Source organism: Oncorhynchus clarkii, chromosome 16, assembly GCF_045791955.1.
Source record: "Oncorhynchus clarkii lewisi isolate Uvic-CL-2024 chromosome 16, UVic_Ocla_1.0, whole genome shotgun sequence".
Classification (NCBI taxonomy): Eukaryota; Metazoa; Chordata; class Actinopteri; order Salmoniformes; family Salmonidae; genus Oncorhynchus; species Oncorhynchus clarkii.
This window is the reverse complement of record NC_092162.1, coordinates 25,476,473-25,620,651: the sequence shown is the minus strand read 5'-3', so window position 1 is coordinate 25,620,651 and position 144,179 is coordinate 25,476,473. Positions and strand designations below refer to the sequence as shown.

At 42.7% G+C, this 144,179-nt stretch overlaps 1 protein-coding gene across 1 annotated transcript; it reads right to left on the bottom strand.

Annotated features, from left to right (window-relative positions):
- Positions 1 to 33,642: 33,642 nt before the first annotated feature.
- LOC139368253 (nerve growth factor receptor b) lies at positions 33,643 to 114,376 on the bottom strand. Its single transcript, XM_071106967.1, has 6 exons — positions 113,975 to 114,376; positions 106,137 to 106,278; positions 93,574 to 93,936; positions 47,107 to 47,347; positions 41,943 to 42,109; positions 33,643 to 39,339 (listed from the first exon to the last, which is right to left on the bottom strand). Exons 1-6 carry the CDS (start codon positions 114,008 to 114,010, stop codon positions 38,996 to 38,998), a joined length of 1,293 nt encoding a protein of 430 aa, XP_070963068.1. The 5' UTR covers positions 114,011 to 114,376; the 3' UTR covers positions 33,643 to 38,995.
- Between the last annotated feature and the right edge of the window lie 29,803 nt (positions 114,377 to 144,179).

The following is a 144,179-nucleotide window of genomic DNA, read 5'->3' as shown; positions in this document are numbered from 1 at the left end:
ACACGAAAAATAAACACCCACAACTCAAAAGTGAAACCAGGCTACCTAAGTATGATTCTCAATTGGGGACAACGATTGACAGCTGCCTCTGATTGAGAACCATACTAGGCCGATCACAGAAATCCCAAATTATAGAAAAACGAACATAGACAACCCACCCAACTCACGCGCTGACCATATTAAAACAAAGACATAACAAAGAAACTAAGGTCAGAACGTGACAGAGATTAGGAGCACACTCTTAAAGGGAGTGCTCCTAATCTCAGTTTGTTACCTGTATAAAAGACACCTGTCCACAGAAGCAATCAATCAATCAGATTCCAAACTCTCCACCATGGCCAAGACCAAAGAGCTCTCCAAGGATGTCAGGGACAAGATTGTAGACCTACACAAGGCTGGAATGGGCTACAAAACCATCGCCAAGCAGCTTGGTGAGAAAGTGACAACAGTTGGTGCGATTATTCGCAAATGGAAGAAACACAAAAGAACTGTCAATCTCCCTCGGCCTGGGGCCCCATGCAAGATCTCACCTCGTGGAGTTGCAATGATCATGAGAACGGTGAAGAATCAGCCCAGAACTACACGGGAGGATCTTGTCAATGATCTCAAGGCAGCTGGGACCATAGAAAACAAGAAAACAATTGGTAACACACTACGTCGTGAAGGACTGAAATCCTGCAGCGCCCGCAAGGTCCCCCTGCTCAAGAAAGCACATATACATGTCCGTCTGAAGTTTGCCAATGAACATCTGAATGATTCAGAGGACAACTGGGTGAAAGTGTTGTGGTCAGATGAGACCAAAATGGAGCTCTTTGGCATCAACTCAACTCGCCGTGTTTGGAGGAGGAGGAATGCTGCCTATGACCCCAATAACACCATCCCCACCGTCAAACATGGAGGTGGAAACATTATGCTTTGGGCGTTTTTTTCTGCTAAGGGGGCAGAACAACTTCACCGCATCAAAGGGACGATGGACGGGGCTATGTACCGTCAAATCTTGGGTGAGAACCTCCTTCCCTCAGCCAGGGCATTGAAAATGGGTTGTGGATGGGTATTCCAGCATGACAATGACCCAAAACACACGGCCAAGGCAACAAAGGACTGGCTCAAGAAGAAGCACATTAAGGTCCTGGAGTGGCCTAGCCAGTCTCCAGACCTTAATCCCATAGAAAATCTGTGGAGGGAGCTGAAGGTTCGAGTTGCCAAACGTCAGCCTCGAAACCTTAATAACTTGGAGAAGATCTGCAAAGAGGAGTGGGACAAAATCCCTCCTGAGATGTGTGCACACCTGTTGGCCAACTACAAGAAACATCTGACCTCTGTGATTGCCAACAAGGGTTTTGCCACCAAGTACTAAGTCATGTTTTGCAGAGGGGTGAAATACTTATTTCCTTCATTAAAATGCAAATTAATTAATAACATTTTTGCCATGGGGTTTTCTGGATTTGTTTTGCTGTTATTCTGTCTCTCACTGTTCAAATAAACCTACCATTAAAATTATAGACTGATCATTTCTTTGTCAGTGGGCAAACGTACAAAATCAGGAGGGGATCAAATACCCCCCCCCCCCTCACTGTATCTAGCAAATCCAAGCAACTACACACCAAATAAATATACATAGAGCAAACAATTATTTTCTAAACTAGAGTTTTAACCAAATGACAAGTACATACCTAGACCGATTGCTCTGTTACACATTGTAAGAACCACTAGATACAGGCTTGCCAGAAAGCTGTAATGCTAGATAGATAACCAGCCATGAAAAGAGGCTAGCTAACTAGAGAGCATCAGCTTTGTAGCAGTTATGCTATGTGGAAGCACTCATTTTAATTCTTCCCTTCACCTTCCTCACCAATGCCTCAAGTTCTGTGAATATCATTTAAGCTAGCTAGTACATTCTTACAAATTGTATCCATATTAGCACAGTGGAAAGCTTGCTCCCAGACCGGAACTTTGTGAAACGTGAAAGCGCATTCGAGACTGACAACACCTCACCTGATTGGTTGGAAGAAAAAGTAATGTCCACCAGAGCTCTGCTGCTTGCATGTAGAATTCGCCCGCTGAATCCAAGAAAAATAAGCATTTAAACTGTGTCTGACCAAGAATCCCTTGGGAACAGTGGAGGCTGGTGGTATGAAACATTGAGGAGGATGGGAGACCCACGGTAATAGGCACAGAGCACACAGAGACACAGTGGATTAACATGTACCTCGCACATTGACTCGGTACCGGTACCCCCTGTATATAGCCTCGTTATTGTTATGTACATTTCTTGTGTTACTTTTTGATTGATAAAAATAAAACAAAAACTTTAGTTTATTTAGTAAATACGTTATTAAATATTTATTGAACTACATTGTTGGTTAAGGGCTTGTATGTAAGCATTTCACGGTAAGGTCTACACCTGTTATTCGGCGCATGTGACAAATAATTTGATTTGACGACAAAGCGTGTTTCAAAAATCGTCAAAGGGAAATTATTTTAACCTAAAGCATTTCATAAATACATTTACACAGTACAGAATTATTGGGAATTGGAATGAGAGGGATACTTACACAGTGTTGGGAAGGGATCACAGCAGTGATTGAATGAGGGTATGAGGCATGACTTGAGGTGTTCAGAGTCTTGACTTCAGTGCGGGACAGGGGTTGAGGTGTTCAGAGGCTTGACTTCAGTGCAGGAAAGGGGCTGAGGTGTTCAGAGGTTTGACTTCAGTGCAGGACAGGGGTTGAGGTGTTCATAAGCTTCAGTGCAGGACAGGCTCATCATAGGTGGATGGTGTTGGAGAAGAGCTCAACTCTTCCACTGATTTGACTGGAAAGAAAAAAAACAATAACACAATACATTACACAGTTAAACAAAAGAGCTAAGAATGTGTTAGTCCAAGCAAGGAGTAAAGTCATTGATCCCTAATAATGTGATTGTGTTTGTGCAGGTGATTGACTCTACATACTGTAGTGAGAGAAAATTGATAGGGGTACTCAGTGCTTGGAGGGGAAACATTCAATGTGCCAGTAGATGAGCGGGCACATGATACGTGGCTTCAGTTCATGTCAGGAGAGAGTTGACAATTGGAGTGGAGTGGTCATCACCTCTTAACTTGGGAACAGGAGGGAACTTAGCAGTAAATACAAATAGCAGATATATTCCATTACAGCAGCGCCATGATAGGTTTGGACAACAAGTTTCTCCATAAAGTTTAACTGAAACACCTCAGAATTCACAAAGTCAAACATTTGACACATCAAAGTAGCCCAAGAAACGTGCCTGAATGAAGCCCTGATCATCCACATACCGGACGATAACTGACAACTGTATGTCTCAGAGTGGAGGGGCAATTAATTCCCTGTGATGCCCAGAGTTTTTCTTTATCTGATAACCTAACCAGGAAGACGTTGGACCCTATAGGGTATGACAATGATTAAAGGGAGGTACTCAGACACAGACAACAACTGATAGACAATAAAACTCACAAGGCTGAGCTTGCTTTATGTATGTTTGCATCACTCACAATCTACACTATATAGTGCATTCGGAAAGTATTCAGTCCACTTGACTTGTTCAACATTTGGTTACATTACAGCCTTATTCTGAAATGGATTAAATATGATTTTTTTTTCCATAAATCTACCCAAAATATCCCATAATGATGCCGCAAAAACAGTTTTTTTTTTAAATGTTTGCAAATTTAATAAAAATTAAAACAGAAATAGCTTATTTAAATAAGTATTCAGACCCTTTGCTGTGAGACTCGAATTGAGCTCAGATGCATTCTGTTTCCATTTATCATCCTTGAGATGTTTCTACAACTTGATTGGAGTCCACCTGTGGTAAATGGACATGATTTGGAAAGGCACACACCTGTCTATATAAGGTCCTACAGTTGACAGTGCATGTCAGAGCAAGCCATTAGGTAGAAAGAATTGTCCAAAGAGCTCTGAGACAGGATTGTGTCGGGGCACAGATCTGAGGAAGGGTACCAAAACACTTCTGCAGCATTGAAGGTCCCCAAGAGCACAGTGGCTTCCATCATCCCTAAATTGAAACCACTAAAACATTGATTGAGATGGGGTGAGGGGGAGCCAAGAGAGATCAAACTCCTAACTAAATAGCCAATATTGTAAACTGCTAACTGCATACTTAGAGATGCAGTCTATTTGAAATACAGATTTGATTACTTTTACTCCTGCAGTTTTTGTGCTGTTACATTAAAAGAGAATGACTTCTAACCATCTATCACTTTCTCTCTCCATCCTTCTTTTTCTTTACTTTTACTTTGTGGTGGGGGAAGTTGTTCTCTACAAGCTGAAAGATATAGGAGATACAGGAGTCCAATCTGTTCCCAGTAGCTTGACTCTCCTCTAAGTACAGCACTCTGGGAACTTCCTGCAGGTAACCATGACCTCTATCAATCCCGCCCATAACTGAATCATTAGTGGTACTGAGAGGTCCTCTAATTGCTTTAATGCTCAATGGAGGCATTGTTATTTGTCACGTAACGGGGATGACATGGCCATCTGCTGTCTATTTAGAAAGATGGCTCTATACAGAGGATGGTTACACTGACTTTACCAACCTGGTGTCTCCAGAGATGCAAGCTCTCTCATTGTCATTCAATGCCTAGGTTTACCACCACTGTACTCACATTCTACCACACCCTTGTCTGTACATTATGCCCTAAATCTATTCTACAACGCCCAGAAATCTGCCCCTTTTATTCTCTGTTCCCAAAGCACTAGACAACCAGTTCCTGTAGCCTTTAGCCGTACCCTTATCCTACTCCTCCTCTGTTCCTCTGGTGATGTAGAGGTTAACCCAGGCCCTGTAGCCCCCCAGCATCCCCAGGCGCTCTCATTTGTTAACTTCTGTAACTGTAAAAGCCTTGGTTTCATGCATGTTAATCTCAGAAGCATCCTTCCTAAATTTGTTTTATTCACTGCTTTAGCACACTCCGCCAACCCTGATGTCTTAGCCGTGTATGAATCCTGGCATAGGAAGGCCACCAAACATCAGCTGATGTCTCAAAGTGCTGTACAGAAACCCAGCCTAAAACCCCAAGCAATGCAGGTGTTGAAGCACGTTGGCTAGAAAAAACTCCCTAGAAAGGCCAAAACCTAGGAAGAAACGTAAAGAGGAACCAGGCTATGAGGGGTGGCCAGGCCTCTTCTGGCTGTGCCGGGTGGAGATTATAACAGAACATGGCCAAGATGTTCAAATGCTCATAAATGACCAGCATGGTCAAATAATAGATCTGGGACAGGCAGCACGTCCGGTGAACAGGTCAGGATTCCATAGCCGCAGGCAGAACAGTTGAAACTGGAGCAGCAGCACGGCCAGGTGTTCTGAGGAATGCAAGGAGTCATCATGCCAGGTAGTCCAGAGACATGGTCCTAGGGCTCAGGTCCTCCGAGAGAGAGAAAGAAAGAGAGAAAGAGAGAATTAGAGAGAGCATACTTAAATTCACACAGGACACCGGATAAGACAGGAGAAGTACTCCAGATATAACAAACTGACCCTAGCCCACTGACACATAAACTACTGCAGCATAAATACTGGAGGCTGAGACAGGAGGGAGACACTGTGGCCCCATCCGATGATACCCTTGGACAGGGCCAAACAGGAAGGATATAACCCCATCCACTTTGCCAAAGCACAGACCCCACACCACTAGAGGGATATCTTCAACCACCAACGTACCATCCTGAGACAAGGCCGAGCATAGCCCACAAAGATCTCCGCCACGGCACAACCCAGAGGAGGGGCGCCAACCCAGACAGGAAGATCACATCAGTGACTCAACCCGTTCAAGTGACACAACCCACTCATGCCGTCCCCCTCCTAGGAAAGAGCACCAGTAAGCCAGTGACACCAGTAAGCCAGCCCCTGTAATAGGGTTAGAGGCAGAGAATCGCAGTGGAAAAAGGGGAACAGGCCAGGCAGAGACAGCAAGGTCGGTTCGTTGCTCCAGAGCCTTTCCGTTCACCTTCACACTCCTGGGCCAGACTACACTCAATCATATGACCCACTGAAGAGATGAGTCTTCAGTAAAGACTTAAAGGTTGAGACCGAGTTTGCGTCTCTCACATGGGTAGCCAGACCATTCCATAAAAATGGAGCTCTATTAGAGAAAGCCCTGCCTCCAGCTGTTTGCTTAGAAATTCTAGGGACAATTAGGAGGCCTGCGCCTTGTGACTGTAGCGTACGTGTAGGTATGTACGGCAGGACCAAATCAGAGAGATAGGTAGGAGCAAGCCACTTGTAATGCTTTGTAGGTTAGCAGTAAAACCTTGAAATCAGCCCTTGCCTTGACAGGAAGCCAGTGTAGGGAGGCTAGCACTGGAGTAATATGATCAAATTATTTGGTTCTAGTCAGGATTCTAGCAGCCGTATTTAGCCCTAACTGAAGTTTATTTACTGCTTTGTCCAGGTCGCCCGGAAAGTCGAGCATTGCAGTAGTCTAAACAAGAAGTAACAAAAGCATGGATACATTTTCTGCATCATTTTTGGACAGAAAGTTTCTGATTTTTGCAATGTTACGTAGATGGAAAAAAGCTGTCCTTGAAACAGTCTTGATATGTTCGTCAAAAGAGAGAGATCAGGTTCCAGAGTAACGCAGAGGTCCTTCACAGTTTTATTTGAAACGACTGTACAACCATTAAGATTAATTGTCAGATTCAACAGAAGATCTCTTTGTTTCTTGGGACCTAGAACAAGCATCTCTGTTTTGTCCGAGTTTAAAAGTACAATGTTTGCAGCCATCCACTTCCTTATGTCTGAAACACAGGCTTCTAGCGAGGGCAATTTTGGGGCTTCACCATGTTTCATTGAATTGTACAGCTGCGTGTCATCCGCATAGCAGTGAAAGTTAACATTATGTTTTCGAAAACCATTCATCCCCAAGAGGTAAAATATATAGTGAAACTAATAGTGGTCCTAAAACGGAACCTTGAGGAACACCGAAATTTACAGTTGATTTGTCAGAGGACAAACCATTCACAGAGACAAACTGATATCTTTCCGACAGATAAGATCTAAACCAGGCCAGAACTTGTCCATGTAGACCAATTTGGGTTTCCAATCTCTCCAAAATAATGTGGTGATCGATGGTATCAAAAGCAGCACTAAGGTCTAGGAGCATGAGGACAGATGCAGAGCCTCGGTCCGATGCCATTAAAAGGTCATTTACCACCTTCACAAGTGCAGTCTCAGTACTATGATGGGGTCTAAAACCAGACTGAAGCATTTCGTATTCATTGTTTGTCTTCAGGAAGGCAGTTAGTTGCTGTGCAACAGCTTTTTCAAAAAATTTTGAGAGGAATGGAAGATTCAATATAGGCCGATAGTTTTTAAAATGTTTTCTGGGTCAAGGTTTGGCTTTTTCAAGAGAGGCTTTATTCCTGCCACTTTTAGTGAGTTTGGTACACATCCGGTCGATAGAGAGCCGTTTATTATGTTCAACATAGGAGGGCCAAGCACAGGAAGCAGCTCTTTCAGTAGTTTAGTTGGAATAGGGTCCAGTATGCAGCTTGAAGGTTTAGAGGCCATGATTATTTTCATCATTATGTCAAGAGATATAGTACTAAAACACTTGAGTGTCTCTCTTGAGTGTCTGATCCTAGGTCCTGGCAGAGTTGTGCAGACTCAGGACAACTGAGCTTTGGAGGAATACGCAGATTTAAAGAGGAGTCTGTAATTTGCTTTCTAATGATTTTTTCCTCAAAGAAGTTCATGAATTTATTACTGCTGAAGTGAAAGCCATCCTCACTTGGTGAATGCTGCTTTTTAGTTAGCTTCGCGCCGGTATCAAAAATACATTTTGGATTGCTCTTATTGTCCTCAATTAAGTTGGAAAAATAGGATGATCGAGCAGCAGTGAGGGCTCATCGATACTGCACGGTACTGTCTTTCCAAGCTCGTCGGAAGACTTCCAGTTTGGTGTGGCGCCATTTCCGTTCCAATTTTCTGGAAGCTTGCTTCAGACATCGGGTATTTTCTGTATACTAGGGAGCTAGTTTCTTATGACAAATGTTTTTCGTTTATAGGGGAGCAACTGCATCTCGGGTATTGCTCAAGATGAAATTGAGTTCCTCAGTTAGGTGGTTAACTGATTTTTGTCCTCTGACGTCCTTGTGTAGGCAGAGGGAGTCTGGAAGGGAATCAAGGAATCTTTGTGTTGTCTGAGAATTTATAGCACGACTTTTGATGATCCTTGTTTGGGGTCTGAGCAGGTTATTTGTTGCGATTGCAAACGTAATAAAATGGTGGTCCGATTGTCCAGGATTATGAGGAAAAACATTAAGATCCACAACATTTATTCCATGGGACAAAACTAGGTCCAGAGTATGACTGTGACAGTGAGTAGGTCCAGAGACATGCTGGACAAAACCCACTGAGTCGATGATGCCTCCGAAAGCCTTTTGGAGTGGGTCTGTGGACTTTTCCATGTGAATATTAAAATCACCAAAAATGTGAATATTATCTGCTATGACTACACGTTCCGATAGGAATTCAGGGAACTCAGTGAGAAACGCTGTATATGGCCCAGGAGGCCTGTAAACAAGTAGCTATAAAAAGTGATTGAGTAGGCTGCATAGATTTCATGACTAGAAGCTCAAAAGACGAAAACGTCTTTTTTTTTGTAAATTGAAATTTGCTATCGTAAATATTAGCAACACCTCCGCCTTTGCGGGATGCACGGGGGATATGGTCACTAGTGTAACCAGGAGGTGAGGCCTCATTTAACACAGTAAATTCATCAAGCTTAAGCCACGTTTCAGTCAGGCCAATCACATCAAGATTATGATCAGTGATTAGTTCATTGACTATAACTGCCTTTGAAGTGAGTGATCTATTAAGTAGCCCTATTTTGAGATCTGAGATCTCTTTCAATAATGGCAGGAATGGAGGAGGTCTTTATCCTAGTGAGATTGCTAAGGCGAACACCGCCATGTTTAGTTTTGCCCAACCCAGGTCGAGGCACAGACACGGTCTCAATGGGTATAGCTGAGCTGACTACACTGACTGTGCTGGTGGCAGACTCCACTAAGCTGGCAGGCTGGCTAACAACCTGCTGCCTGGCCTGCACCCTATTTCAGTGTGGAGCTAGAGGAGTTAGAGCCCTGTCTATGTTGGTAGATAAGATGAGAGCACCCCTCCAGCTAGGATGGGGTCCATCACTCCTCAGCAGGCCAGGCTTGGTCCTGTTTGTGGGTGAGTCCCAGAAAGAGGGCCAATTATCTACAAATTCTATCTTTTGGGAGGGGCAGAAAACAGTTTTCAACCAGCGATTGAGTTGTGAGACTCTGCTGTAGAGCTCATCACTCCCCCTAACTGGGAGGGGGCCAGAGACAATTACTCGATGCCGACACATCTTTCTAGCTGATTTACACGCTGAAGGTATGTTGCGCTTCGTTGGTGCCGTTGGTGCCGACGTGGATAACAATATCTCTATACTCTCTACACTCGCCAGTTTTAGCTTTAGCCAGCACCATCTTCAGATTAGCCTTAACGTCGGTAGCCCTGCCCCCTGGTAAACAGTGTATGATCACTGGATTATTATTTTTTAGTCTAATAGTCTAATGGAGTCGCCAATGACTAGGGTTTTCAATTTGTCAGAGCTAATGGTGGGACGCTTCGGCATCTCAGACCCCGTAACAGGAGGAGTAGAGACAAGAGAAGGCTCGGCCTCAGACTCCGACTCGCTTGTTAAGCTTGGCACATCTAGCCACTGGGATTTTTGCGCATTCTAACAAGGCAAAACTGCTCCAGCTCCTTCAAGTTGGATGGGTTCCGCTGGTGTACAGCAATCTTTAAGTCATACTACAGATTCTCAATTGGATTGAGGTCTGGGCTTTGACTAGGCCATTCCAAGAGATGTAAATGTTTCCCCTTAAACCACTCGAGTGTTGCTTCAGCGGTATCCTTAGGGTCATTGTCCTGCTGGAAGGTGAACCTCTGTCCCAGTCTCAAATCTCTGGAAGACTGAAACAGGTTTCCCTCAAAAATCTCCCTGCATTTAACGCCATCCATCACTCCTTCAACTCTAACCAGTTTCCCAGTCCCTGCCGATGTCGGCCAGCGAGACATAATCTCAATTTAATCAATGTTAAATTCAGTCTGTAACAACAAAATGTGGAAAAAGTAAAGGGGTGTGAATACTCTCTGAAAGCATTGTAAGTATGATTATGAAATATGAAGCACTACAGAGTCATCTAACCACAGACGACAGTCAACTAACTGGTGTGTGAGTGTTTATTGATGCCGGCAGACTACAGTACAATGATATGTAAATTCAAATCCTGATTAACAAGCCAATCAAACCTACTTTTTGAGTTCTGACATGACATGGCAGGTTCTAATGATTCAATGTCAACTTGCTGACAAATATCAATAGAGCATAAATAGGAGGGGGGAGAAAAATAACCTGAATTGACTGTCTAACTGTAATGACAATATAGACACAAATACATTATCAATGTTTTAAGGGGTATTCCAGCATTGAAACAGTCTTACAACATGCTGTGTTGTTATAATTAGAAATATAGATTTGCACTCATTGAACAATTTCCTGGATGGGTGGTTTTACAGTGCCTTCGGAAAGTATTCAGACCCCTTGACTTTTTCACATTTTGTTGTTACGTTTTTTAAAATACTCAGCATTCTACACACAATAACCCAAAATGACAATGTGAAAAACAGATTATTTGAATTCTTGCCAAATGCATAAAAAATAAAAAACAGAAATACCTTATTTACATTAGTATTTTTTGCTGGGAGGCTCGAAATTGAGCTCAGGTGCATCCTATTTCCATTGATCACCCTTGAAATGTTCCTACAACTTGATTGGAGTCCACCTGTGGGAAATTCAATTGATTGGACATGATTTGGGGCGGCAGGTAGCCTAGTGCTTAGAGCGTTGGGCCAGTAACCGAAAGTTAGCTGGATCGAATCCCTGAGCTGACAAGGTAAAAATCTGTCAGCTCAGAACAAGGCAGCTAACCCACTGTTCCACAGTAGGCCGTCATTGTAAATAAGAATTTGTTCTTAAATTACTTGCCTAGTTAAATAAAGGTAAAACATGTGGAAAGGCTCACACCTGTCTATATAAGGTTCCACAGTTGACAATGCATGTCAGAACAAAAACCAAGCCTTGAGGTTGAAGGAAATATCCGTACAGCCCTGTGACAAGATTGTGTCGAGGCACAGATCTGGGGAAGGGTACCAAAAAATTGTCTGCAGCATTGAAGGTCCCCAAGAACAGTGACCAAGAACCCGATGGTCACTCTGACAGAGCTCTACAGTTTCTCTGTGGAGATGGGAGAACCTTCCAGAAGGACAACCATCTCCACCAATCAGGCCATTATGGTAGAGTGGACAGAAGAAGCCACTCCTCAGTAAAAGGCACATGATAGCCCGCTTGGAGTTTGCCCAAAGGCACCTAAAGACTCAAGATTCTTGAGAAACAAGATTCTTTGGTTTGATGAAACCAATATTGAACACTTTGGCCTAAATGCCAAGCGTCACATCTGGAGGACACCTGGCACCATCCCTACGGTGAAGTATGGTGGTGGCAGTATCATGCTGTGGGGATGTTTTTCTGCGGCAGGGACTGGGAGACTACTCCGGATCGAGGGAAGATGAACATAGCAAAGTATATAGAACCTTGGTGAAAACCTGCACCAGAGAGCTCAGAACCTCAGACTGGGGCGAAGGTTCACCTTCCAACAGGACAACGACCCTAAGCACAAGAAAACACAGGAGTGTCTTCAGGACAAGTCTCTGAATGTCCTTGAGCCAGAGCCCAGAATTAACATCAAATAAAAAAACGAATACAGTGAAATGCTTACTTACAATGCAGTTTTAAGAAGAGAAAAATAAGTGTTAAAGTATTTACTTAAATAAATTGAAGTAAAATAAATATATATATATAAATAAATAAATAAGAAAAATAACAAATAATTTAGGAGCAACATAAAAATTGTGGTGCCCTGCGGTCAAAGGCTGAGCAGTTGCCATACCAGGAGGTGATGCAACCAGTCAGGATGCTCTTGATGGTGCAGCTGTAGAACGTCTTGAGGATCTGAGGACCCATGACAAATCTTTTCAGTCTCCTGAGGGGGAAAAGGCATTATCGTACTCTCTTCACAAGTCTTGGTGTGTTTGGACCATGATAGTTTGTTGGTGATGTGGACACCAAGGAACTTGAAGCTTTCAACCTGCTCCAATAAAGCCCCGTCGATGAGAATGATGGCGTGCTCGGCCCTCCTTTCCCTTTAGTCCACAATCATCTCCTTTATCTTGATCATGTTGAGGGAGAGGTTGTTATCCTGGCACCACACTGCCAGGTCTCTGAACTCCTCCCTATAGGCTTTCTCATCCTTGTCGGTGATCAGGCCTACCACTGTTGTGTCGTCAACAAACTTAATGATGGTGTTGGAGTCGTGCTTGACCATGCAGTCATGGGTGAACAGTGAGTACCGGATGGGACTGAGAACGCACCCCTGAGGGGACCCTGTGTTGAGGATCAACGTGGCAGGTGTTTTGTTACCTACCCTTACCACCTGTGGAGCGGCCCGTCAGGAAGTCCAAGATCCAGTTGCAGCGGGAGGTGTTTAGTCCCAAGGTCCTTAGCTTAGTGATGAGTTTTGAGGACACTATGTTGTTGAACGCTGAGCTGTAGTCAATGAATCACATTCTCACATAGGTGATCCTTTTGTCCAGGTGTGAAAGGGCAGTGTGGAGTGCAATAGAGATTGCATCATCTGTGATCTGTTGGGGCGGGATGCAAATTGGAGTGGGTCTAGGGTTTCTGGGAAAATGGTGTTGATGTGATACATGACCAGCCTTTCAAAGCACTTCATGGATATGAGTGCTATGGGTCGGTAGTCATTTATGCGGGTTACATTGGTGTTCTTAGGCACAGGGACTATGGTGGTCTGCTTGAAACATGTTGGTATTACAGACTCGGTCAGGGACAGGTTGAAAATGTCAGTGAAGACACTTGCCAGTTGGTGCTCAGAGTACAAGTCCTGGTAAATAGTCTGGCCCTGCGGCCTTGTGAATGTTGACCTGTTTAAAGGTCTTACTCACATCGGCTGCGGAGAGATTGATCACACAGTCGTCCGGAACAGCTGATGCTCTCATGCATGCTTCAGTTTTGCATGCCTCGAAGCGAGCATAGAAGTTATTTAGCTCGTCTCATAGGCTTGTGTCACTGGGCAGCTCGTGGCTTTGTTTTCCTTGGTAGTCTGTAACAGTTAGCAATCAACGCCACATCCGATGAGCTTCGGAGCTGGTTTAGTATGATTCTATATTAGTCCTGTATTGATGCTTTGCCTGTTTGATGGTTCGTAGGAGGGCATTGCAGGATTTCTTATAAGCATCCAGGTTAGAGTTGAGCTCCTTGAATGCCGTAGCTCTTCCCTTTAGCTCAGTGCGGATGTTGCCTGTAATCCATAGCTTCTGGTTGGGGTATGTACGTACGGTTACTGTAGGGACGACATCATCGATGCACCTATTGATAATGCCAGTGACTGATGTGGTGTAGTCCTCAATGCCATCGGAAGGATCCCAGAACATTTTCCAGTCTGTGCTAGCAAAACAGTCCTGTAGTTTTGCATCTGCGTCATCTGACCACTTCCTTATTGAGCGAGTCACTGGTACTCCTTGCTTTAGTTTTTGCTTGTAAGCAGGAATCAGGAGCATAGAGTTATAGTCAGATTTGCCAAATGGAGGACGAAGGGAGAGCTTTGTATGCATCTTTGTGTGTGGAGTAAAGGTGGTCTAGAGTTGTTTCCTCTGGTTGCACGTTTAACATGCTGGTAGAAATTAGGTAAAACAGATTTAAGTTTCCCTGCATTAAAGTCGCCGGCCACTAGGAGCGCCTTCTCTGGATGAGCATTTTCTTGTTTGCTTATGGCCTTATACAGCTCATTGAGTGCGGTCTTAGTGCCAGCATTGGTTTGTGGTGGTAAATAGACAGCTACGAAAAATATAGATGAAAACTCTCTTGGTAAATAGTGTGGTCTACAGCTTATCATGAGATACTCTACCTCAGATGAGCAAAACCTTAACACTTCCTTAATATTAGATTTAGTGCACCAGCTGTTATTTACAAATAGACACAGACCGCCACCCCTTGTCTTACCGGAGGCAGGTATTCTATCTTGCCGATGGACTGAAAACCCAGCCAGCTGTATGTTATCCATGTCGTCGTGCAGCCATGACTCTGTGAAGCTTGAGATATTACAGTTTTTATTGTCCCATTGGTAGAATAGTCTTGATTGGAGCTCATCCATTTTGTTATCCAATGATTACACATTGGCTAATAGGACTGATGGTAGAGAGGGATTCCTCACTCGCCGTCGGATCCTATACGGGGCACCCCAACCTACCTCTCCGATGTCTTCGTCTCTTCTTCATGCGAATGACAGGGATTTGGGCCTTGACTGTTCTGTCTTATTATTATTTGACCATGCTGGTCATTTATGAACATTTGAACATCTTGGCCATGTTCTGTTATAATCTCCACCCGGCACAGCCAGAAGAGGACTGGCCATCCCACATATGCTCTCTCTAATTCTCTCTTTCTTTCTCTCTCTCGGAGGACCTGAGCCCTAGGACCATGCCCCAGGAATACCTGACATGATGACTCCTTGCTGTCCCCAGTCCACCTGACTGTGCTGCTGCTCCAGTTTCAACTGTTCTGCCTTATTATTATTCGACCATGCTGGTCATTTATGAACATTTGAACATCTTGACCATGTTCTGTTATAATCTCCACCAGGCACAGCCAGAAGAGGACTGGCCACCCCACATAGCCTGGTTCCTCTCTAGGTTTCTTCCTAGGTTTTGGCCTTTCTAGGGAGTTTTTCCTAGCCACCGTGCTTCTACACCTGCATTGCTTGCTGTTTGGGGTTTTAGGCTGGGTTTCTGTACAGCACTTTGAGATATCAGCTGATGTACGAAGGGCTATATAAATCAATTTGATTTGATTTGACGGGTGTCTGAAGTAAATCCTCCGTGTCAGACTTGTTAAAGAAGAAATCTTCGTCCAGTATGAGGTGAGTAATCGCTGTCCTCATATCCAGAAGCTCTTTTCAGTCATAAGTGACGGTGGCAGAAACATTATGTACAAATTAAGTTACAAATAAAATAAAAGAAACAAACAAAATAACAACATTTGGTTAGGAGCCCATAAAACGTCAGCCATGTCCTCTGGCCATCTCCTCTGGCGCCATTATGTCTAGAGATTTGAAAATAGCTGTGCAGCAACGCTCCCCATCCAACCTGACAGGAGCTTGAGAGGACCTGCAGAGAAGAATGAGAGAAAATCCCCAAATACAGGTGTGCCAAGAAGACTCGATGCTGTAATGGCTGCCAAAGGTTCTTCAACAAAGTATAAGTAAAGGGTCTGGATACTTTTGTAAATGTGATATTTCCCTTTTTATTTATTTTTTAAATTAACTAGCAAAAATTTCAGTATGGGGTATTGTGTTTAGATTGATGAGGATTTTTTTTGTGTGTGTAATCAATTTTAGAATAAACCTGTGACGTAACAAAATGTGAAGGAAGTCAAGGGGTCTGAATACTTTCCAAAGGCAATGTATGTAGTACTCTTGTATAATAACTACACTTGAAGAGTAAACTGATATAATAGGCTACTGTAAACAATAGGTTGTCTGTCATTGGGTGGAAGGTTTTGGCCTATTATTTATTACATTCCCAACCCAACACCATTTGATTAAAATCAGTATAGTATGTTTTGGTGTATTTTGTTACAATACTTTAATCATGGACATGTGACTGTTACAGCTTCAACATATCACCATCAAAGGGAAATTGCACAACACAATGCTCCTTGTTAGAAGATAGATAGACTTTAACGAAGACATATGCATGCCTAATGTGAAATGTGGCCAGTTAAATTATCCAAATAATGTTTTATTGGTGTTTCTTCCAAACAACAAATGGTTGTAAGAAAACAAATGCAAATTAACCACAAAACGGGCAACCGGACATCCTCCTAGTTATTGCTTTCCAAGACTGGAAAACTTTTGCGACTTTTCTACATTTTCGCTTCAGTGCACTATAAGATGAATGATCATGATTGAAAATTAAATCAATGTGGACGATAAAAGCATGCAGTGCTTCCCTGAAGCAGATCAACATCATTAACTTTTAATCACCTGCTTTCAGACCACAAATGGTTTATTACTGTTCAGTCAATGATGATGTGGCTTATATAATTAACATTACTAGAGTTGATTTGATATCAAAGGAAATAGAAAGTCAAATGGTTATCAAGTGCCCAGTAAAACATTGAGCGTTTGAGTGATGGGACCCACCACATTTGGGGTCGAAACCACTAAAAAGCCCTTAGATAAGTAGCCTAAGTCATTCACTACCTTTTTCTTAGCCTCCCTTTGCTATTTCATTTATCCTTTTCTCTATCGCTCTCTCACTCTCTATCCCTCTCTCTCACTCTTTCTCTCTCTCTCGCTCTTGCTCTCTCTCGCTCTCTTTCCGTAGCTTTTACTTTAATCAGACCATATGGCACAGGAGGACAGAGGAATGGAGGGAAGAGAGGGGGAGAGAAAGAAAGGAAGGGAATCAGAGAGACAGAAAGAGAAGGGTTTTTTACTACGGATGTAAGTGAGAGAGAGAGAAGCAGACAGCCAGAGATACCTTCTCCAAAAGGGAGGAAGAGAGGAGGGAGGGACAGATAGACAGACATGGAGGGAGGGAGGGAGTGGAGGAGAGAGGTGACAAATGGCCTTATTGTCGGGCCTAATAGAATTTCCCCTGATCCCAGAGGGAAGTAGAATGGACTCTCCCCTCCTCCTCCTCCCTCCATCTGTTAGGGTTGGAGATATAATTTCATCACTCTGCAGATAATTGTGTGCATCACTCCCAGAGCCTCTGTCTGTCTGCCTCTCTGCCACAGAACAACAGCAGCAAAGCATGATGGGGGCGGCAGCAGGTGGCGGTATGGATGTAGAGCAGGAGTAGAGCTGTTCCTGACAACCACATAATTTCATTGACCTTAAGTGACAGCTTTCAAAAACCTTCCCAGCCCGAGGTCAAACATTATGGTAATTGTGTGTAAGAAGGAGTTCATGAAAATGGTTTGAATTAACAGTACTATTATCCTGCTAATTCAAATCTCACATTGAAGGTTACCATGAACAGGATAATTGATAAGCAAATACATCAATGTTAATTCATCAATATCCATTTAGTAGTTGTATATAATATATCACTAGAGATCCAATCAATCAAATGTATTTATTAAACCCTTTCAACATCAACAGTTGTCACAAACTGAAACCAGAGAAACAGAAACACAATAGTCTTGGTATCATAAACCTTCATTTCAACATGCAACCAGATTCCCACCAGCGGAGAGTGTAAAAGGTGAACAAACACTTTTCTCTGTGTGTGCGCGTGCCTGTGTGTGTGTGTGCGAGAGGAGGACAGAAAGACCAGAGGAGCACATTTTAAATGATGGGGTTTTCCAACATCTACTTTGATTTGACCAATACATAATCTAAGCTATGCTATCATAATGAGTATGATATCATCATTATTATATTAAAGCAATAGAAATGGTCATTTCTATAAAATACCTTCTCCTTTCCCCTTTCTTCCATTCCCCCCCTCACACTAATCACTCCTTTTCTTCTTCCCAAAGCTGCTGTTGCCGTTTGATCTGTTGTTACAGTCAACCATGACAAAGCAGAATACGTGTGGAATTATCTGGCAAGGTACACACAGGGTGCGTCCCAACTGGGGCTCCGGTCAAAAGTAACACATTATATAGGGAATAGGATGCCTTTTGGGATACAGACACAATGTCATACATCATCATAAGAGTCAGGTCTGTTCTGTTTCATAGAGGGATGTCATCTCGTTGCAGTAAATCTGGATCGACTTTTGACCTCTGACTCATTTGGAATCTATATTCTGTTGGATGGGGCACTCACTGTTGTAACATTTACAGTATGTGGTACAGTCAATATTTATAGTACCAGTCAAATGTTTGGACACACCTAAAGGGTTTTTCTTTATTTTTTTTTACAATTTTTGACGTTGTAGAATAATAATAATAATAATAATAAGTAATAATAGACATCAAAAATATTAGATAACACATATGGAATCATGTAGTAACCAAAAATAGTGTTAAACAAATCCAAATATATTTTATATTTGAGATTCTTCAGAGTTTGCCTTGATGACAGCTTTGCACACTCTTGGTATTCTCTAAACCAGCTTCATGGAAGGCATTTAAATTATCAGGTGTGCCTTGTCAAAAGTTCATTTGTGGAATTCGTTACTTCTTAATGCATTTGAGCCAATCAGTTGTGTTGTGACAAGGCAGGGATGGTATACAGAAGATAGCCCTATTTGGTAAAAAACCAAGTCTATATAATGGCAAGAAAAGCTTGTGATAGAAAAAGTATGTATTTACCTGATCTATTTAATATTAATGGTTAACAATTAATATTGAACTAATAGTAAGACATTTCTGTCCTACCAGTGTCTGTGTTTTTTATCATCTCCACTCTAGTTCCTTGCAGCTAATCTGAGTTTAAAAAATGCATTACATACACAAGAATGTGTTTTACTAGCTTAGAAGTAGAACAATCCCTCATTGTCTCAAAATCATCCTTGGAACTGGGAAACTCATTTTTAGTGTCAGCTATATGTAGTACTCTGCATTTGTGTAAAGGTTAGGTTATTCGGTCCAACACTCAAGGGTGTGGGGTCGACCATCCTCATTATTGCAATAATTAATCGATATTAAATAAAGATGATTGTTTGAATAAATGACAAAGTCTCTCTCAGTATAAATTTCCACGACAAGCTCAAATAACCAAAGAGAAATGACAGTCCATCATTACTTGAAGACATGAAAGTCAATCAATCTGGAAAATGTCAAGAACTTTGAAGGTTTCTTCAAGTGCAGTTGCAAAAACCATCAAGCGCTTTGATGAAACTGGCTCTCATGAAGACCGTGTCGTGGAAATGCTAATTCATTAATGAGGAGAGACAAGGGCAGCAATCAAGTTGTTTCTTTATTCAAAACATATTAGTAAGGGAGCAGGTCACACCACACACACACACACACACACACACACACACACACACACACACACACACACACACACACACACACACACACACACACACACACACACACACACACACACACACACAGGTGAAAAGAGTGAGAACTCAGCGATTCTGTGTCACGTTCTGACCTTTATTCCTTTGCTTTGTCTTTATTTAGTATGGTCAAGGCGGGAGTTGGGGTGGGCAGTCTATGTTAGTTTTTCTATATTTTCAGTCTTTGTGTGTCTGCACCAGATAGAACTGTTTCGGTTGTCAATTTGTTGTTTTGTATTTTTGAAGTGTTCAGTTTCTTATTAAAAAGATGAACACTAACCACTCTGCGCTTTGGTCCTCTCATTTTTCCACCGACGACAACCCTTACATTCTGAGTTGGGGCTTGCCTTATACAGCCCAACCTTGTTACATTTCCTTAATCCACCACAACTGTCTCAATGTGTCAAACTAACTGATATCTACTGGATGAGGGGGCAAAATATTCTGAGTCCTCTGTGTTCTCCTGCGAGTACTAAGAACTTCGTTCGGAACAGAGATACCTCATTCTGAACGTGCAAGTTTCAGAGGACAGAGGGTGTGGGTAAGAACACGAGATGTGCACAGCCGTTGTAGATTAGGTACAGAGTTAGGTGGAAACAGCAACTTACACAACCAGAGTAACAGAATTGTACATACCTATCATTTAAAGGCATGCCGCTAGCGGGACACCTCGACAACATCCGGTGAAATTGCAGGGCGCGAAATTCAAAATACAGGAAGATAAATACTTAACATTCATAAAATAACAAGTGTTATACAACAAAATAAAGCTTATTTCTTGTTAATCCAGCCCCCGTGTCAGATTTCAAAAAGGCTTTACGGCGAAAGCATACCATGCGTTTATCTGAGGACAGCGCCCCACATAGAAAAGCATAATACAAATTTTCCATCCAAGAACAGGAGTCACGAAAGTCAGAAATAGCAATAAAATAATCACTTACCTTTGAAGATCTTCTTTTGGTAATACAAAAGGTCCAATCTAGCCTAATACGAAACATTTTGTAAACGGCTTGTGTCATGAATTCCGTCTCCTTCAACTTTCGACGAAACATTCGATGTCATTACTCACACTAAACGTATGTTTTTCCACTCATGGTTGGTTTCATTGCAATCCTCTGTTTGTTAGTAACATCCACCAGACTTCATGGTTATTCTCGCTGGACGTATTGACGGAAAGGAACTGATTTGAACACAACAATCAATAACCTCATTGCGTACCAATGATATGACCAGTGCTTCGTTGATTGACTGTATTTCGGCCCAATGACCACTGATCGTCATGGTAGATAGCCAATGAGCTGAGGTAAACGGCAATGTGTAACGGTTATTTTCGGAAAGACTAGCCCTCGCTTGAAACTCGAAAGAGACACTAATTTGCCATTGAAAATTTTACCTGAAGCAGCCACGCTGGTTACGCATAGCAGTATTGTTTCGAGAGCATTTCCCCCAGTTTTATCTGAAGAATTATGTTGACTAAATCTGGAAAATCAAAGGCAAACTCTAGGTATACAGATCTACATGATATTATCGATGAAATTGATAGGGAAAGTGAGACGGAGTTACTACAAGATGAGTCAGATAGTGACAACAGTTTTGACTCGCAAACCGAGGAGATGTTTTTGTACGAAGAAGATGCGGTGTTGGACTAAGTACTTCTCATGCCGTTTTTGAAACGAGAGGAAGAGGGTCGTTGGCACTCTGTGCTGGAGGAGGATGTCGAGCCACTTCCTCCAACATTCAGACAGAAAAGGCCACCAGGACCTCATCTGGACATGACCTCGAAGTACAGCCCCATTCAACTTTGTCAGCTGTTTTTCACCTTGTCAGTTGTTGATTCCCTGGTGTTGAACACTAATAAGTATGGTGCTAAGAAGCAGGCAGGCAAGAAAGAGGCATGGAAGCCCATTTCCATGTCAGATCATTTTTGTTACCTGTCAATGGTCATTTACATGGGTCATGTGAAGCTAAAGACTACTGGAAAACTGCTCCCCTCTATCAACTGCCTTTCCCCTCCACTGTCATGTCATGCAAAAGTTTCTGACAATCTCATGGGCGCTTCATATCAGTGACCCAGAAGTTGATGAGGACAACGAAAACAAGCGAGGCACAGCAAGGTTTGATAGGCTCTGCAAAATCAAACCTCTCTACCAGTGTGGTTAAGGCCTGCAAGACCTATTTTCAGCCCGCCTAGGACTTTTCCATCAATGAGAGGATGGGAGCCTCAAAGTCCAGAATTGGCCTAAAACAATACATGCGTAACAAACCAACTAAATGGGGTTACAAACGGTTTGTTTTGGTTGATTCTGCGTGTTCATACACGTGAAATTTTTTTGTTTATGAGGGGACGAGCAGTTGAGCGACCGGTGAGGGACTTAGCTATGATTCCGTCATGGAGTTATTAGATTTTCAACGAATGGGGAAGGGCAACAAACTTTTTGTGGACAACTTCTACACAAGCCCTACCCTGTTCACAGACCTGAGGAAGCAGGATGTGTGGGCTTGTGGCACCATTCGGACCAACAGTGGGCTTTCCGAAAACCAAGGTGAATGACATGCCTAAGCGGGCTGATCGGAGTACCATGAGATGGATTCACCAAGATGGCCTGCTCTTTGTGGATGGATACAAGAGAGGTGGTCATGTGCACCACTATCCACAAGTCCTTCAGTGTCGATCACGTCATCAGGCGTGTGAAGGACGCTACTGGGGCATGGACCACCAAAAATGTCCCCATTCCTGCAGCTATAAAGGATTACAACAAGGGCATGGGAGGTGTGGACCTGTCAGACGCGCTGATAGGTCACTACAATGTTCTCCACAAGACAATGAAATGGTACAAGACATTATTTTATCATTTCATCGACATTGCTGTGGTGAATGCCTTCATCCTCCAGAAGGAAATGGCTAAGAGCTGTGGACAGCCCCCCATCTCACAGCTAGCCTTCAGGGAGCTGCTCATCCAGGAGCTTGCTACCTACATCAAGTCTGCTGCACCTCTGTCCCATCTACCTCTGTACCTTCTGCTGCTTCAACCAGTGGTGCTCACATGCCAAAGTTCATCTCTGCAGACATGAATGTGCCTCAGGGCAAAAAGGGCACAGTATGGAGGCGTCGTTGTGCTCTTTGCCACATGAAATGCCCCGTCACCTGCACCACTTGTTCGGTGATCCTCTGTTTTACACCAGAAAGAGACTGCTATGGGCTATGGCATCAGCAGTCTTCACAATTGTGTACATTATACATTGAATGTGTGTAAATTGTTACCCTTGTAATTTCCATTTTTTTCAAATTTTCAATATTACATTTTTATTTTAAAAAAATGGGGGGGCTGGGGTGTTATTTCGCATATAGTTATTTGCATCAAAATGTATCACTGTACCAATTTGGCCACTTGGGTACATTTGGGCAACTTGTGTGGGACACCTGGGTGACTACATGCTCAATGTCATGTAGCTTGCTCATTCATGAAGATATCTGTCTGAAACTTTGCTCAAATACTGTTGCCCTGTTATGTTCTGCATCAAAATTATCCCCAGCATCCTATCTGAATGTGTGGCTGTTCGTGTTCAGTTGAAAGATGATGCAACAACAATAAAAACAGAAAATGTATATTTATTTCCTTGTATTGTCTTCTACCAGATCTATTGTGTTATATTCTCCTACATTCAATTCACATTTCCACAAACTTCAGAGTGTTTCCTTTCAAATTATATCAAGAATATGCATATCCTTGCTTCTGGGCCTGAGCTACAGGCAGTTAGATTAGGGTATGTATTCAGGCGGAAATTGAGTCCCAAACAGCTTTCCACCAGCACCGTACCATTCTCCAGTCCAACCAGCTGTGGGATGTTGACCCCTGTCACAGTGCTGTCCATCACAACACCAGCAATCTTAGACAAAGTGTTCACTCTGGTCTTTCTGAAGTGCTGCCTGATGAGGCTGAAGCACTAGTCAGGGGCAAACTTGGTGTGGACTGTGACCAGGAAGTCCGAGGTCCAGACTGTGGTGGAGCTTGTGCATGGTCTGCCAGGCACAATACCAGAGCACAAACTTGTTCTTGTTTGGCCACTGCAGTTTTCAGAATTCAGGTACACACGTGTTTCCCCAACTCCGTAGTTGGTGAATAAATGATGCATGTCATTGATGACTGTGCTGCTGCCTTTGCCGGATGACATGCCTTCATCAATCAAGTGATGACATGCCTTCATCAATCAAGTAATTTACTTGTTGTGGTATTCCTTCACAGCAGACACCAAACAAGACCCACTTGCGAGGAGTTAAAAAGTAGATGGGACCTGGCTGCATAGGGTCAGAATGATAGTGCACCTGCAAACAACAAAATGTTAATTAATTACACAGCTCAGTGAAATGCTCTCTCTCTCACACTCTCTGTTTCTCTCTGTCCTTAATCAGTATAAAGGAGGGAATGTTGCTTACTTGTTGAGAAAAAATCAAAGCTGTAATGCATCCCGATGTCTTTGCTTGCTGGTTCAGTAGGGGCCCCCAGAGACAACTGCATGTCTTGACAGGTGGTCTTGCAGTCAGCAAATATCTTCCGGTAGACAGACCGCACACTCTGAACAAGCAGGAGATGCAGCTCTTAATTCTTCAGCTTGGCTGACTTAACAAATTCTGGCAGATCTGAAGACCTGATAGTTGCTCCTCTGGCACTGCCAGCACAGGTCTGTCCTGGGCTGCTAACTGCTAACCTACAAAGCATTACATGGGCTTGCTCCTACCTATCTCTCTGATTTGGTCCTGCCGTACATACCTACACATACGCTACGGTCACAAGACGCAGGCCTCCTAATTGTCCCTAGAATTTCTAAGCAAACAGCTGGAGGCAGGGCTTTCTCCTATAGAGCTCCATTTTTATGGAACGGTCTGCCTACCCATGTCAGAGACGCAAACTCGGTCTCAACCTTTAAGTCTTTACTGAAGACTCATCTCTTCAGTGGGTCATATGATTGAGTGTAGTCTGGCCCAGGAGTGGGAAGGTGAACGGAAAGGCTCTGGAGCAACGAACCGCCCTTGCTGTCTCTGCCTGGCCGGTTCCCCTCTTTCCACTGGGATTCTCTGCCTCTAACCCTATTACAGGGGCTGAGTAACTGGCTTACTGGGGCTCTCTCATACCGTCACCTGAGTGGGTTGAGTCACTGATGTGGTCGTTCTTTCTGGGTTGGCACCCCCCGTGGCGGAGATCTTTGTGGGCTATACTCAGCCTTGTCTCAGGATGGTAAGTTGGTGGTTGAAGATATCCCTCTAGTGGTGTGGGGGCTGTGCTTTGGCAAAGTGGGTGGGGTTATATCCTTCCTGTTTGGCCCTGTCCGGGGGTGTCCTCGGATGGGGCCACAGTGTCTCCTGACCCCTCCTGTCTCAGCCTCCAGTATTTATGCAGCAGTAGTTTATGTGTCGGGGGGCTAGGGTCAGTTTGTTATATCTGGAGTACTTCTCCTGTCCTATTTGGTGTCCTGTGTGAATTTAAGTGTGCTCTCTCTAATTCTCTCTTTCTCTCTTTCTTTCTCTCTCTCGGAGGACCTGAGCCCTAGGACCATGCCTCAGGACTACCTGACATGATGACTCCTTCCTGTCCCTAGTCCACCTGGCCGTGCTGCTGCTCCAGTTTCAACTGTTCTGCCTTATTATTATTGGACGATGCTGGTCATTTATGAACATTTGAACATCTTAGCCATGTTCTGTTATAATCTCCATCCGGCACAGCCAGAAGAGGACTGGCCACCCCACATAGCCTGGTTCCTCTCTAGGTTTCTTCCTAGGTTTTGGCCTTTCTAGGGAGTTTTTCCTAGCCACCGTGCTTCTACACCTGCATTGCTTGCTGTTTGGGGTTTTAGGCTGGGTTTCTGTACAGCACTTTGAGATATCAGCTGATGTACGAAGGGCTATATAAATAAATTTGATTTGATTAGAGTACTAGCAATACAAAATGATTGTCATAGCTATCTAAAGTTAACCAAACAGGTTCAACGTTAGCTAGTTAGCTAGTTAGCATTAGGCTATAACTAGCAATGCGAAATGGCATTCTGAGTTTTCACCACACACAGATCATAAACGTATTCAATCAATCCCTATACCAGTCTGCTGTTCCCACATGCTTCAAGAGGGCCACCATTGTTCCTGTTCCCAAGAAAGCTAAGGTAACTGAGCTAAATGACTACCGCCCCGTAGCACTCACATCCGTCATCATGAAGTGCTTTGAGAGACTAGTCAAGGACCATATCACCTCCACCCTACCTGACACCCTAGACCCACTCCAATTTGCTTACCGCCCAAATAGGTCCACAGACGATGCAATCTCAACCACACTGCACACTGCCCTAACCCATCTGGACAAGTGGAATACCTATGTGAGAATGCTGTTCATCGACTACAGCTCGGCATTCAACACCATAGTACCCTCCAAGCTCGTCATCAAGCTCGAGACCCTGGGTCTCGACCCCGCCCTGTGCAACTGGGTACTGGACTTCCTGACGGGCCGCCCCCAGGTGGTGAGGGTAGGCAACAACATCTCCTCCCCGCTGATCCTCAACACTGGGGCCCCACAAGGTTGCGTTCTGAGCCCTCTCCTGTACTCCCTGTTCACCCACGACTGCGTGGCCACGCACGCCTCCAACTCAATCATCAAGTTTGCGGACGACACAACAGTGGTAGGCTTGATTACCAACAACGATGAGACGGCCTACAGGGAGGAGGTGAGGGCCCTCGGAGTGTGGTGTCAGGAAAACAACCTCACACTCAACGTCAACAAAACTAAGGAGATGATTGTGGACTTCAGGAAACAGCAGAGGGAACACCCCCCTATCCACATCGATGGAACAGTAGTGGAGAGGGTAGCAAGTTTTAAGTTCCTCGGCATACACATCACAGACAAACTGAATTGGTCCACTCACACAGACAGCATCGTGAAGAAGGCGCAGCAGCGCCTCTTCAACCTCAGGAGGCTGAAGAAATTCGGCTTGTCACCAAAAGCACTCACAAACTTCTACAGATGCACAATCGAGAGCATCCTGGCGGGCTGTATCACCGCCTGGTATGGCAACTGCACCGCCCTCAACCGTAAGGCTCTCCAGAGGGTAGTGAGGTCTGCACAACGCATCACCGGGGGCAAACTACCTGCCCTCCAGGACACCTACACCACCCGATGTCACAGGAAGGCCATAAAGATCATCAAGGACATCAACCACCCGAGCCACTGCCTGTTCACCCCGCTATCATCCAGAAGGCGAGGTCAGTACAGGTGCATCAAAGCTGGGACCGAGAGACTGAAAAACAGCTTCTACCTCAAGGCCATCAGACTGTTAAACAGCCACCACTAACACTGAGTGGCTGCTGCCAACACACTGACACTGACTCAACTCCAGCCACTTTAATAATGGGAATTGATGGGAAATGATGTAAATATATCACTAGCCACTTTAAACAATGCTACCTTATATAAATGTTACTTACCCTACATTATTCATCTCATACGCATACGTATATACTGTACTCTATATCATCGACGGTATCCTTATGTAATACATGTATCACTAGCCACTTTATACTATACTATGCCACTTTGTTTACATACTCATCTCATTTGTACATACTGTACCCGATACCATCTACTGTATCTTGCCTATGCTGCTCTGTACCATCACTCATTCATATATCCTTATGTACATATTCTTTATCCCCTTACACTGTGTACAAGACAGTAGTTTTGGAATTGTTAGTTAGATTACTTGTTATTACTGCATTGTCGGAACTAGAAGCACAAGCATTTCGCTACACTCGCATTAACATCTGCTAACCATGTGTATGTGACAAATAAAATTTGATTTGATTTGATTTGATTTAATGTTAGCTATCAAGTCAGCCATTTAACGTCAGCTAACTAGCGAACAGTAAGCTTTAACTTGGGGTCTTTTGTTTAGACATGTAGCTAGCTAAACAATTAACCATAATCCCAATCCATAGAGTACTAGCAATACAAACCAATTGTCATAGCTAGCTAAAGTTAACCAAATAGGTTCGATGTTAGCTAGTTAACATTAAGCAATGACTAGCCATGTGAAATGGCATTCTGAGATAACATTACTACACATATATCATAAAGGTAATGTTAGCTAGAGAGCCAGTCATCTAACATCAGCTAGCTAGCTAACAGTAAGCTTTAACTTGCAATGAAATCAACTTTCTGAAAAAAATCGAAACATATAATATCTGAAACTGTAGCTAGATTCTTACCCGTACACATGGATGAACGCTTCACGGCAGACTGCAACCCCAAGACGTCCTGTGTCGTTTCCGTTTTGTTTGTACAGCGTGCTTGGCCCGTTGCATCAAGTCACTCTGGTTCACACTACTGACCGTGTGCAATACCACAAGAATCATCGTAAACTTCAGCCCCCACCCAAACTCTGACAATTTTTCTCAACAGAGCTGGTTAGGCTGTTTTCATGTTATCCAGAGCGTTGGTGACTTTAACTGTGACCCTGGCAACATCAAATATCAAATATGTCTATGTCCTGGAAAATGTTCTTGTTACTTACAACCTCATGCTAATCACATTAGCGGACCGATCCCGTAGAGGTTAAGTAGTGATTTCTTTGCAGCAATTCGACCATGAAGGCCTGGTTCTCGTCTGAACAGTTGATGTTGAGATGTGTCTGTTAATTGATCTCTGTGAAGCATTTATTTGGGCTGAAATTTCTGAGGCTGGTAACTCTAATGAACTTATCCTTTGCAGCAGAGGTACCGACTGCACTTGAAGAAACTTTCAAAGTTCTTTAAAGTTTCTAAATTTTCTTGTCAATCAAAACAGAATACCACATAATGAAAATGCAAATACAGGTTTTTATAAATTTTTGCTAGTTTAATAAAAAATAAAAATAAATGAAATATCTCATTTACATAAACCCTTTTACTCAGTACTTTGTTGAAGTACCTTTGGAAGTGATTACAGCCTTGATTCTTCTTGGGTATGACGCTACAAGCTTGGCACACCTGTATTTGGGGAGTTTGTCCCATTCTTCTCTACAGATCCTCTCAAGCTCTGTCAAATTGGATGGGAGTATCGCAGGACAGCTATTTTCAGGTCTCTCCAGAGATGTTAGATCGGGTTCAAGTCCATAGCCTGGGCCACTCAAGGACTTTCAGAGACTTGTCCCAAAACCACTCTGTGTCGTCTTGGCTGTTTGCTTAGGGCCGTTGTCCTGTTGGAAGGGGAACCTTCACCCCAGTCTGAGGTCCTGTGTGCTCTGGGGCAGGTTTTCATCAAGGATCTCTGTGTATTTTGTTCCGTTCAACTTTCCCTCAAGCCTAACTAGTCTCCCAGTCCCTGCCGCAGAAAAACATCCCCACAGCATGATACTGCCACCACCATGCTTCAACGTAGGGATGGTGCAAGGTTTCCTCCAGATGTGACGCTTGGCATTCAGGCAAATGAGTTCAATCCCTATTCTTGGAATCTTGTTTCTCATGGTCTGAGAGTCTTAGGTGCCCTTTGGCAAGCTCCAAGCGGGCTGTCATGTGCCTTTTACTGAAGAGTGGCTTCCATCTGGCCACTCTACCATATAGGCCTGAGTGGTGGAGTGCTGCAGAGATGGTTGTCATTCTGGATGGTTCTCCAATCTCCACAAAGGAACTCTGGAGCTCTGTCAGAGTGACCATTGGGTTCTTGGTCACCTTAATGACCAAGGCCCTTCTACCTCGATTGCTCAGTCTGGCCGGGCGGCCAGCTCTAGGAATAGTCTTGGTAGTTCCAATCTTACTCCATTGAAGAATGATGTAGGCCACTATTTTCTTGGGGACCTTCAATGGTGCAGAAAGTTTTTCGTACCCTTCCCCAGATATGTGCCTTGACACAAACCTGTCTCGGAGCTCTACGGATAATTCCTTTGACCTCATGGTATGGTTTTTGTTCTGACATACACTCTCAACTGTGAGACCTTTTATAGAAAGGTGTGTGACTTTCCATATCATGTCTAATCAATTGAATTTACCAAAGATGGACTCCAATCAGGTTGTAGAAACATCTTAAGGATTATCAACTACTTCATGACTGTTGGAAAAGCATTCCAGGTGAAGCTGGTTGAGAGAATGCCAAAAGTATGCAAAGCTTTCGTCAAGGCAAAGGGTGGCTACTTTGAAGAATCTCAAATATAAATATATTTGGATTTGTTTATTACTTTTTTGGTTACTACATGTGTTATTTCATAGTTTTACAGTTTTTTTTGATTGCTTAAGCACGATTTTCAAAACAGGGCCCGTGTTTTCAAAACACTACATAACAATTAGCACAACCACACACCCAATTAGCAAAACACTACAGATCCTTTGCAAAATTAAACACTCTTGTAAAAACTATACACTTCTTTTTAAAAACCACACTTTGTTACCATATGAAACACACACGTTTCACATTACTATACTCTGTTGACACGAGTTACACTCTGCTGTGATAAACCTAAAACACTTTTAGCACTTCTACTTCCTTATGATTAGAGTAGGCTACTATCAACAAAGTACAAATATAATGTAAATTCACCAAACACTACACAAGACCAATGCTGCAGACCGCAGAAACTCATTTATTTCTCAACACGCCCAAAATGTTGACATGGAGATTCATAATACTGTAACCAAACGTCACTTCACATATTGTAAGTTCAAAAAAATAAAATAAAAAATAACTAGACATTGTCTCTTCGCCTAGCTGGATCTGGCCAGAGAATTTCATCAACATCGCAGGCAATGTTGTCATTAGCAAGACACCTTGGGAAGAAACGTCTTGAATGACGAATCCATCCTTGCATTGCTGCTCCCTCCATCTGGTCACAGCCCTCCTCCATGGCTTGGATGAGGGGTACCTCAGCCTGGAACGGAGGTCATATACCTTCCACCGCCATGCCGAGAAAAAAATCTTCTATAGGGTTGAGGAATGGAGAGTATGGTGGAAGATATAGGACTGTGAAATGTGAATGTTGGTGAAACCAGTTCTGAACCAGTGCAGAGCGGTGGAAAGACACATTGTCCCAGACAACAATGTATTTCATATGATCGATTTGATTTGCTTCTGTTATGTTGTGCAATTGGTCCAAGAATGTAAGTATGAGTGCTGTGTTGTAAGGGGCCATATGGGCATGGCGGTGGAGGAGCCCATTCTGTGTAATGGCTGCACGTTGCCCTGGGACATTGACTATAGCCCTGTGGCCAATGATGTTTCTTCCCCTCATTCGTGTACTCGTCAGGTTGAACCCAGCCTCATCTAAGTAAATGAACTCATGCTGGATCTCCTCTCCATCCATTCATAAAACTCTCTGAAAAACAGTGTCAGGCAAAATTGTGTAGTTCAGTGTAGATCTAGTGTACATATTACAGTACAGTAAAAGATTGTGAGACAGTATGCAAGATCACACTGCTAAAGTGAATACAAACCGCTGCATAATCATGCTGCAGTCGTTTCACCCTTTCAGAATTGCGCTTGAAAGGCACTCGATAAATTTGCTTCATTTGAACATGTTTTTTTTTAGGATGCGTGCCAGTGTTGATGTTGAGACCTGATGGATATCGTTGAAAATGGTGTGGTTATTGACAATGTTAGCTTGGAGCTGCTTGAGTGTTATAGCATTGTTGGCCAAAACCATGTTTACTATCTCCCTCTCTTGCTGTTCTGTGAACATAGGAGGCCTTCCCCCTTGTCGTCCCTGACCCTCAATCCTATGTAGAAAAAAACAGTATACAATAGTACAGTAATTTCACAGGAAAAGGCAACAGAAGTGCTGATAGTGCATAGAATACAGTACTGTAAGCAGTTACTGAAACCGTGCAGATGTTTTTGATATGATGATATTTTTACAATACCTATTTTCCAGTCTAAATGTTCTCATCACACTTGCCACTGTATATCGGCTTAGATTTGGCTCCCTCAGCGTCAGGCCGTGGTTGGAAACGTGCTCAACCAGTGTTGCGCGGATCTCATTTGTCAGATTCGGTCCTCTATGAGCACCTTCTTGTCTTCCTCTTCCTCTTCCTCATCGTTCTCGTCCTCGTCCTCCTCGTTCTCCTCCTCCTCGTTCTCCTCGTCGTCGTCGTCGTCGTCCTCCTCCTCCTCCTCCTCGTCTTACTCTTTCTCTGACTCTTTCCATTGTGTTTGAAGACCAATGAACTCACCTGCTGCTTTTTATAGTGCTTATACACCTGATTGGTGTGTCTACAATTAAGCAAATGAGTGTTTGCACACCTGAATACTGTGTTGAACCAATTGGTTGGACGGTGTGGTAATTTGACAGTCAGTGCTTTGGTATTGCAAGGACGTGACTTCATGATAGATTTTTGTGTGTAATGTATGTTAAGTGTGTTTAGTGTTTTGCAAATCACTGTGTGTAGAGTTTTGCAACAAGTGTGAGGTTGACAATGTGCTTATAGTTGTGCAAATATGGGCTGATGTTTTGCTTCTTGAGTGTAAGGTTTTGCTAATAGTGTACTACTTTTAATTTTAGTGTGTAAGCAATCCAAAAAAACTGTAATGTCTTCACTATTATTCTACAGTGTAGAAAATAGTAAAAATAAAGAAAAACCCTGGAATTAGTAGGTGTGTCCAAACTTTTGACTGGTACTGTATATATATAAATATATATATATTTTTTTTTTAACAAAATAAATATATCGGGTATCGGAAATGATGCAGACAATTACATTGATGGAAGCCACAGTCTATCTGCAATATTAAAGCTGATCTACCCCCTAAAAGTTCTGGTTTCACTTTTAAAATAAATGTATTGACTGCCAAAGCAAATGCATTAATTGCTCCTCTACCCCATAGTTTGTCTTCTATAATGATAAAACATCATTGACAGTTTAACAGAAGAATTACAGTTCTGGTAGATAAGCGTGTACAGTATGTGACAGGGAATTGTCAGATAGTTCACGTCTAATTGAATTGTTATACATATGCTGATGAAAAACGTATTTTTTTTCAATTAACAATGCTTACATTATTAGTAACTGCTATAAGAACTATATAACACTTGGGATAATAGTTCCTGACCGAATGTCAACAGTCATGATATCTACTACATCTAATATTAAGTGGCACAACTGTTGCGAAAGTGAAACGTGTCATTTTCCGCTTCATTACCGAGCTGTGTCACTCGCCAACTTGAGGTTAGTTGTTTTGACAAGCTATATGCCATTGTTATGATAGCATTATGTTACCCTCATGACAGCAACCCCCATGTCAAAGGCCAACAATAACTCATACAGCCATACAGCAGCCATACCACTCTGTCTGCATGTATCCCACTGATGGTTTGCCTCTGAAGCTATGCATGGCTTGGTCGACCTTTGGACAGGAGACCAGATGCTGCTGGAAGTGGTGTTTGAGGGCTAATAGGGGACACTCATCCCTCTAGTCTAAGGTGACCCTATGCCCCAGGGCAGTAGTGATTTGAGCCACTGCCCTATGTAGGGGTTGCTGTGGTTCAAATTGGACATTAAACGGTTGTGAACATATTTACGGTCATGTTATGGTCAATTGACACAGGCCTCAACATCATGTGGGTCTCACAGTAGCATGAGTTGCAATGCATGTTTTTTTTCACACAGCAAATGACCTACGGTTGACGCTTCTCAAGAATGTTGATGTGAATGCGTTCTCAACCAACTTAGCTGGTGTTAGGGATTTCAGTATTTTACAACTTGATGCTTCTTCACCCTAAAAGTTGTCAGAAACTGTAATCCACGGTTGGGTTTTCTTTAATAAACAGCCACTAAAAACTTCAGCTAACTAAACAACCATGCAATGTTTTTTTTTTTTAAATGGTCAAATGATTTTTAACTAAATTCAAACTAATTTCAGTTGATTTGGCCATAACATTTAGAAAATTACACCAAGTTTCCTTTACACTCATTGTAAAGCAGCCAATAAGGAGGGACAAGTAGTACACAACTCTTCCTCACCTCCTTCCTCCTCCTCTCTGTGTGTTCTTTATGTTTGAAGCCCCCGGTAATCAATCTGTCTCATTTGCCTCGAGTTACATGTCAGAAGGACGTTGAAGTGGCTTTGCGGGAAAATGCCCAGAGTCCTACAGCCTAAGGAGATAATGTGTGAATCCATGGAAGTTACACAAGCTAGCCACATTGTTAATGGGGGTAGTGTGTGTGCATGAGTTTGTGTGTGAATGTTTGTGTGTGTGTGTGTGTGTGTGTGTGTGTATGTGTGTGTGTGTGTGTGTGTGTGTATGTGTGTGTGTGTGTGTGTGTGTGTGTGTGTGTGTGTGTGTGTGTGTGTGTGTATGTGTGTGTGTGTGTGTGTGTGTGTGTGTGTGTGTGTGTGTGTGTGTGTGTGTGTGTGTGTGTGTGTGCGTGTGCGTGTGCGTGTGTGTGTGTGTGTGTGTGTGTGAGTGACAGCGATAGAGACACAATAATTACTTTTATGACCATATTCGAAATCATTGCTTTTTGACAAGATGTTGATTGAAGGACTTTATTATTTTGTGGATTGTACTGTTTATATAGCAAATTCACATTTGTATAATACAGTGTACATATTAGTAAATACAAGGAACATTCAGTATTTCTCACTTCTGTACATCTTGGCGCATTAAGAATCCGTCTTGTTTCACTATGGACCACATCATCAGGGCTTGGTGACACATCTCCATCAATTTATTTTCATATATTTTCAACAATCCCTTCACTGTCAAACTCCCACCTCTTCCTCTGACCAAACAGTATGCGGCCAAGTGCGAGGTTAAGTTGAATATAAGCCTTCATTGGTATTTTATTGTACTTACTAGGTGTGCTGCTTCACAACTATACAAAACGTATGGCCTGCAACTGTCCTCTAATAAAAATAAAGAAATTAAGTGAATACTGTTTGGGGGGAAACAATTCTGTCCTCAGTTCAGTTTTCATATCATATTAGCACATTCCTCGTCAGTGTCTGTAGGGGAAACCAACTTTGTTGTTACAGTCATGGGTGTACAAAACATTAGACGCCTGACTCAACCTTGTCTGACACATGTTCTCCCCAAACAAACTGGCCCGTCTCCTGAGAACCACTGCAGTGAGAGAGAGCGAGAGTAAAAATATGTCAGGAAATGTCATAGACAGAGTTTAATTGGAGTTGAATAGCTTTTACATCGTAGTGTTGCATTCAAGGTAACAGTCCATTTAAAGACTGCTGCTGTATCAAAAGAGGCAACTATGGATAATAATTTAGCCAAATAAGTGATGACATGTGGGACTGAGCCGAGCTGTACCAATCCACGCCACCCGTCAGTCAGTATGGCTCAGTATTGAACAGCCTGCTGTCATTTCATGCCCAACCCTCGTAGTGGAGAGCTATCATCCTATAGGTTTTCCTTTCATCCCTTACCTAACCTACTTGTAACACATTCAGTACATACACTGAGAATACAAAACATAAAAAATACCTGCTCTTTCCATGACATAGACTGACCAGGTGAATCCAGGTGAAAGCTATGATCCCTTATTGATGTCACTTGTTATAGCCACTTCAATCAGTATAGATGAAGGGGAGGAGACAGGTTAAATCATTATTTTTAAGCCTTGAGACAACTGAGACATGGATTGTGTATGTGTGCCATTCAGAGGGTGAATGGGCATGACAAAAGATTTAAGTGTCTTTGAACGGGGTATGGTAGTAGGTGCCAGGCGGACCAGTTTCAGTGTGTCAAGTACTGCAACGCTGCTGGGTTTTTCACGTTCAACAGTTTCCCGTGTGTATCAAGAATGGTCCACCACCCAAAGGACATCCAGCCAACTTGACAACTGTGGGAATCATTGAGAGTCAACATTGGCCAGCATCCCTGTGGAACGCTTTCGACACCTTGTAGAGTCCATACCCTCATGAATTGTGGCTGTTCTGAGGTCAAAAGGTGGTGCAACTCAATATTAGGAGGGTGTTCCTAATGTTCTGTTCCCTCAGTATGTATATATATATATATACACACACACACACACACACACACATACATACACTATACAGGGATATACCACATTTAGTCCCAGCAGTGTTTACCATGCAATACCGTTGATCCAGACATCTGGGGTTGGTTTCCTAGACAAAAAAATGTATTATAGTCCTGGACTAAAAAGCATCAACAGAGGATCTTCTTTGAAATAGCTTTTTAGTTCAGGACTATGCTTAATTTGTGTCCTACTGACTGTGGCTAAGGCATACAGTGAAACCATTTGGACCAAATATTCTATTTCTTTAGAGTCAGGTCTTTGAGGTAAAGTGGGATTGAGTCACTGTCAATCGACTCTAGAGACTGCATCTGAGTCAGAAGTCCTGTCGGACCATGATATTTTACGATAAAGCCTTGAGGGCTCAAAAACACAAACTTCAAATGAAATACATACAAAACAAACACAACATCATCATCAGGGACCTGAAACATTTCCCAGGTCACTTGTGATGTCGAATACATACGGTGCTCTACAATCTAACCTATAATACCGTTTATTACTGCTAGTAACACATGAAAACCCTTGAGAATACCTTTGTTCATAATTTAGCCACTGAACTAAGATCAGAAAACTATTGGTGAAACGTGCTGTACAGTACTTACAATAGGCACGTGTGACTATAGACTCTTGCAGTAGCAAGCAAAACCAGGCGTGGATCAATTCTGTGACATAGACTGGTTCAAGTCCAGCAAAGCATGAATATTGTCTTCACTCTCTTTGAACCTACCTATATGTCAGTAATGCCAGAATTTAACACGACAGCCCTAACAGATCTCTTTGCATTAAATGATGGACAGAAAGCAAGCGACCACTGTTACTTCCTCTGAACTCCTGTCATTCAACCCCTGTCCCCCCCAAAAAATGTTTCCCAATGTGAAATTGAAAAAAAAATACATATAAAAAAAAAATCAAGTTGACAATGAGAATAAATGGGGATACGCTTCACTTTAGGCTGTATTATGCTGCAATTACATTTGTTATAAGCATGCATTGGCATTTTAACCCTCAAATAAGCTAAGAAATATATGACCCCACAAAGCACAACAAAAATAAGGGAACACCCCCCTCAGTTCTTAATTCATAGCTGCCTGTAATGGTTATGCATGCCTACAACACATTTTGAAGCATTTACGAAGGCTTTATGAATGCACCGATGTGCTAACATTTTTACTTTGAGCTAACACGTATAGTGCTTTATTACTTGTTATAAGCATACAATGAGGCTTATGAGGCTTATAATATGTAGGTACCATGGCATGACAATAAGACATTATAAGTGGGACATAAATGCCTATAGCAATTTTTACAATGCATTATAACCACATCTTAATGCATTATACCCGTCAGCTTTAAGTAACCTGTTACCAAAAGGTCTAATTGGCATGCTTCTTTTCATCTTTTCAACTCTCAGTGGTTGGAAGTCCTCCCTTATTGCTCGTCTCCGATCTCTAAGGACTAGCCTTTCATTCGAAGGTTGTTGTCGTGAACAATGGGGAAACTAGACACCCCTGTTTTTCCTCTGATCTGCGTCCATCCCTATTCTTTTGTCTGAAGGATTGTCCGTCACAATGGCCACCGGGTCGTCTTTTTGGCAGTCCCCTACTAGATATCATATGAATATGGTCCCTGCTACTTTAGACATTTAAACACTTTTCCAGGCAATGTGAGATCTGATCCTCCGAGCAGCGCGACTGCATAGAAAGACAACCTGGAACGCCACTGATATCATTGCCTGAGTAAGTTCTACAAAGGGCCTTTCCTGAAACACTAGCTAGTGTTGGATCCCTCCACAAAGCCTCCCTCACCTTCCTCAACCTATACACAACTAATTCATGTTGTCTGAGCGTTGATTAGGAAAAGGAAACAACATTAGACAAACATCCAGCTAATCACTAAAGCCACACAAAAGACCCTGAGAAACTAAACAGAAATAGATAACCCTGGATTTGTATATCTTAGCCTGAAATAATGGCTAGTTGTTCAGTCGTAAGTTATTTTATGTACAGTACTTGTATGTGTATTTTGAATATGATGTGTATCGGTTATATGACTCGCTAGTGTGTACATGCTGTTCCTCTTGCTAACACAGCAGTGGATGACCTCACGGGAAAGGATTACATGATTTATACAGATTCCAGTTGTGGTGTGAATGACTGCAATATTTTTGACTGCAAGTTGGCCGACGTCCATCATGTCCAATAAGGTGTCCTGCATGTGGTCCCTGAAAGGGTGTATGTTCATGTCCAATGACCTTGGTCCTGTGGTCCCTTATCATTGACACAACACTTGATTGACACAGCACAGGCTTTTTTGTTTGTTTGTTCTCTTGTACAGTATGTGTATGCATACATGTGTGTGGATACTGGCATGCATGCATGCATCTGTGTGTTTGTGTACGTGTGTATGTAAGTGTGTGTAGATTTGTGTGTGTGCGTGTGCGTGTGCGTGTGTGTGTGTGCGTGCATTCATGGATGTTTGTGTGTGTAGATAGGCCTATATGTGTGAGTGAGTTTTAAATTCCTAGTCCTTTTCTATCTAGGTCAGAGTATAGGCCTAGTGTGAGAGCCCCAGTGTTATGCAGATGGGCCTGGCCAGATAGAAGCTGGAGTCAGGTTGCCTGCTCCACAGACTACCATGTTAGCCAGCACAGGTCAGCCAGTCCACTACTCTGACTTTGTTCCAGTAGATATATACATACTGGGAACTGTTCCTATGTCAGGTCTAAAGAAATAATAATAATGCATACGATAACTTAAGTTTGAAAGGGGATATTTCTCCTTAATATTTCATTTCACAAAATATTATGGAGGAAACGGCTCAAATAATTGAGCTTCTCCATATCAATGTGTTGAAAATAATAGAGGCGACGATGCAGGTTGATATGTCATTAGCTTTTTTCACATAAGAATTGGTTTGGATTTAGTGCTAACCTTTTGTAGTCTAGCTCGTTATATCTTTCCAGTCCTTGATCTCTGCTGAAAATTACCACCATTCAGCTTTGACCGACAGTCATTGATTGACTAGCAAATGGTCACAAATAATGGAATATTTTGCCAATAAATTACAAACAATTTAATGTTCATATATTATAATAGGTATAGGTATGGCTGATAAGCTAGGCTTTGGTAGTACAGAACAACACAAATGAAATGAAAGAATAGTAGTACCTTACTGTACGTGTTGAATGCCAAGGGATGTTCATCAAGGCACCACAAGCCAGAGTTCTGTGTTGCAAGTGAGGAATGGATGAAAACAATTAGTTCAGTCAAAAGAGAAGCACAGAAAATGAAAATGAAGCTCAATCCCCAGAGTCTTGTAGCCTTTTGCTACTTCCGGGTTAGTGAGAGAGCAGAGCAAAATGGTGCCTGACTGTTTTGGGCACACTGAAGACACAGTGGAGCATCCAGTGGTATGGTTACAAGGCCACAGTTGACCATCATGGGTTTGTGTATCTTGAAAGTGCACCAGCCACAGAGTTTGACATAGGTTCACAAGTGGAATTGGAAGCGATAGGTTTTCACACGATGCGGCACGCTTAGGAAGGACCATAAAGGCGGTAAGGGATGCAGTGGCTGCCGAAGTCTCGCAGAAATGTTCGATTTAGGTCTGGGCCGAGTCTTGGTGGATCGATAGCAGTAGTTTTGGCATCAGGTGTGGATGATCAGACTTTGGTTTGCCGATCTGCATGGTTTGGCATTGGTGTACTTGCTCAGATGGTTGGTGTAGTCGGTTAAATAGTCACAGTATGGATGGACTGTGGTGGGTGGGGGGGTGGGGGGGGAGTTTGGCTGTGATGTTTTCGTAGCATTGGCGGTAATGGTTAAATGGTCACACTGCAGATGTGGCAGTGGGTTTGACGGTGTTGGGGCTGAGCACGAGGCTCTGTGCGATGTCTTCGCGGTTGATCTTGCACAGCGCCGTGCAGAGCGTGTCCAGGCTGGCGCAATCCTGGCTCGCCCAATCAGAGAGCAGTGCACGGACTGGATGTTCCTGCTGCCGGAATGTGGCGATGCGCTCTTCCTGGTATCCCAGCAGCCCTGCCAGGCTGCACCAATCCCTGTCCTCCGTGTGGTCGTAGCCCTCCCCTTCTCCGCCCCTGTAGAGGAGTTTCTCAACCTCCTCTCGCGTGTGGAGGGGAAGGAGCAGACAAGGCTCCTCATCCACAGTGACCACTGCAGGGAGAAAGACGTTACATGAGCGTTAGTCTGAGGTTACATTTACGTTCATGTCTGTTGAAGTAATGTTTAATCACACTGGTCAGTGAGCTCCAAATCCTTACTCAGGATCTGTGTGGACTTTTTGTCAATCATACATTAATGTCAATGGATCATCATTACATCATAGCTTTGACTTTGAATTTGGCTTTGTTTCCAGATGGAATCACTAAACAGAAATGCACATCAGCAAATAATATTGATTCACTACACTTATAGACAGTATATTGTAGGACTTTGTTCAGGCCAGCTGGAGTGCTCTTTCTGACTATTTCCTCTGCTCCAGTTGCTTATAGTTCTTTGGAACTAGTTCTTGTTCTCTGAAGGTTTTCTAAGGAACCTGTTAATCACTAGAGAATCACGCAACTCCACAGACAAACCAGCCATCTAGTCTAGTTTCAGCCAAGTGTGTGTTTTGAAAGGTCTACATTCTTCCAAACGGGTTCTTCAGGGCTTGACTCCAAACCGCCAGGAGCGCATGCCGCTGGTGAACTAACTGTGGCCCCTAACAGAGGTTTATTATTATTGTTGTTGATTTGCTACAGTAGGTTTGAGAGGTTGTGTTCAAAGTGGAGCTTACGAGGCCACCAGATGCCACTCTCCCCAAAGGGAAATTCCTATCCTCTTGTCTTACTGAGTGAAGGCCCTCAGGGTGTTAACCAACATGGCATCTAGAAAAGCTATTCCATACCAGCTTACTGTCCATCAAACCTATTTGTGGTAGTGTTCTGTTGAGTGGTATCACGGTTCAACCTAAATAGCTTAATTATGCACTTTACTCCATTTCGAAAAACTGCCCTCAAAGTGCAAGCAGCCATCAAATGCATGGTACCTCTATGGAGTTGCTTTGTTGTGTGGCACATGGTATAATTGACCTGAATGCTGACTTAAATGTGAATTCATGAATGGATCTTTTCATTATATTTTGGGGGGAGCTTGTCTAGGTGTGCTATAGTAGATGTGGTACATTAATCTATATTTTGTGTTACAGTACATTAGGTGTCGGGTGCACAGACCTGTAGTAAAGTTCCCGTCTGTACCTGTCTGTCCCTGGGTTGACTTGTCTCTACATACAGGTGTGTGTGTGTTAAAGTATGTGTGTATGTGCATACTGTATGCCGTGTGTGAGCTTCAAGTAAGGGGAAGCTAAAAAAATCTACAACAATTTTTTTTTTACCTTTATGATAAAGTATTGCATGCATCTATTATGGCATTTGCAGACAAATGTAAGCTAGCCTACTATTCCTAATGTGAGGAGTAGATTGGATAGTCACAAGGCTGACAATCCAATCAGTCACAAGACTGACTCACTGTTCGCAAAAAAATTGTCTTTTATAAACACATTTCGTGCAATTCAAAGACACTCTCTACTCTCTATGACTGGAGACAATAGCAGAATATTTAATACAACAAAAATGACAGGGTAGGCTACTCTGCTGACAAACTGAGCTGATGCGCTCCGCTATTGTACCAATTAGCCCAAAGGCTGGCAGATGGCGATATTGAGTCGTTTCATCTTACCGGGAATATGGGAATGTATAGGGAATGTATACAGCCGGCTGGCTATACAATCGTATCCCCCGTGGACCGGTTCGTAAATAAAACATTCCCTATTCAGGCTGCAAAATCATCAATTTCCACCCTAACTATTTAATCGCAAGAAGGCAGACAGAAAACTGGAAAAATATGCATACTTTCTCCATTTTCCACCGCCATGCTAGAGTAGCTAAAGCTAGTCCAGGATGTTGTTTATTGTGTTCAGCCAATCAGGTTGCAGCAGTCTTTTATTTTGAATCAATTAGACCCTGGGTGAAAAAAACAGACTGCAGCAACCTGATTGGCTGAACGTGATACACAACATCTGGGAATAGCATGGTGGTGGAAAATGGTTTTTCATAAAGAAAGTATGTATATTTTCCATTTTTTTCTGCCTTCTCGAGATTAAACAGAGTTAAGGAGGAAATTGGCGCCTTTGCAGCCTTCAATGGAGAATGTTTTATGTACCCACTGTTCCACGAGGGACACACGTTTGTAGCGGCTAAGTAAGACAATAAGATGAAATTACTCAATATCGGCATAGGTCCACCTTTGGGCTAAGTGTTGTTTGCTCAATAGCCTATTGTGAGTTGAACATTTTGATATCTTAACTAAAGACAGGTTAGAGTTTTTTCTTTGTTTTTCCAACGATTGTATTTAGAAATATTGAGATATGCCTAGGCCTATTTTAGATGCTTTTCACTGACTGCCGCAAATCAACAATCAGCTATTTGACATGCTGCGCGCTGCCAAAATTGCACGCTTCCCGACTGTAGGTTATGCCCTGGCCTTGTGATTGAAAACAATCCACGCTTTAAAAAAAGAGAAGCTAGTATTTTGAAGGATTTATTTTTGTATAGGCAGTGGTAATTATATAATTTGGGCAAGTTTAATTCAATTTACTTCAGAGGAAGCTTAGCTTTGCTTATTGAACGCGCCACCTGTGTGTGTGTGTGTGTGCGTGCGTGCGTGCGTGCTCATACATCTGTGCTCGCCTGTGTGTGAGTATCTCTGTGCAGGCCTACCTGTCTGTGCCTGAGTCTGCCCCTGGCCTTGCTGCTCCTGTAGGCTTTGGCTATCCACCGATATGCCACTGTCGCTGTGCAGCTTCTCCCCCTCCGGCGAAGGAGTCTGGTTCTGATTTGCTGTGCAGTTGTTGGCGCCCTGCTTGTTCTGCTTACAGCTGTTCCACCTGCACAGAGATGGGGGAAAAAAGTACTCATTATATAAAAATGGATTAATAAATGCTTTAAATGGACTTCAAATCAAATCAAATCAAATCAAATGATGAAGGTCAGGGCCCGTACTCATAAAGCGTATCAAAGTATATATACCGTATCAGCACTCCTACTCTTTATGAATAGGCACTTTATGAATACCGGCCATGACCCTTGCAGCTTCACAGAGCCGAAGGTCTAATGAAATGAAACGTTAGTCAAAGAAACATTTGTTAAATTCAAGAATACCCGTGTTCAGTTACCTTGTATGGTGTTGTAAAGTTCAGTTTATCCAGATACCCATTGGTCCATCAGGACTAATCATACAACTATGCAATAGCAATAACATTTTTTTTTTTACAAAAGTAATAGTGGGTTATTTTAAAACATGCAGACAAAATTTGGAGAGCCAAGAGTGACTCTATTGGGTTAAATGACTAATTGATCATGATAATCCCACCCACCATTAGTGCCCGCCTGGAGACAAGCTCACCCCATCCCCATCACTATCAATTAACAACATACATGATGAGCAGGTAGAATGTTGAATCCTTTGGCAGAGGATAGAACCCTACCCCCAATTTTCTCTTGCTGGCACTAACTCTCAATAGTCACCTCATATTCTACACAGTCCACTGCCATTCCCACATGCTCCCTTAGCTATGGAACGCCGTTTGGGTCTTGGCGGTCAAAAAAAGATGCGCGTCAAATAATACAATTCTATTGTAGAATGTTGTGTGTGCTGAATTTGCATGTGCCATCCAAGTGCCACCACTACTATCAGTAAGCACTGTCAAAGCTGTACAAAAAAAAGTCTGCAAACAAGCATACACTGGCCACGAACTATGTGTTTATAATACCACGTTGGTAATAAGGCATCATTTGTTTGACCGGTACTTCTGCGGTAGCTAGCTAGCTTTAGCTCGGTACCTAAAAACAATGACCAGTAGGAAATGAAGTCCTTTTCATTATTCTTCGCAATGATTCAGCAATCCTAGTGAGTAATGTGACGGATTAATCAGAATTAGTTGGGTAATTTGGATAATTAAGATGTCTTATCTGCATAATATGCTTATGTGATAGAATGTATCCCTTTGGACTCTGGTGTTGGCAGTTGCACTTTGGCAGTTGCACTTCCTCCCTCAGCTGGGGCTCAGTCACTTGGGACCCAGAGAGGGGAGAGGTCAGGCTTGTCTTTCACATGTCCCTGGTGCTATGCAGAATATCAGAAAGGGAAGAGGACAGGAGGGAACATTATCTTCATATGTGAATGTGTCTTTACCCATTCTAAACCATGTGAAAGGATGGCGTAATTAATGGGGAACCAATTACAGGTTTCCACAATGTTTGTGTGCCAGTCACTCCCTCGTTTGGCCTTGAGGGATGTGTGTGGTAGTGTCTGGAGTTGACAATTGATTTATGCCATTGGTCGAGTTGGTGTTTTGTGCTAGGAGTAACAGGAACAAGATATCAACCTCGTCTTAGGGGCCAAACAGAACGATAATTCTTGGCGAATGCTATCTGGCTACGGGATCTCATTTATAAAGTCTCACTTTGTGAACTGTTCCTAATATCTGTGGTTTGTTATGTCGACTAGGGGGTGGATCTTTGCTATAAAAGATCTCATTAGCCATTGTGTTATGACTCTCAACGGATCATTAGAAATGGTGAATCATTGACAAGTCATTGCTATTGCAAAGCTCTCACTATTAAAGATTTAGTTAACGTATAACTGACTTGTGTGATAAGTTTGTCTCTCCTCATTTGATAATACAGAAATTAACCACCACAGTAAGTATTAGCTAGATAGTCACTTGTTGTTCGCCTATTGACATTGAACTTCAGTTCATGAAAATAAATAGCTTGCCAACTACTTAACCCTGTTGCACAAAGCTAACGTTATAAGCAGCCAACTAGCTTCATCTGGCTAGTGAAGCTCGACCGGACCGGGTTATGTGTTGTGAAGTTAGCCACAATAAGGATGAGGCACAATAGTGGAATTTGCGGTTTGCCTTCAAAATAAAAGTACCTATTTGAAAGCAATGCAGAAGGTTACAATTTGTGGAATCATGCCATATTTAAACTAGATAATGTTAAACAAGGTTGGAATGTGAAGCAATGAAATGGGGTATCAGTCTACTCGGTGACACCCACAGAACACAACTGTGAAGAGTTTACGCAAATATTAGCATTGTAGCTCTTATCGCAGGACTGTGACTGTGTGATATCACCTCCCCAGTCAGACTACTGTGTGTATTGACGTTCATATTACACTGTACAGCTTTACCTAAGGATTAGGGATCAATGAAATGGGGTATCAGTCTACTGAATACCCAATATATTTCTTCCCAATGCCCTCAGAGTTATCAGACTCCAAAACATCCATGCAGTATTGTTTTTCCTCTGGGATAATGTTCAATACACATAGTAGGTTGACAATAAATGTGGCTCAATTAGGTTGTTTCAGAGTCCCACAATAAGAGCTACAAAGCTAATGTTCTCTGGGTGTCACTGAGTAGACTGATACCCCATGTCATTGATCCACAATCCATAGGTAAGGCTGTTCAGTGAAATAAGTATGCGCCCAATGCAATTCTAAAGTCTAATTACATCCAGTGTGATTTCAACCGAAATTAATAAATTATTGTCTTTTGTTGATTTTATATGACAACATTTCAACCTCGTTTATTATGATCTATTCAATTATGGCAAAATTCTACTATTTGTTTTAGTTTGCATCACTGTCAATGGCATTCCTTTATTTTGAAGGCTAACCTCAAAGTCCAATATTGTGGCTAATCCTTATTGTGGCTAGCTTCACATAGATGGGTTTGACCACCATTAATCAAATAAGAACTGTCTTATAAATTAGGGTTATTTTATATATTATATAATATAATTATCTAGCTAACTATAGCTCCTGAAACAGATTATGTCGTTTTGCTATGCTTTTGAGGAAGAACATTGTTTGCATCCATCAGCTAGCTTTTTTATATCCAGCACTGTAGGTGTGCAAGACAACTTCACCAGCATCATAGCATACATATCGATGAATCGCTGTGACATATGAAATACGAGTGATAGTGTAATCAATGTGTAATAACTACGTAAAAAATGTATGAACGCGTGAAATTATTATGTGACGTGCAGTCATATTCAGGTCCTGATTGGTAAATAATCTTGTTTGACAGGTCAAATACTGTTATTTGACGTGTATCTTTTTTGACACACAAAGACGCAAATGGCGTTCCATACTATGCACCCTTATCTGATTAAACTACATTCAATCTAATCCTGTCATCTTCCATACCAATGCGTCTCCTGTTGTTCTGATTAGTTAACAACCTGTCAGTTACTTGAATGAGTAAACGAAACACATTTGAACAAAACACATTTCATCCTAGACTCAACAAGCTTTGAAGTGGATCAAAATAAAAATAAAACACCTTCGAACTTTTGACCCTTTAGTTGCTGACACTTCAGACCCCATTCGAACATAATTTCTGTCTGCTATTTTAACCAGGTCTCTCTTGCCAACAAGATTTCATCTCAATAGCCACATTTCGATCCACAGTTTTTGTGTGAATAAAGTCATACGTACCAAGAAAAAAAATCACAACAGCTGTAATGTTGGGCTCCTGAGTGGCGCAGTGGTCTAAGGCACTCCATCTCAGTGCTAGAGGCGTCACTACAGACCCTGGTTCAATTCCAGGCTGTATCACAACCGGCCGTGATTGGGAGTCCCATAGGGTGGCGCACAATTGGCCAAGCGTCGTCCGGGTTAGGGTTTGACCGGGGTAGACCGTCATTGTAAATAAGAATTTGTTCTTAACTGACTTGCCTTGTTAAATAAAACATTTAAAAATCAATAATGTAATGTGCAATTTGTTCGGTCGACATGGTGGGATCTTTTTGTGTGGGGGAAACTATTTATTGTGCAATAAGATATCCATCCTGTCGAGGTATTTTGTGTGGTCCTCACTATGACTTGAAAACGCATGCGCAGTTTATTAGGCTACAGATGAAATAAGTTATAATGAACTTCCCAGGGTGGTGAAAGTCCATGGGGATGAGCTTGATACTCCTTTCCTGTAAATATTGAGGGTCTTAATTTGTAAAGTGACATGATGATCAGGGCTTAGCTGCCAATTACAAATAAAAATGCTCCTGTCCACTTTATCAGCGAACTGTTGTTTAGAGAGCATGTGTGAAAACCAGATCTGGCAAGTTATATAATACTCACATGAAAATATGTTGTAAATTGGATGGAAACCTACAGTAGCTATTGAGACTAATCTAGATAAACACATTTTAAAAAAACATTAAAGAAATGTCAATTTCACAGATAAGTCAATAGTAACTGACCTATTGTGCGACCTGTCTATGTCCTCAGTCTGCTTTTCATGCTCATGGGGCGGAAGTGGGTCAAAGTGACACCATTTGATGGGGTATCTGAATATTTCATAGCCCCCCTTCTGTCCCCGGTGCTGACTGCCGCCAGCATCGATGCTAGCCCAACCGTGTTCTGGGCTGTTTGTTTTGAAGCCCCTGTCTTGAGCTGAAAGTGCGTCGGATCATCACACTAAAGCCAGCAGTGCCGTGTCGAGAGTGTAGAGTTGGGAAAATAAGCAATCAATATTACGCGGGGATCAGTGGGGAGTGGGTGTAAAAAGTTTAAAAGGATAGCAACTCAAATGTAGCACAAAATAGGTCGTTTTCTCTGAACAGACGTTGGGGATCCCCAGGCTGAATGTCAGGGGCTTGTGCCCTCACCCAGAAAAAGTGGCAGATTACTTCATGAAATATGAAATAGATGAACTCTATTATCAGATCAGATTCCTTGACTCCGATACCTCATGTCTTGAAAATCTCATCTATCGAACATCGCGTTCCTGTAGATTGGTTCCCTTAAATATTACAATACAACACCATTCCTCATTGAAGTCCCATCCCATCTGCCCTTCTTCCTCACCTCTTAAAGACGATGAAGGCTACGAGGCCCACAACAACGGCTGCCAAGATGGAGCAGTAAATGGGGATGAGGTTCTTGTTCAGCTCGTCGCCTATGAACTTGATTGTACTGGTTGTGGTGGTGGTGGTGGCGGTCTCCGTGGGGCCGTAGGGGAAAAGGGCGTCATCGTCAGTGAACGAGGGCAGGGACGAGCCCCCAGAGGGAGGGGGCGAGATGGAGGAGAAGAGCGGCGGGTTCAGATCTGCAGGAGAAGAGAAGAACAAGATGGTGGTGAGAATAAAAAGTGGGAGAGAAATGGAGTGAATATAATTGACCGTTGTGTATTCATGTATGAGTAAATATATGTGAACTGTGAACATATCTGATGTGAATCTAGATAGAGGCATACAAATCCGTTAAGGAATTTCATGAGAGATGGCGCCGGAGGAGATCAAATCAAATCAAAATGTATTTGTCACATGCGCCGAATACAACAGGTGTAATGCTTACTTATAAGCCCATAACCAACGATGCAGTTTTATGAAAATACCTAAAAAAGTAAGAGATTAAAATAACAAATCATTAAAGAGCAGCAGAAAAATAACAATATATACAGGCTATATACAGGGGGTACCGGTACAGAGTCAATGTGCGAGGGCACCGGTGTCGAGGTAATTGAGGTAACATGTACAAGTAGGTAGAGTTATTAAAGTGACTATGCAATAATAACAGAGAGTAGAAGGGGAGGGGGGCAATGCAAATAGTCTGGGGAGCCATTTGATTAGATGTACAGGAGGCATATGGCTTGGTGGTAGCAGCTGTTTAGAAGCCTCTTAGACCTAGACTTGGTGCTCCGTTACCGCTTGCCGTGCGGTAGCAGAGAGAACAGTCTATGACTAGGTTGGCTGGGGACTGACAATTTTAGGGCCTTCCTCTGACACCGCCTGGTATAGAGGTCCTGGATGGCAGGAAGCTTGGCCCTGGAGATGTACTGGGCCATACGCACTACCCTCTACCATTCCAGGCAGTGATGCAACCATGCTCTCAATGGTGCAGCTGTAAAACCTTTTGAGGATCTGAGGACCCATGCCAAATCTTTTCAGTCTCCTGAGGGGGAATAGGTTCTGTCGTGCCCTCTTCACGACTGTCTTGGTGTGCTTGGACCACGTTAGTTTGTTGGTGATGTGGACGCCAAGGAACTTGAAGCACTCAACCTGCTCCACTACAGCCCAGTTGATGAGAATGGGGGTATGCTCGGGCCTCCTTTTCCTGTAGTCCACAATCATCTCCTTTGTCTTGATCACGTTGAGGGAGAGGTTGTTGTCCTTGCACCACACGGGGTCAGTTCTCTGACCTCCTCCCTATAGGCTGTCTCTTCGTTGTCGAAGATCAGGCCTACCACTCTTGTGTCGTCAGCAAACTTAATGATGGTGTTGTAGTTCAGTCATGAGTGAACAGGGAGTACAGGAGGGGACTGAGCATGCACCCCTGAGGGGCCCTCGTGTTGAGAATCAGCATGGCGGATGTGTTGTTACCTACACTTTCCACCTGGAGGCGGCCCGTCAGGAAGTCCAGGATCCGGTTGCAGAGGGAGATGTTAAGTCCCAGGGTCCTTAGCTTAGTGATGAGCTTTGAGGGAACTATGGTGTTGAACGCTGAGCTGTGGTCAATGAATATCATTTTCACATAAGTGTTCCTTTTTTCCAGGTGTGAAAGGGCAGTGTGGAGTGCAATAGAGATTGCATCATCTGTGGATCTGTTGGAGCGGGATGCAAATTGGTTTCTGGGATAATGGTGTTGATGTAAGCCATGATCAGCCTTTCAAAGCATTTCATGGCTACAGACGTGAGTGCTACCGGTCGGTAGTCATTTAGGCAGGTTACCTTAGTGTTCTTGGGCACAGGGACTATGGTGGTCTGCTTGAAACATGTTGGTATTACAGACTCAGACAGGGAGAGGTTTGAAAATGTCAGTGAAGACACTTGCCAGTTGGTTAGCGCATGGTCGGCGTTCAAGTCCTGGTAATCCGTCTAGCCCTGCGGCATTGTGGATGTTGACCTGTTTAAAGGTCTTACTCACATCGGCTGCGGAGAGCGAGATCACACAGTCGTCAGGAACAGCTGATGCTCTCATCCATGTTTCAGTGTTACTTGCATCGAAGAGAGCATAAAAGTTATTTAGCTCGTCTGGTAGGTTTGTGTCACTGGGCAGCTCTCGACTGTGCTTCCCTTTGTAGTCTGTAATAGTTTGTAAGCCCTTCCACATCTGACGAGTGTTGGAGCCAGTGTCGTACGATTTGATCTTAGTCCCGTATTGACGCTAGGGAATTTTTCTTGAAATTTCCCATGTGAAATTAAGACCTGGAATTTGGGGAATTTTGCTTAAATTCCTCCAAAAAGTTCGCTCATAACAGTGAACCTTTTTTTGTGGTATACACATAAGGCAATTCTAGGTCTTGTAGTATATTTCGGTTAAACTATCCCCAATTCAATGGAATTGCAAGCATCTGCATGCACAGTGCATTCTTCCATCACATGCACATCTGATTCTCAAGATCTCGCACACTAATGAGATGCTATTGAGCCCACACTACTACACTGTCTGAGCCAAGGACTACATGCTTTCTGGTAAGCTTTGATTACAATATTGGGTAGGGTGAATATATTTTATATGACATACATGATTTATTGTTAACTAGTAAATAGTAGCATTCAGTAAAGTGTGTTTAAATAATTTCTAACTTGTTCACAATTTCTGCTAGTTAGTATTTACTACCATGTGGGTTTCCATAAATGTTTCATTTTAAAACATGTATCTTACAAAGGACTTGTTTAATCTAACTGCTTAACTATTGATCTGTACATGGAATTGTATTTGTTGTTTTTTTACTAATTTTTTTCTCATCGTTACAGGAAAATGCCACGGGCACTCTGATGTGTGGAGACATTTCACTGCAGCTAATGTAGAAGGAAAAGCGATGTACATTTACAAATGCTGTTTCAAATCATATGTGAAGAATGCAACAAAGATGCAGAATCATCAGGCAAAGTGCATTAATTTTCCCTCAGCGCTCACAACTAGCAACATCTGACAAAAGTCCCTCTACTTCTATTCAAGGTGAAAATTATGAATAAGACACCTTATCGATAGCAACAGTTCACCCCTCCTCCTGGAATCAGAAGATTTTTTGACTCAATGGAGGAAGGTAGTCAGAGAAATGCTGATGCTCAAGCTGTGCATGCAACTGGTTCACCTCTGATGCTCACTGGCAATGTGTATTGGAAGAGATTTCTGAATGTTCTTCGCCCAGAATACACCCCTCCAACCAGACATGCTTTATTATATTAATTTGCTGGATGCAGAGTTCAACAGAGTTCAAGTGAAGGTCAAGCAAATCAGAGAAAGCAGACTATTGCAATCATCTCTGATAGGTGGTTGAATGTTTGTGGGCAAGGAATAATAAACTACATCCTCTCCACCCCTCAACCAGTATTCTACAAGAGCACAGACACAAGGGACAACGGACACACCGGTCTCTACATTGCAGATGAGCTGAAGGCAGTCTGCAAACATGAAGGCTGCTTGGTCTAAAGTGGAGAAGTCCTACCCTCACATCACACCCATTGACTGTGCTGCTCATGCATTGAATCTGCTCCTCAATGTCACGAGTCCGACCAAGGGTGTTTCCCTTTCCCGGGCAGGTGGCGCTCGGCGGTCGTCGTCACCGGCCTATTAGCTGCCACTGATTGTTTTTCCTCCCCCTCCTTGTATGTTGAGTGGTAGCACCTGTGGATGTTTAATTAGTTTGTCTTTATTAGACAGCCTGGTTGTTGTGCGGGATTATTTCTATGTAACCTTCGGCTCTGTGGTATAGGCACGTGTTAGTGCCCGGTCGGGATTGTTTCCCATTGTACATTTTGATTCCCTGTGTTGTGGGAACGTAACTTTTTTGTGAGCACCCTGTGGTGCGTTGGTGCGATTAAAAGACGCGCAGCATTGAACTCTCTGTCTCCTGCATTTGACTCCACACCCACGACACCCGGAGCAATACACTCAAGGACATTATGGAACTGAAAACAATGGATACACTCTACAAGAGAGTCAAGCAAATGGTTAGGTATGTGAAGGGTCAGTAAGTTATTGCAGCAATCTACCTAACCAAGCAGAGTGAGAAGAATAAGAGCACCACATTGCAGCTGCCCAGCAACACCCGTTGGGCTGGTGTTGTCATCATGTTTGACAGTCTGCCGATATGGACAGCCCCATCAAGAGGATCCACCTGGATGATGTATTTTGGGAGAGAGTGGCATGCAGCCTGAAACTCCTGAAACCTATAGCAGTAGCCATTGCACAGATTGAGGGAGACAATGCCATCCTGTCTGATGTTCAGACGCTGCTTGCAGATGTAAGAGAAGAAATCCGTACTGCCCTGCCCACTTCACTGTTGCTCCAAGCAGAGTTCTAAATACATCAAAAAGCGTGAAGACTTCTGCCTGAAGCCCATACACGCCGCAGCATACATGTTGGACCCCAAGTATGCTGGCAAGAGCATCCTGTCTGGTGCAGAGATCAACAAGGCCTATGGTGCCATCACTACCTTGTCTTGCCACCTTGGCCTGGATAAGGACTAGGTACATAGGCTGTCTGGCGAAGTACACTTCCAAGCAAGGGCTTTGGGATGGAGATGCAATATGGCAGTTGTGCCAACATATCTCATCAGCCACCTGGTGGAAGGGACTTTGTTGATCTGAAGCTCTTTCTCCTGTTGCCTCCATCATCCTCCAAATCCCACCAACATCAGCCACCTCAGAGCGCAACTTGTCCTTGTTTGGGAACACACACACCAAAGCATGTAACAGGCTGACCAATACAAGGGTTGAAAAATCGGTGGCCATCTGGGCAAATTTGAGGCTTTTTGAGCCTGACAACGAGCCAACCTCAACAAGGTTGGAAAGTGGCAGTGAAGAGGAGGCCTCAGAGTCTGATGTTCAAAAGGTGGACATTGAGGAGGTCTAGGGAGAAGATATGGAAGCCTGAGAGGAAGACAACCAAAGTTTTAGTTTCTAGACTATCATTTTACAGATGTATGTTGACAACGTTTTTGGGAGATGTGATGGATCATTGGGGAATGTTCAATATTCCCTTTCTTTTGTTGTTCAGTGAAATCATCCCATGTGAAGAGTCAACTCATTTAATTTAAGTAACTAAATCGTTTTTTAAATTTCTATTGGAAGGATTTCATAATTTGCAATTATGTCTACTTATGATAAGGTAAAAGGTTTATGTTTCTGTCTCCATATGATATGGTAAATATATCCAATGCAAAAAACATCTACATTTAAATGGCATTAATATGTCTTTGCATATATTTCCTTTAATCCAAATATATTCCCATTAATTCCCATATATTCCTGTTAATTCCCACCTTTGAATATTCCCCAAAAGGTGCAACCCTAATTGCCGGTTTGATGGTTTGTCGGAAGGCATAGCGGGATTTCTGGGTTAGAGTCCTGTTCCGTGAAAGCGGCAGGTACACGCTTTAGCTCAGTGTGAATGTTGCCTGTAATCTATGGCTTCTGGTTGGGGTATGTACGTACAGTCACTGTGGGGACGACGTCATCGATGCACTTATTGATGAAGCCAGTGACTGATGTGGTGTACTCTTCAATGCCATCGGAAGAATCCCGGAACATATTTCAGTCTGTGCTAGCAAAACATTCCTGTAGTTTAGCATCTGCTTCATCAGACCACTTTTTTATAGACTGAGTCACTTGTGCTTCCTGCTTTAATTTTTCTTGTATGCAGGAATCAGGAGGATAGAATTATGGTCAGATATGACAAATGGAGGGTGAGGGAGAGCTTTGTACATGTCTCTGTGTGTGGAGTAAAGGTGGTCTAGAGTTGTTATTTACATTTAACATGCTGATAGAAATGAGATAAAACTGATTTGTTTCCCTGCATTAAAGTCCCGGTCACTAGGAGCGCCGACCTGTGGATGAGAGTTTTCCTGTTTGCTTATGGAGGTATACAACTCATTGAGTGCGGTTTTAGTGCCAGCATCAGTCTGTGGTGGTATGTAGACAGCTACGTAAAATACAGATGAAAACTCTCTAGGTAGATAGTGTGGTCTACAGCTTATCATGGTGAGCAAAACTTCAATACCTCCTTTGACACCATGTGTGCACCAGCAGTTGTTTACAAATATACATAGGCCACCGCCCCGTGTCTTACCAGAGGCTGCTGTTCTATCCTACCGATAGAAAATATAGCCTGCCAGCTGTTATTAATGTCATCGTTCAGGCACGACTCGGTGAAACATAAGATATACAGTTTTGAATGTCCTGTTGGTAGGATATACGTGCTTTCAGTTCGGCCCAATTATTTTCCAGAGATTGAACGTTGGCTAACAGTACGAATGGCAAAGGCAGATTAGCCACTCGTCGCCTGATCCTCACAATCCACCCCGATCTCTTTCCGTGAAACATCTGTTTCTTTCTCCTGCGAATGACGGCGATGAGGGCCTGTTCGGGTGTTTGGAGTATATCCTTCCTGTCCGACTCATTAAAGAAAAATTATTTGTCCAACTCGAGGTGAGTAATCACTGTCCAGAAGCTCTTTTCGGTCATAAAAGACGGTAGCAGCAACATTATGTACAAAATAAGTTACAAGCAATGCGAAAAAAAAATTGTTTAAGAGCTAATAAAATGGCAGCCATCCTCTCCGGCGCCATCATGTCATCATGGCTGCCCTTTTACGGGCTCCTAACCAATAGTGCTATTGTGTGTTTTTTCGCGTTATTTGTAACTCATTTTGTACATAATGTTTCTGCCACCATCTCTTATAACTGAAAAGAGCTTCTGGATATCAGAACAGCGATTTCTCTCCTCGTACTGGACCCTGTCCTTTGCACGAAGAAGAGACAGAGATATCTGGGACTTAGGTCGGGGTGCCTTGTGAGGACTCCTGAACAGCTAATCAAATGGCTACCCGGACTATTTGCATTGCCCCCAATTTTTATGCTTCTTGCTACTCTTATCTAAGTATAGTCACTTTACCTCTTTCTTCAGTTTATTTTAGTAAATACTTTCTTCACACTTACTTTTCTTAAAGCTGCATTGTTGGTTAAAGGGGTTGTTAGTAAGCATTTCACTGTAAGGTCTACACCTGCGCATGTGACAAATAACACTTGATTTGATTCGATGTTGTATCAGTCAACATGTATTGTACGACGACTTACTGCTAAACTCCCTCCTTTGTACAATATCAAATATTAAGTCCTTTCCCACACTATCTTAACCCACCATACAATCAACATCTACTTCAGTTTTCTTCCGAATCCTGTCTTGAAATACACATTTGCCACTTGAACTTTCAGGCAGATAATGTATTGAGAACAGGATTTAGCCCTCTGTATCTATCTCCATATTTGAAGTATTGTTATCAGTTTGAGTTTCATACAAACACCCGTAGATACTCAGGGAGAGGCCTGATAAGGGGGTCACCCCCCCCCCCCCCCACCCCTCCACCTCTACAAGCCCAGCCTGGAGCCTCAATATGGAGACTGTTCCCTCTGTCACAGGTGGTGGCAGATGGAGAAACATATTGTGAGTCCTGATACCCTGCCCATATGGAGGTTTTAGGGACCTAAGATGTGGGGTGGGTATAGGCCCCAAGGATGGAAACAGGAGTGAGCCTACAGGAGTTGAATACGGCACAAGTAGCCCTGGGCCTGACAGTGTAGACAATCCCCCCTTAAGCTTAACCTCATGCATGCACCCACACACGCACACACACACACCATGCTGCATCTCTCTCTTGTCCTGTAACTGTCAGTAATTGACTCCATTTTGAGGAGTAGCTCGAAAACCCAGGAGAAGGTGGGTATACTTAACAGAGAACATCTCCCTACACACACACACGCACACACACACACACACACACACACACACACACACACACACACACACACACACACACACACACACACACACACACACACACACACACACACACACACACACACACACACACACACACACACACACTTGACTTCCTCCTCCTATCCCATCCCACATCACTTGGCCATTTCCCATACCCCCAAGGAGTCATTACCAGAGTAAGAGCCCGTGGTTCCATCCATCCGGCCCACTTTCCCTCTCTCTCCACCATTAACACCTAGCGGGCATGTTCACTCCTCAGCGCTGGCTGCTGATGTGGAAAACTCTCCACGTCTGTCGTTTACTTACAGTTACTCACATCAACAGGAACTCATCCGACAGCACTAAATGACTCAGGAGAGTTGCTTTGCATTGGGGAAGGAGATGGTAGTCGTTTTTTTTTACGCTAATGTGGTGAAATAATTAGTGAGACCTTGTTGTGATTGCGACTCAAGGGGAGCAGGTCAAGGGGAGGGGTCAGTAGTGTGGAAGGAGAGGATACATTTTTAGTATGCTGTCTTAGGTGTGACCAATGTCAATGACCGGAAGTGGTCAATTAGTTTGACATGTAACTGGGTTTTTGCTTCATGAGCCCGCTGCGTTTGAACTGTACAGAATTCTAAAATTAGAAATACATTGAACGTCACATTTGCGCATACATTTTATTTACATCTTTGACTGCTTTCCCATATTTCATTTATTTCATATATCTCATCTCATGTTATTAAGGGTCCTAGTCATAACTTCATAGCAGCTCTGACCATGAATACAAAAAAACAAACAGATCCTTTATTTTATTTTGTTGTGCAATTTACAGGCTTGTGTGACTGCGTGACTGACTAGCCAGCCTACTGATTTACTTGAGGCCGAGTTTGTTCAAACTTATTTATCCTGTCTGACTGCAGATCAGTTCTAGTGGTGCATGTTCGATTGCAGGTGTTGTTAATAACAGACAGTTAGTCTGATTGTTTTGTCTGGCCGCTAGTTTACTGGTAGATTGCAGGTGTGTTAAAGTTTATTTTTCTGGCTGATGCTTGTTTCTCTGACTGCTAGGTGGTCTGACTATGGCCTCCTGTGACTGCCAGGTCAGTGAATGGTCCACCTGCTGTGTTCAATGAGCCTTGTGCTCCAGTCAAGTGGCCTCTCCGTGGGTTCAGCCTACTCAGCAGAACACAGCTTAGACGCAGGTGGCTGACGCCAGCTCTTGTTTTCCTCTCTCTTTCCGGTTACCCTTTCTTTACCCCTTTCTACTGATGTGCATTACTCTAACCTGGCTTCTGTAGCTTAACCCCGTAGCATTTGAGGATGTTCATTGTTTTTGTTAAATAATTCATGCGTTCAAAATCAATTGCTAGCAACCGACCACCACTACACAGAAAAATGAACATTTCGAGAACAATGATAGGTTAACGCTAAATACGCAACACAGGAAAAAACGCAAATGTTTCGATTGGATTTCTAATCAAATAGACTATCAATAAAGGGAACTAAGCTGATTGACTGCCTAATTGACAACTTTTTTTCACTTCTTTTGATAATTGCTATTTCCCTTCAACCCTTACACTTGGACACATCAACAGATTTTTTACCAAGTCAGCTTGGGGATTTGAAACAGAGACCTTTCTGTTACTGGCCCAACACTCTTAACCACTAGGCTACCTGCTGCCTGTCTCTACTACTAGTTCATGACATTTCCTCCTCTCTCATCATCATGACTTCTCCCTCTTTTACTACCCCCTCCCCCACCGCGCCCACCACTCTCTTCATTACACCCCTCCACCCACCCAACAAGAAAGGACACCAGACACCCTACACTGACAGAGATCCCCTTTGTCGGGCACAAATGTGCCCTCTCTTTCTCTCCCTCACTCCCTCTTTCTCTTTCTATCAGAATATGCCATCTCTCTTACTTGCCCCCTTGTCCATTCCTTATCTCCCTCTCTATCAAGCCATATGCAGTTTCCTTTGTCTCCATCCCCAACTCACTTGGACCTCACAGTCTCTCTCTCTCTCTCTCTCTCTCTCTCTCTCACACACACACACAGACACACACACACACACACACACACACACACACACACACACACACACACACACACACACACACACACAAAACACCCTCTTTGGCTCTCTCTCTCTTTTACTGTATTTCTGTCTCTCTCTCGCTGTCTGTCTGTTTCTGCATCTCTCTCTCTCTCTCTCTCTCTCTCTCGATTTCTCTCTTCATCTCTGTATGATGGAGAGAGGAAGCCGTACACTCTAAAGTGCCCTTTACCAGCGTGACTGAGTGCTGCCCACAGTGCAATGAATGGCCACACTGGGAGTGACCTTATCCTCCTCCTCTTCCACAGCATTCTGCTGAGCTCAGCACATACAGTATCCCTAGAGCAGGAGAAGTGGCCCTTGGTTTGTACTTATAAGAGCTTGTGTGTGTAACCTCAAGTTAGGATTGAGCCCTATTATTGTATCACTCAGTACAGACAGTACGGCAGCAGAAGCTCCGACCCCCTTTCATTTTCAACAAGGGCATGAAGAGAAATGTGAATGGATTGTGTGAAGGTGAGCGAAGAGAACCCTGCTTGCGGCGCGTCAGAAAAAGTTGAGCGCTTCACTACTTTATTCAAATTTCACACGGCCACCGCTGCTGTTAACCAATCAGGTGAGGAGCAGATGTTTGCTTGAAAATCTTCAGTTCATAAAACATATAGTAGTTCCGCCAGTCATTTGTTCCGAGCAAGCGACATTTTAAAAAGGATGGAAGAAAGCTAATCATCGGTTCTGTTTTTCAACTATATATATGATGTTGGCTTTGCTAGAATACATAGACTAAATCAAAAGGTCAACGTCATGAAGGAGGATTTCAGAGATCGTTGGTGTTGATGGTGAATGAAGAGAAGTTTGCACAGCATTGTTTGCTTGTGCTGCTAGCTAGTTATGAACCTCAATCAACCTAGACCTAAACTTCAAAATTGTGATCAAAGCCACCATTTGTGAATGTGTTAACTAAATTACATTCTGAAATTTGCCCACCAAATGATAGAAATTTACAGTAACACAAATTATAACATTGTAAATATAGCTCTAAGCCTGCAATATGCTACCAATTGGATTATGGTATCTTAACATTTTGATTCTTATAAGTTATGGCTCATGGCTCTTATACCTGTGTAATGACATAGATGATTAGAGCTCACTTCCTATAAATTACAGTCCATGGGCCTGCATGTAAAATACACATGAATGGGTACTTTGGGTAGAAGTAAATTGTGAGAAAATCTCTAATGACCCACCATCAACACCAACAATCTCTGCAAACCTCCTCCATGCAATTGACCTTCTGATTTTCTTTCAGCGTTATAAAAACATTCTCAACAAATAAACAAGGTAGAATTACAAGACTCCCCACGTCCCCACTATTTTCCTTTAATTATATATTTTTTGTATAATTAGCCTACACATTTCAGATCCTTATTTTCACATACAGCGCTGTACCCAGAATACAAGGGTTGGATTTGCATTGAACAATTCAATTGTGTCAGAAGAATCACATCGAAAAATCTGGCTTTTTGTTAGCCTCATATCTACTGGTATCATTCTAAATTGAAAATATTTCGCTAGATCAAACAAACAAAGTGCGAGTTTTTAGTAATTCTTTGCTTCAGATGTACAATAACAAGGGACGCATTGCACATGTCCATAAGGCGAGTAATGCCATCATACTGAAGGCATATGGCTGCATTGGTGATGCATGCCATTATGATACGTTCACATGCCTGATATCCTGAGAGAGTAAACAATCAGGAAAAAAAACAGATTGGAGAGCACATAACAGGACCCGAAGAAGTCGTGTTCGTCGGAGAAATCAACATAGAAACACAACAACAACAAATTGGAGACAGATCCTCTTCATCCCATTTTTATTGCAGAATTCTGATCTGTGAACGTTGACACTAGTTAATCTTGAATAATAGATTTAAGTTAACAATTCAGATAAATTTAAACCCTTCACGTCAATGAATCCACATTGAATGAATCAACATATAATTTCAAAATGTACAAATAAGCGAACTTGTTTGTAAATTATAGACGTTTTAGTAAGTAGGCTATTATTACTAAAGCATCATTTCAAAGGTGACCAACCCTGGTCCACTCCCTGATCTACTGGGTGAGCAGACACCTATTCCAACCCAGCAATAACACCACATTATTATCAACTCATTAGGTTTGATAAGTTGAATCAGGTGTGTTAGTGCTGTGCTGGAATAGAAGCCTGCACACCCAGCATAGCTCTAGGAGCAGGATTGGCCTGTTCCACTTGCAATACGTTTATAGCCTACATTGTGTGTGATTTTTAACTGTATTACACATACAACCCATGGCATATAAGTATTTGCCAGCAGTCTCTTACGCCAATCATTGGGACCTCTTCATCTGCAGACAGGCTTTCACAGCTCTCCATATCTGAGGACAGACAACATCACAAAGAGACAGGCTTCATTATATTACAATTAAACAGTCCCTAATATGTTGCTATAGTTTTCCATTTCCTCCCACAAAACATACACTGCATTTTTTCACATTTTGTTACGTTACAGCCCTGTTCTAAAAGTGATTCAATAAAAACGTTCCTCATCAATCTACACACAATACCCCATGACAAAGCAAAAACATTTTTTTTTAAATTTGTGTATTAAATGTATAAAAAATATTTGTGTGAGTATTCAGAACCTGCTATGAAACTCGAAAATGAGCTCAGGGTCATCCTATTTCCGTTGATCATCCTTGAGATGTTTCTACAACTTGATTGGAGTCCACCTGTGGTAAATTCAATTGATTGGACATGATTTGGAAAGGCACACACCTGTGTATATAAGGTCCCACAGTTGACAGTGCATGTCAGTGCAAAAACCAAGCCATGAGGACAAAGGAATTGTCCGTAGAGCTCCGAGACAGGATTGTGTCGAGGCACAGATCTGGGGATGGGTACCAAAAAAATTCTGCAGCATTGAAGGTCCCCAAGAACACAGTGGCCTCCATCATTGTTAAATGGAAAACGTTTGGAACCACCAAGACTCTTCCTAGAGCTGGCCGCACGGACAAACTGAGCAATCGGGGGAGAAGGGCCTCGGTAAGGGAGGTGACCAAGAATCATATGGTCACTCTGACAGAGTTCCAGAGTTCATCTGTGGAGATGGGAGAACCTTCCAGAAGGAAAACGATCTCTGCAGCGCTCCACCAATCAGACCTTTATGGTAGTGGCCAGACAGAAGTCACTCCTCAGTAAAAGGCACATGACTGCCTGCTTGGAGTTTGCCAAAAGGCAATTAAAGGACTCTCAGACCATAAGAAAAAATATTCTTTGAATGATGAAACCAGAATTGAACGCATTGGCCTGAATGCCAAGCATCACATCTGGAGTAAATCTGGCACTATCCCTACGGTGAAACATGGTGGTGGCAGCATTATGCTGTGGGGATGTTTTTCAGAGGCAGGGACTGGGAGCCTAGTCAGGATCGAGGGAAAGATGAACGGAGCAAAGTACAGAGAGTTCTTTGATGAAAACCTGCTCCAGAGCGCTCAGGACTGGGGTGAAGGTTCAGCTTCCAATAGGACAATGACCCTAAGCAGACAGCCAAGACAACACACGAGTGGCTTAAGAACAAGTCTCTGAATGTCAATGAGTGGCCCAGTCAGAGCCCGAACTTGAACCCGATCGAACATCCCTGGGGAGACCAGAAAATAGCTGTGCAGCAACGCTCCCCATCCAACCTGACAGAGCTTGAGAGGACCTGCAGAGAAGAATGGGCAAAACTCCCCAAATACAGGTGTGCCAAGCTTGTAGCGTCATACCCAAGAAGACTTGAGGCTGTAATCGCTGCCAAAGGTGCTTCAACAGTAGACTGTTTTTGCTTTGTCATTATGGGGCATTGTGTGTAGTGTGATGAGGGGAAAAAACAATTTAATCCATTTTGGAACAAGGCTGTAACATATCAAAATGTGGGAAAAGTCAAGGGGTCTGAATAAGTTCCAAATGCACTATACCTGCACTATCTAACGAGTAGCCTACTTTCTCCCTTTGACCAGTTTTCATTGCTGTTATCTACAAATATATTTGGAGCATGTGTTTTTAATTTACAATGATAAATAGGCCTACATCAAGATAACAAGCTAATATGAAGTTAGCTCGTTGATGATATTTCACTTAACTTATGTACTGTAAAGTTCTGAAGTTGGCTAGCCAGCTCATTAGCCTACACACAGTGGCCAGCTGTAGTCAGCTAGCTAAACAACTAGCTAATAATACATTGTTTTTTATACTTTTCAAAATGTATTTACTTACTTGAATAGGTTCACGCCTACGCCCACGAAGCAGCCAATCCTTTTGATGCGAAGCGTTGTCAAGCGGAGGCAATGCTTCTGGTTTATTGTAAGTGGTCACTTTAAAGCTCAAACTGTTTTTTAGACTGTGCACACCCAAGGGCACATGTAACTTTCTCTCAAGCACTTAAATGGATATAAAACATCTAAGACACATCAAAATCTCTTCTTTACTTAATAGTTGTTGATTATCTTGTAGGCAGTGGAGAAGGTGAATAGCTTCAAGTTCCTTGGCGTAATCATCACGAACAATCTGAAATGGTCCACTCACACAGACAGTACAGGGAAGAAGGCACAACAGTGCCTCTTCAACCTCAGGAGGCTGAATACATTTGGCTTGGCCCCTATGACCCTCACAAACATTTACAGATGCACCAATGAGAGCATCCTGTCGGGCTGTATTAGCGCCTGGTACGGCAACTGCACCGTCCACAACCGCAGGCCTCTCCAGAGGGTAGTGCGGTCTGCCCAACACATCACCGGGGGCACACTGCCTACCCTCCAGGAGATCTACAGCACCAAGAAGATCATCAAGGACCTCAGCCATCCCCGCCACCAGAGGTACAGCCTGTTCACCCTGTTATCATCCAGAAGGCGAGGCCAGTACAGGTGCATCAAAAACGGCTTCTATCTCAAGGCCATCAGACTGTTAAATAGCCATCACAAGCCAGCCTCCACCCAGTACCCTACCCTGAAATTAGTCACTGTCACTAGCCGGCTGCCACCCGGCTCCTCAACCCTACACCTTAGAGGCTGCTGGCCTATGTACATAGACATGGAACACAGGTCATTTTAATAATGTTTACCTACTGTTTTACCCATTTCATGTGTATGTACTGTGTTCCAGTCATGGCCATCCTATTCAACTATTGCTGTACATATACTATTCAATCCAACATTTTCTTGAGATATACTACATATTCTATCCACATACTGTCTATATATTTCTATTCCGGACTCCAAAATTGCTCGTCCTAAAATGTATATGTGTCTTAATTCCATTATTTTACTTTTAGATGTTGTGTGTATTGTTGTGTATTGTTAGATACTACTGCACTGTTGGAACACAAGCATTTCGCTACACCCGCAATAACATCTGCTAAATTTGTGTGTGTACGACCAATACAATTTGATTTGATTTGAGTTATTCTATTACGTTTTAACCCCAAGGACAGGTGTGAACATGTTCATGTTGTAACTCAGAGCCTGTCTTGATAAAGCTCAAGTTATAAGGTACATACATGCACACAAAAACACACCCTGGCCTGAACACACCAAAACCCCAACAAAAACACACATGACATACCCAAAACACATCCAAGCCACTCTGAAAACCACCCAAGAAACATACTCAAAACACACCCCAAAACACACAGAACATACCCAAAACACACAGAAAAATGCACAAAAACACAGATATTCCATTACAAATACAGAAAGTCAAGTCACAGGTCATGGGTGCTAAGTAGTTTTTACAGTGCGAGTACTATACCAACAGTATAGCCTCTGTAGCCAAAGATGATTACACAGTGAATGTCAACATCATACATTTAAATGTGTTGCCAGTTGTTATTGGAATGATTGAAAAAAATCCTGTCTGGTTTTGTCTGTTTGTGAAAGACTTTAATAGCCATAACTCATAAGCAGCTACTGTAATTACACTTGTAAAGAGCCAAGTGTTCTTTCTGAAGTGTGTCCATAAAGATATGGGCAATGTTTTTAATGTATGACCGCCAATATTTACCACGTTCTTGCCTGCATACTCCTTGTATAGCTCCCGTGCACATACCGGCATAAGTGGTAGTAGTGGTGTGCAGTTGTGGGTGTGTGTCTATTGGAATAAATCCATTGAATAAACACCATGAAAATCCATTATTAAAATGTTTATGCAGATCCTACGAAACATTATAAGACTAATACAATTGATTTTCAAAACAATAGAATGGCATATTTTGAGTTGAATTCATCCAAATGAATGAAATCAATAGTTCATTATTTTTGTTCATGAAAACAGACGAGACACACCCCGATCACAGTCAACACACATATATTTTGTAGTAAGGATATAATTAAATATAACAGAATAAAATACAAATAATATTATTCCCGTACAACTTGCCTCACGGCAACATGTGGAAGCACAATCCTAAACAAAAAGTAATAATTTGAAACAGAGCCAGAGGCAAGCCCATGCTTTTTTGATCAACATTTAATCTCTTTCCTACCCTCACTCCGCTTTGTGAGGGAGTAGGCGTAGGGTTTGACATTTAGAGTATCTTCATCATGATAGCGATAGAAAATACTAGCTATCCGTATTTTCAAAAGCATGTGAGTCTCGTGTTCATATTTCACAACCTCCGTGGGCTTTCGAAGTTGCCTTCAATCGATCAAACAAAATAATAGGCCTACACTTGATTTAGGGTACATTATTGCATGCTAAATGTCTCTGATCAGTGATAGATGAGCAAACAAATAGATGAGCTATACCACCTCCACTTACTTCCCCAGCCAGAGAATTAACCAAATATACAGATGGAAATTCAGTGAAACAAAAAACACATTGATTGATTAAGACGAGTCACCGGGTTTTGGTTGGGAGTAGGCCTAGGCTACTAAACGACTGGGAGTGAAGAGCAAAATAATCAAATTGTTAAGCTACACAACAGAACAACAATGTTCTGATAATAAATGAGCTTACTAGACAAGATGATCATGAGCAGCACCCACCTCAACTTAGCTAACATTTCTACAGCCTAATTGTAGCCTAACCAATATCCAAACGGTGATTCAGTAAAAAGAAAAATCGGACATTGATTGAATTATCAAGACGCGTCCCCACGCTTGTCTCAAACCAGCATAAAACGGTGCCAAAATACTTGAACACACGCGGGTAGGCTATTGCTAAAAATGTATTACAACAATTTAATGACGTTTGGAGTTTTAGTAAGCAACAAGTTGATGCCTTCAATTGCATTGGCCTACTTTATTCCAATATTTTCATAATTCAATTATATTTATGCCCACAGTAATTCTTTATGGATCCATCCAGTCGTGGTTAAGAAAACAATGCATGCCCAGCTAGCACAGTGGATCTGTGGATCTGGACCGATTCCGGCTGAGAGTCGGGGCACTCGGCTGAGAGTCAGACACGGCCGACGCTCGGGCCGATTCCGGTGCGAGCTATCTGGCCCAAATGTATTACTTGGGGCTTGGGCCGATTCCGGTGAGAGTTATCTGGCCCAGATGCTGGTTCGAGATCTGTGCCAGCAGTGACCAGTGAGCCGACGCATATTTGGCCCAGCGGCGTCTGAGTTAGGGGAGGGTTTGGACGGCCGGGATGTCATTGTCCCTTCACGCTGTAGCGACTCCTGTGGCGGGCCAGGCGCATGCACGCTGACACGTCACCAGGTGTATGGTGTTTCCTCTGACACTGAATGTTTTTTTGTTGATTGGGTATAATTTCTATGTATAAAATGTATAATAGTAATATTTCAAATGACTAAATCAAGTACAATTTGCATCGGGCCGCTTCTGGGGGGATTCTGGTAAGATGCCGGCAAAGTCAGCTGAATTCCGGTAGATGGAAATGGCCCGATGTACTTGGGCTCATTCATTTTGATTCCGGGCCGAGTCCAACACCCAATTGGCCGCTTCTGGGCCAATTCCTCATTGCTAGCTGGGTGTGGTGGGCTATGTGAAAAGATGGGTGAAGTGACATGCCTCGCAAAGTTTAGAACTGCCAGGAGGACAGTAGTATAACGGGCACTGCCTGGCAACCATCAAGAGCTTAAGAGCGTAGTGCGTGCTAATGCCGCCTCAGCATTACAGCTACATTTCATACTAAGCCGTAGGCAGAACTTAACCATATTTAAAAAGTTCACAAAAGGTTGGCAGGATGCTAAAATTGCCGGAAAAACATATTGGTTTGAAAGGTGTATAAGCTAAGCAACAAGTTCTCAGGGTCTCACGTAAGAAATAGACATTCATCCATGTTACTCAACTGTAAAAATTTGAAGTGTTGGTTACTTCTCTGTATCATTCCAAGGTTACATTTTTGAACATAAGTGTATAAATGCATGCATATTTCTATGCATATCTCTGTGATAGTGTATATTTCTGTAGAGTACACTACACTACTTTATATCATGGAATTGTTGAATACTCATTTCTGATTAGCATGAAGGAAATTCTAGAGTGTGCATTATTTAAGTGATAATGCCAGAAATCCTGTGTTTGGAGGATATATTCACAGGGGTGTTGTTTCGTCTCGGGCCAGCAAACCGTGCATTCAGAAAGTATTTATATTTTTTACTTATCTATTTTTTACTTAACACTTCTTAAAGCGTGTTTGGTTAAGGGCTTGTAGTAAGCATTTCACTGTAAGGTCTACCTACACCTGTTCGGCACATGTGACAAATACAATTTGATTTGATTTGAAAAAATTTAGTATTGAATGTCCCCACAAACACAGTGGCCTCCATTCTTCTTAAATGGAAGAAGTTTGGAACCACCAAGACTCTTTGGCCGACCGACCAAACTGAGTAATCGGGGCAGAAGGGCCTTGGTAAGTGAGGTGACCAAGAATCATATGGTCACTCTGACAGAGTTCCAGAGTTCATCTGTGGAGATGGGAGAACCTTCCAGAAGGACAACCATCTCTGCAGCGCTCCACCAATCAGGCCTTTATGGTAGTGGCCAGAAAGAAGTCACTCCTCAGTAAAAGGCACATGACAGCCCGCTTGGAGTTTGCCAAAAGGCAACTAAAGGACTCTTAGACCATGAGAAAAAAAGATACTTCGGTCTGATGAAACCAAAATTGAACGCATTGGCCTGAATGCCAAGCATCACATCTGGAGGAAATCTGTCACCATCGCTACGGTGAAGCATGGTGGTGGCAGCATTATGCTGTGGGGATGTTTATCAGAGGCAGGGACTGGGAGACTAGTGTCATGTCGTGACTATCATTAATGTGATGACATGCTATTATTAGAATAATTATAATTATTATTAATTATAATTAATGTTATTATTCCGTGATTAAATTAATTCTATAACAATTAATTCAGTGACCTGTGGCACCACGGGAAAAGTTTGTTTAATGATTTACAGTTTCCCGAATTAACTCAAAGAATATCAGAATATATCGATTTCATAGCAGTCACTAATGAATTTTTATTACCTCATATGTTAGTCTCATTCTGAACGCGCCATAATATCCTAGAAATCTGCACGAACCCTAGCATAAATGATGAATCAGCGATATACAAATTGGCTGTGTTATTTACTAACTAACTAAATAATCACACAGAATTACATAAACACACAAACAGGATAGCTTACACATTGATTACTACACAATGCAATGAAAAGTCCGTAGTGGACTAAACCGGCTTGTTACACAAAATGGTGGATTCAAAAGAGAGGGAAAGCGAGAGACAAAGGAATTCCACTATCGTACATACAGCTGATTACTATGCTCATGGAAATATGAATACTTTGCACATGAATGGCCGCTCATTCGAAAACAATTGCAATGTACATATTTACGTGTGAATGTCTTTGCTGTCTCTCTGTTGAAAACACTCGATCTATCTACAGGGAGTAATTCGACAGAACATCTCTGCTTCTGTAAGTCTCTGGTTGTCCACCAGAGGTCACCATGTCCTTTGTAGTTGTAGTAGGTTGGTCTCGGAGTGTCCGTTAGAACGGATCTTCCAGACATTCCAATGGTCGACCGATAGGGAAATGTTAATCTTTTCTCGTCTTCGGTCAAGTTTCTTAGACTATTTTACATATACAGCTGCAGACTGTGAATGTGTAGTCTTTATCTTCTTCACTCATCGAGAGTTCCTGACCATTTGTGACGTATTCAGCTCGCCCTACACGTATACCCCTTTGCGGGAGAGAGAGGGTGCTGTAGAGTGGACTCACTGTAACCTGATCCTTCGTATCCTCACAGGAGAGTCATGGCACTCATCAGGATCGAGGGAAAGATGAACGGAGCAACATACAGAGAGATCCTTGATGAAAACCTCAGACTGGGGTGAAGGTTCACCTTCCAACAGAACAACGACCCTAGGCAGACAGCCAAGACAACGCGGGACTGGCTTCGGAACAAGTCTCTGAATGTCCTTGCGTGGCCCAGTCAGAGCCCGGACTTGAACCCGATCGAACATCTCTGGAGAGACCTGAAAATAGCTGTGCAGCGACGCTCCCCATCCAACCTGACAGAGCCTGAGAGCATCTGCAGAGAAGAATGGGAGAAACTCAGATTGTAGCTTCATACCAAAGAAGACGCAAGGCTGTAATCGCTGCTAAAGGTGCTTCAACAAAGTACTGAGTAAAGGGTCTGAATACTTAGGTAAATGTGATATTTCAGTTTTTATTTGTAATATATTTGCAAAAAATTATGGTTTTGCTTTGTCATTACGGGTCATTGACGAGGAACATCCATTTTAGAATAAGGCTGTAACGTACCAAAATATGGAAAAAGTCAAGAGGTCTGAATTTCCAAATGCACTGTATCCTCCAAACACCGGCTTCGAGGGCATTATCACTTTTACGGGTTACCAACATATTCAAATAATAATTTACATATTTTAATAAAAAAATGTTATTTTGATAAATGTATTCATACTATTTTATCCTTCCACAAGATATAGTCGCGACACAGTCCTTTTGTTCTGTATCTATGGACGCGACCCAGTCGTTCGTTCTAAATGGTGCATTGCCATACTGGCTGGCAACGTTCTTATCCCTTGCTTGCTAGCTAGCCAACTACGGCTAACTTACAGTCACGTCGAAAAGCCAAAATAACAGCAAAGTAGCTGCATTTCCATTAGTTTAAGCTGTTTTCCATTGACAGTTATTTGGATACATCCATTACAATGAGGCGCGGTTTCACCTGGCATAGAAAATGTGCTCACTCGTCAGGACACTTGTTCAGAGTAGCTAGGCAACAACACAGCTAACAGAATCACTTCAAACTGAAGCTGGAAAGACGGCAAACTACAGTAGCAGCGCTTTGTTTCATTTGACTTTTTTTCAAATGACATTTCTTTGTATCTATCCATATCATTGGTGCCAGCTGATTCATGATTTTCGACTGTCTGAGTAACGCTGCCTGCCTGTCTGTCTTGTCCTGACTCGTTCATTACTATGCTGGAGATAGAATTTGAATATTGAAACAATGTTGCAAATATCGGAGAGACGGACAGCAAGGTTCACACAAATCTCCTCTATTGAAAACTAAATTCAGTCTAAAAGAAATGTGAGATAATGTCTAGATGCTTTTTATAGTGGAGATCAAGTTTATAAATTGCATGGCTGGTCTGATGACCAGATTTAGATTTAGCCGGTAGTAACTTGTGGACTAGACACCGGCTGGATCGCGAATTTTAACCAATCAGCATTCAGGATTAGACCCACCCGTTGTATAATTAAGCAAAATCCTGAGGAGGTGTGGCATATGTCCAATATACCACAACTAAGGGCTGTTCTTGCATGACGCAATGCGGAGTGCCTGGACACAGCCTTTAGCCGTGGTATATTGGCCATATATCACAAACCCCCTAAGGTGCATTATTGCTGTCAGACAATCAGAATTCAGGGCTCGAACCACCCAGTTTATAATTCCCAATAGGTCATTATGAATAAAACATCACAATAAGTTTCAAAGCCTTCGATTTGCCTGCTGGGAGGCAAGGAGACCCCCCATCTCCGCTAAAACCTTTGATAACTGCCTGCCATTTTCAAGGGATTGTTAAACAAATGTTAACTATTAGTTGTAATATCTTGTAGAGCGTAGTCAGAACTACACATTTCCGATTATTCTATGCAAACAATTGCGCACATTTGGCTCCATCATCAGAGTTATACAGCAAGTATAGTATACAGCAAATATACAGCAGCAACTGCCTGCGTATCATGATCAGTAAACATCAATTGATCATGTAATTTCAGATACATGAGGGTAGTCTTATGATATCTCTAAATATTGGCCACAATTAATTGGATATTTGAGTGAACTATACCTGACAAGTATGAGTGGCTTAGGTTAATTTCTCATCCTTTGTAGGCTCTGCCTGTCAAGCAGCAGGAGGTTTTGCCAATGCACTTTTAGCTGATAATGTTTACTTTGCAAGCTACAGGTAGAACCTTTGTACAGTTGGCTAAACATAGTGGTAGGTAGACCTAATGTTTTTTCCTCCAAACAGCATAGACCTATCCAGCGAAGTTAGCTATCCTCTTTTTAACCTTGTTTTAAAGAGTGTTTAATCACAATTGCTGCTGACAGACATGATTGGATGCATTGATTGATGGACCACGTCAAATTGGCTAGCTAGCTAATAACAGATCACGTAAATATGGCTAGATAACAAGCTAACTTTCAGGGGATGAACTAGATGGCAATATATGACTGACCTGCTCGATTCGGTCCTACGTAGCTAAATTTGAAATTTGTGATTTTTTCCTTGGATAAAAGTAGAGACAGAGCTAGAAAATGGTATATCATACACTGCAGTTGAGGAACAATGGGAAATTAATTTTGATTTGAAAGTTGATAAACTTGTGACCCCACTTTTAAGAAAATGTATCTTGAATATTCTGGTACACCTACTGGAGAGCTTTTCTTTGTCTACACACCCATTCAGAATCGTTCATACACTCTTAAGCCTTAGCCCCGCCCATCTCTTTTAGGATTCACATGTGAGTCCATGTGCTAAACAGAGTAAGGTGGTGTAGTAAACAACCAAAGATTTTAAGACTAAAGTGGTTAAAGTAGTAGCAAAAATACACTTTATCTGGTCCATTAGATTACCGTAATCACCTCCAGACACACCTGGCTAACTTGATGGGTCATACAATCATCTAGCAAAGTGGAGTCTTTTGTTCAGACATGAAGCAAGCTAGCTAAACAATGGACCTAATGATGCTTTCAAGGCAACTGGGAACTTGGAAAAATACAAAGTCAAATCTTGACGTCAGCGATCTTCAGGTCGGAAAGTCGGGGCTCTAGAAAGAGTTATCTTGAATGCACTGAAGTCTGAGGTTTCTGAGTTGCCCGTTCCGAGTTCCCAGTTGTTTTGAATGCAGCAATAATCCCAACCCATATACTACTAGCAATACAAACTGATTTTCATAACTAGCCACCATGCATGAATCTGCAGGTAGCTAAAGCTAACAAACTAGGTTCAATGTTTAGCTAGATAACATTAGGCTATAACTGGAAATACAATTGGCTTTCTGAAATACGATTAATATTACTACAAAGATCATACATGTAACGTTAGCTAGAAAGCCTGCCAGTTAATGTTAGCTAGCTAGCTAACAGTACGCTTTAACTTGCAATGAAAATGACTTTCAGACAAAATTAGAAACTTATAATATCTGAAAATGTAGCTAGCTAGACTCTTCTTACCCATGTACATGGATTAACATTCCTCCCTCTCTGTCATGGATCCCATGGATGCCCTTATTTTTAAGATGTAATCCACAGACAGGTGTTTTATACAACTTCTCTTTTTGACTCCCTCCGCATATTTGCAATCAAATGCCAGAATTTTCTCCATCCCCTTAGCTATCCACCGAGCATTCCACTGATTAAAAAATTCAGTCTACTTCTTCCTTCACCCCCAGCAGCCAATTCTAACTGCCTTTTATCTTGATATCATATCATTTTATTCTGATAGTGATGGCACAGCACTATCATGGCACAGCATTCCCGGGGGGAAATTATGGTTGAACTTGCTCTGAAATACCGACACCCAGACACTAGTAAGAACTAGCTAGCTAAGTAGATCTGAGAACATAATTAATTAGCTAGCTAGCGAACATAGACTATCAATGCTGCCGGCTCCCACAAGAGGAGATCTGCAATTGATACTAACTGCCATAATCAACATCCATGTCTGCAGCGCATGGGGAACAGTTGGTTAACTGCTTTACTCAGGGGCAGATCGACAGATTTTTATCTTGTCAGTTTTCGGTTACTGGCTCAAAGCTCTAACCACTTAAAAATGAAATGAAAATGAAAATTATTGACATGGTATGGCCCGATAGTATTGGAGAACATTTGAAAAAACAGACCCCTCTGTGTAGCACATCACTCTCAAAAGCCTCGACAGCCGCTGTTTACTTCTGAAGATAACTTTAGCGCCGCCCTAAAAACCCGATTCAAATTCGACATAAACCTTCAAATATGTGTGTAATGACACATTATATAAACTCTTTTTAGTGTTTTTATTTACATTTTAGAGGTGATAAGTTGGACAGCTCGGATGAAAAAAGCAGTTTCACCACACGGCTTATCTCCCCTTTTTCCCTATCACAAAGTAGGTTTCGCTTCCCCACCCGTCATTTTTTTAAAGACCCGACGGAGCTCATTGCCTTCTTCAATCATTCAGAGACGGGCAGCATGAAGGGCTCGTCATTGATTTTTCTGGAAAGGGGAGAAATTGTGCTTTACAATGGTATTCATATTAAAGTTGACCTGGAATGATTTCGTTATTGGGGTGCTAAAATAAGGTAAATTGTATGTTACAGCGTGATGTACAGAAGTGCGTTAGCTTACCTTAGCTAACTAGTAAACTTGCTAGCTACTTCAGTGGATGTTAAAAACATTTCCACTAGCAAATGGACATTTATTTTTTAGCCGTGGTATATTTAATATTTATTCTGTTCCTAACAAACTACCCAGTATCTGCCTGTGACAAGCATACCCCATAACATAACATGACACTGCCACCACAATACTTGAAAAGCAAGGTGCTTCCACCTTCAGCCAAGTAATAAAGAGATGTTCTGGAACTTCGGCAACTAGGTATGTATTTTTTTACCTTCCTGCTTTGGGCTGGATGTGTCTACGTGTAGTTCACAAATGCATAATCCATTAACAGAATTACTGTCTTACCTCAATTAGTCATGAAATCCCTAGTTTGAAAGCAACGGTTTTCTGGAAGCTGTGTGGCACCATTTTGAGTACTGCAAGCGGGGCCCATGTAGCAAGCCTCCTATCAATAAGAGTTCCAACCAATGAGCTTCAGCACCTCGTCATTTGATTGACAGCTAGCAAGACACACATTGATGATTTCCACAGTGGGGAGAAGCTGTACGGATAAGCCTGGTGCCCAAATGTATGACGTATGTCACAGAGTTCAGAGTCGAGGGTGGAGACGGATGGATTCAGTTCAGTCAGTCATCCTGATAAACCCTTCTCAGCTAGTTTATCTTGGCTAGATGGCAACAACAGCAACATGGTGCTAGTTACAACTTGTAAAAGAAAGCAAAGAGTTTCTTTCCAAAACGCTATATACCCATTTTAAGACAAATAATCATGTTTTTTTAGCTAAATGCTACACTGAGTGTACAAAACATTAAGAACACATGCTCTTTCCATGACATAGACTGACCAGGTGAATCCAGGTGAAAGCTATGATCCCTTATTGATGTCACTTGCTAAATCTACTTCAATCAGTGTAAATGAAGGGGAAAAGACAGGTTAAATAAGTATTTTGAGACTATTGAGACATGGATTGTGTATGTGTACCATTCAGAGGGTGAATTGGCAAGACAAAATATTTAAGTGTCTTTGAACGGGGTATGGTAGTAGGTGTCAGGCACATCGGTTTGAGTCAAGAATGGTAACTCCGTTGGGTTGATCACACGCAACAGTTTCCTGTGTGTGTCAAGAATGGTCCACCACGCAAAGGGCATACAGCCAAATTGATAAAACTGTGGGAAGCATTGGAGTCATGGGCCATCATCCCTGTGGAATGCTTTCAACACCTTCTTGATAGTTATATGAGATAGGTAGGTAAAACATTTACATTTGACATTTTAGTCATTTAGCAGATGCTCTTATCCAGAGCGAATTACAGTCAATGCATTCATCTTAAGATAGCTAGGTGAGACAAACACATATCACCATCAAATATACAGTATACCAACATTCCATTACAGCTAAACAATCAATATATAGTGGTTTGTAAAAATAAAATAAAAACATTTTAATACACAACTAAAATATATTAATAAAACATCTGAGAACAATAATATTTTACAGACACAATCATCTCGGTTGAAAAAAACATACGTGTGAAAAAATTGGTGGATGTAGCGTTTTTGGAAATAAACTCTTCAAGTGATGTTTATTTCGATGGGCAAGGGAGAAATAACTTCACGTAACGTTATTGGTCACCATCTGGATTTGGTCACCATTTCCAAGTTATACCATCCCACTTGATTTCTTTTCTCGTAGGATAGCAGCATACACGAGAAATAACTTGTAATATTGGAGGTAACCATCTGGATGTCACAGTGATACAGTCTACACTGCTTAATGGGGATGGTTTGTGCTGCAGGCCGACAGCACAACAACACAGTGTCCTTTGCTCCCGCTCGCCTCAGTAAAGAAAGGGAAGTACACAATACAGTATATACAAAAGTATGTGGACACCACTTCAAATTATTGGATTTGACTATTTCAGCCACATCCGTTGCTGAAAGGTATATAAAATAGAGCACACCGCCATGCAATCTCCATAGACAAACACTGGCAGTAGAATGGCCTTACTGAAGAGCTCAGTTACTTTCCACGTGGCACTGTCATAGGATGCAACCGTTCCAACAAGTCAGTTCGTAAAATCCTGCCCTGCTAGCGCTGCCCCTGTCATCTATAAGTGCTGTTATTGTGAAGTGGAAATGTCTAGGAGCAACAATGGGTAAGCCTCGAAGTGGTAGGCCACACAAGCTCACAGAACGGGATCGCCGAGTGCTGTAACGTTTAGCGTGTAAAAATTGTCTGTCCTCGGTTGCAACACTCACTACCAAGTTCCAAACTGCCTCTGGAAGCAACGTCAGCACAAGAACTGTTCGTCGGGGCCTAGCATTTGCACAAAGGCCTAAGATCACCAAGCGCAATGCCAAGCGTCGGCTGGAGTGGTGTAAAGCTTGCCGCCATTGGACTCTGGAGCATTGAAAACGCGTTCTCTGGGGTGATGAATCACGTTTCACCCTCTGGCAGGCCGATGGGTGAATCTGGGTCTGACGGACGCCAGGAGAATGCTACCTGCCCCAATGCATAGTGCCAACCATAAAGTTTGGTGGAGGATGAATAACGGTCTAGGGCTGTTTTTCACGGTTCAGGCTAGGCCCCTTAGTTCCAGTGAAGGGAAATCTTAACGCTACAGCATACAATTACATTCTAGACGATTCAGTGCTTCCAAATATGTGGCAACAGTTTGGGGAAGGCACTTTCCTGTTTCAGCATGCACAAAGTGAGGTCCATACGGAAATGGTTTGTCGAGAATGGTGTGGAAGAACTTGACTGGCCTGCACAGAGCCCTGACCTTAACCCCATCGAACACCTTTGGGATGACTTGGAACACCGACTGCGAGCCAGATCTAATCACCCAACATCAGTTCCCAACCTCGTTAATGCTCTTGTAGCTGAATGGAAGCAAGTTCCTGCAGCAATGTTCCAACATCTAGTGGAAAGCCGTCCCAGAAGAGTATAAGCTGTTAAAGCAGCAAAGGGGGAACCAACTCCATATTAATGCCCATGATTTTGGAATGAGATGTTAGACGAGCAGGTGTCCACATACTTCTGGTCATGTAGTGCAGCTAGATACTGTAGCCAATATCCGGCCAGGGTAACAGCTAAAGCACATTTATTGTAGTGATTTCACCGAAAATGTACAATTACAGCATTAACGTCTAATGTTACATTTTTGTTAAAAAAAATATATACAGGTCAAAAGTTTTAGAACACCTACTAATTCAAGGGTTTTTCTTTATTTTTACTATTTTCTACATTGTAGAATAATAGTGAAGACATCAAAACTATGAAATAACACATATGGAATCAGGTAGTCTGGCCCAGGAGTGTGAAGGTGAACGGAAAGGCTCTGGAGCAACGAACCGCCCTTGCTGTCGCTGCCTGGCCGGTTCCCCTCTTTCAACTGGGATTCTCTGGCTCTAACCCTATTACAGGGGCTGAGTCACTGACTTACTAGGGCTCTTTCATACCGTCCCTAGGAGGGGTGCATCACTTGAGTGGGTTGAGTCACTGATGTGATCTTCCTGTCTGGGTTGGCGCCCCCCCCTTGGGTTGTGCCATGGCGGAGATCTTTGTGGGCTATACTCGGCCTTGTCTCAGGATGGTAAGTTGGTGGTTGAAGATATCCCTCTAGTGGTGTGGTGGCTGTGCTTGGCAAAGTGGGTGGGGTTATATCCTTCCTGTTTGGCCCTGTCCGGGGGTGTCCTCGGATGGGGCCACAGTGTCTCTTGACCCCTCCTGTCTCAGCCTCCAGTATTTATGCTGCAGTAGTTTATGTGTCGGGGGGCTAGGGTCAGTTTGTTATATCTGGAGTACTTCTCCTGTCCTATCCGGTGTCCTGTGTGAATTTAAATATGCTCTCTCTAATTCTCTCTTTCTCTCTTTCTTTCTCTCTCTCGGAGGACCTGAGCCCAGGACCATGCCTCAGGACTACCTGACATGATGACTCCTTGCTGTCCCCAGTCCACCTGGCCGTGCTGCTGCTCCAGTTTCAACTATTCTGCCTTATTATTATTCGACCATGCTGGTCATTTATGAACATTTGAACATCTTGACCATGTTTTGTTATAATCTCCACCCGGCACAGCCAGAAGAGGACTGGCCACCCCACATAGCCTGGTTCCTCTCTAGGTTTCTTCCTAGGTTTTGGCCTTTCTAGGGAGTTTTTCCTAGCCACCGTGCTTCTACACCTGTATTGCTTGCTGTTTGGGGTTTTAGGCTGGGTTTCTGTACAGCACTTTGAGATATCAGCTGATGTACGAAGGGCTATATAAATAAATTTGATTTGATTTGATTTAGTAACCAAAAAAGTGTTAAACAAATGAAAATATATTTTATATTTGAGATTCTTCAATAAGCCACCCTTTGCTTTGATGACAGCTTTGCATACTTTTGGCATTCTGTCAACCAGCTTCATGAGGTAGTCACCTGGAATGTGTTTCAATTAAAAGGTATGCCTTCTTAAAAGTGAATATGTGGAATTAATTTTCTTCTTAATGCGTTTGAGCCAATCAGTTGTGTTGTGACAAGGTAGGACTGGTATATAGAAGATAGCCCTATTTGGTAAAAGACTAAGTCCATATTATGGCAAGAACAGCTCAAATAAGCAAAGAGAAATGACAGTCCATCATTACTTGAAGACATGAAGGTCAGTCAATCTGGAAAATGTCAAGAATTTTGAAAGTTTCTTCAAGTGCAGTCGCAAAAACCATCAAGCGCTATGATGAAACTGGCTCTCATGAAGACCGTGTCGTGGAAATGCTAATTCATTAATGAGGAGAGACAAGGGCAGCAATCAAGTTATTTCTTTATTCAAAATCTATTAATAAGAGAGCAGGTCACACCATACACACAAGTGAAAAGAGTGAGAACTCAGCCATTCGGAGTTGGGGTTTGCCTATATAGCCCAACCTTGTCACATTTCCTTAATCCACCACAACTGTCTCAATGTGTCAAACTAACTGATATCTACTGTATTAGGGGGCCAAATATTCGGAGTCCTCTGTGTTCTCCTGCGAGTACTAAGAACTGTTTGTTGTTAGAATAGAGGAGAGACTTTGTTCGGAACAGAGATACCTCATTCTGAACGTGCAAGTTTCAGGGTACAGAGGGTGGGGGTAAGAACACGAGATGTGCACAGCCGTTGTGGATTAGGTACAGAGTTAGGTGGAAACAGCAATTTACACAACCAGAGTAACAGGATTGTGCATACCTATCATTTAAAACCTGTTTCGGAAAGGCATGCCGCTAGCGGGACACCTCGACAACATAGGTGAAATTACAGGGCGCGAAATTCAAATTACAGGAAGATAAATACTTAACATTCATAAAATAACAAGTGTTATACAACAAAATAAAGCTTAATTTCTTGTGAATCCAGTCACCATGTCAGATTTCAAAAAGGCTTTACGGCGAAAGCATACCATGTGATTATCTGAGGACAGCGCCCCACGTAGAAATGCATAATATACATTTTCCATCCAAGGACAGGAGTCACGAAAGTCAGAAATAGCAATAAAATAATCACTTATCTTTCAAGATCATCTTTTGGTAATACAAAAGGTCCAATCTAGCCTAATACGAAACATTTTGTAAACGGCTTGTGTCATGAATTTTGTCTCCTTCAACTTTTGACGAAACATTCGATGTAATTACTCACACTAAACTTACGTTTTTCCACTCATGGTTGGTTTCATTGCAATCCTCTGTTTGTTAGTAACACCCACCAGACTTCATGGTTATTTTCGCGGGACGTATTGACTGAAAGGAACTGATTTGAACACACCAAACAATGACCTCATTGCGCACCAATGATATGACCAGTGCTTCGTTGATTGACTGTATTTCGGCCCAATGACCACTGATCGTCATGGTAGACAGCCAATGAGCTGAGGTAAACGGCAATGTGTAACGGTTATATTCAGAAAGACTAGCCCTTGCTTGAAACTCGAGCGTAAAGACACTAATTTGCCATTGAAAATTTTACCTGAACCAGCCACGCTGGTTACGCATAGCAGTATTGTTTCGAGAGCATTTCCCCCAGTTTTATCTGAATAATTATGGCAACTAAATCTGGAAAATCAAAGGCAAACTCTAGGTATACAGATCTACATGATATTATCGATGAAATTGATAGGGAAAGTGAGACGGAGTTACTACAAGATGAGTCAGATAGTGAACAGTTTTGACTCGCAAACCGAGGAGATGTTTTTGTACGGAGAAGATGCAGTGTTGGACTGGTAAATACTTCTCATGACGTTTTGAAATGAGAGGAAGAGGGTCGTTGGCACTCTGTGCTGGAGGAGGATGTCGAGCCACTTCCTCCAACATTCAGACAGAAAAGGCCACCAGGACCTGAGCTGGACATAACCTCGAAGTACAGCCCCATTCAACTTTTTCAGCTGTTTTTCACCTTGTCAGTTGTTGATGGTGTTGAACACTAATAAGTATGGCAGGCAAGAAAGAGGCATGGAAGCCCATTCCCACGTCAGATCTTTTTTGTTACCTGTCAATGGTCATTTACATGGGTCATGTGAAGCTAAAGACTACTGGAAAACTGCTCCCCTCTATCAACTGCCTTTCCTCTCCACTGTCATGTCATGCAAAATGTGTCTGACAATGTCATGGGCGCTTCATATCAGTGACCCAGAAGTTGATGAGGACAACGAGAAGAAGCGAGGCACAGCAAGGTTTGATAGGCTCGGCAAAATAAAACCTCTCTACCAGTGTGGTTGAGGCCTGCAAGACCTATTTTCAGCCCGCCCAGGACTTTCCATCAATGAGAGGATGGTAACCTCAAAGGCCAGAATTGGCCTAAAACAATACATGCCTAACAAACCAAATAAATGGGGTTACAAACTGTTTGTTTTGGTTGATTCTGCGTGTGCATACAAGTGCAATTTTTTTGTTTATGAGGGGACGAGCAGTTGTGCGACCGGTAAGGGACTTAGCTATGATTCCGTCATGGAGTTATTAGATTTTCAACGAATGGGGAAGGGCAACAAACTTTTTGTGGACAACTTCTACACAAGCCCTACCCTGTTCACAGACCTGAGGAAGCAGGATGTGTGGGCTTGTGGCACCATTCAGGCCAACAGTGGGCTTTCCGAAAACCAAGGTGAATGACATGCCTAAGCGGGCTGATTGGGGTACCATGGGATGGATTCGACAAGATGGCCTGCTCTTTTTGAAGTGGATGGATACAAGAGAGGTGGTCATGTGCGCCACTATCCAAGAACAATCAAGCGCTATGATGAAACTGGCTCTCATGAGGACCGCCACAGGAATGGAAGACCCAGAGTTACCTCTGCTGCAGAGGATAAGTTCATTAGAGTTACCAGCCTCAGAAATTGCAGACCAAATAAATGCTTCACAGAGTTCAAGTAACAGACACATCTCAACATCAACTGTTCAAATGAGACTGTGTGAATCCGGCCTTCATGGTCAAATTGCTGCAAAGAAACCACTACTAAAGGACACCAATAAGAAGAAGAGACTTGCTTGGACCATGAACATGAGCAATGGACATTAGACCGGTGGAAATTTGTCCTTTGGTCTGAAGTCCAAATTTGAGATTTTGGGTTCCAACCGCCATGTCTTTGTGAGATGCGGTGTGGGTGAACAGATGATCTCCGCATGTGTATTTATCACCGTGGAGGATGGAGGAGGAGGTGTCATGGTGTGGGGGTGCTGTGCTGGTGACACTGTCTGTGATTTATTTAGACAATGACACAACACACCTCCAGGCTGTGTAAGGGCTATTTTACCATGAAGGTGAGTGATGGAGTGCTGTATCAGATGACCTGGCCTCCACAATCCCCCGACCTCAACCAAATTGAGATGGTTTGGGATGAGTTGGACCGCAGAGTGAAGAAAAAGCAGCCAACAAGTGCTCAGCATATGTGGGAACTCCTTCAAGACTGTTGGAAAAGCATTCCAGGTGAATCTGGTTGAGAGAATGCCAAGAGTGTGCAATGCTGTCATCAAGGCAAAGGGTGGCTATTTGAAGAATCTCAAATATATTTTGATTTGTTTTCCACTTTTTTGGTTACTACATGATTCCATATGCGTTATTTCATTAGTTTCAATGTCTTCACTATTATTCTTCAATGTAAAAAAATTTAAAAATAAAGAAAAAGGCCATTGGATGAGTAGGTGTTCTAAAACTTTTGATTGGTAGTGTATAATAAAACATTACTCAGATAAAAACAGAATGATTCTGAACACTCCCAAAGTCCCAACTTCGGCAGACAAATTCTCGCTGATATTATCTAGCCACAAGCATAAACTAGCTAGATGGGAAGGGCTCTTCAGGATGACTGACTGAACTGAACTGACTGAACCAAATCTGTTCGTCTCCACGTGACTCTCGATGCGCGATAAACGTTATCAATTTGGGAATAAGGTGTGCCCTGATAATCTCTCCCTGCACAGAGAAAGAAGAATGCTGGCTTTGAAAAAAAAGAAATACAAAAATCCAGTTGAATCAATTTTAAGATAACATTTTAAGGCAGCAACATGTCAAGACTGCAAGGGGTGGGTAGACTTTCACTAGGCACTCATAAATGTGTGTGTGTGTGGATATTTCAGTAGCTGGCCACACCTGAAAAAGCAATGACCATTCTGCATTCCAACCTCTTGAATACTGTAGTCAACAGTGTTCCTAGTCTTTTACAGACTCCACAGTGGAGGTTTATGGTTTCAGGGCTGGAGAAAGAGGGGTTTCCGACACAACCCTGTTTTTATTACATGTCATTACGCTTGAGTGGTGCCAAAACTGTAACCTTTCCCACCACAAGCCCAGTCCTGTCCTAGAATCCAGTTAAGTAACTTAACAGTTGCTTAAAAAAGTATTTCAGAAATTGTGATGTTCATTCATTGCTCAGACTCGGTGACAAAAATGTACTTCCGCATGTAATGACGTAATTTCTGCCAATACAAATACTATATGGCTTGCTTGCTCTCCTCACCTGATCTTTCTTTCTCTCTGGCTATATGGCTAGCTCTTACTTGGGTGCCTCTCTTTTTCTTTCTTTCTCTCTCTCTCTCTCTCGCTCCCCTTGACCTTTCTCATTTATCTGTGCACATACCCCTGTGTTTATTCATGTGCGGATGGACTTGTGCACAGTTGTTGCTGTGTGTGTGTGTGTGTGTGTGTGTGTGTGTGTGTGTGTGTGTGTGTGTGCGTGCTTGCACGTGCTTGCACGTGTACATATTTGCGCGCGTGTGTGAGTGTCTGCTCTGCGGCAGAATGTGATAGGCACTGCTAGAGGTCACCCGCCGAAACCTGAGAGTGCAGAGGAGTAACTCCATCGCTTTTATCGACCGGGACACTCTTCTCAGCATCTGTTCCCCTTTCTCCTATCCTCTCTTCCGTCTCTCCCCTTTTAGCCTCTCTCCTTCGCTCTGCTTCTGCACCAACCCCTCTTGTCTCTCTTCCTCTCTCTTCGCCGGCCCTCCCTCCTCTACCTGTCTTTCTCTTGTTGTGTTCATCTGCAACCTCTGCTCCTCCTTTCACCCAAATGGTCAAATTGAGGAATAAGGTCTAAAAAAGTCAGGCAGTGCTATAAAACAAAGGTATTGATATACATCACTCATAAAATGTGTTCGTTAATAACCTGCTGGGGGAAAACTGAAGAGCCTTTTCTCCCCATTAGATTTGGACTGCTGGACAAGATTCAGAGTACCAAGGACCAACATTCATTTCTGATAAATAACTACAAATAAAGACAAGAGTTCATTTAACTTGAATATATAGCTTTGACAGAGGAGATGTGTCATGCTGCATGAGGCAAATGGTGGTCACAGAAGATACTGACTGGTTTTCTGATCCATGCCCCTTTCTTTTTTTGTAAGGTATCTGCATTCCCAGTCATGTGAAATCCATTGATTAGGACCTAATGAATTTATTTCAATTGACTGATTTCCTTATATTTAACTGTAAAATGATTTAAATTGTTGCATGTTGCGTTCATGCCATGATCAATGCAGATATCTGATAACTATGGCATATAGCTGATAAGAATTACCGTTGGGAAGGGTTGGCCATGCTACAAGCAAGCCTACATACAAGCTTCCAACACATCATCCATCTATCACAGGGACTTGGGCTACCAACTGGAAAATTGGCCATGAATGGAAGCGGCACGAGCCCCGCCACAAGTGTTGTGGTCATCCCTGGACCGGAACACAACGCTGCAATTAAAAAAGCAACTCCCAAAAATTCTTCTTGGAATGTCGAAGGGCTGAATTACACAACATTCCAGAAAATGGCCACACTGCGCCATTCGTTATTTGTTATGAGTCCTTAACACAAGGAGACAATTCTTTGCATCTACATGCGTGGAATTTGGAGACTTAAAACTCCCTTCGTCGGCACAAGGCTTGTATTGTGTTGAGCAGAGAGCAATGGGGTTCAGGAGATAAGGTCAACTGTGGCCATATAGCCCAAGTCAATAGAACTGATGCAAGGCCATAGAAGTCAAAAGTGGACTCAAAGAGGGTAGCCCGCGCTATGGCCTTACAATGGCACACTTTACAAAGACAGACAGACGGATGGACGGACAGACAGATGTAGGGGCAGACAGACAAAATAGTCTCAAGTTATTAGGCCCGGGTGAGGGTCTCACCAGTCGCCTCAGCTAATGATGTGGTAATTCTATGGAACATAAAATCTCTCCCTCGTTCTCTCTCTTTCTTTCTCTCTCTCTCATTCGAATAAATCTGGCTTTTCACAAAATAATATGTTGGTCAAAACACATAGGCTAGTCTACTCAAGTAGCATCTTAATCTGAGCCCGTTTGCTTCAAGCAATTTGAATTATTATATGGATTATAATTCATTGGCATTTTTTTAGGGATTGATATATTTTTTTGTTAAGGCAATTCAAGTCTGACATTTTTACGTCGAAATTACAAACTTCACAAGCCTTTTAAAACCTCCAAAACACTACAAGTTTGCATTTCCTGCAGGAAAATTCTGAGCAACAAAATAATAATTGAGATCCAAATATAGCCACAGCAAAAAATAAATGAAACGTGAGCCTTTTGGCTCCACAAAGTTTGTGTTGATGCTGAAGAAGATGGATAGTACAGTATGAGGTGAGAGGGGAGCTGCGGAGCACATTGGAGAAAGTGAGGAAGATGGTGTGTGGCACAATGCTGTTTGCAATGGCATGGTAGGAGAATCCGTCGCTCGCAGCCATTTCTGCTAGAATTTCATTCAGTGCTTGCGTCAGCTTGAGGTAAGACTGCATCACTCTAGGACGTTTGGCTGCTACAGCGCCCTCTGCACTTGCTGAAGCCCCCTCTGCACTTGCTGAAGCCCCCTCTGCACTTGCTGAAGCCCCCTCTGCACTTGCCTCACAATTGTTGGGGGATGTAGGCCTGCATGTCGGATCAATCCACTTGTCGAACTGCCTGTAGGCTACATTTTATTCTGCGCTTGCATATTTGCATTCTGCCTCAGTGGCATTACTTTACCGTAGGCCTACTAACTGTACTTCAAGGTTATGTATACAGTTTCAGCATAAACAATATGCATAACCAATATAGTAAATGCGATAGGCTATTACAACAGCATACACTGAGCCATGATTATCGATCATTATTGATCAGATAGCAGAGCAAAGAATGCTATAGAGAAGCCAGAATTAGACATTGAATATAATTTAACAGTTCAATTTCACGTCATGCTGTTCATATAAATAATGGATTATAATTGACCAGTTTCTCGCAGTTATTTATCCTGGAAAACGGGAGTGGGTTTGGGCAGGGAGTCCTCGGTAAATCTCTGTAACCCGGTTTCCACTAAAAAAACCTAGTTGGTATATGGTGCTGGTTAGTTGATCACTCCTTTTCCCGATTTGTTGAGGGCAGTCTGTCGTTAATCGTTAATGTCAACCAAACACAGGAAGGAAACAGCCTGAGCCCACCCCCCTACTCCCCCACCTACCCAACTAATAACAGAATGCACTTGGCCCGATGCTTCCTCCATCCCCTCTCCTCTGATCCCCACCTGACCTTGTATACAATGCTCTGTCATGTCCAATAAGTCAGCCCATGAACCTCAACGTCTGTCTGTGAGTGAGTGAGTGAGTGAGTGAGTGAGTGAGTGAGTGAGTGAGTGTGTGCGTGCGTGCGTGCGTGTGTGCGTGCGTGTGTGTGTGCGTGTAGTAGTGGTAAAAAATATATACGTGGGTAAAAAATATCCGCTGTTCAGAGGTAAGTATCACTCCCTAAACTTTCAAAACATTTTTGCGCAAAAGGTGTGTAAACGCTTGCGCCCCACCAAAAAAGGTGGGTATGTGCGTTTAGCCTCCACTACACCACTGTTTGTGAACCTATGTTAATATACGTGTGCGTGTGTTTGTCGTCAGCCTCTCCACTACCCTTGGCCCTGAGGCCATACATCCAGGGGCCCCAGCCTTGGGTTAGGGGCCAGCCCAGAACATGTGCAGCGTGTCTGGGGTATAATCCTAAGGAGGGAGGGAGGCCATGGATGGTGTCCTCCTCTTCCCCCACTAACCTTGAGGTACTCAGCCAGTGCTTCAAATTGATAAGAACTGGACATGAGGACCTTTAGGACTGCTTACCCAGTCATGGTCCAAGAGAAAGCTGTTACAATAAGGCTAGCTTTACCAACCTGTTTTAGCTATTGTATAGAACACACACACATATTCGCACATGTACAGTATGTGAGCACACGTGTATGCATGTAACAGTAACCCCCAGGGCTCAACAGACAAACACATCTGTCACCCTGTAAACCGATCCTGTTATTAGCCATATTACACAGCAATTTCATGGCCCCATCTTCCTTTGTACACGGTGTACAGTGAAGTTGCCTCTAGACGCTGATCAGTTTTGCATTTTCCCCAATAATGGTTAAGATTAAGATTGGGGGAGGAGAATCTGATTCTAGATCTGTACCTAGGGGAAACTTCGCCCCGGAGCATTGTACAGCACCAGCATTCCATTGAGGATTAATCACATACACTCCACAGTAACATCACTTTGTCCAAGTTGATTTACGATCACACCGAAGATGTCGCTCTGACTGAGGCTTGGTTATGGTTAACTAGACTGTTTTCATTCATCAACTTCAACGTTGGAGCAATTTGAACCCAGCAGGAATTTTGGGGGATTAACCCTTTGTTGTTTTCTCCATCTCAGTCATGTCCCTTGGGGAGGTTCTGAACCACTCTAACCTCCCAAACAGACCTCTGTCACACGATATGATAGCCTCCCATGGCCTACGAATCTTGACCTCTACACGGTGGCCTCACTGGCATGGATCAGAGTCGAAGGCATGTTGCACTTTCCTTTAGATAACCATCATCATTTCACTTGAGACGCTACTGGCCGTCAACTCCACTTACAAGGGACTAGCATCAAGGAGGGTGCGTCTCAAACGGGAGACACTTCAGAACAAACTTACTTTTGGATGCCTTCTTCCACCCCCCACCCCTCGAAGAAAGCATGCCTCCCACCTCTAAAGAAATTCAGCAGTGGCAATATATTCCTTTTGATAATAGACATTCTGCTGGTTAAAAGTAACCATCTACCGAGGTTGGATTTAATTGATCTGAGCGTTCCGTTAAAGTTTCTGGCAAGGGTTTTACCTAGGGAAGGAAATATATCTACTCATATATTTAAAAAGGGAAACTATTGGGATTCCATAAGTAGCAATGGAGTCATCCATCGGGGTCTTGAGCAGCAGTACTGTAGGGCTTTAGGTTAAAGCTAAATGTATCTATGAATCTTCAATGCGTTAGGGAGCGATAGAGATACAATGTCTAGATGTAAGGTAGTAAAATATTGTCTGCATATAATGAGATGAAGTGATCAGTAGATGTTATGGAAATGTATGTTATTTCCTTTCGATTGACAAATCGCCTGGGCCAGGGGTTCCGTGGAGAATAAGAATAGCAATAGCGAAATTGGATTGCCTTGTCTGCTGCTTCTAGTCATTTTCAATGGAGCAGAGCAGACATTGCCTGTTATAACTATGGACGAGGGATTGGAATATAGTATTTTAACCATATTAATGAAAATGGAGGCAATTCCCATCTGTTCCAAGACAGACCAATTTGGGTACGTACGTCTCGAGACGGGATGACAGCATTTTAGAAAACAGTTGAATATCTGTGTTAATCAAAAGGTAGGGGACGATAGTGAGAACACTGGGTGGCATCTTGTCTTTTGGGGGGGGGGGGGGGGGGGGGGGGATTAGTGCTGTATTCACATCTCTCCCAAATGAACCTTGTGAACGGCTGTATTAATTGTTTAAAGCAATAGTGGACCTAATTGATTCCAGCATTTCAAATACACATCAGGAGGAAAGCCGTTCCATCCAGGTGATTTGCCTTTATTCATGATATCCAATGCTCTATTGAGTTAATTGAGAGAGATTTGAGGTGATATCTTCTCTAATAGTGATTTATTCAACCCAGATGCAAATGCAGTTGCATTCTTTTTTTGTAAAAACTTTTGTTGCATCCCATAGAATCCAGGGGTCCGACTGAATTTGTATTGATCATTATGAATTAATTTAGTTCAATTTCGAATTGATCGCAGAAATCCATATTGTGGATCGTTTAGCAGATTCTGAAATTTGAAGTTTGGCGGTATTAAGCATGGTGGTCGACAAGCTCTTCTGTCTAATTTCTATTTTCTTAATTAAAGACAATAGCGGAGTAGATAATAGTGTGAAATCGATTTGTGAGAATGATTTACGCCCTGCTTGAATACCTGTACTCTTTAGCTTCAGGATTATGTGCTCGTCCAGGCATCAATGAGGTTGTAACCAGAGAGTATATGCTGGAGAGCCTTGGTTGCGTGTGGATTGTAGTTAGTCTTACTATGTCCAAAATGGCATTCACGACTGTCCCAAGAACCAGATGGAATTCAGTTAATCCTAACAAGATGCTGTTCAGAGAATACAAAAAAAACATAGAACCATGTGAATTTGTAGCATGCACATTAATAAAGGCAATTTTTCTTTCCATTTAAAGAAAGTGACTTTGCATTCTTGGTCTTCACCTTTACCCAACAGGTGCATTTTGAGTTTATTTATGTATCATTATGATCACCCCTTTTAGTTTTGTACAAATATATATTTTTTCTTTCTGTGTGAATCCTTTTGGAAGCAGCTGTGGTTCTTGGAGCATTGCTATATCAACATGGTTTCTTGCTAGGATACCAACGCAGCTGGAACGTTTAATAGGACAGTTTCGGCCTCTCAAATTCCAAGATAGAATAGCTAGTGTTGCCATTGTTAAAAAAAAAAGAATATATTACTAATAGTGTCATTGTCATCTTTAGTGTTTAATAAGCCCATGGATGTGAAACAAAAAGCAGGACCCACAGGAAAAGCCACCCATTGGGCCCTGGCCAAAAGAAGTGCACGGTACAGTATAGGGAATATGATGCCATTTGTGACACACTCAGAGTATGTTCTATATTATCATCATTGTGTTCTAAGGAGAGGACTGGTGAGAGTATTCCTTCTCAAATCTCCAATATAACACTAACAGTAATCCCTTTGGTAATGAGAGGGAAAATTGGATTTTCACAGCAGCTATTGGCGGCACTAAGGTAAACACAACCATTTCTCAACCATCGCAGATCTTTTTTCAACTCCCTCCACTTTCATGAGCTGCTAGAATGCCGAATCATCCCAATGGCCGACAAAAATATACTTCGCAAGACATACAGAATAATGAATTGGATACAGTGTAAATGTCAATGGACGGACATAACGGCTTTCCTGACGCCTTCCATTCTTAAACGCACTGATCTCTCTCACCGCTAGAGTTACAACAAGAAGCAGTGTCTCCTGTTCCTACTCTCTCTCTCTCTCTCTCTCTGGCTCTCTCTCTCTTCTCTCTCTCTCTTTTTCGCTCTCTCGGGTCTCTCTTTCTTTCACTCACTCTACGTCTCTCTCTCTCTCCACCCTGCTAACTAGGTTCTGGCAGTATATAGCCTTAAGGCTGCATCAACTCTATAGCCTTAAGGCTGCATCAACTCACTCCACGTCCTTAATGGATGAGGACATCTGGCAGGGATACAGATTGAGAAGTAATGATGAATCATGTGCTCCTTAAAACGATTAGATCAGATAGTAAGAGTACATGATTAGGTTAGATACAAGAGTAATATATGATGATGAGGACAAAACACAAAACAGTGGTCTGTGAAACTTCATGCCTGGAATGAAAATCTAGATTAAGATGTTACTGGTAAGTGCACTACTGTATAAGCCGTCTGCAGACTGCAAAATTACATCAGACTCTGAATCATGTTCATATAGGAAGTGGGTTCACAGAGTATTTATTTTCTTTCAAATATTGAGTGTTTGTTTGAGCCCACCTCGCCACTCGCCTCCATCCTTTGGCTGTCCCGAGGCAGATCCTGAACCAATGGAGATATGGTTTCCACCAAACCGTTCCTGGTTTCCATTTCACTGGTTGGCTGTTACTCATGTGTTGTTTTTACCTCTATAGGGGATTCTAGTGCTGCGGGCCCTCGTCTCCTCCATGAATATCTCCTCATACCCGCTCTCCTCTTCCAGTCCATTCCTTGGATAATCGACTTGTGGGATCAGGCATTATCACACACGTCACAGCACCACTCACCTTCACCTTGGGATCCATACACCAGGAGAGCCTTCCCTTCCTCATCATCACCGCACGAGTGCACAGCGTTATCCTCGGCCTCCCGCGGCTCCAACGTCATGACCCCACCATCTCCTGGTTAAGGATGGACATTACAGATTGGGCACCCGGATGTCGGAGGACCTGCTTTCCCTTGCCCTGATGTTTCACGTCGGTTGAGAGTCCTGTGGTTGCCCTCGAGCCCGACATCCCGGAGGTTTACCAGGATCTCTGGGAGGTGTTCTCCAAGACCCAAGCCACCTGTCTCCCTCCTCATTGCCTCTGGGACTGTGCCATCGACCTGCTAGAATGTTCTGCGCCATCGCACAGCCGCGTCTAGCCTCTGTTGGTGGCTGAGATCGAGGCCATGGAGGAGTACATCCAGGAGGCTCTCCAACAGGGTTTTGACCACTCATCCACATTTCCTGCGTCGGCAGGCTTCTTCTTCGTGACCAAGAATGATGGGGGTAAATTCTATCACCACTAAGTACCGCTACCCTCTCCCGTTGGTACCGGCTGCCATCGAATAGTTTTTTTTACGAAGCTGGACCTGCGGAGTGCCTACAATCTGATCCACATCCGGGAGGGGGGTGAGTGGAACACGGCCTTCAGCACGACGTCTGGGCACTACGTGTACTTGGTGATGCCTTATGGATTAGCCAATGCTCTGTCAGTGTTTCAGGCATTCGTGAACGAGGTGGTCCGGGACATGATCGGGCCCCAGGTGGTCGTGTATATTGACGACATCCTGGTCTACTCGGCCACCTTGGAGGATCACGTCGCCCACGTCTGAGTAGTCCTGAGACGCCTCCTGGATAACCGCCTTTATGATAAAGCGGAGAAGTGTTTCACCTCCGCCCGTTGCCCAAAAACCCCAGATCCCGTGATGCCCTTCGTGATGGAAGTGGATGCCTCAGAAGTGGGCATGGGAGCCATCCTGTCCCAACGCCAAGGTAACCTACAGAAATTGTAACCATGTGCATACTTCTTAAAGAAACTGTCTCCTGCAGAGAGGAACATGACGTCGGCTACCAGGAGCTCCTTGGAGGGTGACAAGGAGCCATTCCTCAATCTCACCGACCACCTGGAGTACATATGGACGGCAAGGCGGCTGAACCCGCACCAAGCAAGGTGGGCCCTTTTCTTCACTAGATTCAACTTCACACTGTCATATCGCCCAGGTTCTAAGAACATCAAAGCCGATGCCCTGTTCCGTCTCCATGACTCGGGAGAGGTACCGATCCTGAGTGCGCCCATCATTCCACCCTCTTGGATCGTTGCTCACGTGCTTTGGAACGTAGACGTGGACATCTGCCAGGCTCTGCAGTGGGAACATGCGCCTGCTACCTGCCCTCCGGAGCGCACCTACATCCCTACGGGGGTAAGGAATTGGCTGTTGTCCTGGGCACACACAACCCTCGCCTCTGGACACCCAGATATTACCCGTACCATTCAATCTCTCTTCACTAAGTACTGGTGGCCCACCTTGACGTGGGAGGTCACCCGCTACGCGCCCGCTACTCCTGCTCCGTATGTGCTCAAACCAAATCTCCCCGGCACGCTCCAGAAGGTAAACTCCTTCCCCTTCCCGTGCCTCAGCGGCCTTGGGCCCATCTGTCCATAGACTTTGTCACTGATCTCCCCCTTTCTGATGGTTTTACTACTATTATGGTTGTTGTTGACAGATTCTCTAAATTCTGCCATTTACTGTCACGCCTACTCCTGCTCAACGTCGCCGGTCTACTAACCACCTGCCCTGGTAACCATCATTACGCACACCTGCTCCCCATTATTACGCACACTTGGACATCATTATTTTCTTGATTTCTCTCCCTTTATTTAGCCCTCAGTAGAAATCAGTCACTAGGTGGTATTGCTTTCATTCACATTCTGTACGCTTCTCATGTTTTCTTCATTTGTAATTATCATTATTAAACTTACATTCGGCACCTGCTTCCTGACTCCCGAGGTTAATGTAACATTATTCAACTGTACATGCTGATATAGCTTCCTCTTACGCAAACTCAAGCATAACTATATATCAATTTCAAAGGAATACAATTTTTTTTTAAATAGCAGATTTAGGCATTGATAAGCATGGAGGTTGGAACGGCGTGGCTGTGCAGTGTCATGCTATAAATGACGTCAGAGCTCAGACCATGCGTTTCACAGCGCTGTATGGGTTTTGACCGACAGACGTTCTGAAGTTAAGCACCGCACAGTACAAGAAGTTGCCCCCATCTCTCCAGCAAATCGGGAAGCTTTTGCAAATGTTCTGCTGTCTGAGTGAGGAAACTGCTGTAAATCAGGACAAATCTATGTATTTTGAAAGGTGAGACGTTGAGGATTATAATAAACACAGCTTTGATGTTCTGCAAGCAAGGCAAACACCCGAGAGTCTAAATGAGCACTTCACATTTTCATATAATAAAACGCATGTCGTATACACTGCCAACGTTTATGATCACTATGTTTGAGGTATGATGACAAGATGACATGGCTCCATACCCTGGTTTGTTCTGAACAGAATGAGCCTGTGGTTGTCTATTGTGAAAATTCAATCTGTTTCTCTGAATTGGCCTGTGAAAGCCTAACACTAAGATCATATTTTATAATTTAGCTATTCATGTTGGCAATAGAACACACTTTCAAATGATGCCCACCTGACCCAGATTTCGATTTGTAATGGGACGTTTTTGGATAAACAACAAAAGTAATTGTGTGATTGCGGGGATGCAGGGCTGTGTTCCAAACAAAACAAGTGTGCTTGCCCTAGTTCCTCAATGACACGGCTAGGAGAGCTCAAAAAAGCACCTTGTAGTTAGAGCCATAAAAGTGCATTGCAATAGCTTAAGAAGTGCGCACACTTTGGTGTGGCCACTTGGAGACAGCAGTTAGTCCTCTCACTTAAACCCGTTGTTGCACCTACTCCACATTTTCCAGGAATATTCTTATCATGTTACTGAATTTATCCAGAGTATTTCCAGATTTCAAATGTGGCGAAAAGTACAGTCAATATAAAATGCACATGTAATCAAATGTCTAATGTTTGGATTCAGTCTTGTGTCAGGTGAACTGTTGTGTCCTCACCTTTAGTCTAATCATTTTCCCATAATCCCCTTTCAATTGCTACCATGCTTATGCATATGCTTTCGTATTTCTTCTGTAAGACACATTTTAATCTAGCACTATACATACAGGCCAATTCCCACGAGTGTAAAGGGTTCACTCATCTTCTGTAGGTCCCTGAAATAGCCCAGCATGCCTCTTGGGCCATCAAACAGCCTGTCGCACCAAAAGGGATCATGGGAGAGCACAAAAGACTCCCTTTAGTCCTGGTCTCCTTCCGTCTGCAGTACGCTACCGAAATTACGCCATCACATCCACCAGCCTCCCTAAAGGCCTTTCCATGACTGTTCAATAGACTCCCTTTATAATAAACTCACATAAAGCATCGATTTAATCCAGGGAGGAAGCACGAAGACATTGAAATCTGCGGTGATGCTGATCATGGGGAATTCCAGGTTCGGAGGACTGCGATGGCCACGGGGCGAAATTATATAAAAGTAATTCAGAGCCAATAGTGATCATGACCTTTCAAGTGGCCCCAGGAGACACAGAGGGTGGTCTTTGTTTGGGATGAGTCTATCTGGACATTGAGACGAGTATGGAGTGGTAGTTACATCTCTGGCCCAACAATGTCCATATTGTGGTGAGGGAGATAGAGATATTATCTGATAGAGTCATATAGGGCTGATATAGTGCAGGGTTAGGGTTGGCACTGTGGTGGTGGTTCTTTATACAATATGTATCATTGATTGACAACACAATACAATGGCTCCAACTCATCTCTGAATGTCAAGAAAAGTATGTGCTGGATGGGAACCGATGTACGGTCTGTGTGTGTGTGTGTGTGTGTGTGTGTGTGTGTGTGTGTGTGTGTGTGTGTGTGTGTGTGTGTGTGTGTGTGTGTGTGTGTGTGTGTGCGCGCCTGCACCTGCCTGCGTGTGGCCTCTGTTTTGATCTCTCGCTCCGTGTGTGAGCTAACTCTAATTGCTTCCCGATCTCCCCATATTACAATACATCCCGGTAACATTAGGTAGCTGACGTACAGTAGTGTTAGCTCTCCGTCTCTCCTACCTTGACATTGCAAGCTACTCGATATGTGGGCCATTGCTTTGTGTGTTTAGTTTTCTCCCTTTTCGCTGATTTGTGCTTTATTTATTTAGTCCACATGTGTGGTTTGTTTTACAGTTATCACTATTTAAATAGGCCTAAACTATTTATTCATATTTTGAATAGTTTGAAATTGATAAGCCTTTTTGTTGTGTTTGTCTGGTTAAGTGAATGAGGGAATGAGCGAGTCAAGTAGTTGCCCAACACACATGATGAGCATAGCATTAACAAGCTGCCACTGGCATAAAGGTAGCTCTTCAGTCAGTGTTGGGGATTCGACACTGCAGCAAACCAGCTACAGAGCAGATGACAGGGCTCAATCAAGCCATCAACACTACCTGGGGAGAGGGGAGCTGCTACTGAAGCGAATGAGACCCTGCTTGGAAAGAGCCAAACGATTGAACGACGTCAACCGCAGCTCTTGTGTGACTGAAGTACCTGCTACCTTTTCATTGCGACTATGCTACTGATTTCAGCTCTCCCCTCTCTCCAGCGGAACCAAGATGCAACGACTGAGACAACCGCGACTGCCGAACGGACCCAAAGCGGGCTACGAAGAATAAATTAAAATGTTTTCATTTATTGTAATCCCCTTCAAAACGAAAAGAGAAAATACATATTAAAGAACTGTAACTCTGACTGTCTGCCTCCTGCATGTGTTCGAGGTTTATGGATCCTAAATAACCTTGTTTTTTTTTACATTAGCTCTATTTGCTTCCAGAGTTCCGCATGCTATATTACATTGGCTTTCAGTCTCCCTGTAACATTAGCTCTGTCTCTCCTACCTTGGCAAACGGTGTCACTGATGGAGTTGCAGGCCTTGATCTCCAGCTCGTCGTCCTCGTCGCAGATGGTGCAGGGCAGGCAGGGCTCCCGCGAACTCTCTTGGTCAGAGTACGTATCTCTGGTGCACTCCTCGCACACGGTGTCGCGGTCGTGTTCACAGCTGTACAGCATGCCCTGGCCCTCAGGGCACTTGGTGCAGCTCTGACACTGGCTGGACAGCTCGTTGAGGTAGTAGCCGTAGTCGCAAACACAGATGGCATCGTTGGAGTCGGTGCAGGGCGTCTGCATGCGGAGGAGGCCCACGCAGCGGGTGCACGGCTGGCACGTCTCGTTGTGGCTTAAGTTCTCCGCAAACGTCTCACCTTGGAGAAAATGGAGAAAATAATGTAATTAAATAGGGTTGCAATATTCTGGCAAATTTCCCAGGTTTTCCAGAAATCCTTGTCGGTGGATTCCAGTTTTCTTACTTATTCCGGGAATCTTCCAACTGGGATTTCTGGAAAACCTGGGAATGTTGGGAAAGCTAGTGATGCTCCAGAGGTTTTGTATAGTAATTTCAGCCAGTAGTTTTGAAAGTAGTGCTCATGAGCCAAAACCGGTCCCTGAAAATTGCACAATTGTGTACTACGTCATCCATTTGATATGTCACGTCCTAGCACCTGGGAATTGAGCTATTGACCTTTGGGTCACCAGTAAGATGGATTTCTAAGAACATGCATAATAGTCACCTCTGTCAGACTACAAGACATCTCGGGAAGGATTCATGTTCAAAGAAGGTCTTGGGGTTGAATGTGTTTTTCTTATTGATTGTATTCACATGACAAAATGGGGGGGGGGGGGGTGGAACTAACCTGTCTCACGACGGTCTACCACCCCCCCCCCCCCCCCCCCCATTTTGTCATGTGAATACAATCAATAAGAAAAACACATTCAACCCCAAGACCTTCTTTGAACATGAATCCTTCCCGAGATGTCTTGTAGTCTGACAGAGGTGACTATTATGCATGTTCTTAGAAATCCATCTTACTGGTGACCCAAAGGTCAATAGCTCAATTCCCAGGTGCTATGCCCTTGAGGCAATTCCTCCTATGTTACGCAAGTGGGTAGATATTCAGCTGCATGAATGGGGATAAGTGTTAGCAAAGGCGATGTAAGCCACTTGGGGAAAGGATCTGCTCAACAAAAATGTCTGAATTTAAAAATTTTTTTTTTTTTTTACCGGTGATATTAAGAATGTTTTATTTTTGACATGTGTGAGATCTATTCAGAATGTTGTATGAATCTATATTATTTCAAAGGTATCCATCAACATTGCGTGTTTAGCTGTAGTTGGACTGGAGAGAAAACTCGGAAACACACTCAATTATGCAACGGACCTATTTGTCAGAGCCGCCGTGATGTTCTTTTTGAGTGTGTGTGTCTGTCTGTGTTCGCCTAAATGGCTAAGTTTTGAGCATGTTGAAAACGAATGAGGATGTACGGCACAGTTGTGTGTTGGGGTGTAGTGTAGTGTAGTGCAAGGACAGTTGTGCTGTGGTCTGTATGCTCAATGTCCCATTGGCATATCAAGTGTTTTCTTCCTGCGCCATTGGCACACCAACCAGGACATACTGTGTACTGCAGAAGCCCAAATGGAAAAGAGTCGGGAGGTGACACTGGACATACTAACTTTGTTATTTTGCATAAAGATAAAAAATACATCATTTTTGGAGGACGAGAACCTATCCTGATAAAGCGTTAAGGTCATAAAGTGTGTGCCAGCTACAGTAGCCGAAATGCCACCCTGTCTCTTCATTGCTCTGCAAGTTACAATGCTGGTGACCATCATCCATAGACCATTGCTTTATGGTTCAATAGATAGTGCAATTGCAAAAGTATTCAGACCCTTTGGATTTCCTCACACTTGATTGTGTTACAAAGTGGGATTAAAATTGATTTAATGTTAATTTTCTTGTCATTATCTACCCCAAATAGTTTAATGTCAAAATGGAAGAAATGTGTACTTTTTATTTATATATATAGTTGTTGCATAAGTATTCGGCTCCCCGAGTCTATACATGTTAGAAACACCTTTGGCAGCAATTACAGCTGTGAGTATTCTTGGGTAAATCTCTAAAAGATTTGCACACCTTGATTGTGTAATATTTGCCTATTACTATTTTCTAAATTCTTCAAGCTCTGTTAGGATGTTGGTGAGCAAGTCCATAGTATTTCAAGCAGATTTAAGTCAAAATTGTAACTTGGCCACTTAAGAACATTCACCATCTTCTTGGTAAGCAACTCCAGTGTAGACGTGGCCTTGTGTTGTAGATTATTGTCCTGCTGAAAGGTGAATTCATCTCCTAGTGTCTGGTGTAAAGAAGTCTGAAACAGGTTTTGCTCTAGGATTTTGCCTTAGCTTATCCCTATCCCATGTATTTGTATCCTTAAAAATACCCATGCCATGAAGCAGCCACCACCATGCTTGAAAATAAGGAGGCAGTTACTCAGTGTTGTGTCGTGTTCGATTTGCCCCAAACATAGACCAAAAAGTGTATTCCTTTGCCATGTTTTGTATATTTGTGTTCTTCTTTTTACTCTGTAATTGAAGTCATTCTTGTGGAGTCACTACAATGTTGTTGATCCATTCTCAGTTCTCTCCCATCACAGCCATTGAACTCTGTAGCTGCTTTAAAATCACCAATGACCTTATGGTAACATCCATGAGCAGTTTCATTCCTGTGCTGCATCTCAATTCAGAAAGGCAACTGTGTCTTTGAGGTGTCTGGATGGTTTAATACAGAATGCAAGGCATAATTATTAACTAAACCATGCCTAAAGAGATATTTAATGCCTGATTTGCTATTGTCACCCATCTACTAATCACTTCCCTTTTTACGAGGCTCTCGAAAAGCTCCCTAGTCTTTTTAGTCGATTTTGGGGACAGAGTGAAGATTAGTCAATTAAACACGTCAACCCCTATTATTTCACACAGAGTCCATGTAACTGTTTATGTGATTTGTGAAGCCAAATTTTACCCCTGAACTCATTTAGGCTTGCCTAAACAAATGGGCTGAATACTTCTACTATATTTTAAGTTCTAGGATTTTTTTTGATCAATCTTTTAAAAAATCCACATTGACATTACAGAGTATTGTGTGTATTGTTGACAAAACAAGATAATTCAATCCATTTGAATCCCACTTTTCAACACAGGAAAAAAAGAAATCCAAGGGGTCAGAATACATTTGCACGGCACTGTACCTAATGGACTGTTAAGATAATGCTTGGGTATATGGGAATGGAGGCCAAATTTGGCATCTATTTGGATTGTGTTGGTGCATGCCAGTGTGTGTGTATATGTGTGCCTGCCTGTGTGTCAGATATGTGTCCACTCAGCCCCTCTGCCACCCCCCCCCCCCTGCCCCATCAGTGCTCTCAAATGCATTATCATAATGCCACACATCAATAATTCAAGTAGTCAATACATTAATAAAGCTAGCCTGCAGCTGAGGTGGAGTGGAGGGAGTATAGGCTGTCTTTGCCTGGCTCAGCATTATGATAATATAAAAGCGGTACATTAGCCTGAAGCTAGCATTCAATGCATTCTTTTGTTTTGAACTCCCATGAAAGGACTCCGACTTTGGCCAGCCGGCAATAGATGAGCATGTGTGTTAGGATGGAGTGTTTTTCACTGGATGAGATCTGTATTTTTCTCACACAGCTGACAAGAGAGCTGCTCTAAAAAGACAGCAAATGTCCCCTCAGTCGTGGTGTGTGTGTGTGTGTGTGTGTGTGTGTGTGTGTGTGTGTGTGTGTGTGTGTGTGTGTGTGTGTGTGTGTGTGTGTGTGTGTGTGTGTGTGTGTGTGTGTGTCAGGCATGTGTGTATGGGTGTGTGTGTCTGTGTGTCTGTGTTGGTGAGTTGTTTGTGTGTGTGTTAGTTAGGTTGAATACTCTGGGCACTTCTTACACTTCTTAAACTAAACCCAATGTTTAGTTGTGTGTGTGTGTGTGTGTGTGTGTGTGTGTGTGTGTGTGTGTGCGTGCTTGCGTGCATGCGTGCCTGTGTATCTGCATGCATACTTGTGTGAGTCTGTGTGTCTGTGTTGGTGAGTTGTTTGTGTGTGTGTTAGTTAGGTTGAATACTCTGGGCACTTCTTACACTTCTTAAACTAAACCCAATGTTTAGTTGTGTGTGTGTGTGTGTGTGTGTGTGTGTGTGTGTGTGTGTGTGTGTGTGTGTGTGTGTGTGTGTGTGTGTGTGTGTGTGTGTGTGTGTGTGTGTGTGTGTGTGTGTGTGTGTGTGTGTGTGTGTGTGTGCGTGCGTGCGTGCGTGCCTGTGTATCTGCGTGCATACTTGTGTGAGTCTGACATGTTTTTCGCTTGGCGAGATGTCTCTTCTTGAAGTTCTCACACAGCTGGGTTAGCTTTGTTTTATCTTGTGTTGTCTATCTATCCACTCCCAAGAACTCATGTTTCAGTTGGCCCGGATCAGCCCTGATCAGTTCCACGTTCCAAGACAAAATGGTGTGTGGCTGTTGTTAAGTTTTTCTTCTCAAGTAACCACTGAGTCTGTCTTGCACTGTAAACTGACACAGCAGTCTGGTGGCCTAAAGCAGGGGAGAACGACTGCCCCCTTGCATTGAGGAGTTCAAGTTGAAAGCCGATCGTGGTACTGCAGGCATTGCTTCCAGAAAACAGGATCCCCTATTATAGTGAATGGGAAAATGGTGATCTTCGTTGTCAATATTTGTTGATATAAAAAAAAAAATTGTAACCCAATTATGGTACCAATTATTACTTATATTTCACCAGATGTATGTCCTGGAACCGATGACTTTAAAATCACACACAGACAAAATTACAAGGCTAATGGAAGCCTGCAGTAGCTCGGTTGGCCTTCAACTTGAGATACTCCATGAGAGGGGGCAGCACTGAGCTAGCCTGCAACATCACTTCCTAGAGTAGCTCAAACTGCGCATGCAATGTTTCCAAAAACTCCTCCATGTAGCAAGATGGCGACACGTTGAAATGACACTTCCTGATTATCAAATGCGCCACTGAGCATTCTCATAAGAAACAATGGGGTGACGTCATGGATAGCTTCGTCCATATTTTTTTGTCTATGGCCAAAAGAGCACAACATTGTCATGTGTATATGCGATCATTAACATGGATGAGACAGGCCTTTTAAACCTCTTAAGGATCGTACCCTTTTTTGTCCAATTTTCACCTAAAATGACAAACCCAAATCCTGAAATAAGGATATGCAGATTCTTGATACCATTTGAAAAGAAACACTTTGAAGTTTGTGGAAATGTGAAGTTAATGTAGGAGAATATAACACATTAGATCTGGTAAAAGATAATACAAAGAAAAAAACATGATTTTTCTAAATCATTTTTGAAATGCAAGAGAAAAGCCACAAAGTATTAATCCATTTTAGGCACAATTTAGATTTTGGCCCGCTAGATGGCAGAAGTGTATGTGCAAAGTTTTATGCTGATCCAATGAACCATTGTATTTCTGTTCAAAATGTTGCATCAAGTCTGCCCAAACGTGCCTAAATGACTTATTAATACATTTTCAAGTTCATAACTGTGCACTCTCCTCAAACAATAGCATGTTATTATTTCACTGTAATAGCTACTGTAAATTGGCAATTGCAGTTAGATTAACAAGAATTTAAGCTTCATGCCCATATCAGATATGTCTATGTCCTGGGAAATGTTCTTGTTACTTACAACCTCATGCTAATTACATTAGCGCACGTTAGCTCTACCGATCCTGTAGAGGTTAAATAACCAACCTGCATAGGAGTTGAACTACTGTTTAAAGGTTAAGGTGATGGTGGTAAGAAAGACAAAGAGGGCAAGAGCAAGGCAGGGGTCAAGAAAAGGGAGGAAAACAACTTACAGGGTGTGGTATATTGGGCCTGTCAGTTTGATTAACAGCTGGAAGCTGTTAATCAGGTTAGCTGTTCAGCATCTCTGGACCAGAGGAATGGTGAGGTCAGGTTCGTTTTTTTCAAGGAAAGCACACCTGTTCTGGGGCCAGTTTGCTTTCTCTGGGCTGATTATGGTGAAGGTTAAGCTTGGGGGTCAGGAAAACAGATCCTAGATCAGTACATGCCTTTGGGGGTGAGTTCCTCCCTAGAGATGGGGCAAGAAAATGTGTTCCAGGAAATGGAATGCTTTGAGTTGGCTGTGATTGACAAGGGAGGAACAAATGGCTTTAAAGTGATGAATGAAGTGCTGCTTCAGAGCACACAATCAGTAGTATTTCCCAATCATGGTCCTGAGGACCTAAAGTGGTGCACATTTTGGTTGAAGCCCAGCAATATATATTATTCAACTTGATAATTAAGTTGATTAAGTTGGATGAGGTGTCTTAGGGCTTAGATAGAACAATGTGCTCCATTCCCCTTGCATAAAGTTTTGGCCATATGAAATAGTAGTTTAATACTCATATGTATCTATACATACATTACTGTATGTCTACCGGTACCGGTACTCCTTGTATATAGTCTATATAAATATATATTATTTGTGTTACTATTACCTTTTAAATGTTTAACACATTTTTCTTACTTTTTAACTCTGCATTGTTTGGAAAAGGCTCGTAAGTAAGCATTTCACGGTAGTCTGAAACCTGTTGTATTTGATTTGATTTGATGTCTGATTCAAGTTCAATATTATGTGAATATCAACAAATATGGTTTGAATTGAGTTTTAAATTGAAGCAAAATGTACTAATGCGATAAGCTTCAATCAGTCATGTGATTTAATCAGTCATCTGACAGGCATCACATTATTTATCTTCGTTTTACGTTTTCTGTATGAGTCACTAAACTTGTGTAGTCCCGTGATGAATTTGGGTCATTGCGACTCAATGCCTTTCAAGTCCAGACAAGACAGGCACAACACACTTAAACAAAATAAATGTTGTACTTCGTATGCAACCAGACCAGAAAGCAACAAACCCCCCAAAATTAAGATATTTTCCTTAACGAAATACCTTGTTCTTGGAATCAAAAACAAACGTGTGGAAAGCCCTGAAATCCTTTAAAGTCTATAGCATGTGTTTATATTACCAAAAAAGGATTTTGAAAAGTAGAACCAGAGAAGCACTCACTTCTGCATCCCAAATGGCACCCTATTCCCTATATAGAGAACTACTTTTGACCAGGGCCCATTTGGGACGCAACCCTGATATTATTTCTCTGAGAAGCAACATGACCACTTAAAGTAACCTAACTCATGTCATGAGTTGCATTATGGTCTTACAGAAATAGATGTACATAATTTCCCAGAAACTACCCATGAATAAATTACAAAGTGCAGACCAATCCTGTCCTCCTCATCCTTAAAACCTAAAAACACTCTTATGACCCTGTCTGTGTGTCTGTCTGCCCTGTGGATTCTACAGTATATCTCTATGGCTCACACACAGACAGAGATACAGACAGAGACACAGACAGAGACACGCACACACCCACACACACTGGAAAGAGTAGTGCTGACTTGACAGGGTGGCCCAGACCAGCCTTGGGATTCACACACAAATACGGCCAGAGAGGACTCTGGGAACCCGACAGGAACTGGCCCATAACCAGGGCATTTGAAACGCAGCCCCAAACTCAACTAGGACCTCCTGACCTCGAACAAGTCTGACACGCAATAAGTCAGGGGAAAAAGTTAAATATGGGCTCATCCTACATGGGAGACGGTACCGTCGTTTTAGTAAATGTAGAACATTCTCATTTTGGAGCTTCTGATCCAAGAAACTAGTCTGGTCCCAGTTCTGCTAGCATGTTTGGCAAGACAATGAGTGATAAGCATGATAGCACAAACAGATCTGGGACCAGGCTCAAACTAAGTAACAGTCTCAAACTCTTTTTTCTTTTATTGGCCTATTATTTTCCTATCATGCCAACCTGGTCTCAGGGCAATTCGTAGGATTTGGTATTTAAATTGACACCCTCCATTACATTACGTTATGAATTGAATAGTGATCGTACATTATCATATGAATTAGATAACTTATAGTATCATACATCTTACCTGTTCATACAATAGCATACGAATTGGATGAGGTAATTTATCATACATTTTGGAGGACATATATTATTATATGTATTACTCAGTGATGGGTTAGAAGCGGAGTGTTGGCCTCCCGAGTGGCATACCCGGGTTCCACTTTGCCAGATGATTACATGGCCCATCAACTTGTTAAGCATAAACAGCACGTCTTATTATCTAAACTTAAGAGGTACATTGATGTTATGCAAGGTTATAATGTCTTGTCTATTTTTTTGCCTATTTTCATGTTTTACAGCCTCAAAGCCCTGGAGCTTGGTGTTGTCGTTGCCAATGAGCGTTCTGACTCAGTAGGGAGCAGGTTTCAGCTGCGGCGCAATGCTGACACCCTTCCTCACAGAGATGGTCTGCCTGTACAAGCACCCACCAAAATGTATATATTTTATTTGAAGATCTGAGAGTTTTGCGATGAAGAGGCCATGGACATCATATGCCCTGTGCCAAAGTCAAGGGCAAGAAACAGGCTTTCCCGAATATATAGATTCCCTGGTTCATGCGGGGTGTAGACGTCGCAGTTCGTCACTGGGGGTGAGTTTCCAGTTACCCGGACTATCTGCACTGCCTCTATGCGCATTCACATGACTCACACACACCACTGCTATCGTTAATGACATTGTTCTATGACATACTGTACATGATTTTGTTCTGTCTCTACTGGCATTGACACTTTTTGTTCTTGTTTTTTTATTTTTATTGACACGGTTGGATTAAAGATTAAAGCTAGCTTAAAATTGACCTATTCATGTTGCCATACTAAAACGTATTGATATATTTACATGTATAAGGAATGTAGAGTTGTAGTTGGAAGTTTACACTTAGGTTGGAGTCATTAAAACTCATTTTTCAAACACTCCACAAATGTCTTGTTAACAAACTATAGTTTTGGCAAGTCGGTTAGGACATCTACTTTGTGCATGACACACACAAAAAAATCCAACAATTGTTTACAGACAGATTATTTCACTTACTATTCACTGTATCAAAATTCCAGTGGGTCAGGAGTTTACATACACTAACTTGACTGTGCCGTTAAACAGCTTGGAAAATTCCAGAAAATTATGTCATGGCTTTAGAAGCTTCTGATAGGCTAATTGACATAATTTGTGTCAATTGGAGGTGTACCTGTGGATGTATTTCAAGGACTATCTACGAACTCAGTGCCTCTTTGCTTGACATCAAGGGAAAATCAAAAGAAATCAGCCAAGACCTCCACAAGTCTGGTTCATCCAGCATTTTCCAAATGACTGAAGGTACCACGTTCATCTGTACAAACAATAGTATGCAAGAATAAACACCATGGGAACACCCTGACATCATACCGCTCAGGAAGGAGACGAGTTCTGTCTCCTAGAGATTAACGTACTTTGGTGCAAAAAGTGCAAATCAATCCCGGAACAACAGCAAAGGACCGTTTGAAGATGCTGGAGGAAACAGGTACAAAAGTATCTATATCCACAGTAAAACCAGTCTTATATCGACATAACCTGAAAGGCCGCTCAGCAAGGAAGAAGACACTGGTCCATAACTGCCATAAAAAAAAGCCAGACTACGGTTTGCAACTGCACATGGGGACAAAGATCGTACTTTTTGGAGAAATGTCCTCTGGTCTAATGATACAAAAATAGAACTGTTTGGCCATAATGACCATCGTTATGTTTGGAGGAAAAAGGGGGAGGCTTGCAAGCCAAAGAGCACCATCCCATCCGTGAAGCACGGGGGTGGCAGCATCATGTTGTGGGGGTGCTTTGCTGCAGGAGGGATTGGTGCACTTCACAAAATAGATGGCATCATGAGGAGGAAATTATGTGGATATATTGAAGCAACATCTCAAGACATCAGTCAGGAAGTTAAAGCTTGGTCGCAAATGGGTCTTCCAAATGAACAATGACCCCAAGCAAACTTCCAAAGTTGTGGCAAAATGGCTTAAGGACAGCAAAGTCAAAGTATTGGAGTGGCCATCACAAAGCCCTGACTTCAATCCCATAAAAAATTTGAGGGCAGAACTAAAAAAGCGTGTGCGAGCAAGGAGGCCTACAAACCTGACTCAGTTACACCAGCTCTGTCAGGACACTTATTGTGTGAAGCTTGTGAAAGGCTACCTGAAATGTTTGACCCAAGTTAAACAATTTAAAGGCAATGCTACCAAATACTAATTGAATGTATGTAAACTTCTGGCCCACTAGGAATGTGATGAAAGAAATGAAAGCTGAAATAAATCATTCTCTCTGCTATTATTCTGACATTTCACATTCTTAAAATAAAGTGGTGATCCTAACTGACCTAAGACAGGGAATCTTTTACAAGGATTAAATGTCAGGAATTGTGAAAAACTGAGTTTATATGCATTTGGCTAAGGTGTATGTAAACCTATGACTTCAACTGTATATGTTTGGGGTCAATAAATGGTGTGTAGGAACTCTGGGTATTGAAAGTTACTGAGAGGAAGTGCAGAAAGTTCATATTCTGTTGAAATATATTAATGATCCTAAGGAGAGAGGCAAAGGGCAACAGTTTAGTTACAATTCCTGATAAGGAAGGCCAGTTTCTGAGGAACTCGGACCATGAGAGATGTGGACCTCAACTCGGGATAAGATCAGCAGTTGAAGATAGAAGACACTGCGGGGAGGTGGGCCATAGGGGCTCACCCCGATGACCATCTGATTATAGTCCTATCTCACACACACATTTCCACACCCATAAGGGTCCTGGGACTTAGGCAGGGCCATGATAATACCAGTAAGAGGAACCTACTGTGTCTCTGCCTAACACCAGAGAAGGATTAGTTATCTTAGACATGCAAGGAGATGACTCCGCCTAGTTGTAAGCTATAAATATGTGCTTGAGTGACTTGTATGTTGTGTTTGCAGCTCAAGCACCCATTGAGTTGAATCAACTTGGTTTGAGCTTTTCCCAGATGTCCGTTCGAGTTTGTTCAGAACTTCGTTCAGAGTTTGTTCAGAGTTCAACACTTTTATATTGACACTTTCTATTTTGGATTTTGCTACTATGCAAGTAACTATTTCACTGTACCGTTTACACCTTCTGCATCCTGTGCATCTGACAAATATACTTTGATTTGATATAGTGTGTGTTCCCAGAGACAGTAATGTGAAGAACAACATGACCTACACCAAAGTCCGATTAGGATATAGGCCAATAACTAGATAAAGTGTACTTTTACCTTGAGTTTTTCTTACGGAAGGCTACTACTTTCACGACTTTCAGCCTTGAAATCTTTGGTTGTTTACTACACCACCTTACTCACTTTGTTTAGCACATGGCCTCAGGCCTTAAAGAGATGGGCGGGGCTATGCATAAGAGGGTGTGAACGATGCTGAATGAGTAGGAACAAACAGGTGTAAAAACCAAACCACAACTTTTCAAGGGCCATTTCTCAAATGTGGGGTTACAAGTTGATCAACTTTCAAAGTAACTTAGCTTTTTTTATTGCAGTGTACGATAAACCATTTTGAAGCTCTGACTCTGTACTTTTATCCAACGTCAAAAAACACCATTTAAAATATTGGAACATAAGACCGAAAAAGGGGTCTTATTTGTTAGGGGAGGACACATTTGTTATTGTTATTGTTTTGAGAAAATTAGCATCCAGCATCGGGGTAAAGAAAATATAGTACATACTCTTCTGTCATAGCTGTGGGAAGTAGGGGTGCAGAGCGTGTTGCACCCCCTGAATTAAAAAAAAATCTATAATAAATATTGATGAATAAAAAAGTAGTGCATAAGAGGAGTGCACTTGGGACTTCACTATTCCTGTATTAGCGGACCAACATAGCCACCTGTAGCACGGGCAAACAAGGGCGCGTGGAGAGGGCACTTGCTTTGGCACTCATAAGTACAGTATGTATTCACTCAAAAGTATGTCTTGACTAGAAAAAGAGTTTACTCGGTCTAGTGTACAGCATAATTACTGTTGGGAAGTTGAGAAACCGTGATAACAGAACTCACTGTTCATCTGGGCCCATATTCATAAAACATCTCAGAGGAGTGCTGATCTAGGATCAGGCCCTCCCTGTCCATATAATTGTATTCATTATGATCTAAAAGGCTAAACTGATCCTAGATCAGCACTACTTAGCTTCTTCTCTTCGCTTTATGAATACCGGCCAAGACTTACTTCATGTCCAATACAGCAGTACTGTGTGTACTGAACTGAACTGTACTGTACTGTACTGTACTATGGACAATAAGTACAGTGGGGTAATGCTATGAGGAGGTCATAACCCTTAGGTGACCACATCACAATGTAATGAATGTCCAGACATTTATGGCTGAAGGGGGTGTAATCTGTAAATCACTATCAAGGCATGTGTGTGTGTGTGTGTGTGTGTGTGTGTGTGTGTGTGTGTGTGTGTGTGTGTGTGTGTGTGTGTGTGTGTGTGTGTGTGTGTGTGTGTGTGTGTGTGTGTGTGTGTGTGCGTGTGTGTGTGTGCGTGTGCGTGCGCGTGTGCGTGTGTGTACTCACTGTCGACGCATGCGGCACAGACAGTCTGTGTTGCTCCACATGGCTTGATGACTCCCTCCCCGGGCTGGCACTGCTTGCAGCACTCCCCAGTGGTGGTGAACTTACCTGAGCTACAGGCCTCCTTATTGGCTAGAGCTCCGACCTGTCAATCAACAGAAAGACACAGATGAGGATGTTTGATCAAACAACTAGGTACGAACAACAACAACAACAGACACATGGAAAGGCCAAACACACGCACACACACACAAAGGAAGGGAGAACACATGAAAGCTCACTGTAGACTCTAGAGCCATGAATGTGTACTTATAACACTCATAGAATACACACAAAGGCAAGGGAATGCACTGGTGGTTAATGTGATGTGTGTGTGTGTGTGTGTGTGTGTGTGTGTGTGTGTGTGTGTGTGTGTGTGTGTGTGTGTGTGTGTGTGTGTGTGTCTGTGTGTGTGTGTGTGTGTGTGTGTCTGTGTGTCTGTGTGTCTGTGTGGCGGAGTTGTTTGTGTGTGTGTTAGTTAGGTTGAATACTCTGGGCACTTCTTACACTTCTTAAACTAAACCCAATGTTCCTAAAATTGGTCCCTTAAATGCTACACACTCCATACGACCCTTAATCTCCAAAGTAAATCTTCAAAAAGAGAAGCAAAATGCGTTTTGACAGTGATGCTAATGAGAGCTGACAAGAGAGCTCTCTCTTTAGCCCTTATGAAGGTAGCCTGTTATGGTTCCGTACTTCCTCTTTCGATACAAGGAATTAGCCGAAATGCTAACTTTTTGAGTTACTTACATTGATAACTGGTTTCATTTTTTTCATGATATGCTATTTGAACCAGTTTGTGTGTGGACACACACACACACACACACACACACACACACACACACACACACACACACACACACACACACACACACACACACACACACCACGACTGAGGGGACATTTGCTGTCTTTTTAGAGCAGCTCTCTTGTCAGTGACATTGTGTGTGTGTATCCACACCAATTTACATACCCAATGCATTCCCCCTTCAGGAAAAAGGTTGTCCGTTTCACACTCTTCCCCTCTCCCTTGCTCCTCCTCCTCTCCTCATACCCCTCACCTCCAGTCCCTTGACCATTCCATTCCGTGCCCCATCCACCTCTAAGTCCCTGCTAGTCCCATTTAAACCCTCAGAGCTCAAGACCACTGTGATGTGGTAACACTTGAGTTGACGGACAGATTACTTTGGAACAATTGACAGTTTCTTGAGTTTTGCTCAACATTCTATAGCGTGGTATTGAAAAATATATTACTTACATTGATAACATGTTTTATTTTTGCGTGATATGCTATCTGAGCAAGTTTTGCAATGCAAATGTTTTAGTTTACTTGTTAACCTTTAGTTGAAGGTAGTCATATTACAGGTATGTATAAAAACCACAATTGGACTTGCCAAAAATGTTCAAAGTTCACGTTTATTGTCACTGAGCAATTTCCCCTTAGATAGGCCAGCTGCAAGGCCAAAATTGGCTATATTGTAAACATTTATGAAATAAAAAATGTGCTTCATGTGCTAAATGTAAGGTTAGGGTTAAGGCATTATTGTTAGCAGTGTGGTTAGTTCGGGTTCGGGTTCGGGTTTGGGTTAGGTTTAAAATCAGATTTTGTGGCTGTGCCAGCTAGTGACCACTCTGTAAAACTGCCTCCAGAACAAGATTTAAGATGAAAAATGTTAACCTGCTCAATCTACTTGGCTGTGTCTCATATGGCACGTGCTACTTTTGACCACTATAGGGTATAGGGTGTCATTTGGGAAGCATCCCTTGCTTCTTCTGATTCAAGATTTCTTATAGCCTCAGGAATGGGTGTAGTACAACATGTTTCAATGGCCAAAAAGTACAGAAAGTCACACAAAGTAATTGTGCGCTCAGTTGGATTGGTGGAAAATTAGCTGTTAGCAATTAGAAAATGCCAAAGGATACCTGGTTCATGACACAAGTGAGTCATTGCTTGACTTAGCATATAGTTCCATTAGTTTATCGTTTATCGTTGTGTTTTTTTATCAAGTCAGTTATCCCTGGAGAGTCAAGAGCACAGGTTGATCACAAGGCTTGGAACGGAAAGTGTGGAACTCGAGGCTGTTCTCTATCCCTCTCTCTCTCACACACACGCACAAACGAACGCACGCATACAGTATGCACACACACGTACACTGATGCCCACACAAGTCTGACAACCACACACAAACACACACACACACATCAAATTATTTTTTAGGGAACAAAACTTGAACGTTCCACCAAGCTACTATTTGAGTACATTTTCACTTGGATGCACTTAACCTTTCAACCTCAGCCTGTCAACAGCTGTTAAGCCATTAGACATTGACTACATCTACTACTAGGACAACAGTAGCTATTCCGGTAAAGCTGGCTTTAATTTAAAGGTAGCTACTCTCTGAGCCTTTATCAAATAACAACAACAAAGACAAGTGCTTTTAACTGTCAGGTAAATCATTTCTTCGTTTTGGGAGCGGTTTGGGCATGTCAGTGTCGGTAATATGACAAATGTATGGGCTGTGTCCCAAATGGCACCCTATTCCCTATATGGTGCACTACATTTGGCCAGACACTTAGGGGGTTCTGATCAAAAGTATTGCACAATGTAAGGAATAGGGTGCCATTTGGGATAACCGATGCTGAATCATCCTCTCTAAATGAGAAAGGGAACAAAAGAGAGAGGGAAAGAGGAGTGAAGGGGACTTAAACTCATATCAGTATTGCATGCACCGAGGCAGCAGTGGAGGCAGCCTGGTCTCATAGACTAAACGTAACATCCAGGACACTCAAATGAGTTTGATGTTAATTTTGGTATGGTTATTAAGGCACAAACTAAAAGAGGGTGGTTGGTCGGGCGGTCGTATAAGGCAAACAATCCAACTGTTGTATTTGAATCTCATCACGGACTACTTTAGCATTTTAGCTATTTAGCAACTTTGCAACTACTTACTACATTTAAGCTAATTTGCAACTACTTGGCATGTTAGCTAACACTTCCCTAATCCTAACCTTAACCCCTAACTCCTAAACCCAACCTTAACCCTAACCTAGCTCACGTTAGCCAGCTAGCTAATGTTAGCCACAACAAATTTGAATTATTTGTAACATATAATACGTATTGCAAATTCGTAACATATTGTACGAATTGCAATTCGTAACATATCATACGAATTGTATACTGAACAAAAATCTAAACGCAACATGCAACAATTTCAAACACTTTACTGAGTTACAGTTCATATAAGGAAATCAGTCAATTGAAATAAATAAATAAGGCCCTAATCTATGGATTTCACATGACTGGGCTGGGATGCAGCTATGGGTGGGCCTGGGAGAGCATAGGCCGACTCACTTGGCAGCCAGGCTCACCCTATTGGGAGCCAGGCCCAGCCAATCAGAATTTGTTATTTTCCCCACATAAGGGCTATATTACAGACAGAAAACTGCACATTTTAAAGTGGCCTTTTATTGTCCCCAGCCCAAGATGCACATATGTAATGATCATGCTGTTCAATCAGCTTCTTGATATGCCATACCTGTCAGGTGGATGGAATATCTTGGCAAAGGAGAAATGCTCACTAACAGAAATGTAAACAAATTTGTGCACCAAATTTGCTAGAAATATTTGGGTGTACGGAAATGTCTGGGATTTTTTATTTCAGTTCATGAAACATGGGACCAACACTTCACATGTTGCATTTATATTTTTGTTCAGTGTAATTCATAACATATCATACGAATTGGATGATGGACAGCCACAAATGAATACAAACAATACGAAACAAATGTATCATACTAAATGAAGGGAGACAGCTTTACATTACTATATTACGTTTACCCCTGAGTTCAGGTTGGTGAAGGATACACATGCACTGGCCTGCACGCACACACAATGCACAAACTGTGTGTACCAGTCGACACTGGACAGAAATTAGTGATGGAGTGCTTGTTCCAGGTTTAGTTTGGTCAAATAACATTTATTCACAAAATAACTGTAGCCGAAAGAGTAGAGAGTAAAACCTGGTCTCAGAGCATTTAGTATTATCCGAGACACTCCATTTAGTATGATAGTCACATGTGCCGAATACAACAGGTGTAGATCTTACAGTGAAATGCTTACTTACGAGCCCCTAACCGACAGTGTAGTTTAAAAAACATATGGATAAGAATAAGAGATAAATAAAAGTAACAAGTAATTAAAGAGCAGCAGTAAAAACTAACAATATATACGGGGGGTGCCAGTACAGTGTCAATGTGCGGGGGCACCGGTTAGTTGAGGTAGTATGTAAATGTAGAGAGTGACAGTGTGGTGGAGAGGGGGGGGGGGCAATGCAAATAGTCTGGGTATCCATTTGACTAGATGTTCAGGAGTCTTATGGCTTGGGGGTAGAAGCTGTTTAGAAGACTCTTGGACCTAGACTTGGCGCTCCAGTACTGCTTGTCGTGCGGTAGCAGAGAGAACAGTCTATGACTAGGGTGGCTGGAGTCTTTGACAATTTTTAGGGCCTTCCTCTGACACCGCCTGGTAAAGAGGTCCTGGATGGCAGGAAGCTTGGCCCTAGTGATGTACTGGGCCGTTCGCACTACCCTTTGTAGTGCCTTGCGGTCGGAGGCCAAGCAGTTGCCATACCAGGCAGTGATGCAACCAGTCAGGATGCTCTCGATGGTGCAGCTAGAGAACCTTTTGAGGATCTGAGGACCCATGCCAAATCATTTCAATCTCCTGAGGGGGAATAGGTTTTGTCGTGTTCACTTCACAAAGATATGTTACATTTCGTATGGTATGTATTAATTTGTGCATGTCCCTCACCCATTTCATATGATATGTGCAGCAGTTGACACTGGACAGAAATTAGTGATGGAGTGGCTGTTCCAGGTTTGGTTTGGTCAAATAACACTCATTCACAAAATAACTGTAGCCAAAAGAGTAGAGAGTAAAACCTGGTGTCAGTGCATTTAGTATTATTATCAGAATGATATGTTACATTTCGTATGTTATGTATCAGTTTGTGGATGTCCATCACCCATTTCGTATGATATGTTACAAATTACAATTAGTATTAAATGTTACGAATTTGAAAAACATACAATATATTATGACTTTTCAAATGTAAAATATATTACGAATTTGCTAAACGTATGATATGTTACGAATTCTAGCTAGATTGGCTAGGTGCCAAAAAATTGGCTAGGTGGCTAACATTAGCTAGCTGGCTAACATTAGCTAGGCTTGGGGTTAGGTTTAAGTTTAGGAGTTAGTTAAAGGGTTAAGGTTTGGGTTAGGGGAAGGATTAGCTAAAAGAAAGGTTAAATTAGGGTTAGGGGAAAGGTTAGCTAATAGGGTTAAGGTTAGGGTTAAGAATAGGGGAAGGTTTAGCTAACATGCTAAGTAAACTCAGCAAAAAAATAAACATACCGTTTTCTGGACCCTGTCTTTCAAATATAATTCGTAAAAATCCAAATAACTTCACAGATCTTCATTGTAAAGAGTTTAAACATTTTTCCCCAGGCTTGTTCAATGAACCATAAACAATTAATGAACATGCACCTATGGAACGGTTGTTAATACACTAACAGCTTACAGATGGTAGGCAATTAAGGTCACAGTTATGAAAACTTAGGACACTAAAGAGGCCTTTCTACTGACTCTGAAAAACACCAAAATAAAGTTGCCCAGGGTCCCTGCTCATCTGCATGCACGTGCCTTATGCACGCTGCAAGGAGGCATGAGGACTACAGATCTGGCCAGGGCAAAAAATTACAATGTCCGTACTGTGAGACGCCTAAGACAGCGCTACAGGGAGACAGGATGGACAGCTGAACGTCCTCGCAGTGGCAGACCACGTATAACAAGACCTGCACAGGATCGGTACATCCAAACATCACACCTGCGGGATAGGTACAGGATGGCAACAACAACTGCCTGAGTTACACCAGGAACGCACAATCCCTTCATCAGTGCTCAGACTGTCCGCAATAGGCTGAGAGAGGCTGTACTGAGGGCTTGTAGGCCTGTTGTAAGGCAGGTCCTCACCAGACATCACCGGCAACAACGTCGCCTGGCCCAGACAGGACTGGCAAAAAGTGCTCTTCACTGACGAGTCGCAGCTTTGTCTCACCAGGGGTGATGGTCGGATTCGCGTTTATCATCGAAGGAATGAGCGTTACACCGAGGCCTGTACTCTGGAGCGGGATCGATTTGGAGGTGGAGGGTCCGTCATGGTTTGGGGCGGTGTGTCACAGCATCATCGGTCTGAGCTTGTTGTCATTGCAGTCAATCTCAACGCTGTACGTTACAGGGAAGACATCCTCCTCCCTCATGTCGTACCTTTCCTGCAGGCTCATCCTGACATGACACTCCAGCATGACAATGCCACCAGCCATACTGCTTGTTCTGTGTGTGATTTCCTACAAGACAGGAATGTCAGTGTTCTGCCATGACCAGCGAAGAGCATGGATCTCAATCCCATTGAGCACGTCTGGGACCTGTTGGATCGGAAGGTGAGGGCCAGGGCATTCCCCCCAGAAATTTCCGGGAACTTGCAGGTGCCTTGGTGGAAGAGTTGGGTAACATCTCACAGCAAGAACTGGCAAATCTGGTGCAGTCCATGAGGAGTTCCACTGCAGTACTTAATGCAGCTGGTGGCCACACCAGATACTGACTGTTACTTTGGATTTTGACCCCCCCCCCCCCCCCCCCCCCCCCCCCCCCCCCCCTTTGTTCAGGGAGACATTATTCCATTTCTGTTAGTCACATGTCTGTGGAACTTGTTCAGTTTATGTCTCAGTTGTTGAATCTTGTTATGTTCATACAAATATTTACACATGTTAAGTTTGCTGAAAATAAATGTAGTTGACAGTTAGAGGACGTTTCTTTTATTGCTGAGTTTAGTTGCAAAGTAAAAAATTAAAAAATAAAAAGTAGTAAGTAGATGAAAAGTTGCAAATTAGATAAAATGCTGAAGTTGTCCGTGAAGAGATTCAAACTCACAACCTTCGGGTTGCTAGACGTGTTGCGTTACATGCCCATCCGTCCACTCCATCATTAAGTAACCATCTGTCGTACGTAACCATACCAAATGTAACCTAACATACTTATTTGAGTGTCTATAATGTAATCGAGACGGATGTTGTTTCCAAGGTTCGCAGCTATACGTTGTGCATAAATGGAACGGGAAAATAAATATGCAGGATGAAACTGTGTATAGGCTATAATATATGCCATTTAGCAGACGCTTTAATCCAAAGCGAAAGTCATGCGTGCATACATTTTACATATGGTCAATTGATAGTCCCTGCTCAATATGGTCAATTGATAGACCCTGATCCGAATACACTTCATAATTACGTTGATATCATGTTAAATGGTTACTTTACGTGCGTGGTGGATCTGCGAAGAGGGTTGTCTCCAAATAGGCGAACAAGAGGACGATGGGGTGGGTTTGACAGAGTGAATGAGGTTATTTCCAGAGTATTGGATGAAAGAGTCTATGAATGAGATAGACTCACGTAGTGCATGTTAAAGTGTATGAATGAACAGAAACTTTAACATGTACTACAAGATGAAATTACTTCACCAAAGAAGCCTGTAGAAATCACGACTCGTAGCCTGGCACTCTAGCCTGGCACTCTAGCAGCCTGGCACTCTAGCCTAGGCTACACCGTCCTACCTGGATGTGCAAGTGACAGTGTTGTCGCTCATACAGCGGCGTGAATATGCACGAGGTAGTTCAAACAACTTAATAAAAAATTGACCATGCAAAAACACAAGGTGAATGTTACAGAAGTATATTGACACCTACCGCTCCGAGTAGAACTGTTAAGAACAGAGTACGCATTCTGAATCCTCGTCACTTCTTCGAAATGTATGTGTTTTTCCAATAGGTCAACGGACTGACGAGAAAAGCACTAAAAAATAAGAACATCATTTATTTCGCGGGTAAAGTATAGATAATGCCCATGCATAAAAAATATACGTCTCTATTTTATTATCTTATGTTTCCGAAGTCTCCAAAATAACTGAGTCAGTCCATGTATTGGAGTCACTGTATAATAATTATCCTCAGCAAGCAACCTGCAGAGATTTACTCATGCAGTAGCCTATGTTGCGGGGCAGTCCGGGCGCACTTGCGAGAGAACAGCCCACAGCGCGGAACAGAGAGATGTACAACTGATAGGAAGTATATTCTCGCTCCAGTGCAGCTTCTCATATGACAGCTGTGCTTGTTTTATGGACTAAGGGCACGCCCACCACTCCAACATTCATGTTCTGTTTTTTTTGCTTTTACAAAACAACAAACCTGGGACTTTTCACCGCCTTTTCCCTTCCAGCGGCCCCGCGGCATCTTTGCACATGCAGACCATTTACACTTTTATTGTCTGATTAGATTACCGCGCATAAGTAAATAATTACAGGCTTGTGACTCAAATTTCCCAAATAGTCTATGCCAAATCACTATTGCCAATTGCGTAACAAATTAAAGTTTAGGTCATTCAGTGCAGAGACAACTTTATCATAGGGGAATTGACGTAATACGGTTATAGACTACTGTAGTGTAGGCATACCAATTGTGACATTATTTATCGCCTTTGACAGGCTGTACATTTGTTATTGATGTTATAACAGGCACTTGTGTCTTGCCTAATGAAAGGAGACCTAATAAACGTGGTCTAGCCTCTTTTTTTTGACAGGTATAGTCTCCATTTAGCCTCCTGTAAATTACTGTCTGATAAAGACATCCACTAGAGGGCAACATAGGTTAAATACTCACGTGCCATTGTGCACGGGTCAATTATTGAAGTGATTTAAAACACGTTTCAAGGTATTAAATACACAAGTTCTTCGTGAGTAAGGCATTACCAACATCATCGTAGGCTTTACCTACAAGAAGACAGGTGCATACAGCACAGGTAAGAAGTATTTCAGCTCATGTGCTGGTCAGAGCATCAATAATGTATTTTGTGCATTATTTTACCACGTGACCTTACCATAGCCATGCCTTTGAGCACAGAAACCAGATGTGTCAGGTACAACATAAGACCTTCTATTACATATTTACCAACAATTGTTTCATTCAACATCATTCCAGCTCAGAATATTTGCCAGTGCGGTTTGTGTTAGCTAATGTGTATTACCTACGTGCTACTGAGAATTAACCACGAATTGGCCGATGGTCATTATACAAAAATAGGCGAGGCCTACTCAATCTTTAAAAATAAGGGCATTTTCATCTGAGAAGTCAAGTATCATAAGTTATCATCCCTTTATGCCCTACAAAAAGTATCTGCGTGCGATGTTGTTGATTGAAGAGGCTCGTTGAGGTTGGAGCTGAGTGAAGAATATAGATGCAGCTGTGCAGCTTCACAGAAAACCCTTGAAGGACAAGGAAGTATTTTGATGCTGAAGGAAGAGGTTCAGGTTTCCTCCATGGGCCAATGGATGCCCGAACAGACTCAGTATCGATCCTGTAGCCTTTCAGGCAGTGTATCATCAACATCCTATGTCCAGCAGTATGTTGGATATCCTCCATAACCCACTGATTAATAAGGTAAAAGAGAACGTGTGCGTCCAAAACAACACCCTATTCTCTATGTAGTCCACAACTTTTGACCAGGTTTCGCACGTGGTTTTGGTCAAAAGTAGTGCACTGCATAGGGAATAGGGTGCCATTTTAGACACAATCAATGATTGATTTGGAGTTCAGCCGGAAAGATAGTGTTTCCAATTCGTTTATCTTTTTTAGCAGGGTGCAAAGACCCTCGGAATAATAGGCTACATGCATCCTACAGCAAATCTTTCAATTGAAATTTGAATACGTCCAAAATTATTTTAGATGGGGGACCACAAAGCTTGGCAAGGGAGTCGGTGCAGCTATGAAGTCTATAGGCTAGTGATGGGTGCCTATTAGTGCCAAATTACTGATGCTTTATTGATTCAAATAATTATACACCTATTGACGATTGTCCGTACAGTACATCACTGATGCTCATGTGTTGACGACGCGTATAACTCAGGGGAGAATGACTGCCCCCTCTGATTGAAGCCAACAAGTTCAAGGCCGACCGTGGTACTGTAGGCATTGTTTGCAGAAAACAAGATACACCATTATAGTGAAGGGGAAAATGTAAATCTTCGTAGTCAATCTTTGTGTAAATAAAATAGAAATTCAAAGACAATCATGGTACCAATAATTGCTTTTATTCCACAAGATGTATGTACTTGAACAGATTTTAAAATCGCACACAGATAAGAATGATTTAGTAGCTGGGTGATTCTTCAACTAGGGGCACTACAAATATTTGTATGTTAAGTTCACCCTGGAAACACCCCATACTTTTTTAAACACCTCTCTATCAAGTATTTTAGCTACTTTTCAGGTGCATTTTATACCTTCATTTCACTATTTTGCCCTTGTCCCTGACCCAGACTTTTAAGCTTCTACTATGTTTTTCTATGAGAAAACATGAACAATTACACATGATATAATGTTATGTACCACAGAAAGAGTCAATTAAATACAATCTGTATCAATATTTATTGTGAGTATGCCCTTTATATTGTTTTTCACACAAAATATACCTGTCCTTTGGGAGTGGTGTCATTTCCACCACTGAGGACAAATTCCTCATTAATCAAGTTTTTTCAAGAGAATGTTAATTTAGTTACCATGGAAACGCATTGTGACACTGAAGCACATGGATGCAGTGGACAGTTGTTCCTGATGTGATGTCCAGAAGTTTAAGAAAAATCAAGGTAAATGTTGCTTGTGTAGAGAATATTTTAATTGTCAGTCATTTCCAAACAGGCTATAATTTCTTTAGTTTGTGGTAGAACTTTTGAAATGTTTTTATATTTTATGTATTTAGTGTAAACAATATGCTAGCTGTAATACTAACCAAAGCGTGCTTAGCAATCTGTCAATTTTCTCCAGACACTGTAGAAGTGTCATTTCCATCACAGTCATTTCCATCACAAACTTAAAGTGTGGTGGAAATGACAGAAAGTGGTGGAAATGACACAAATCCATTATCTTACTCGTTTTTACTTTTTTTCTATTTTTTTTTTTAAACTTTAGGATTATTTAATCATGTTTTAAATGAATTTAATCTAGAAAATGCTCCAAGGTTTCACAAGTTGAAAACTAAGTAGTATTTGTATTTATTCTTAGAATATGCCACATAAAACAGCACAGGGGTCATAGACACATAGAAACAAAATATAAAATGATCCTATACGATACCAGGAACATCTGAAAAATGACAGGGAGAGATACTGGAAGAAAAAAAGAGAAGGGAGAAGTGAAATCTATCTCTGAGCTTACAAAGAGAGAACAAAGAAACAAGAGAAGGCAATGGAAATGGAACCAACGGAATAGAAGACAGACTTTAAGAATGGTTGCAATGGAGACCTACCTATCAGGCACCACACCACCTCAGTCACCAGATGACTTGCAGCCAGAACATGAGGCTAACATACCTGCCCCTAACTTACCTGCCCCTGATGCACACCCTGACACCCTTTCCTCATCGTCTGCAACAGGAATGAGAAGTCGAATACTTGCTGGAAGGAAAAAGGTTGGAAGAGGTCGCTCAAAAGCATACAGAGATCTTAGTATGACAAACGTCAAAACTTGATAATGCTTTACGGAAAGCTGAGAAATACAAAAAAAGGTATGATCGACTGATGAACAAAATGGAGAGACAAGATTCCCCAAAGACAAAGACAAAACAGCAAATGAAGGGAACTCCGAAGAACTTGACAAGGATTTTATTGTTTCAAAATGCCATCATTGCAGAGTTAAAACAGAAGTATTAAAAAATGTGTAGTGCCAAGGACAAACAAGTGGCTTCAAAAATGCTCAGAGGCAACATCCTGAGAAAGTATGGGCTGGTCAAAGCCGCAAACAGAGAATTTGGATTTTCAGCAAAAGCAATGAGGCAAATGAAAACAGGCCATCAAGTCTTCAATACTGCAGGAAAAATCAGTGTAACAGAATTAGCACAGCCACAGAAGAGAATCTCTAGATTCTATGAATGTGATGACAACAGCAGAGCAACAACAGGGGAAAAGGACCCACTAACGAGGAACAAGAAGAGAAAGCAGAAGTGCTTCTTGAATGGCACAATTCAGAACCTTTATCAGAAGTTTGAGTTCAGAAATTCATATTTCCTACTGTGAATTCTGCAAAAGACGTCCTTTTTGGGTCGTCAAGCCAACCGTCCAGGATAGGGACACATGTCTCTGCAAAACCCACGCCCAACCTTCAGTTCATGGCGGACAAACTACAGCATCACAAAGTGATCAGCTGCAGCAACATTGAGAAACCCATTGAGTCTTTGTGCTGTGAGAACCTGGAGAAAGAGTGCATGTATAGAGAGTGCTGCCTTTGCCAAGCAAAAGAGCTTAAAACATCTGACGTTGATGCTGGTGTGCAGACATGGTGGTTTGAGTGGGAAAACAAAGCTGAAGAGAGAGAGAGGAGAAAAACAAAGAGGGAAACATGGAGAAGTTCACTGTATATTTGACAGTAAAAGAAAAGGTGTGTGGCACACTGCAGATTCGATTGGAGGACTTCTCCAAAGGATCGAAAGAGAAGTTGGGGAAACACTTGTACAACATTCGACGCCAATACTCCAAACGGAGAGAATTAAAAGAGAATCTGGGGAAAGAGGAGATCATTGTGCATGTTGACTTTGCAGAGAACTACGTGTGTAAATGGCCAATGAGAGACGACATCATATGGTACAGACCACAGCATGTGCTTGGACTTGTCCCTGAGCCCCATCCAGTGACCAAAAAGCACATGGAGCTGGATGCCTTGGTCTGGGAGGAACTTAGCTCTCTTTCTAAGCCTTAGATACACTTGGAAACTCACTATACAGTACATACAAAGCAGGCCATAAAATCATACATTAAATAAAACATGTGTAGCTCTCAATTAGCTCTTCCCTCTATATACAGTGCATTGCGAAAGTATTCGGCCCCCTTGAACTTTGCGACCTTTTGCCACATTTCAGGCTTCAAACATAAAGATATAAAACTGTATTTTTTTGTGAAGAATCAACAACAAGTGGGACACAATCATGAAGTGGAACGACATTTATTGGATATTTAAAACTTTTTTAACAAATCAAAAACTGAAAAATTGGGCGTGCAAAATTATTTAGCCCCCTTAAGTTAATACTTTGTAGCGCCACCTTTTGCTGCGATTACAGCTGTAAGTCGCTTGGGGTATGTCTCTATCAGTTTTGCACATCGAGAGACTGAATTTTTTTCCCATTCCTCCTTGCAAAACAGCTCGAGCTCAGTGAGGTTGGATGGCGAGCATTTGTGAACAGCAGTTTTCACTTCTTTCCACAGATTCTCGATTGGATTCAGGTCTGGACTTTGACTTGGCCATTCTAACACCTGGATATGTTTATTTTTGAACCATTCCATTGTAGATTTTGCTTTATGTTTTGGATCATTGTCTTGTTGGAAGACAAATCTCCGTCCCAGTCTCAGGTCTTTTGCAGACTCCATCAGGTTTTCTTCCAGAATGGTCCTGTATTTGGCTCCATCCATCTTCCCATCAATTTTAACCATCTTCCCTGTCCCTGCTGAAGAAAAGCAGGCCCAAACCATGATGCTGCCACCACCATGTTTGACAGTGGGTATGGTGTGTTCAGGGTGATGAGCTGTGTTGCTTTTACGCCAAATATAACGTTTTGCATTGTTGCCAAAAAGTTCAATTTTGGTTTCATCTGACCAGAGCACCTTCTTCCACATGTTTGGTGTGTCTCCCAGGTGGCTTGTGGCAAACTTTAAACAACACTTTTTATGGATATCTTTAAGAAATGTCTTTCTTCTTGCCACTCTTCCATAAAGGCCAGATTTGTGCAATATAAGACTGATTGTTGTCCTATGGACAGAGTCTCCCACCTCAGCTGTAGATCTCTGCAGTTCATCCAGAGTGATCATGGGCCTCTTGGCTGCATCTCTGATCAGTCTTCTCCTTGTATGAGCTGAAAGTTTAGAGGGACGGCCAGGTCTTGGTAGATTTGCAGTGGTCTGATACTCCTTCCATTTCAATATTATCGCTTGCACAGTGCTCCTTGGGATGTTTAAAGCTTGGGAAATCTTTTTGTATCCAAATCCGGCTTTAAACTTCTTCACAACAGTATCTCGGACCTGCCTGGTGTGTTCCTTGTTCTTCATGATGCTCTCTGCGCTTTTAACGGACCTCTGAGACTATCACAGTGCAGGTGCATTTATACGGAGACTTGATTACACACAGGTGGATTGTATTTATCATCATTAGTCATTTAGGTCAACATTGGATCATTCAGAGATCCTCACTGAACTTCTGGAGAGAGTTTGCTGCACTGAAAGTAAAGGGGCTGAATAATTTTGCACGCCCAATTTTTCAGTTTTTGATTTGTTAAAAAAGTTTGAAATATCCAATAAATGTCGTTCCACTTCATGATTGTGTCCCACTTGTTGTTGATTCTTCACAAAAAAATACAGTTTTATATCTTTATGTTTGAAGCCTGAAATGTGGCAAAAGGTCGCAAAGTTCAAGGGGGCCGAATACTTTCGCAAGGCACTGTATGTGCTAGAATTTCTATTTGCAGCATCTCAGTGTAGTCAAGGACAAGACATTGTTCTCATGTTGAAAAGGCGCTAGTTCCAGTTTTTTGGAATCTTACTTTGTCTTATAGTAATGAAATGTTTAACAATGGTTGTTGTTCAAAATGTTTGCAATAAAATATTGTTTTCATACGTGTTTTTTTTTTTTACATAGATGTCATGTCAACCACACCTTGGGATTTCCATCACAACCCATATTTTTTAGTTAAATGAGTATATTATGTATAATTTACATGAATTTATTTGTTTAGACATGGAAATCATATGGTTGTTATCATAATCTCACAAAAAGGTTGGGTGGAAATATCTTATTTTTCATTATAAATAAATGTTTTCAGCAGTCACCAAGGCAAGTTTATACATTCAGGCGTCGTGTTGAATTATTAATATTAGGAAAACCTTAAAAATCACTTAAAATAATATCCAATACAAGTTAATGTACAAATGTATTAGAAATCCGTTATAAATCAATTGTATGATATTTCATTTTCAACTAAAATGAATGTTTAATGACGTGATGGAAATGACATTTATCTATGGCTGTCTGGGGAAAATGACAAAAATATATACATTCCTGAATAGTACGATCACAGCAATTATCAGATATTGTTTCTAGACAAATCAAAGACAAGTACAATACTGGTAAAATGGTGCTTGAATCAGTTTTACTTTCTGAAAGTTTGCACGGCCAAAGTGCCCAAATTTGCAGAATCACCAAGCTAATGTCGGCCTTCAACTTGAAATACTCAATGAGAGGGGGCCAGCACTGACCTAGCCTGCAACATCACTTCCTGGAGTAGCTCAAACTGCTCATGTTACTTCTACATAAATCTCCTACATAACACACCATCTTAACCGGCTTCCCTGGCTTCAAATGCACTATTGAGTCTTCACAAGCGTTTCGCTGCACCACAAGCATTTCGCTACACCCGCAATAATATCCGCTAAACATGTGTATGTGAACAATACAATTTCATTTGATTTAATTTGACATATTCAATGAATGGTGTCACTTGATCGATGGCTTTGTCCATTCATATATAGTCGTCCATGACCTATCTTCCTTGTATTTTAGACTGCTTCCAGCGTATGGAGAGAACACTCAGGAAGAAACGGCAGTTGGATGGACAGCATGACGAACAGACATGTTCAATACTGCTGACCAAAGCGCAGCGTGGTGGTTATTCATGTTTTAATAAATCGCTACACATGAACAAACTAACAAAAACAAGAAATGTGAAAACGCAAAACAGTCCTATCCTGTGACACCAAACACAGTGACAGGAACAATCACCCACAAACAAACAGTGAAACCCAGGCTACCTAAGTATGATTCTCAATCAGAGACAACTAATGACACCTGCCTCTGATTGAGAACCATACTAGGCCGAAAACATAGAACTGACCCAAAACATAGAAAAACAAACATAGACTGCCCACCCAACTCACGCCCTGACCATACTAAATAAATACAAAAACAAAGGAAATAGAGGTCAGAACGTGACAGTACCCCCCCCCAAAGGTGCGGACTCCGGCCGCAAAACCTTGACCTATAGGGGAGGGTCTGGGTGGGCGTCTGTCCGCGGTGGCGGCTCTGGCGCGGGACGCGGACCCCACTTCACCATTGTCTCAGTCCGCCTTATTGTCCGCCTCCGTGGCTTACTCACCATGCCCACCCCTCTCAATGACCCCACTGGACAGAGGGGCTGCTTGGGACAGAGGGGCAGCTCGGGACAGAGGTGAAGCAGCTGCTCGGGACAGAGGGACAACTGCTCGGGACAGAGGGACAGCTGATCGGGACAGAGGGACAGCTGCTCGGGACAGAGGGGCTCTAGCGGCCCCTGGCTGACTGGCGGCACTGGCGGCCCCTGGCTGACTGGCGGCCCCTGGTTGACTGGCGGCACTGGCGGCCCCTGGCTGACTGGCGGCACTGGCGGCCCCTGGCTGACTGGCGGCACTGGCGGCCCCTGGCTGACTGGCGGCACTGGCGGCCCCTGGCTGACTGGCGGCACTGGCGGCCCCTGGCTGACTGGCGGCACTGGCGGCCCCTGGCTGACGGGCGGCACTGGCGGCCCCTGGCTGACGGGCGGCACTGGCGGCCCCTGGCTGACGGGCGGCATTGGCGGCTCCTGGCAGACGGGCGGCATTGGCGGCTCCTGGCAGACGGGCGGCACTGGCGGCGCTGGGCAGACGGGCGGCACTGGCGGCGCTGGGCAGACGGGCGGCACTGGCGCTGGGCAGACGGGAGGCTCCGGCAGAGACGCCGGACAGGCGGGAGGCTCCGGCAGAGGCGCCGGACAGGCGGGAGGCTCCGGCAGAGGCGCCGGACAGGCGGGAGGCTCCGGCAGAGGCGCCGGACAGGCGGGAGGCTCCGGCAGAGGCGCCGGACAGGCGGGAGGCTCCGGCAGAGGCGCCGGACAGGCGGGAGGCTCCGGCAGAGGCGCCGGACAGGCGGGAGGCTCCGGCAGAGGCGCCGGACAGGCGGGAGGCTCCGGCAGAGGCGCCGGACAGGCGGGAGGCTCCGGCAGAGCTGGAGAGGAAGGCTCTGGTAGCGCCGGAGAGGCGGGAGACTCCGGCAGCGCTGGAGAGGAAGGCTCTGGTAGCGCCGGAGAGGCGGGAGACTCCGGCAGCGCTGGAGAGGAGGAAGGCTCTGGACGGATGGGCCGGAGAGACAGCCTGGTACGGGGAGCTGCCACCGGAGGGCTGGGGTGTGGAGGTGGTGACGGATAGACCGGGCCGTGCAGGCGCACTGGAGCTCTTGAGCACCGAGCCTGCCCAACCTTACCCGGTTGAATGGTCCCGGTCGCCCTGCCAGTGCGGCGAGGTGGAATAGCCCGCACTGGGCTATGCAGGCGAACCGGGGACACCGTGCGCAAGGCTGGTGCCATGTAAGCCGGCCCAAGGAGACGCACTGGAGACCAGATGCGTAGAGCCGGCTTCATGGCACTTGGCTCGATGCCCACTCTAGCCCGGCCGATACGCGGAGCTGGAATGTACCGCACCGGGCTGTGCACCCGCACTGGGGACACCGTGCGCTCCACAGCATAACACGGTGCCTGCCCGGTCTCTCTAGCCCCCCGGTAACCACAGGAAGTTGGCTCAGGTCTCCTACCTGGCGTAGCCATACTCCCTGTTAGCCCCCCCCCAAGAAATTTTTGGGGCTGACTCCCGGGCTTCCATCCACGACGCCGCGCTGCCTCCTCATACCAGCGCCTCTCCGCTTTCGCCGCCTCCCGTTCTTCCTTGGGGCGGCGATATTCTCCTGGCTGAGCCCAAGGTCCTTTACCGTCTAATTCGTCCTCCCATGTCCAATCCTCCTCGCGCTGCTCCTGCTGCTGCTTTCTCCTTTGCCCATTACCACACCGCTTGGTCCTGTTGTGGTGGGTGATTCTGTAACGGCGTTCGTCTGTAGGAGGAAGAGAAGCGGACCAAAGCGCAGCGTGGTGGTTATTCATGTTTTAATAAATCGCTACACATGAACAAACTAACAAAAACAAGAAATGTGAAAACGCAAAACAGTCCTATCCTGTGACACCAAACACAGTGACAGGAACAATCACCCACAAACAAACAGTGAAACCCAGGCTACCTAAGTATGATTCTCAATCAGAGACAACTAATGACACCTGCCTCTGATTGAGAACCATACTAGGCCGAAAACATAGAACTGACCCAAAACATAGAAAAACAAACATAGACTGCCCACCCAACTCACGCCCTGACCATACTAAATAAATACAAAAACAAAGGAAATAGAGGTCAGAACGTGACAACTGCATAGATGTGGTCCCTGGGATGGGAAGGGATTTGTGCCGTCTCAAATCAGATCAAAGTTTTTTGTTTTTGCCTATGTTACTAGCTCCTAACAAGGCAGTAAAATGTGAAACACAAATAATAATTTTTACAAATCTTGAAATGTTAGATCTAATCCAATTTAACAACCCAAATAGCACTGTAACAGTAATCCAAATGCAATCTATACATATATACACCAGATGAATTTACACAAAATATACTAGCAATGATATGTATATAGGTAGATATAAGAGAAAGCTATCTCAAAAATCCAGTATATAAATAAATATGTGGTGTGTATAGACAGTGTAACTAAAATGCAATGTACAGCAGTAGAAAAACTTGTGATACAAAATCCCATGGCAAAATGTATAGAATTGCAGAAATGTAGCTTCCGGACCCGAGTTATCTGACCACTGACCTCCTGAATGCCTGTTCCCTCCCCAATAAACAGATGTGCGGTGATTCTTTTGTCACAAAATGGCTGCCCTGTTTCACCCAGGTGGGAGCTACACATTGGTGAAAGTGGTTAGGTACCTCAAATGGCTCTTAATTACCATGTAAATGCTATTCATTATCATTCAAAAGTATTACAAGAACAACCGCTAGCCACAGAAAGCCATAGTCACCAAACACACAGTGTCCATACTACATTTTATCAACCAGACCTGTCTGAAATACATACAGTATAATCTTATTTAGAGTGTATATACTTGTTATGTTTTCTCCCCTATTGCAAAATAAGATAGGAATCTAAAGAGACTTTATCTGAAATATTGGCTGTATATACTGTGAGGTATAAGATGTAAGCAAATAATCAAATCAAATCAAACTTTATTTGTCACATGCGCCAAATACAACAAGTGTAGACCTTAACGTGAAATGCTTACTTACTACAAGCCCTTAACCAACAGTGCAGTTCAAGAAGAGTTGAGAAAATATTTACCAAATAAAAATATTAATTACATTTTTAAAATAATTAAAAGTAACACAATAAAATAACAATAACTAGGCTATATACAAGGGGTACCGGTACCAAGTCAGTGTGCAGGAGTACAGGTTAGTTGAGGTAATTTGTACATGTAGGTAGGGGTGAAGTGACTATGCATAGATAATTAACAGTGAATAGCAGTAGTGTACAAAACAAATGTAGGGGGGTCAATGTAATAGTCTGGTGGCCATTTTTCACATTTTATTTCAACTTCATTTAACTAGGCAAGTCAGTTAAAGAACAAATTCTTATTTACAATGACAGCCTACCGGAGAACAGTGGGTTAACTGTCTTGTTCTTGGGCAGCACGGCAGAGCTTTACCTTGTCAGCTCAGGGATTTGATCCAGCAATCTTTCAGTTACTTGCCCAACATGCTAACCACTAGGCTACCTGCATTTTACATTTTCCATTTGATTAACTGTTCAGCAGTCTTATGGCTTGGGGTTAGAATCTGTTAAGGAGCCTTTTGGTCCTAGACGTGGCTCTCCGGTACTGCTTGCTGTGCGGTAGCAGAGAAAACAGTCTATGACTTGGGTGACTGGAGACTCTGACAATTGTATGGGCTTTCCTCTGACACCATCTATTATATAGGTCCTGGATGGCAGGACCAATATACGCACTACCCTCTGTAGCGCTTTACGGTAAGATGCCGAGCAATTGCCATACCAGGCGGTGATGCAACCGGTCAGGATGCTCTCAATGGTGCAGCTGTAGAACTTTAAGGATCTGGGGACCCATGCCAAATCTGAGAGGAGAAGCAGAGCTCTTTCTTTTTGGAAGTTATAAAACAAAGAGCACCATGCACCAGTGGCTCCTACTCCTGTGCAATGATGTAACATCAAATACTTCCTGTTCAATTCAACAGCCAACTGAACAGTAGCCTGGGTACCAGTCTGTTTAGCTATCATTCCACTCCTTTTCACTCCTTGTCATGCCAAACATGTTTGGCATGACACAGACTACAAGGAATGGAATGTTATGTCCGGGCCACTACTGCTGTGCTAGTAAGCACTTACGAAGACATGGGGGATGAAAACAAATGCAACATTCTTGACCCATGTTCTACACTGTCAGTGCACTGAAGGTCATTAGCATGTGTTGGGTGTGTGCCTATATGAATTGTGTGTGTTTGTGTGTGTGTTTGTGTGTGAGTGAGTGAATGTGTGTGCATGTGTGGCTGTGTGCGTGGCTGTGTGCTTGTGTTTGTGTGTGTCATACATGTTTGAGCGTGCACGCACGTGCATGTTGTACATGGTTACGAATGCGGTCATGAGCATATGTGTGTGTGTGTGTGTGTGTACTCTTGTGCACTCATATACTTGTGTGCCAGTGTGTGTGACTCTGCATGTGTATAAAGGGCTGCATTGACTCTCCCAGTCCGAGCCAGCCTTCTTCAGTGCCTGAGGGGTCAGTGTTGGGCAACGTGTTAAACTGCACTGTGTCTGATGATGATATCTGATCAATGCCTGTGGCTGTTCCCCCAAAATGCTACTCATTGACAAAGCTACAAGTCAGGAGCCCCACTAGCCTCTGATTATGCAGATTTTGCGTCCCAAATGGCACCCTATCCCCTATATCGTGCACCACCTTTAATGCACTATGTAGGGAGTAGGGTGTCATTTGGGAAATAGCCAGAGACTGCAGAGACACCACAGGCCCAAAACAACACATTCCCTATTGTTTTCAACTGGGGAGAAAGAAAGAGGTCTCCTCTTGTCTAGTAAGTATACTTGGTCTATCTTCCTCCCCTGTCATCTCACCCCCTACGAGTATGACATAGTCACTATGGAAATAAAGTGAAGCGGACACTGAGACAGTTATGTGGTTCAGATGAGGTCAGCGCCTAAGAGGGTGTTTCATGAGTGGTCAAATTGAAAGGGCAAATTCATTCACCTCTGGAAAATTTGGGGACTTTTGTGGGAAGATACTGGCTGAAAATGCTTTATTGCGCTCACTACCCTGCTGTACCCCACTGAACTTTACAAGATTAATATGTTCCATTTGCCATTCCAATGCGTTCACAACATCATTTCAATTTACACTCTTAGAAAATACATTTCAAAACAGCTTTGTGTTTGCAGTACAAGAAATGTGTTTAAATTACATGAATACAATATGTATTGTATTAGTACATTATTAATACGATATGCATTTTCAATATGTGTGATGTGTACTGTACATTTCCATTTCAGCTTGTAACGCCAGCGTAGTGGATTCAATTCCTTAAACCACCCATATGTAAAATGTATCCACGCATGACTAAGTTGCTTTGGAGAAAAACGTCTGCTATGTGGCATATACAGCGCATTCGGAAAGCATTCAGATCTCTTCCCTTTTTCCACATTTTATTACGTTACAGCCTTATTCTAAAATGATTATTCTAAATTCTTCATCAATATACACACAATACCCAATAATGACAAAGCGAAAACCTATTTTATGTAACATTTTGGAAATGTATTAATTAAAAACATAAATGCATAAGTATTAAGACCCTTTGCTATGACACTCAAAATGGAGCTCAGGTGCATCCTGTTTCCATTGATAATTTGTTTCCACAAATTGATTGGAGTCCACCTAAGGTAAAGTCAATTGATTGGACATGATTTGGAAAGGCACACAACTGTCTATACAAGGTCCCACAGTTGACTGTGCATGTCAGAGCAGAAACCAAGCCATGAGGTCAAAGGAATTGTCTGGAGAGCTCCGAGACAGGATTGTGTCGAGGCACCGGTCTGGGGAAGGGTACAAAAAAATGTCTGCAGCATTGAAGGTCCCCAAGAACACAGTGGTCTCCATCATTCTAAAATGGAAGAAGTTTGGAACCACCAAGACTCTTCCTAGAGCTGGCCACCTGGCCAAACCGAGCAATCAGGGGAGAAGGACCTTGGTAAGGGAGGTGACCAAGAAACCAATGGTCACTCTGACAGAGCTCTAGAGTTCCTCTGTGGAGACAGGAAAACTTTCCAGAAGGACATCCATCTCTGCAGTACTGCACCTATCAAGCCTTTATGGTAGAGTAGCCAGACGGAAGCCATTCCTCAGTAAAAAGCACATGACAGCCCACTTGGTGTTTGCCAAAAGGCACCTAAAGGACTCTCAGACCATGAGAAACAAGATTCTCTGGTCTGATGAAACCAAGATTGAAAACTTTCCCCTGAATGCTAAGCGTCACATCTGGAAGAAACCTTGCACCATCCCTATGGTGAAGCATGGTGGTGGCAGCATCATGCTTTGGGGGTGTATTTCAGAGGCAGAGACTGGGAGATTAGTCCGAATCGAGGGAAAGATGAACAGAGAAAAGTACAGAGATATCCTTGATGAAAACCTGTTCCTGAGCGCTCAGGACCTCAGCCTGGGGCGAAGGTTTGCCTTCCAACAGGACAACAACCCTAAGCACACAGCCAAGACAACACAGGGGTGGCTTTGGGACAAGTCTCTGAATATCCTCCAGTGGCCCAGCCAGAGTTTCAGACTTTAACCCGATCAAACATCTCCGGGGAGACCTGAAAATAGCTGTGCGGCGACTCTCCCCATCCAACCTGACAGAGCAAGATAGGTTCTGCAGAGAATGGGCAAACTCCTCAAATACAGGTGTGCCGAGCTTGTAGCGTCATACCCAAGAAGACTCGAGGCTGTAATCACTGCCAAAGGGGCTTCAACAAAGTACTGAGGAAAGGGTCTGAATACTTATGCAAATGTGATTTTAGTTTTTTTCTTTTATGAATTTGCAAAAAAATCTTAAAATGCTTTGCTTTGTCATTATGGGGTACTGCATATAACCCCATTATGGCGGCATAGGTCAGCCTCAGGTAGGGGACCAGGAACCTGAGAAGGGAAACATGAACAGAAGGTGAGATACGGTAGTCACTGGGAAGCTGTAACCTATACGTCACCTCGTTGATCCTCCGGAAAACCTTGAACGGCCACACAAACGATGGGCTCAGCTTTTTTTCCCTTCTTTTTTTTACTGAGGAGTGGCTTCCATCTGGCCACTCTACCATAAAGGCCTGATTGGTGGAGTGCTGCAGAAATGGTTGTCCTTCTGAAAGGTTCTCTCATCTCCTCAGAGGAACTCTAGAGCTCTGTCAGAGTGACCATCAGGTTCTTGGTGTAACGTGGGCGCTGGGAGTCGGGAAGCAAGTTCAGGGAGTGTATAATTTAATGAACGAAACAAGAAACACGAACAACGCACAGACAGGAAACTGGAACAGAAACAATAACGCCTGGGGAAGGAACCAAAGGGTGTCATATAGGGAAGGTAATCAGGGAGGTGATGGAGTCCAGGTGAGTCTGATGACGTGCAGGTGTGCGTAACAATGGTGACAGGTGTGCGCCATAACGAGCAGCTTGGTGACCATGAGGCCGGAGAGGGAGCACACGTCACACTTGGTAATCTCCCTGACCAAGGCCATTCTCCCCCGATCGCTCAGTTTGGTTGAATTTACCACAGGTGGACTCCAATCAAGTTGTAGAAATATCTCAAGGATGATCAATGGAAACAGGATGCACCTGACCTCATTTTCATGTCTCATAACAAAGGGTCTGAATACTTATGTAAATAATGCATTTCTGTTATTTATTATTTTTTTTATAAATGTGCAAAAATTTCGAAAAACCTGCTTTCGCTTTGTCATTATGGGGTATTGTGTGTAGATTGCTGAGGAATTTTTTAAAATCCATTTTAGAATGAGGCTGTAAAGTAACGAAATGTGTAAAAAGTCAAGGGGTCTGAATACTTTCCGAATGCAGCGTACTGTATACAGGTAGTTGCCAAGGAAAGGAAACACGAGTAAATGAGGGATACGAAGTATATTGAAAGCAGGAGCTTCAACACAGGTGTGGAATTAACCTCCCATCATGCTTAGGGTCATGTAAAAAATGCTAGGCATGCCCAGTTACCCATTCTTTTTGGCTATCGTGGCTAGAAGAAGAGTCACTCAACTTTGAAAGAGGGGTGATTTTTGGGGCACGTTTAGCAGGAGCTTCAGTGACAAAGACTGCTCAACTTGCTTATGTTTCACAATATGCCATGGCCATCTCAGTCACTAAATCTCAACCCAATTGAACACATACATGTGAGATTCTGGAGCGATGCCAGAGACAGCGTTTTCCACCACCATCAACAAAACACCAAATGATGGACTTTCTTGTGGAAGAATGGTGTCGCATCCCTCCAACAGCATTGAAGCTGTTTTGGCTGTCAATGCCCTATTATTAAGACACTATGTTGGTGTTTCCTTTATTTTGGCAGTTACCTGTATGTATACACACTGTTGTAGATTACATATAAAGAAAGTACAGTATATATTATACTCTTTATTGTTATATTTCACTGTATTTTTTTGCCTTTCTCTTTGACCATGAGGTGATTGTTATACAGTAGACAGATGCACCAAAGATTAACTTCCTGTCCCCTCCCTTTTATTCCTCACCATTTTGACACGATACTTACAAGAAGCGCCTTTCCGCTTCAAGGCAGTGTTTCAACCCTCAGAATCAATACATGGAACAGTAGATTGAAGCCTGGCTGCAGCTATAAAAAAATGTATCAGCATTGATTACAGCTTCCTCTTCCTGTTCTGTTCCTCTGTTCATCTTGTACCTGGAGCTCCCCCAACACCCATTATTGTTCTCTCATTTTTCATCCCTTCTTCTCTTTTCATCCATCCTTCTTTCATTAGACAAGATTAATTTGTTTTTTTTTTCCTTTTCCTATTTCAAAGTCCTATTCCTGTGATTTAATTTGTGTACCCATCCCACTGGGCACACACTGGTTGAATCAACGATGTTTCCACATCATTTCAACTAAATTACATTGAACCAACGTGGAATAGATGTTGAATTTACGTCTGTGCCCAGTGGGATGCATATGTTGTTGTATGTATGACATGGCTAGGGACAATTTCAAGAGACTCTGTGTGCGGTAAGAAGAGCGCAGAAAGAGAGTTGGAGTGGGAGATGGATAAAGAGATAGAGGGACAACAGGATGAGACAAATGTCAAATAATGATGTGACGCTCATGCCATCCCCACGTTGACCCATCAGCCAGTGGCCTTTGGTATGGCCCACAATGCGTCATTGATTCCATCCTCTTACTGAGGTTGGGGTTCAAGGTTCAAAGTTAATCAGGGTTGCATTAGCCCATTGTGATCCAGGAGGATATCAGAGTTCACTATGACCTAGTGACCGAACCGCAAACTTTCTGTGTTCCAGGAAATGGGGTGGTTGGAGAGACAGGGGTAAAGAGAGAGCGAGAGAGAGAGAGAGAGAGAGAGAGAGAGAGAGAGAGAAAAAGAGGGGAGAGAGATGCTGAACACCACATTCCCCTGTGTCAGATGAGTACATGCTGAAATCGAACAGACTCACAAATAATGTGTTTTTATTCCAAAAATATTACAAAGTAGTGACACTTCACTTCATATCATATCTGCAAAGCCTAATAATATTTAGGACAAAAGCTGCAACACTGAGCATTTATTTATAACAGTTTTCCGTCCATTTTCACTGGCTTGAATGTCTTTTGTGTCTGTGTCTGTTTTGTTTCAACAATCCAAAAAACGACCCCGAACGGCTAAATTGGGGCCCAGATCAAAATATTTTAACATGAATCCTTCTTGCCTTCCTTCCTTCAAGTAACTCTGCTGTGTTTTAATTGCTGAAAGGTACACAATGGAAATATTGCTCTATATAATTATAAATCAGTCAGAATGTTTGGAAATCCATCTTCTAAACTCGTAGCAACAAACTGTGTGTATTCACTTGCTTGAATTCTAGCTACGTCGGAGTGGTTGGCGTACCTACGCAAACTAGCGGAGTCAACCATTAACGGAATGTACAGCTAATATGCTCTTGAACTAATTATAGTGTTCAATGATCATATAAATAGATTGCTTTTTTATAAATAACCTTTTGTTGTTGTATTTAACTGCTGAAAATGCTGTCGTCAAAGTAATTTCCTTAGTAGATGATGTCAGAGTTCAGCATGTCGGAGAAGTAATTATGAGTTGGTGGGCCGTTCAAATGGATTATTCCCCCTTGGATGCTCGTATTTCCAGGTTTCCAACATGTTATGAACGCACCACTCTAACTGCCGTTTGTGTGTATCCCTCCAGTTGCTCGTGACAATGTCATGTTTTGGTATTAGTAATACGGTACTGCCCTCTGCTGTTTGGTCCCCTCTTTTTTTTAGGATGGAATCCATTACCCACTAGTAATCATGTATGTTTAAAGGGAAACGGGGATGCCTAGTCAGTTGTGCAACTCAATTCCTTCAACTGAAATGTATCTTCCGCATTTAACCCAACCCCTCTGAATCAGAGAGGTGCGGGGGGCTGCCTTAATCGACATCCACGTCTTCTGTGCCCGGGGAAAAGTTTACCTCCTATAGTCATGAAAGGAATCAGCAAATCAGAACTAGCATATCAAACTCAGTCAATATTTTACATTTGTATATAGATTATAAAAAGATTGTTGTACTGTAGTTCTGTAGTTTTAGAAATTATAAGTTACATTACACGTCGCTGGGGACTTTTTGATGGGGTCTTTTTGATTACAGTAGACCCATGTTGTAATTATATCTGAACAATACATTTATTTTTTTGCATTAATGATTGTGAAAGTTTTGTGATTGTGATTGTCTTCAATGATCACACATGGTATAGAAATTATGGAAATGTTATGTTCAGTACATTTTAATGGGTAGTGCAAAGGTAGTGCCTAATAGGATAACAGTGTAATGTACTGTAATGTATAGTACTGTAGCATATTACATTCAAACTGCAATTTTGGAACATATACTGTATCTTGCATTTTTTTGCTATTGTAATTGTATAATGGAAACAAGCATGGTCTCCACATGGTCGTCTTGGAGTTGAGTGTGTAGACCCCTGGTGTTGTGACACACACACGCACACACGCACACACACACACACACACACACACACACACACACACACACACACACACACACACACACACACACACACACACACACACACCCTCTTTCTGTGCCAGATAGTGTCCTTTGGAATAAGCACCACATGTATGGTACTGAGAGCCAACTCGCATTTTTCAGCACCAGTGATAACACATGTCTTTTTTCCACTAGTGCGCTCATCAAAACCCACTTTCCTCTCTAACGCAGAGCAACGTCTCTGTCATGTTTTTAAACCTAAAGTCTAATTGCATTACAACTTGCGGGGGAAATGGTGTTCCAGTGAACAATATCAGCAGCTTTCAATCATCACTATTTCCATAAATGTTTATATCAAATCTTCTGTTCTGTGGCTATATCATCAAATGTCCATTCATCTTTGCTGGAAATAAATGGAATGCAACACATCAATGAAGACTTCTACAAGGGTTCCACGATATCATAATCAAATTTCAAATAGTAGACCTAAATTTGGTTGGCCTGCCACCCACACTTGGACTATGACACTAATCATTTTGATTTTTGAATTATTTGATTATAATTTTCTGTTATTTACTTACCATGCACCTTGTAATAATGACTTTTCTATTATGTGATAAAAGCAGTAGTAAAATTAGTAATCTATTATTTATTGTAAATGGACAACAAATAGTCTCTGCCCTGGCAATTGGCCAATTAGCTCATGTTAGCATGTTTAGGTGAGATGTCTCTGCAACTCTGCTCCCAAAATAACTTTACTAGGCCTTCATATCAGTATGATGCACACAGTTATACTGATATCATGCCAATACGTTTTTTTCTGACTGAAATCTCGGACAGGCCTGCTTTCATGTTGACTTTCAAAGCTGGGCTAGTAACTATTGTAGCCATGGGTTATAAAACAAGAGGCTATAAACAAAAATGTAAATGTGCCCCAATTTACAGTAACCAGTATTGTTTACAAAATCTTTAGTTTTCAAGATGGAGGAGTTGCCTAATTACACTATTTCAAGGGTTGGTCCAATGATAATGAAATTAATATGTTATGAGATGGCGTAATGAAGTAACTTAGTCACCGTAAGAACAATTTCTCAATCATATTTTCATGTCTGCTTCTTCTCCACAAGCCATACCTTCTTTTCAGTGTTTGATGCACAGGAATGATAATAATGGTATGCTATTAAAAACATTCACATGTAGGCCTAATGATAAAACAGACGCATTTGCCTTTGGTGAGGCGATCGCATTTCTGCATATACTGTATATTGCAGCATGTTGTCTAATTCATATGGGCCTATTTATTTTACTTTTATTATATAGGCCTAAATAATAATCATATTGCAGGGCATGGCTCTCCTTTTCTGACATGACTGCTTTATTTCCACTACACAATAAAAATCAGGCTACCATTTATCCATTGCTCATTAAATAGCAGCCTGGTCTCAGAGCATGTCGTATTATTCTGTAAGTAAATTCGAGACGCTGCAGTATGATATGTTACATTTGGTATGGTTACATTAGACAGACCCCTAACCCCTAGCCCAGCTAGCGTTAGCGAGCTAGCTAACATTAGACCCCTAGCTAGAATTCCTAACATATAGTACAATTTTAAAATTCGTAACATATTGTACATTTAGCAAATTCGGAACATATCATCCGAATTGTAATTTGCAACATTATATGAAATGATTGATGGACATCCACAAATGAATACATACCATACAAAACGTAACATATTATATGAAACATAACATGTCATACTAAATGGCATGCCTTGGTTTATGTACATGATAATACGAAAGGCTCTGAGACAAAGTTACAAATAGCTAACCATGCTCAAATTTAAATAGACAGAGCCTATTTCAAATATTTGGCAGTATGGGTAGGCTACAATATTGCTGTGCGGTAGGAGCTCAACATCATAGCCTATTTAATCTCAGAGCCTAAACCAAGGCAGGAGATAGAAACACAATCATGTATTGATAAACAAAATATTGAACAGCAATTCATATTTTGCATAAAAATGTGGGCTGTAGTCTACTTTTAGCCTACTTTTAAGTATTTCGGATATTCAGCGCTTAATTTGTAAATTGGGAGGTGCCGGAACAAAAAGTGAGCCGAGAGAGGGCTGACCTGGGGGGTTCAGAGGTACCGGAACTGGCTCCAAACACTGTCTTTTACATTTGGATCCGTCTTGCCAATTGTAGCGTTCCTGTAAGACTCATGAAGGAGTTTTATCCTTTTTTTGTCCTGATATACTGTCATATACTGAAGTGGAAAATAAATCTCCTTTATAACAGAGCATTGCATGCATATCACCATTTGCATATGATTTGCGTGCCGGCATAGAGCAGTAGAGTATACGCGTTTGCAGAAGATGCACACATGCAATTCTACATCATTTTAGATGACTGGAGATTTTAGCAGAATCTTTTTTAATACCACACAAATTTGAGTATCTGAGATCAATAAAAACGAACATGTCTTGAATCCTTCAATAGCCTAGGCCTAGGTGTGTGGAGACACACATATTGTACAATATGAGAAGGAAATTATAGTCCTAAAAAAGCTTTCCAGTTTCACTCACCCGCGATGACGGATGCGCTCGTGCCAAAAGCCTAACTTTCTTGTTTAACTTTGTAACGCATCGTTTACTTTGTAAAACCATGCTTTTCGGTCAGTAGGCCTATTTGAAAGTTGAACACATATTTTGATAATATATTACAAACAGGTTAGTTTTCTCTTTTCAGCAGAATCCATTTGCTTTCAAACCTGTGTTTTCCAGCGATGTTTGGCTATTTGAAATATTGCAAAGGCCTGTTATGGCTGCAAGCTGTTCACTCAGATTTGCCGGGCGTTCCAGACTGTAGGCATGCCTTGTGCTTGGGCTACACACAATCTGCAGCTAGGCTGTTTAAAAATAAAATAAACTATTGATCCTCTGTGGCTAAATTATAGGCATACCCATGGTGTAGTATTCTAAATGATCTCATTTCTTTCTCAACAGACAGCAGTAATTCTACAACTTTGGCAAATGTAAACCTTTTTCCCAGGGTGATGCAGCACCTGTAGCACCCTTCCCGCGGCTACACTCAGAAAAAAAGTGTTCCATAAGGATTCTGCGGTTGTCCCCATAGGAGAACCCTTTTAGGTTCCAGGTAGAACCCTCTTTTGTTCCAGGTAGAACTCTTTTGGGTTCCATTTAGAACCCTCTGTGGAAAGGGTTCTACCTGGAACCAAAAGGGGATCTCCTATGGGGACAGCCGAAGAAGCCTTGTTGGTTGTAGATAGCACCCTTATTTCTAAATGTATGATTCTAAAATAAATAAATTATGAAGTGCAACGCTGGAGAGATAAAAATTGCAAGAGCATGTCTATCAGAGCAGAGAGAGGGAAAGAGAGAACATAGAAAGTGAATCTCGTTCTAGTTCTGTGAGAGATACAGGCGCGCTTCTCTCTCTAACCACAGCAATGGCCAGGCATTGGTATATACAGGCTACAATGTCGCGCAAACAAAAAACATCAGCCGGTGTTGTGCCGAAAATCTCCCCGCTGACAGAATTATCCCCCCATCGCGTTCTTCATTGCTGCGACTTGCTCGCTAGTTGAGATTTCTGCTCTTCAGTCAGTTGTCAGTTTAGCCTACATTTCACTGATCTTAGTAGCAGAAAGCATTTGTGTCTGCAGTTGTCGGTTTGGCTATTTGTTTCAAGTGTATGCGGCTGTTCTAATTTGTATTTCGCCCGCGCCGTCGCCCGCCCCCGCATGCACCTGGGGGCGCCCAGTGTCGCCCCCGGCAAGATGCCACCCTGGGCGGCTGCGCATGTCGCCCGTACTTAAACCCGCTACTGATTTTGTATTTGCCAGAATTCGTCATCTCTCCCATGTCTTAATTGACTAGTATTTTTAAAAGTGTAAGGATAATAATTCAGCCATAGTTGTTCTGAAATTTGTATTGCTTGCCAACATTTGACTCCCTCCTCTATGTTTAATATAACATACATACATTTATTATTAATTTCGGTTGCCTATCCTGACATGAAGTTTGTTCTATTGAAAGTATTTGACTCTGTGTGCCACAGAAAGTATTTGACACTAGGCACAAAATTAAGGAAAATCGAGGGGTGGGGGGATTCTGGCAGGGGGGAGATTTTTGGCACAACACCGGCCCAACATGGATACATTTTCAGAATATCAGGCACGTTTTCACATTACGTTTTTTTAAGGGGCACGAGAATTACAGAGAAGGCAACTTGAATTAACTCTGATAGATTTTATTACACTTTTTACATTGCAAAAAGTGACAATTATTTTTCATGCCAAGAGAGGTACTGATCCTGGAAAATAGGTTCCGGAACAAAACATTCGAAAATTGAGAGGTGGCTCAAACTAAGCACTGCGGATATAGTCATATAGACACTCAATCGTACAGATTGCGCAGCCAGTGTTTATATGACACTAACTATAGGTGGCATGCATTTTCAGTTTGAAAAGTCACTGCAAAAGATTAATACATTCTGCCCACACCTCTACAGAAATTATCAAAAATGTGCTTTTGCGCTTTCTTTTAGGAAACTGACATTGCCCAGTTCCAACATTTCCACACCATACCGCAAATGAGGGTGTTTTTGTTAGCATAAAATTTGATTGGAGGGTGTTTTCCAGGCGGGTTGTAAAGCGCTCGTTCACGACCCTTGGTTCCTAATTTCTTGATATTTCTTACTGAATTCTGTGCTATGCGGAGATTCTAGGATTTGCGTGTGCAACAAGTTATTGGGATTTATCAAACAGTCGTATAGACGTTTTCTTTGATAAATCAGAGCCATATTATATTTGTTTGCTCATGAACAAGAGTCATAACCCTGCCTGAAAAACACCCTCCATTGGTAACGAAAACGCCCTCATTTGGTAACGAAAACGCCCTCATTTGGTAACGAAAACGCCCTCATTTGGTAACGTAACGCCCTCATTTGCTGTATGATTTGGAGATGTTGGAACTGAGGCATGACAGTTTCTCAAATAAACTACATCTGTAGACATGTGGGCAGAATGTGTTAATATTTTGCAGTGACTTTATTACACGCATTAAATGCATTCGCATATAGCCAATGCCAAACACCGGTAGTGCATTCTGAAACATTGTCTATTGAACCATTTTAAAAGTAAAAGCTTAAGCCCACACTTCTATGCAAATTCTAATTTAAAGTGACCAGATTTCTGACATGAAAACCGGGGACATTTCCAGTTTTGGCGGTCAATATACCATTAAAATATCCAATATTATTATCTATGAAATAATAAGGGGGACATTTCCGGTTTCATGTATTGAATCGAACAGGCAGACTGTGATAGAAAGAGAAAACAACTACAGTACAGAAACACTATAGACAAGACAGAACTGTCCGATCTGAACAGCCATTCTGTGGTCCTGCTAGAATAAGAGCAGAAGAGAACATGAGCAAAATTGGAAATAAAACAAACAGACAATAGTATACGTGAAGTACTTAAACAACATCATAAAGAAATAATATGATGAGATTGGTAACTACATAATATATTTTTACCAACCTAATCTGTATATTTCTCAGAAGAATGTATTTTCTTCAGGATTGCTCTGTCTTTGGCCAGCTTCTCTGTGAACTCCTGGCAGGGGAGGATGAAGTTTGTCTTCACAATAAGCATGGCCTTGATGGTAGGAACAGTGAACCTATTTCTTCCTGCTGTCCATATTTCATTTATTTGGGAGAACACTCTCGACTGGTGCATTACTTCCAGGTAAGCACATGACAACAGACGCTAATCTAGCCAGGTTAGTGTGTGGGATGTCATTCTCTTTGAAGTGTGTTATCCCCATGCTCCATATCTGACTAAGCGTTTTCTCAGATGTTTTCCATTCTTCATGCCATCCCCCCTTTTTGCATCCTCACTGATGGTCACATTGGGGCATTTTTCCTGCAGTGTGGCTGATGCCTTCTGAATCTCTTCACGCTGAGGTTGCCTTTTTAAAAGGAGACCATGTAAATATTTTAGATTATTTGTGTGCTTTCCTCATGCTTACAAGTAGTTCACAGCCTTAGTGAAGAATGATTGGGATGTTTTGAGAAAGCTCTCTTTAGACATGGCTCCATTTTCCTCTAGCTCTCTCAGAAGTCCTCCGACCAAAACTGGAATGAAGTTGCCATCACGTCTTGCAGTCAATTCTGCCTCAACGTTTCTCAGAATTGCAGCTGACTCCACAGCACAGCGGTCCTGGCCTCCAAGCATCTTGATCGTGTCACTGAATACGGTCAGGTTTCCATGGACAAAGGCCAGCCAAATTTCAGTCAGTGGATCTTCGAACATTGTTCGCAGGACAACAGGGCATCTGTCTTCAGAATGAAAAAAGGATTTCAAATGGCACATACATTTTCAGCATTCTCTAGTGCAGGGAGCATGGACAGCCAGCGAACATTGTGGTGTCCTAAAATGTTATGGTACTCCTTGCCAACAAACTCACAAAAGCTCTTCAGTCTTTCTGCTCTGGCGGTGAAAAGAGGAAAATATCTTTGTGAGCAGGTACTCAACATCAAGGGGAATCATATCCAAAGCAGTTCTGGCCATGTTATGAATGATGTGGGCAGGACAACCTAACGCTTCGAACACACCGACTGCGTCGTTGCATCACTGCTGTGTAACACTTTGCACAGCTAGGTAACTATTCTGATGCAGGTACCTTTTGCAGATGGTCACATGCGGTTGGACACATGGAGGAGAGAATAATTTTCACAGTATCCTCAAAACCGTGTCTTTTTGACACAACTGCTGACAGCTACAGGGACATAAACACACAAAATTCTGCTTGGAGACAAGTGTCCATGATAGTAGGATTGCCAGGTCAGTTTAGTAGTGAGCTTGTGCTAGATGTGGCTAGTTAACGTTAGCTTGCTAGCTAACCTAGCTTGCTAACCTAGCCAAGGTCTTGTCTAGGGGTTTTGTATGTGTGTGTGAAAGAAATAGTCAAATAAATTATGCTAGTTACTACCTGATAATTTGACCAAATTATCATGTTGAAAGAGTGTGAATGTGTATGCTAGATAAATAGTAATAGAAATGGTAGATACTACTGTACCCCTGATCATTTGGTCAGATAACTGTGTGTGTGTGTGTCTATGTCTACAGTAGGTGACCTGTCCATGATAGCTATCTAATAACTATAGTTGTGCTAGGTAATGGTTTGGCTTATCATGTTCATGTCTATGTAGAAGAAGACTGTAGGAGGAAGTGGAGAGGACTCAGGGACAGGTATCAGTGAGAGAGAAGGGTAGAGAAAGAGAAGAAGAGGTCTGGGTCAGCAGCTTCAGGCCAGCAGCCTTGGCGCTTCTGCCACATTCTTTCTTTTCTGGATCCATTTATTGTGCCTAGGGCAACGAGTGCCAATTGTACAGCCAGACCCTCTACTACGTCATCCACAAGTGTTGTCGCCACCGGTGCATCAAGACCCTCAACGTCACCTACAAATGTGACCATCACCTCCACCGGTGCAGCGAGACCCTCTGCAACGTTTACATCATCCACGAGTATGACCACCACCGGTGCAGCCATGGAAGATGATGAAATGGAGGAAGCACCTCTGGATTTAGGACCACATGAGATTATTATGAACCTCACGGAAATGACCACAGAGGACCTCGTTGAACAGGATGTGTCACACCCTGACCTTAGTATTCTTTGTTTTCTTTGTTATTTTGGTTAGGTCAGGGTGTGACATGGGTGATATACAGTGCCTTGCGAAAGTATTCGGCCCCTTTGAACTTTGCGACCTTTTGCCACATTTCAGGCTTCAAACATAAAGATATAAAACTGTATTTTTTTGTGAAGAATCAACAACAAGTGGGACACAATCATGAAGTGGAACGACATTTATTGGATATTTCAAACTTTTTTAACAAATCAAAAACTGAAAAATTGGGCGTGCAAAATTATTCAGCCCCCTTAAGTTAATACTTTGTAGCGCCACCTTTTGCTGCGATTACAGCTGTAAGTCGCTTGGGGTATGTCTCTATCAGTTTTGCACATCGAGAGACTGACATTTTTTCCCATTCCTAAAGCAACAATTTGCTGTCTAAATATTTGCCTGTCACATTCATATTTTGATCGTAAATACAAATTCCATGAGTTAACAGCAAGTATTACCAACTTTATCACACTGTTCCTATTTATGCCACTAACTACACTATACAAGCAGTATTTAGTTAACATAAATCTCACCTTTTAGGGTGTCATATTATGTTAAGCTTGTATGTGTTGTTTTTCTCTTCCCTTTCAGAAATGGAGTCAATTTAGCCGACCAGCTCACAGGAAGGACAGGAAGAGGAGAGGAGTTGTCTGGTTGTTGTTTTGACCTCCCTCATTGTACCTTTCTTTTCACATACGTCAGTTCTGTTTCAATTCAGTCAATTCATAAAGTCATTTGTTTATAAAGTCTTAGGATAGCATTCATTATTAGTGTTACATAGATTTCTGAATTGACAGAATTGAAACTCATACACTGGAGAATTCAGATGCTCTTGTTGGTCTCTTACGAGACTAAAGGTCAATATACACTGCTCAAAAAAATAAAGGGAACACTAAAATAACAAATCCTAGATCTGAATGAATGAAATATTCTTATTAAATACATTTTTCTTTACATAGTTGAATGTGCTGACAACAAAATCACACAAATGATAAATGGAAATCAAATTTATCAACCAATGGAGGTCTGGATTTGGAGTCACACTCAAAATGAAAGTGGAAAACCACACTACAGGCTGATCCAACTTTGATGTAATGTCCTTAAAACAAGTCAAAATGAGGCTCAGTAGTGTGTGTGGCCTCCAAGTGCCTGTATGACCTCCCTACAACGCTTGGGCATGCTCCTGATGAGGTAGCGGATGGTCTCCTGAGGGATCTCCTCCCAGACCTGGACTAAAGCATCCGCCAACTCCTGGACAGTCTGTGGATGGAGCGAGACATGATGTCCCAGATGTGGTCAATTGGATTCAGGTCTGGGGAACGGGCGGGGAGGGCTGCGCGGCCCCCCAAAGAAATGCCACCCCACACCATGACTGACCCACCGCCAAACCGGTCATGCTGGAGGATGTTGCAGGCAGCAGAAGGTTCTCCACGGCGTCTCCAGATGTCTGTCACATGTGCTCAGTGTGAACCTGCTTTCATCTGTGAAGAGCACAGGGTGCCAGTGGCGAATTTGCCAATCTTGGTGTTCAAATGCCAAACGTCCTGCATGGTGTTGGGCTGTAAGCACAACCCCCGCCTGTGGATGTCGGGCCCTCATATCACCCTCATGGAGTCTGTTTCTGACCGTTTGAGCAGACACATGCACATTTGTGGTCATTTTGCAGGGCTCTGGCAGTGCTCCTCCTGCTCCTCCTTGCACAAAGGTGGAGGTAGCGGTCCTGCTGCTGGGTTGTTGCCCTCCTACGGCCTCCTCCACATCTCCTGATGTACTGGCCTGTCTCCTGGTAGCGCCTCCATGCTCTGGACACTACGCTGACAGACACAGCAAACCTTCTTGCCACAGCTCGCAGTGATGTGCCATCCTGGATGAACTGCACTACCTGAGCCACTTGTGTGGGTTGTAGACTCTGTCTCATGCTACCACTAGAGTGAAAGCACCACCAGCATTCAAAAGTGACCAAAACATCAGCTAGGAAGCATAGGAACTGAGAAGTGGTCTGTGGTTATCACCTGCAGAACCACTCTTTTATTGGGGGAGTCTTGCTAATTGCCTATAATTTCCACCTGTTGTCTATTCCATTTGCACAACAGCATGTGAAATTTATTGTCAATCAGTGTTGCTTCCTAAGTGGACAGTTTGATTTCACAGAAGTGTGATTGACTTGGAGTTACATTGTGTTGTTTAAGTGTTCCCTTTATTTTTTTGAGCAGGATATTTCTTTAATTTAAAACCACTTGGAAACCAGGGTGTTGAAACTTTTTGAAGTTATGTTCCATCGACTGGACCGTGACGTCCAGGGGCCATTTGTTTGTTTAGCTGTGTTATGGCTACATATTATTTCCTTTTTTTTCAGAGACCGACACACACACACACCTCTTCGTACCTCAGATCTCCAGTGCCCTGCCCTCTCTCTCTCTCTTTCTGGGCATGTCTGATGTTCCCCCTACTACGTCTAGGCTTTATGAGGTGTCCCTGTATCGGTCTGCAGTTGTGCCAAAAATACATGGTATGGACATTGACTCTCCCCAGCCTATTCAGTCCTCCAAAGTTGGTATATGTGTTGTTAGCAGAGAATGCCTCGACTTTGTTTTGCAGGTTACATTTTTGGATGACCACCAGTTTCTTCTGCCGTTTCTCCTTTCAATAAATCAAGCAGTTTTGTTTCCACAGATGTGCTGCCATCATATATATTACTCACTATGGCCTCACATTTTGTCCTAGCACATGTAAACTTTGGCTCATAAAGATTCCGTGTCAGTTGTGCTGTACAGTCCATAGATCTGTAACTATGATTGCGTCGCATAGTGTGGTATGCAAAGACACCCTCCTGCACAGCTAAATGCTATTATTCTTGGGAAGGCTCTACCTTGAAGAATGTGGTGACAGAGTGCATACCAACACGGCCAATCAGAGAGGCTTTATGCTTTTTCGTCTGTTGATGTTCTACCACTGCTGTTCT

What these genes read in the sequence shown, in the direction of transcription:
- LOC139368253 (XM_071106967.1), bottom strand. Translation starts at nt 114,010, where the DNA reads ATGCGTACTCTGTTCTTAACAGTTCTACTCGGAGCG. An exon ending in GCCTTCATCGTCTTTAAGAG is followed by an intron (nt 42,110 to 47,106) that starts GTGAGGAAGAAG and finishes ATCTCTGTGCAG; the next exon opens with GTGGAACAGCTGTAAGCAGA. An exon ending in GCAGACTCAGGCACAGACAG is followed by an intron (nt 39,340 to 41,942) that starts GTAGGCCTGCAC and finishes TTCTCCCTGCAG; the next exon opens with TGGTCACTGTGGATGAGGAG.